General features: G+C 35.5%; 1 protein-coding gene and 1 long non-coding RNA gene across 5 annotated transcripts; both read left to right on the forward strand.

Annotated features, from left to right (window-relative positions):
- Positions 1–14469: 14469 nt before the first annotated feature.
- LOC114278647 (callose synthase 9) lies at positions 14470–108159 on the forward strand. Of its 4 annotated transcripts, XR_014357487.1 has the most exons (54): positions 14470–15024; positions 16255–16458; positions 20066–20163; positions 20651–20814; positions 26244–26367; positions 27303–27413; positions 27494–27619; positions 36535–36624; positions 38731–38828; positions 38965–39082; positions 39299–39424; positions 45130–45206; positions 45308–45386; positions 45738–45860; positions 51030–51132; positions 51292–51415; positions 51554–51743; positions 51873–51925; positions 57418–57478; positions 57586–57667; positions 59261–59310; positions 66061–66147; positions 66416–66501; positions 66629–66653; positions 68962–69056; positions 69182–69263; positions 69393–69550; positions 69670–69790; positions 78073–78170; positions 78268–78358; positions 78429–78589; positions 78686–78795; positions 80552–80686; positions 81598–81666; positions 81736–81913; positions 82068–82182; positions 86368–86487; positions 87771–87886; positions 87972–88055; positions 88133–88245; positions 90171–90223; positions 90287–90463; positions 94029–94076; positions 94362–94520; positions 95593–95706; positions 95783–95871; positions 95973–96131; positions 96228–96330; positions 100417–100480; positions 104794–104913; positions 106382–106432; positions 106526–106708; positions 107495–107938; positions 108013–108159. XR_014357487.1 is itself a non-coding variant. In XM_082910522.1 (52 exons), exons 2-52 carry the CDS (start codon positions 16257–16259, stop codon positions 107729–107731), a joined length of 5736 nt encoding a protein of 1911 aa, XP_082766648.1. In that variant the 5' UTR covers positions 14470–15024; positions 16255–16256; the 3' UTR covers positions 107732–108024. The 4 variants fall into 4 exon arrangements, 2 of the variants coding, with proteins under 2 accessions (XP_082766648.1, XP_082766649.1); XR_014357486.1 differs by lacking the exon at positions 100417–100480; XM_082910522.1 differs by lacking the exon at positions 100417–100480 and having other exon boundaries at positions 107495–108024.
- Positions 92842–93526, forward strand: LOC145814025 (uncharacterized). The gene is made up of 2 exons (XR_014357488.1): positions 92842–92981; positions 93042–93526. It is a non-coding gene; the product is annotated as an uncharacterized LOC145814025 (long non-coding RNA).
- Positions 108160–122554: the final 14395 nt, after the last annotated feature.

The raw sequence follows: 122554 nt of genomic DNA on the forward strand, positions 1-122554 counted from the left end.
GAGCAAGGGGAGCCAAATAGCTACCAAGAAGCAATTGAGCATACAAAGAAAGATGATTGGAAAAAGGCCACAGAAGATGAAATGAATTCCTTACTTGAAAATCACACTTATGATTTAGTGAAGTTGTCTAAGGAAAGGAAAATTCTAAAAAATAAATGGGTTTTCAAATTGAAGAATGATGGCAAGAATCTGATGTACAAAGCACGTCTTGTTGTGAAAGGCTTTGGGTGAAAGAAAGGTATTGACTTTGATGAGATTTTCTCACCGGTTGTGAAGATGTCTTCTATTCGGGTTGTACTTGGCATGGCCACAAGTATGAACCTTAAAGTTAAACAACTTGATGTGAAGACCGCATTTCTTTATGGTGACCTTGAAGAAGAAATTTATATGGAGCAACCGGAAGGTTTTGTATAGAAAGGAAAAGAGAAATTTGTTTGCAAATTGAATAAAAATTTGTATGGTATCAAGCAAGCCCCATGACAATGGTACAAAAAAATTGACTCTTTCATGATGAATAATGGTTTTTTTAAAACCACTTCAGATCATTGTGTGTTTGTGTGGCAAATTTATTATTCTATTGCTTTATGTTGATGACATGTTAATTGTGGGACAAGATTCTACCATGATTAACAAGTTGAAGCTAGACTTGAGTAAATCTTTTGCTATGAAAGATTTGGGACTGACAAAGCAAATACTTGGTATGAAAATTGTTCGTGATCGCAAAAAGCAACTAATTGGGTTGTCTCAAGAAAGCTGCATTGAAAAAGTTCTTGAGAGGTTCAATGTGGATAAAGCAAAGCCAGTTAGTTGTTCATTTGCATGTCACTTCAAGCTTAGTTCGAATCAATGTCATACAAGTGAGAAAGATAAAGAAGACATGCAGAAAATTCCTTGTGCTTCAGCAGTTGACTCTTTGATGTACGCCATGATTTGTACAAGGCTGGATATTGCACACGCAGTTGGTGTGGTTAGTCGGTTTCTCTCTAATCTGGGTAAACAACATTGGGCAACGGTGAAGTGGATTCTAAGATATCTTCGAGGGACTTCGAAGGTGTGTTTGTGTTTTGGGGATGGTAAACCGATTCTTGATGGGTTCACGGATTCTGACATGGCCGGTGATGTTGATTCTAGGAAATCTATTTCGGGGTATATGATGACTTTTGCAGAGGGAGTTGTGGCAGGACAATCTAAATTACAAAAATGTGTTGCTCTCTTAACTACCGAAACTAAACTTATTGCCATTACGGAAACTTGTAAAGAAGAGTTATGGTTGAATTTTTTTTTACAAGAGTTAGGTTTGAAGCAAGAAAGGTATGTGCTTTATTGTGAGAGTCAAAGTGCTATTCATTTAAGTAAAAATTCTATTTTTCATTCGAGATCAAAGACACATTGATCTGAGATACCATTAGATTCGTGATGTGTTAAATTCAAAATTGTTGCAACTCCAAAAGGTTTACAGATATGATAATATTTCGGATATGTTGACTAAAACTTTGTCGAGGGACAAACATTTAAAGTGTCGAACTTTAGCAGCTATGGTTAATGTCTCCACCTAAGTCGGTAGGGGAAGAATTGTTGTGTATACCTCCTTAGTGGAGTATGGAACCCAATTGGTTTATTAAAAATATTTAATTTGGTTTGGTATTGGTTATAATATATTTTTAATATATTATATCTAACTTTTGGAGGCTTAATGGGTATTTTAAAATCAATTTGGTAGCAGCTAGGGTTTTGATAAAAAAAAAGTCCAAAAGTCCACAATATATTTAGTATTGTTTTTGTTTTATCAAAAAAGGTGCAGCGGCTGTTACAACATTTCTTTGGTGGGATTTGGTTTTGTGTGGAGCATTGTGCTTTGTAAAAGTTCAATTGGTGGAATCCATTGTTTCTAAGCACATGAAAGCTTCATCTGCAGCGGCTGCTCTGCACGTTGTACCGTGAGTGTGGATTGATCTAGGTTATTATTTTGGGCCTTCTACAACTCTGTTTCGAAGACAATTTTGTTCATCTATTTGGTGAGGTTTTCCTCTTGATTATTTGTGATTATTTGTGATTTACCTAAGGATGGTTTTGTGAGAACATTCGTGTCTCATTTACAAGCGTTTGGAAACTTTTTGATTGATAGTGGAATCGGATTTCGATCCTATGGACGTACCTCACATTGAAGGAACCATGTAAAATTTTTGTGTCGTTATTGATTTAATTTTTCTGGATTAGTTTTTATTTCCAGTGATTGATTTACTTGTAAAAAATCATATATTTTCCCTAACAACTGGTATCAAAGCTTACGATTTATTTGGGTTTATTTATTTGTGTAAATCAATGGAGGGAAATGTGGGTCGTATGTCTAGTTTCAATGGAAGTAATTGGATAACTTGGAAAACTAAAATGGAGGACCTATTATTTTGTAAAGATTTGTATGGACCCATTGAGAATGATAGTTGCAAACCTGAGGGTATGAAAGGTGATGAATGGAAGAGGCTTAATCGAAAAGCCGTTGGTGTTATTCGTCAATGGATTGATGATAGTGTGTTTCATCACGTTGCTTCTGAAACTTCGGCACATGATTTATGGAAAAAAATTAGAAAATTTTCGTGATAGAAAATGAGCCACAAATAAAGCTTTTCTGTTTCATAAGTTGGTTAATTTAAAATATAAAGATGGCTGCCTTTTTCCGAAACATTTGAATGAAATAAAGAGTATTGTTAACCAACTTGCTTCTATGAAAATTGTTTTTGATGATGAGTTGTAGGCTTTGTTCATCCCAATTGTGGAACCATTTTTCAAGTGTAGCGTCAAATATATTGCCAAGGACTCAAGAATATTATTTTATTAATGATCTGAGATTTTGTTAATAGCATGCAAAATGCCAATGAGTTGTAAATATGATGCATTCTTTTCATTGTTCTTAGTTTCTTATTTAATTCTTAGTGTAAGCCTAAGGGCATGTATTGTAATTATTTGTGTCGAACATTCCATTATTGCGTTCATGCGAGAGAGGACCTTACTTACTTTATTTATTTTATTTTATTTCTGTAATTATATCTTGGAAATGGATTTAAATAAAGGATTGGTAATGTTTTCATAAAATAAAATATAGAGCGTTACATTTTTCTTCTAAAAATAATGTGGGATTACACAAAAAAGGACCAAGATAAGATCGACTGCACAGCCGAGGGCAAATATGAAAACGAAGTGCCGCAGCCAAAACCACTATGAAATAGTTAGCCCAGACCTCTGAGATAGTTAGACCAGCCTTCCCTTGGTCTAAAAAAATATCACATGGCCAGTCCGGCTATATCGGCTGTGCAAGTTGCCATTTCAATGATGACTCTTGGTTCAATGTTGCATATAACAGGCTTGTTGCCTTGAGAATTTTATGGCATTTATTTACTCATTATTCTTTGGTACCCATATTATGAGATTGTGATTTAAAGTTCAAACATGTACTTGTTATGTTTCTTTTTCTAAGTTGCTAAGAGCTCTGAATTTCTAAACTGTGAAACCTCTACTTTTTTAGTAGAATGGTTTTCAAATTGTGTGCCAAGCTAGTTTTTATCACGCACCTCTTATTTTTGGAATTGAACCCCATTTTGAACTTGTATTTACTATCCATACTTCTACTCACTGAACCATCAACTAACTTAGTCGTTTAACATTTTCAGGTGAGAGGAGGACTTTGAGTTTGATTCATAGCAAGGCGGGGACTCTATTGCATGGACCTCTAAGACATTAGTTTATTTTTTTTAGCTTGTCATGTCGATTTTGTACATATATTTTGGTTGAGATTCTTTTAGAATTGTTTTGTTACGTGGGCTATTTGTGTCCCATTTGTTATATGGATGCAATTGGTTAGGGCTAGTTTTTGCCTGTGTTACACTTATGACATATGAGTAGATTGTGTTTTGCTTTATTTATGTCAGGAGACTACTATTGCATTTTATTCTATAGGATTATGGATTCTTATTCAGGCTTACATATGCCTTGGGCCAAGGCCATATAGGTCATGGTCGATCATGCCTCGGATTTGGGGTGTGACAAGTTTTACTCTCTCATGTTTGTCTTCATGATGAAGAGAGTAAACTCATTCTTATTGTTTCACTTGATCATGATTGAGTCTATTCTGTCATGTTTATTCTTATGATGTAGAAAGTATACTCATCTCATATTGCTTTCATTTTCATTTGATAAATTGTTGAGTTTATTCTTTTCATGTTTATTTCCATTATGAGGAGAGTGAACTTGTTCCATTCACTAGCATTCTTTATCTTAAATAGAAAGATTTATTCTCTCCCCATTTTATTATTTATGCTTTCATATAGCTTCTCTCATCATGTTTTCTTTATCATTCTTTATCCATGATTTTGCACCCATAATCATGCAATTGAGTCCGGTTTATTATATTACATCTTGATATTGTCACTATGTGGATTGTACGTATTTCCATGCTTGACATGATTCACATGACATTCTAGTAGCAACCGGGCTCATAGGAGTCATTTTATGAGTGTTATTGCATTTTAGATTATTGCATCTATGACTATGCATGTTTTCTAACCTTTTGCACTTGGCTTGGTGCTGATGAGTACTAGGTGAGCTTCTTTCATCTTTGAATCCTGCATGTGTATTCTTTTTTATTATGTTAGAACGTTACCATGATGTTATGTACTTACTTGAGATATCTCTATATTTGCCCATTGATTGGAGGTTGTTTTGCTAAACTTGGAATTGTTTTGATCTCCTTGCATATGAGTCTTCTACTCTCTCTTTTGAATTGCTCATTTCAAAATCCTTTTAAAAAGTGCAAGAGATCAAAATGTTTCAAAGTAAGTGATTCATTCTATATTTGTTTACTCCACCAAGTAAAGTTAGCATTAATAATCGAAATATGAACATATTTTAGTAATGAATCTCATATAAAGAATTACTAGAGGCCGATTTTTAATCAGGAGGTGCTCAATTCATGACATACCCCCCTCATACCTAAGCTCCCGAGCTAGACTTTCTGGTTACAACAGGCAGTGGCCTACATTGACACGAGTCAGGGTTTCTTAGTTTCCCCAAAAAGATTAGGTTGCGACTCCAAATCTAGTGATGTAGTCCTTGTTTGACATTTTTTGTGATCAATGAATTTTTCTATAGATTTGCCAGATTTGGACCATCACTTGCTTTACATTGCACATATTGTGAATGAGATGCGAAGGGCAAGCTATTGGGCCCACCAAATACCTTTCGGGAGATCCCACACAAGTGCGGCCAGTTAACCTAGATTCCTGGTTCGTTTTGGGATTGTGTTGTGATTTGGACGAAGGCATCATGAGTTAGCGATAGGGGAGTCCTAGGATGACATTTCTTAGCCGCCAAGTCACCCTATGCCTATAAATACGCCTCCTTTGAGAGATCTCCCAGAGTTAGATTGATTTTGAGTTATTGAGTTAAAATAGAAGAGTGAAAATTAAAGCCCTAGCCTCCAAATTCAAAAATCCTAGCCCTAATACAGCAACAAAACAACTTCAAATAATAGATCTTGAGTTGAAGCAAGTTGATCAAAATGAAGCCAAAGCTCAAGGGAAGCATTCAAGTACACCTTATCACCGTTTTCGGTTATTCTTCAGTTTGATTATCAAACCTAACGTACTGATCATATTCTTCTTTAAAATCAGTATATCTAATCATGTTTTTCTTTCTCAACAATGGTTAGATAGTTTGCATGTTATCATAGCATCATGTTAGATTAGATATAGTTTCGCTTAACTTGATTTAATTCATGTTTCTAGGATTGTTTATGATGCTTTAGTTGTTGTATATTCATGCATACTAACTCGGTTTGATCATGAATGTCAATTTAGATTTATTATGTGTTAAATGTTATTGTGATGCATATCCATTATCTTAGTTGCCTAACTGGGTTAAAGCCGTATTGCATGTTTTAGTTTCCATGTTTAGGTTCATTGTATATTATTGTTGCATGTTTTTATTTTCGTGGTGCTGAGGAGCACTAGGTGAGTCCTTTCTCTTCATAGCATATTGCTTGTTGCTTGTTGCTTGATGTTTGATCCATTGTTATTACAATAATGCAAGTTAGATGCTTTATGTGGTTCAATTATGTTTTTTGAATGATTTTGCGATGTTATTGAAGTTGGAATCATGTTTATGGCCATATGTGGTTAAGCCACCTATTTTTATGTAAGAAAATCAATTCGAATTGTGAAAATGGTTGGCTTATATGGTTTTATTCATGAATCCAATTTGATTGACATCTTATTTATTCAACTAGGTAGTTGTTAGGTTTAGTAAAGGATTTAGAGTTAATAATTGAGTTTATGGAATCAATTACATTAAATCTCATAAAATAAAAGATTAGTATAGGCTAATCACTTGATTGGGCAAAATGGATGCTCAATTGATAACCTTTCCCTTGTGTACCTAAATTTCCCAGCCGAGAATATTTGGTTGTGATGGATTAGTGCTTATATTTTATCTTCAGAGTCAAATGATTTCTTAGTTTCCTATAAAAGACTAGGTGGTGGTTATTTGTCGTGAATTAATCTATTTTGATAACTTGTGGGATAAACGATTCGTTATCATTATAGATCATATAATTCACAATAGATGTGGGATATTAGAGTTTGGTATAGTGTGAAAACACTAAAATATCAAAAAGGCATGACGTGCACAGTAATAACACTTGTTAGTACTAAATTTAATAAAATAAGTTGAAAACTAAGTAAAAGACTTGCACAAGCTTGGATGGCTCTAGGTCAACCATGGCTCGTAAGCCTGGTCGTCACCTATATAATCCTCACCGGTTCTTTCTTTGTTCAGCTCGATACCTGGCATAAGACGTTATGAGCTACAAGGCCTAATAGGAACAATTTACCCGACATTACTCGCCCAATTTAATACAAGCACTCATAGATATAAGCAATATGATTATAATAAATGAGACCAACACAAGAGTAATATAATGGAAAGAGCAATTGATATGAAAGCAATTTGTAACTTCCAATTCTTATAGTGTTTAGTCAACTAAGTTATTTATAGGTGATTTCCCATGGAATGTCATTCTTACCCAACCATTACCATTAGTCTCGGACTATTTGAACTCCCCATTGGTGTTGGAAAATAATGGTTTTTTAGCAATTTTTATTTGAAATTAAAGTGGGAGATCCAACCGCTAGTTGAGGTGGGTCTAAATGGTTTTGTATTCTTTTAAGTGAGAAGGTTGCAATATAAAAATAATTAGCCAAAACCATTGGGTTGTGAATGAGAATCATCTTATAAAGTGGGCATCAATAAAAGTTGGGCTTAGATTTGGACTAGTCTTGGTTTGGACTAGGCCTAGGCTTGTACTTGTGTATGTATTGGTTTGGTCATGGACTTGGACTTGGGCTTTAGTCTTGACGTGGACTAAGTTGTACTGTGTTGGGCTTAACTTGTGCATGTGTTTAAGATTGGGCATGAATTTGGTTGTGACCCAACAGCCGTATCCATTTTGCTACCCATCAGGTTTGAATAGTATTATATACATATTTAGTTATATATATTATGCACATGGGAGTTTTACACTTTTGTAATTCTAACCCTAATGGCTAGAGTTGATGGCCATTAATGTTAGGTTTTATGGCAGTCTTCATGGCTAAGACCCTTTCTTTACAAGTATAAAAAGGGCGTTTCCCCTCCAACTTAGATGTATGATATAGAAATGTTTTTGAGATGGAAAATTTGTGATTTTCTTTAGATAAAGTTGGAGATGATTTTTACATTTAAGATAATTTTTCCTATTTCCTTTTTGCTAGTCCCTTCTTTGATTCTTGTAAGAGCGAAAGAGTGATGTCATTGTCAAGTTCACCAAAGCTATTCAGAAGGTGCTGGTGCTTTTGCTTTAGCTAGTTTCAACAATCGTATCTTGGAAGATGGACGCTAGCGTACCTCCAACACTTGTCGAGGAGACGACGAATCTATTTTAAGGAAGTTGTAGTTACACAGGCTTCGGTTTGCATCCCTTATATTTTATTCTTCAAAGTTTTAAATTTAAACTATTTCTTGTATGTTATTTTGTGTGTCCATGTGAATCGATCTTATAATATATTTCATTCCCATATTTTTAGTTCTATAGTTTATTCTGTATTTCATTCTTTAATAATAATAATAAAAATATTTGTTTTGTCATTTCTATTTAATTTATTTTATATATTTTTCTACTATTATTATGGAGAAATACCAACACTTGGTACATTAGAACATACCAGTAAACACTAAGGATGTATACACTGCGAATTACGTACTCAAGCTGTAATATCGTTGGTTTGTTCTAATGGGAACGACTTTCCAGGGATACTCTTCCTATATGAGTCCCTTACTACCACCTTTATGCCACAACCAAATCTGTTAAGGAGCCATAATGACCTCGTGTGCCATGTTAGGGTTTGAAATCTAGTTCATACAATACCACCACCAGTGCACACCCTGAACATTTGGCACTACAAACCATTTTCATATCCTCATTGCCATGTCTTGCGTATACCCCATACCACCCGGTTCAATCCGCTTAGACACATTCATATGTTCACAAGATTTCAATGAAGTAAGGAAGGAAACTTTCCACAAATAATGAAAAACTAAGATGAACATCTAACAACAGGGCAAGCCACACATGCATTTAGAATAACCACTTAAAGCATAATTTGAATTGATCTTAAAATCATAACAAGTGAGTACGGATACGTGATTGTATGGAAATTAGGGTGGAAATGAAAGACTCCATGCTTTTACACTTTTAAAACATATTCTACAATTCTAGAGCGGGTAGTTTGGATTTCAAAAATAAGAATTGGCATCAAACGATGGCGAACAGTGGAGAGATTAGAACCATTTGTTAGATAAACAAGTTAGGAACATCTTTCTAGAAGAAATCAAAGATTAAAACATTTTGTAAATGAGCAAAAATTCTTCAAGAAAATATAACAGAACATGTCGTAGTTTAGTAAAATGGTCATTTCTCTCTTAATACTTATTAGCTTTTAGTGAAATCATTGGAAAATGAAAGGTAACTCGTATATTTAAATATCTCAAGTGGTCTTGCAAGAAAATAAATCTTGTGGAGAAAATGGCACCTGTGTGAAGTGATTATTGTTGTTGTGTCATATGCAGCAATTGGGAAAAATGGCTATTTCGGGTATAAAATAACTTCCAATGATTTTATAAAATTTCATACATGCAATATATATAAAATAAAGCTCCCATAGATTCAAATTTTTAAAAGAGGTTTTATCTCATTTAGTGAAATTTTTACAAGTTGAATAAAATAAAAAACAATACTGCAAATTTATTATTTAAATAAGGAAATTCATCATTCTTTGTTTCTACCCATATACAAAGATGATTCAAAGATGTAGAGATGAAATCTAGCATATCTAGAAATAAATTAGAAGCAAATACAACATGTGGATGTATGTAAAGAAGAAATTGATGTTAAAATGCCATGTATTACCATTTTCAAATTAATGGATGAACATGCAATGGGCTATTTCATTTTGTAGGATAATCTATACTCAGTGGGTTAATGAGTTCAATATATACCTAAATATCTTGAATCCAAAAAGATGAATTGATGAGTGAATCACGTGCCTCTGAGTCACCAATTGAAATCCCAACAATTGAGTGATACTACAATGTGAGTATCATCCACCCAAGTCCTAGAACAGAGGCTTGTGTTTAATTCTCTAATAGTAGAGAGATTGAGAGAGCTATAATTTTTTTTCACATAAAATTGTATACATTGCATATATTTTCCCACTCACATAATTGTGATATATATGCTATAATGATACAATATGATCTTATAGTAGAGATAGGTAATCACCCATCCTTATCCTAGATAAGATGGGATGGTGAGCTATCCTTATCAAATAGGATAATTGTGAAATTCAAACTTAAATTCACGTGGGTGTCTCATGGGTCATGCCACATTGGATGTTTGAAACCCGTCCTGTTTACTAACATATTTCAATCGGTTATTTTTATTATTTCAATTTATAAACTAAATTAAAACATATAAATATTAAGCCTTCGTTTGGAATGTGGGTTGATTTTTTAGCTTTTTGGCTATTTAGCTTGGGACTAAAAAGTCTCATTTGAGATAAATTTTTTGACTTTTTTAACTTTTGTGAGAGAAAAAATAAAATAATTATGGTTTGGATGTGAAATTTTATTTTATTAACTTTTGAGTCTATTTTGTCTTTTTGTGACTATTTTAGCCCAAATAGCCCATGCCAAACATAGCTTAAATATAACTACTAAGAGCATTCTTACCAGCCTACTTAAATTTTATCCTAAAAAATTATTAAAAAATCCATTCTCTATTTAAGGAATCACTTTTTCATTTACTTCCCTCAACAAACTCCTTATTTTTTTTCTCTATTTTATTAATAAACTCTCTATATTTTCTCTATTCTATTAAAATATAATTTTTAATTATAAATTTTAAAAAAATAAAAATCATAAACGTGTACTATAGTCCCTAGACAAAGCAAAACAATATATATATAAAGGGAGCTACAATGACTCCCTACAAATAGGGAGGCATTGTAGCAATTCTTATTTTAAGAAAGTGTTCAAGAGTGCTGCTAGAAGTATATAGAGAGCCATCAACCTCTTAAAATAGGTGAGGGGGTTTAGGGTTCTCCTATGGATGCCTTAAGGATGAGTACGGATAGATAGTTCCTAAGCCTCCGTTTGGGAAGTGGGTTGACTTTTTTATTTTTTGGTTTTTTTGACTATTTTAGCCTGGGCTAAAAAGCTTGGTTTGGGAAGAGCTTTTTGGCTTTTTGATTTTTTTGCCTTTTTTTTGTGAGAGAAGAGTGTAATGATTATGGGTTAGATGTGATGTTTTGTTTGTTGTAGTTAAAATAACCTATTTTATCTTTTATGGCTAAAATAGCCTCAAACCTCCTTGCCAAAAACTTTCAAAAGTCATGTGTAGACAATACTCCCTCTTTTCTTTTATTTTCTCTCCCTCTCCTAGCCTGTGGTGTGTGTATAGGGGAGGGAATACTGGTGTTTTTTTTTGGCCATGTCTTGGAATATAATAAGACAAATAAAGCTCCCTTTAGTTTAGTTTTTTTTAAAAGAGTTTTAAGTTGTATTTTGGAAGATAAGTAATTGAAAGAATTTTGAAAATTAAAACATGTTTGGTTATGAGTTTTGAAATAATTTTAGAATGATTTGTAATTTTTTTTTTTGTAGTTGAATAGATAAATGTGAGAAAAAATTTGATTGATTGATATGTAAAATGTGAGAGAATAAGAGAAGAGGGAGGGGAGAAAAAAAAGAAAAAATGATTAATTGATTTCTTAATAAAAAAAAGAGAGGAAGTTAAGAGAGAGAAAAAATATTTTTAAAATGAATTTTAAAAATTAGTAAATCAAACATATTTTTTACTTTTTGATCTAAATGTTAAATTAAAAATTAAACCAAACGGCACCAAAGTTGTAGACTCATTGGTGCACAAATTGACAAGAAATTTCTTACCAAGGCTGAATATTCTTGCATGCTTAACCATTAAGGAATGGTTGAGTGTGTAAGTCAAAGGTACTTTACACAAGATCAAGATGGCATAAGAAAAAGGGTGGCCAGCCATCTCTTCCATCTCTGCTTCGACAGCAATTAGCACGCGCAATATGTTTAATTTAAATAAATAAAAATAAAAAAAAATATTTATTATATATATTATGTTAATTAAGTGATAAAAGTCTTCTTCATTAATATAAGTCTAAGATTTAAGTCCTCTAATCTATCTATTATAGATAGATAGATAATAGGATTTTTTTTTTTTTAAACAATGTAGGAGAAAGATCTCTAATATATAATAATGTATGTCTATGAAAATATCACGATCATTTGGTTTGTTTTTGAGAAGAATTTTTTTTTTTTTACAAAAAATAAAAACTAATTTGATAAAAATAAATATTAAAAAGATATTTTTAAAATTATTTTTGGTCTTCTAAAAGATAAAATTATATAAAAATTTTAAGTATTTTAAACTTTTTTATTTCTTTTACCAAATTAATTTTCAATTTTTTAAAAGAAAAAAAATCTAAAACAAATCTCTAGAAATCAAACCAAACATGGGGAGTGTTTGGGAACTATGAGTAGAGGCAATTTTCCTCAAAGTGAAAAATAGCCTTTTAGCCTAAAAAAAAAAAATCAGCCTACCCCATTGATTAAAAAAAACAAAAAAACAAAATAGCAGTCGGCAGATCTACACTGTCTGTGACAGTGTAGGTATATTTGTAATCATAGCCTAATCCCAAATGAGTAAATGACAATTTTGCCTTTTTAGATTAATCTTGAAAAAAGTGAAACTAGGGACAAATTTGTCATTTCACTTTTAACATCATTTCAAACGCGTTTTTCAATACAATAACTCAAATAAAAATTCAATCCAACTTCCCAAACACAAAAATTAAAATAGCCTACTAAAATAGCCAAAAAACCTCTAAAATAGCCACTTTCCAAACACCCACATGGTTAGTTAAACTAGTTACTGACTTATGTGGTGTTTGATAATCTAATTCAATACTTAAAACTAAATTATTAAGTGATATTCAATAAAATCTATTTGATAACCATAATTGATGTCGCTTAAAAATTTAAGTGCAGTTAATAACATTTTAATTGATTTGAAATTTATTTAATTATGACTGAATTTATAAACATTAAACATAAGTGTTAACATACACTATTATAAACTCACTACTATTGTCATCATTACCACCACCACTGCTACAGCGGTCACTGCCGCCGCTGCTGTCACCACGACCACCATTCCCATCACCATTATGCCACTGCTAACACCACTATTACTGCTACCATTTTCATTACCATTGTCATTATTGTCATAAACACCACCATTATTTCACTATTATCACCACATCACCATCATAGTCGCCATTGCCATTATTATCACAACTACTACAACTTTTTATATTCACAATTATTGTCATTGTTGTCATAACCACCACAATTATTTCATTAGCACAATAACCAATATCATTATACCACTGTTTTTTTTTTGAACGGCATCATAATACCATTGTTTTTTTTTGGAATGACATCATTATACCATTGTAGCCACCATTTTTTACGACATTAACTTTTCACCATCACTACAACCACTATTCGTCTACTTTCACTATCATTACCATTGGCTTATAGTTAACACCACCGCGGCCTCTACTACCACCAACTCACCATCACAATATATAATTTAAAAATAATAAGTTACAAATTTGATATTGTACATATTAAACAAATTGTTTTAATTCAACAATTAAATTTTTATTATACAAAACTTCCGCTAAAAAAATCATCATTTAATTTTAGTACTGAACTTTCAGTTTTATCAAATACAGACAACCCTCAGTGAGCAAGTTTTATGAATAATGTTTGAACATAAAAAAATAAAATAATATAATATATGGAGTTAATTTTAAAGAGTAAAAAATTATTCGCAAACATATAAAATACTTATTTACAAATTTTGAGAATTAATTTTTTAGTGATTTTTTGTTTTTTTTAAAAAAATAAATATGCAAAAAAATAGAGAGAATATATTAAATTTTTGTATTAATATTTAAACGAAAATTCATTATTCCCAAACGACCCTCAAATAGATTTTCTATCACTTATAGTTTTTTTAAAAAAATTTTAACTTATGTTTTAATAATTACTTAAAATTTTAAATTATATTAATTATAATTATTAAATCAACTTAATAATTTTTTTAATATATTCAATTTTAAATGTTGAATCAAATTATCAAATACAACTTAATACATAAAATTAGTAATAATTATATGATAGTAGATGGTGTTTAACACAAACTCGGGTTTGTGCTATGCCCACCGTATTGTAAATTTGTAAGGGTGTATTATGAATTTATTTTAATAATCAAAATTATTTATATTATAAGGTTCGTTGAGTAGATCATTCATGAAAAAATAAAAATTAATTAGATATTTACAACTCACATCAAGACCACGTTTATATTTATAATAAATAATCAATTAATATAATTTTAATAATTTTTTAGAGTTATTATTCATCTTAGTCATAAAATTATACTTATCTAATTAATTTTATATTTTATATGAAAGGTATGCTCAATGAAACTTAAAATATAAAGGACTCGAATTATACCTTGTTTGGAATTTCTGTGGGTTTTTTGACTACTTTATGAGATTAAAAAGTCTTGTTTGGAATGAGTTTTTTTAACTTTTGTGAAAGAAAAAATAAAATAATTATAATTTAAATATAATATTTTATCTTATTAATTTATGCTAAACATAGCATAAATAAACTAAAAAAATTATGCTAAACATACTTTCACCAAGTGTGACAACACGGGAACTGTTACCGACCTACGCCAAGTCCATTTAACACGGGATAAAAATCGCGGGTTGAAGAGTGAGAAAAGTTTCTTCTCCGCGTCACAGAAGGATGGGGAGAGAGTAGAGAGAGAGAGAGAGAGAGAGAGAGAGAGGGGTAGTTTAGCTGCATCTCTGCGTCTGGTACCGGCTATACCCGGTAAAACGGGTCCCAGCATTTTTTTTTTTTCAAGTCGCGTCGAATCCCATTCCCATATATCGCTAGATTTGTGCCCAGTTTTCTCTCTTTCCATTTCAAAGCCCTCTCTCTCTCTCTCTCTCTCTCTCTCATTCCAGATTCAACACCGCCCTTTTTCTTTAACCCTAGTACCCACGACGACGACGACCACCACCACCACCACCACCATACCCACGACGACGACGACCACCACCACCACGACGACGACGATACCCACGACCACGACCACGACCACGACAGCCATATACAACAACATGATACATTTCCCTTGTTAGGGTTTATTACACAATACACTCATTGATCTGTCTGTCTGTGTATACAATACGTGCTGTTGATCTGTAACCAACTCACCATCGTCGCTCTGAAAACCTCTCTTCTGGCCAGATCTTCCATCCGGTAAGCCCAACTTACCATTGTTCAGTCTGAAGATCATCATTTTAGAGCTGAATTCTGTTAACCATTCCATTATTCTTCAGTAGGACACTAACTGATATTGAACATGTGTATGTTATCATCTTTTTCCTACTTTTATTCTTTTACTTCACTACTCTGCTCTCTTCCTGTCCTTCCTTGCTAGTCCAAGTAAATTTCATATATATCTATATCTATATCTATATATGTGTGTTTTGCTGAATTATTGGATGCACTAATATATGGGGTGTGCTTTGTGATTTGTTTTGGCTACTCAATTTTGATAAACAGTTTGCAATCTATGGAAATATTGTTAAAGTCGGTTGCCCATGTTTGGATACATACAGATTTGTTTGGTTACCAAGAAAACTGAGGATATCAACTGAAAGATATCAAACTTAAAAGCTACCTCAATTCTGTTTCAAGATTCTGTCTCCAGAAAACCCGTCAGAGAGAGAGAGAGAGAGAGAGAGAGCACAAGTACTATAATGTTCAATTAGTGCTGAAAAAATATTGATAGTTATTGAACTTATGAAGTTAAAATCTTAAAAACTAATTTCTTAATGGAAAATAATATACAAGCCTATTTTCTATATCCAATGATGTGTAAACAAGATGATTGGTTGATGAGAGAGAGAGAGAGAGAGAGAGAGTTGACTTTATTTTGTTAATAGAGTGCCACAGCATTGGGTTTAGAAAGTCAGTCTAATTTTTGGACATGAATAGCAATACTCTTTCTTAATTAAGGTTAAAAATTTCAATTCGAAATTACCTTTTATTGAGCATATTTAGTATTCAGTGTTAAAGTTTGATCTCTCAGATTTAAGACTATAACCCTGATTGATTAAATTCATAGTTTAATTAGCATGTAATCAAACACTTCTAACCACTAATACTTTCAATTTTTGGTACTTGATTATGTTTTCGAGTGGAAATTATTGTTTTGTGAGCTATAGTGTATCACATCCCAAAAAAGAAAAAAAGTTAGTTATCTCAGATCAAAATGCTTTTGTCATTTTGTCTTTTCATCCATCGAAGAACAAATGGTTCAAGTGTTCCGTTTCTCTATCAATTTTTTTTTTCCCTCTCCTGATTTACACTTGCTTCATTTTAGTTGTTTGTGATATACTCACTCACTCCCATTATTCTGATCCTGATGCTCAGATAAACTGTGTCGTACTTCATGCTTAAATCTTGTTTTCTTTTTCATATAAGAGATGTCTCGGGTAGAGGAATTATGGGAGCGGTTGGTACGTGCTGCACTAAGGAGGGAAAGGACAGGGACTGATGCATATGGGCGACCTGTTAGTGGCATTGCTGGAAATGTTCCATCGTCTCTTGCTAAAAACAGGGACATAGATGCAATTTTAAGAGCTGCAGATGAAATTCAAGATGATGATCCAAATGTCTCTAGAATTTGTATGTCCTTTCCTGGATTATTTCTTTATTTATTAACTTTGTGGACAATTAAGTAGTATTGCTAGTTTTCGGACTTGTTTTTTGCTTTTGTTCTGTTGAAGTTTATTGTCTAAAATAGTGCTTGAAAAGATCGTGGATCTAGTGACTGATTGTGATATGTGTTGGCAAGAGATAGAGAAACGATATTTTGATTGTAATCTTGTTTATAGTTCTACTGGATCCATCATTTTTAGGAGTTAAAAAAGTAGGTAGTGCACAAGGGCTGAGGGTTTCACAAATAAACCTTGTCACAACAACTCATCTTCTTTGTCTTTGAGCATTTCATGCTCCATGGGATTCATGTAGTAAGCTGGTGCATTTGGAGGTATTGCCTCTGGCATAAGATCTATATTATGTTGAACATTTCAGTTGGTGGTAATTCGGCTGCCAGACTCTTAGAATTAAATTTGAGAACTCAAGCAACATTATTATTTTTTGATTAACAACGAAGAAAATTGTATTGAGAAAGTGCTGAGGGATCACACAACCCATATACAACCAAACAAACAGAAAGGGAAATAAAACAGCTAAAAAAAAAAAACAATAGACCCATTAAGAAGCATGTGACACAAACACAAATATGGACATGGGACAACGATTTTGAAAAATATAGGATACATGCATGGTAGAGATATGGCAAAAAAAATATTGTTTATATATTTAATTTAGGGTAAATTACGGTAAACACCCTTCAACTATGACCCACTTGCATTTTACCCCCTGAATATCAAAACTCAATAGTTAATCCCTTCAAAATATTATCTTATTACAGCTAGCCCTTTTGTTAGGAATTAACATAAAATCAGATCATGTATTAAGTACATGACACATTTATTGAATTTTTAGAGCAATAAGGCCCTTATTTGGTGATCTTGTTAGCATTTTGCGACTCTGAAGTACAAATGATATCATCAGATAAGAATATTATCATCATAAAAATATCAATAACGAGTATTATTGTTCTAAAAAATCAGTAATTGTTCATGTGCTTCACACATTATCTCATTTCGTTTAAATCCCTAACAAAATTCTAACGGAAAGTGTTAAGTGTAACAAGATAATACTTTAAAGGGGTTAATTGTTGAGTTTTGAAGTTCAAGGGGCAAAGTACAAATAGGTCATAGTTTAAGGGGGTTTAATATAATTTACCCTTGTTATTTACTATGCATATGATATAAATTTAGGAAATGGACTTATAAGAGGAATCAATGTAGGTGTTTGGGAAGTTGCTATTTTAGTAGGCTATTTTAATTTTTGTCTATTTTAGTAGGTTAAAATTTTTGTGTTTGGGAAGATAGTTGGATTTTTTTGTAGCTGGATGTGATGTCTGTGAGAGAAAAAGTGAAATGATTATGGGTTTGATGTGGCATTTTGTCTTATTGGTTATTTTAGCTTATTTTGTCTTTTTGTGAATTTTGGTCCAAAAAGCCAAAAAATAGCCTTTGCCAAACACCCCCAATGTATATGCGGTTGTATTTCATTTTTATTTTTTATTTTTTATTTTTTATTTTTAACTTTTCCCCGCTTTGTTTTCATATAGGCCTTGTTTGGGATAAATTAGAAAAATCAAAAAGTCAAAAAGTTACTAAAAAAAACTAAAAAGTCTATACTATTCAAGGGTAGTTTGTGAGGGAAGCCACTAGGGTAAAATTATTATTTTGCCCTTTGAATTCAACTACCCAAAAAGTCAAAAAGTCAAAAGGATAAATGGTCATTTTAATTTTACTACAATATTTTATTACACATCTTTTCGTAAAAAGTTAAAAAGTTATCCTAAACATGCATCTTTTTTTTTCTCTATTTTTTTAACCAAAAAGTCAAAAAGTGCACTTATATAACATATCCCAAACAACTACATAGTTTCTTTCTTTGACCCCAAATCAGCTTTATACATTTATTAAAAAACCTACAAAGGTGTTCTGAGGTGTGTCTCCAACGTGTCCTGCAAAGAAATAATAATTAAAAATTGACACACGGCGTGGCATGTCCAACACATGGAGATGTGTGTTTGCGACATTTTGGTGTTCGATTTGTGTTGGACACGCACAAAGATGGTCATGGGCATAGACACGACACCCATTTTCGAGTGTCTATGCTCTGTAGCCCTAATACCAAAAGAAAAAAGAAAAGAAAAGAAAAAATCCACACCGAACTACAAATGCTTCATCAACTTCACAAAAGGAGCTTTTTCAGTTTCAGGTATCATTTTCTACATCTCTTTACCGTCTTCACTTCTTATATTGCTTCTTGAACTCTAACATGAAAACAAGAAAAGCACTAACAGGTTTCTTTGTCTTCACTACTCTTCCAAATTGCGACTACTCAATGCTACCCATCCTGTCAACATGCACCATCCCCTCATCTCCCCCCACCAAAGGAAAAGAACCCCAACATTGCTACTTTTGGTGTCATAATCATCACACCTACCTTCATCCCTATCCTTACATTCCTTTCCCTTGCAATTAGAACATATGGATTTTTCTTCTAAATTTGTTAGGACAAAAATTGACTCATAAATTGGATGGTAAGTATTTTGATTAATTGGATATTCTAAACCTAACATTGATTACGTATAAACATAATTTGATTGGTATTACAACTCGTGGACCAAAATTACAATCCATTCGCTCTTAAAACATAAGAAAACATGAATGAAAGTAGCCAACAGGAAACAACTAACTCCGAATTCCGTTAGACCAAAAAATACTCGTGTGGTATTTGGCACAATAGGCATTCTTTTGGGTTTCTGAAAGGCATCCAAAGTGAACATGCCTTTTTCTTTTTAAAATAAGTAAATATCTTGTTTAACCAAACAATTTTTGTTGCACCAAGATTGCTCGACTAATAGTTCATGCCAATTCCCATTGTTCACTCCTCACCCTCTCTACCCTGACCTGATAGGGCTTTGTTGGTCACTACTCATTTGTTGCCGCCTATAAATATCAAACCCCATCTTTAATCATTGACATCTCCCTTTGTCCAAGGAATTTTCCAAATTGCCAAGCTAAATCTATTTTGGTTGTCCTCTCACCCCTGGAAGGCATGCTGACCTCCACCTGCCTCCCCTAATCCCCGACCTTTTTTTGTTTGCTTCAACTGATCTAGAAGTGCTCAAGACACCAAGAATGAACTAAAATACAATACTGTGGATTTCTGTTAAGTCTTGTCTACTTTATATGTGGTATGAATTCTTGAAGTCAAATGGAAAGTTATATGTTAACATCAAGTATTGGCTACTTACGCTTATAATCGTTAATAGAAGTTATGTTTAATAAGGCATTTTGTGAATGTTGGACAAAATATAAGACCACGTTCATTTCAGTCGAGCAGAATTTGTTTCTATTGTGATTATGTCAATTGGTACCTGATATAGTGATCTAGTTGACGCAAGCAGTAACTGTCAAAGAAGACATAATTTAAAATCCAAAGCTGAAACATTGAGTGGCCATATGAACTGCATTATGTCTATGCTACTTGTTGGGGCATTTATTCTTCAATATCTTTGCTGTTTTTGATGGAAGCGTTTCAGCTTATCTGAATTTGTTACCCTTTTGTTGCTTCACTGCAGTATGTGAGCATGCTTATTCCTTGTCTCAAAATTTGGATCCTAATAGCGAGGGAAGGGGTGTTTTACAGTTCAAGACTGGTTTGATGTCTGTTATAAAGGTAACTCTTAACTTGCTGAGATGATTGAATATGTCTTGTGCTCTTAATATTTGCATCACGTGACAACAAACGAGAGCAGCATACTGGCATGTGCATTTCTGTGTATGTCTTACAAGATATGTGATCTATAACACTCTTACAAACATCGACAATTGGTGCCTGAGTCATTTGTTTACAAAGGTGCTGGTGCAAATATGTGAATTTCGGTTTGGAGACTTCAGATTTTTCTCATTTTTGGTATGCATTGACATTTAGCACGTGGTATGAGAGTCTTGTAGTGTGGCACTATTTTTTTTGAATATTGTAGTTTGGACGTCAATCATTTCAGATGTCTAGTGCACTTAAATTTTGTTATGTTAATATTTACTTTTATAATTAATGTAAACTACTCCTTTGGCTTTATTGGTGTGAATTGCGATTCTACTTTTCTTCGAGATATCTGTTTGTATATAACATAGTTTGGATGTATTCACGACAAATCTTCCAGCAAAAGCTTGCAAAGAGAGAGGGTGGAACCATAGACAGAAGCCAGGACATTGCTCGCTTACAGGAGTTTTATAAGCATTATAGGGAGAAGCATAATGTAGACAAGTTACGGGAAGAGGAAATGCAGTTGAGGGAGTCGGGTGCTTTCAGTGGCAACCTTGGAGAGTATGTTTCTGAACATGAAAATCTTTATAATGTTTATCTGTATTTTAAATTATTCATTTCCATTCCAATGTGTTTTTATAGTTTCCTCTTTTATCATCCTTTCTTATGTTTGTTGTGTGTGTTCTCTCTCTTTCTTTTGAAGCTCTATAGTTTTCTTTTCTTTTCAAGTATTCACATTTTGATTCCTTATCTTTTCTTTAGCTGTCTGCGTCCTGTTGAATACACGTTTGGTGCTTCCAGCCTATGAATAATTCTTACTTTGGATGGTAACTAGTAAGGCGTATTAACTATGGAAGACATGTGGAAGGATAATTTATTAAGTTAACTTGTCTTGTTTAGGCTATTTTATTATGTTTTCCTTCTTTGAGGGCAACTTACAAAACATGCATATAAATAGGTGGGTTCACTTTCTTGTGTTTGTTCTTTTTTAGCATTTATGTTTCAATTTGCACTTCTATAATATTATTTATGGCACATTTCTAGAAATTATGTTTGTTGCTCTTTTCCCCCCTTCCTTTCCCCCACTCCAATGATGTAATTATGTTATACATGGAGCTTTTTGAGTTAGGACAATATTTTGTATATAACATATGGTGACCAAAGTGGCTAAATGCTTACAAAAGGATTTTGCATCCATGATCTCTTTTGCCAGATATTCAATGAAACTATTGTAGATAATTAATTTAAATTTGTTTGTACTTCAATTTTTTTGAAAGTTAAAAAATATAAACTTTTAATCAATTTTGCAACAATACTTCTCTTTTGATAATTGCTATTAGAGATTTGACGCCAAAGGGGCTTGTATAAACAGAAAATATTTGATGCAAAAGGTAGGTTTTCTTTTCCTTCATGGATAATTTGTTATTTTTAGAGGCTCAACGGGACTGGTGGAAAATAGAATTTTGTGATCATTTTGGAATCATAATGGAAACCTAAGCCATGTTTATAGCACCACTATGGTTTTTCGTGCTTTCCATTGAGTTTCTTCTCATTTATATGAAAATACTAAAGCTTGGATTATTATGAGGGGAATGTTGAAGCTCTCACATAGAAGAGTGGAGACACTAATTAAGGGGTTGTTTAGGAAGTGCTAGATTAGTATACTTTTTGAATGGGTTGGGTTTGAAATGATGTGGTAGAGAGGTGAAGTGACTTAAATAAGATGATTGTGACCTAAATTAGCACATGCCAAACAACCACTAAGTATTGTATAATGGTTGGGCTAGGTATAATTATTTGCTTCTATCATCTTAATTGGTTCATTGCTTTTGAATCTTGGAAAAATTCATTTTAGTCAATATGGATTTTGATAAATATGTTTTTATATCCTCTAAAGGAAGACTTCCCATTCAATACTTGGCATTTCTCCTATTGGGTTCCTATTTCTGTAGATCATGCAATATATTGTGTTGGTTTACTTAGCTTTTAGTTGGAGAATTGAAGGAGGAGAATATGGTAATTAGGGATTGTGGAGAAGGGCTTTTCTTGTTTGGTTACTTTTTTGTGTTTGTTTTAAAATAATTTAAAACTTGAAACAAAAATTTGGGAACTATTTTATTCTCTAAAAATTGGACACAAATTTCAAAAATTTCAATGTTTGGGAATCAAATAGGTGTTTCACTTGTTTTTGAAACAAGTTTTCATTTCGCCTTCCCTCCTCACCACCTCCACTCACCAACCACTGCATTTGAGCTCGGCCACCACCACCTTTGGCCAACCCTCGACCTGTTGGCTACCATCTTTACCGTTACCCACCCCTTCGGGAACTCACCAAGAATGCTTTCTTGTTTTTGTTTTTATATATGTTCGAAACATATGCGTGTACGAAAAAAGGTTTTGGGGATAAATTGATAAAGTGGAGTCATGGTTGTTTGTCTATTTGTAATTTATTTGTTGTTGTTAATGGGAAGGCATGCTTTACTTTCAATTCAAGGCCTATTGGACTAGGGCACTTAGATAAGTGCACCCTTTATCTCCATTACTCAGTATAGTGGTGGATGTTTTGGCGAGAATGTTTGATAGAGCTAAGGCCTTAGGATTGGTGGATGCCTTTTTGGTTGGGAGGGGTAATATTTTGTATCTCACTTATAGTTTGCAAATAACACCACCCGTTTCTATTCAGGTGAAGAGATAGAATGGTTAATTTGTTGTTCATATTGAACATTTCTGAGGTGGTTTTTGGACAGGGTGAACAAGAATGAAGGTGCCATTGTGGCTATTATTTTTCCGATGGATACGTCAAATAGGGTTGTTAGTTTGTTAGTTCCCGTGGAGTTTTTGCCAACCAAGTTTTTAGGTTACCTTTAAGAGTTAATCCTAGGAGTGTTGATTCTTGGAGTTTGGTCATGCAAAAATTCAAAAAAGGTTGGAGGGTTGGAAGAGGGATTTGATTTTTAGGGCAGATAGGTATACTTTGGTTCAATGAGTTTGGGCCATTGTTTCAATTTATTTAGTTTATACTTGTTTAAGATTCTAGTGAATATGCTAATTGAATTACAAAAATTGATGAGGGAGTTGACGAGGGCAAAAGGGGTACGATGTTGCTTCTAAAATGCAAAAAGGTGTCTTTCCATTGAAAATGTTATTACTAAAAAAAAGGCATTGTTAGGTGAATGGTTTAGGTGATTCTTTATTGAGAGTAATGCTTTATGGCATGTGGTGACTAAGATCAAGTATGGGATCCAATGGTTGGGATTCACATGAGGTGGTTACAGGAAATTCCAGATCTCCATGGAAGTGCACTTCTGTGGGACTCGATCATTTTTCACAGTTCATTTGTTTTATGGATGAGAATGGGGAGTACATTCATTTTTGTAAGGATGCTTGGATAGGAGGTTTTTTTTTTTAAAATTTTTTTTTTTATCATTTGTTTCCGTGTTTGTATTGCTCGTGTCATAATGCCTTTGTTGCTTGCTTCTATTTCTTGTTCCCATTAAGCCCACATTTCTTGGGACCAAAAGGTTTTAGATATCTAAATGATAGGGAGTCTAGTGAATTGACATTTTTGCTAGCTATTGTTCATGACGTTTCTTCGAGATGGGTTTGTTTGGATCAATGTGTGTGGTCCTTTCATTCCTCGAGAGTGTGCTCTTGCAAATAATTTTTCCATGAGATAATTAATAATCCTAATGTTCCTCTTTTCTTTCCACTCTTTAAGTTATTCAAAATACTTGTGTGCTGCAAAAGTAACGGTTTTTTTTTGTTCCTTCACTCATAACAAGATTAGTACCAATGAGTTGTTTCAAAGAAGGAAACACAATTAATCTTTGCTTCCACAATGTTGTATCTATGTAGAAGGAATGAAGAAAGTATTAACTATCTTTTTTTATGTTGTCTTGTAGTTTTATCATTATGGTGTAAATTGTTTCATTTGGTGGATGTGGAGTGGGGGCTCCTCCCTCTGGTTACATATGGTTTTGATTGATTATAAGGGTCCCGGTATGTATGAGAAAGTTCAAGTTCTTTAGGATTGTCACTTTTGCGATATTTTGGGAGACTTGGTTGGAAATGAATGCTCGCTTTTTTGAAGACAAATTTGAGGACTTAGAGGGGATGGGATATGGGATAGGATTTGTCATGCATCTTTCTTTTGGGTTTCAGTTTCTTCCCCTTTTAAGGGGTTTCTTTCTTCTTGATTACTAAGGATTTAGAAGGTGGTGTGTGATATGTAGTTTTTTTTTTTATTTGCTTCTTTTTGTATTTTCTTCCCCTCCCCCCCCCCCCCCCTCTTTATTTATTAGTAACATTTCAAAATTTGAAATGAATATATTCGTAAAATGGTAGGAGTAGCATCAATTGAAGATAAGTTGAGAAAGAACAAGTTAAGATGGATTGGTCATGTACATTGAAGACTTGTAGGTGCAACGGTTAGAGAGGTGATATGATCACCATAAATAATAATGTTAAGAGGGGGAAGACCTAAATTGATGACATGGGATGTGGTAGTTAAAAATGATATGAATTTACTTAATTTAATTGAGCATATATAGTCATTGACAGAGCGGAATCGAGAAAAAGATTCATGTGGCTGGCCCCAATTTGGGATACAAGACTTAGTTTGGTTTGGTATTTATTTATTGATAAAATTTGTTCGTTGTCAATAAAAAGAGAAAACATGAATCTGGGAATGTTACCAAACGCTACCTAAGTATTTTGGTTTTTGTTTTTATTTTTGTATTTTTGGGCCATTATTTTGATGAAGTAGAAAATTTATTAAAAGCAAAGGGAGGAGAAGAAGTACAAAAAAAAAAAAAAAAAAAAAAATGCATGTCACATATAGCATGCCAATCTCTCGAAACTAGAAACCTAGGAATACTGTTAAATGATGGGGAAACCAAAGCCCAAAAAGAAGACAAACTAACAATTTTGTCTCATATCCTTCCAAAATCTTCACACTTGCCTTCAAAAAATCCTTGCGTTCCTTTCCAACCAAAAAACCCAAACCAAAAAATAGAATCCAAAGCAAAACACAACATACACATCTCCAAAGTACATTAAATCCAAAGCCCTTAGACAATCAAGAACATTTAAAGTCAAGATCCAGAGCCACCCAGTCCATTTCCACCTGCTGAAGCAACTTATTCTATAAAGCCATAGTCATAGGACAACTCAAAAATAAATCGCCTATTGCTCATCTCGTATATTTGTATTTCTAGTGTACAATAAATTGTGCTAAAGATATTTCTCAATGAGGGACTTGTTCAGAGGTTTTAGGGTATTACTTTGCAAAGATGGCGATAAAATTGAGTATACGATTTTCCTCTGCAAGATTTAACTTAATAGGATATGCATTTGTTATTGAGGGATAAAAGGAAAATGAATCAATAGCATCTATGTGAAGGCTGGACCTGTCATCAATTGATCTTGCCGGTTGCATTATTGTATTGCTTGCTCCATCTTGGGCCCCCCCCCCACCAATCCATTCATATGAAATTTTAAGCCTTGAAGGAAGTTAGTTCTGTATGCCTTGGGGTAGAGGGGGCACCTTTTGGAAAGTGCTACTTCGTCTTGAAAGGCAATTTGGAGGTAGGAGTTGTGTCATAGGTGTTACTTCATTGTGGTGCACTTGTACATACAATTTTATGTTGTCTTGTCCTAGGACATTTGTAAGCAAGTGATCCTCTATTTTCTAGCCTTGTGCTGCAAAACAGTAGGCTTGTTTGTTCTGCTATGCTTATTTCTCATAGAACATTTTTTTTTTTTTATCTTTTTTCTTAAGTTCTTATAATTTATGAAAAAGGGGGGGGGGGGGGGGAATAAATAGAGATGTTCTAATTGTACACAAAAATTGAACGGGAGATTCAGACACATTTTTGGATTCTTGAGAAGTAAACTTTATAAAATTTTCATATCACTTGTGTGGATAGGATTTTGTGCACTCCAGGATTGGTTATTTTGCTTAGTTGACGTCTAATGTTTTGTCCAATTAGATTGGAGCGTAAAACTGTGAAAAGGAAAAGAGTTTTTGCAACTCTAAAAGTTTTAGGGACAGTACTGGAAGAGCTGACTAAGGAGGTTTCTCCCGAAGATGCAGAAAGATTAATTTCTGAAGAGGTATGATCTCTAATTCTCATATATATATATATATATATATTGTACTCTACTAGAATTATTTGCTTAAATTAAGCAGTTATCCACACACTGACAACATTATTTGGTAATCAAATTGAAGCTTTCATTTTCCCCCTGTTTTTTTGAACTCAAGAGATTATAAACCGTTCAAGCTCAATAAAAATAATGAATCCTACACTGAAATGAAAGTTGTGAAGCATGAACCTTTGAGCATGTTTTTAGTTGAAGTTCACGTCATGGTGTTGGTGTTGGTGTTGGTGTTGTTGATACGACCTTATGTAGGTTAAAATATTATATTGTGCGGATAGTGAAACAAATGTTTTATAATACCAAATCAAACTAACACTTGAATCCCAATCAAGTGGGTTTGGCCATATGAATCCTTTTTCACCATTCTTTTATGCTAATGGCTATATGTTCAATTAAATTAAATAAACTCATATATTTTCTTACTATATCTCGCATGAGTTTAGGTTTTCCCTTCGCTTTAACATTTTCATTTATAGTGATCATATCACTTTTCCTTACTCTGCATCTTCAAGTTTTTGCCGCGCATGACCAAACCAACTTCTTTCTCAACTTATCTTCAACTGATGCTACTCCTACCATTTCTAGTTTTGTGTTTCCTAGTCTTACCGCACATTCATCTAAACAAGCTTATCTCAACTACTCTTATTTTATGAACATGTAATTTCTTAGTTCTATAAAGTTTTCATTTCAATTTTGTTGGTACTAGACTATCACGTAGTATGTCAGATGCACTTTTCAACTTGAGCCAACCTACTTTGATTCTATAGATCACATCATCTTCAACCTCTATCCTTTTTAATAATTGAACCTAGGTAATGAAAATATTAACTTTTATGGTATGAAATAGAACTACTAAATACTAATATATTCTTCTTCTTCTTATTTAGCTGAAACGGGTAATGGAATCAGATGCAGCTATGACAGAAGATCTAATTGCTTATAACATTATTCCATTGGATGCCCCTACTATAACAAATGCTGTTGTGTCTTTGCCTGAGGTGAGTTGATTTTGTTCTTCTCATTTCAAATTCTTGTTTTATTGTTAGTGGTAATCCTTTCCATTGGAATTTATCTTCAGGTCCGAGCTTCAGTTTCAGCCTTAAAGTACTTTAGAGGCCTACCCAAATTGCCGGGGAATTTTCCTGTACCTGCTACAAGGAGTGCTGATATGCTTGATTTCCTGCAGTATGTTTTTGGATTTCAGGTTCGTATTTCATACTTGTTTGGTATTTGAAATTGTTTTGTTATCTGGTTTTATGTTGAAATTTTCGGACACTCAAATTTTTTATCTGGTATCTGGGTTATTGAAATTTCAAAATCTGAAATGGCTTGCTAATTTCCAAAGGCTGGCCTTTCTGTCTAGCCTTTTTTTCTTTTTTCTTTTTCCCCTTTGACTGTGAAATGTTCTGTAGTGGTTAAGCATCCTCTAAAGATGTCTTATGTATGCCTTTGCTTGTTTTGTTTTTGGGAAATTGCAAAATGCCTTCTCTTCCGCCTTAAAATTTTTGCTTTTTAAGTTTTTCTTCGTATCCATTGTATGAAAGTTTTCATACATAAACAATTTTCAGGGTGTAGTTAGTGCCTCTCATAATCGTGATCGGCTTATTTTTGACGTCGTCATTTGTGGGATTTTTGTCTTCCTTGTAATCCTTTGTATTTCTGTGCCCTTTTCTCTAATAAAATTCTATTGCTGGCCAAAAAATAAAAAAAGGACTTGAAAGAATTAGCAAACAGTTATGTGCTCTTTTCCGAGGATCATGATTTTGATCTCTGGGGTAATGATTGTCTAGCATATTGTGGGTACTTGTATCAAGCCTAATACGTGGCAAGCCCTACGGGTGCCATACCACCAAAGCCCCTCCTGTGTAGCTGACCGATAAGGCACCGCTCGGGCATATCACATGTCTGATACATGGCAAGCCCTACGGGCGCCATGTCACCAATACCCGCCTGCATGGTAGACCTCCAATTCATCATGCAAAACCAAGACTATATGCTTAGCCTGCGCGGGAGCATACACACAAACCCAAGTATGAAGAGCCCTACAACAGGCAACGCCATGGCTCCCACAAAGCCCATGCTCTCTCCTAGACATTGAGATGGGCCCCTGACCCATTCACCTACTTGGTTGCCTGGGTTGGGAGCATGACTTAAGTATCACCGCTCGGGATCATCAGAGTATATTGGACTGGCGGCTGAGGTCACGGGATTGTCAAGATGGTTAGTCTTCTTTCTAAGACAATTCCATCTTGACCAAGCTTGGAGAAGAGGCAACAACGACCTTACACTCACACCACCTGATGCATATATGATATGTTGCTCTCTCGCCTGCCATCAAACCACAGACGGCAGTAGGGCTTATATCACTTCTGGTAGAGTTAGGGAGAACGAGCCACCTGTCCAATAAGTTGCTAGGGCTCCAATACTCCGGGGGCCTATATAGCGGCCCTGTTTGGTAGTGCTTATTTCCAGCTTATTTCAGTTTTTAGCTTAATTTAAGCTATTTTGATGTGTTTGGTTCAGCTTAACAACACAACTTATAGCTTTTTGTAAGTCAAAAATCAACTTATTCTTTGAGTGGGAGAGGAGAAGCTTAATTTATAAGTCAAAAATCAGCTTATGTTCACAGCTATAAGCTATAAGCTGTCAGGTTATAAGTTATAATCACTTTCCCACAGCTCTACCAAACGGGGCCAGTGTATCATATATGCACCAGGCAAAACTCATTTCACCACAACACAACTCCATAACTCATACAGATTCACAACACACCAGTCTTACACTTGGACACTCATACTCACACTTGAATACACACTTAAACACTAATGTTCAAGGTCCATCACTGCTAACCTCTCCCTCTCCAAGCTTGCCTTGGCTTCCTTCTCTCCACCTCTGGTGATCTTAGGCCATTGAAGTGCCCGCCATTTTCCCTGAGGTCAACGACCGACTACCTCTAACCACACCCCTCATCCACACATACTAAAGTGAAAGTTTTTAATGAGCTGATTGTTATGGAATGACAATGATGGCTGAAGGGAGGGGAGGTTAAAAGGTTGGATGGTGATAATTCCATGAGTCAACATGAACATCTTCCTTGCAAACTGAATTAAGAATGTTTTCTTAATTTGTTTATCATCTTAAAGGGTTACAAAGGCTTATTGTTGCCTGTTTGGGAAAGTGAAATACCAAAGTATATTTGAGCTGAATGGAAGCGAGCTAGCAACTGGATTTTATATGAAATGTTTACGAGTTGTTTGGTTTTATGTGAAAGCAGGTGCTATATGGCTCTTGTTGGGAAGTTCTAAAGGGAAAGAAATTTAAAGGAAGAACATAGTTGCAACTTTTTTGCTCTTAAGATTGTTGTAGAAATTCTAATATAATATTATTGATTAGTTGGGTGAGGATCTGGTACTTAGTTTTAGTTAAAGTTGTTTCATCTAAAATTGGAAGGGTCAATAGATCCTCAATACTATCGTAACTAATAATCGGTTGGATTGTCTAGGGGTAATCTTGAAGACTATTCTATTTTCTGACATATTAGGTATATGTGTAGGCTTTATCTAATGTTTAAATTAATGTAAATCTTTGAAAGTTCCCTTACCTTATATTTTGATTGCCGCTTCTAATTCCCATTTTTGTTAAAGGTCTAAAATATGTGCTTTGATGGTATAGAGTTGGTATGCTTGAGAGACTAATCCATCATCTAGCATGGTAGGTCTCTATTAACTTATGTTATCTGATACCAGGAAAAAGTACTTGATAGAAAATATATTTTGCAACCTTTGAACATCTTTGAAAATTTGAAATCCTTATTCAAATATAAGGGAAAAAATTATGAAAAATGAATGTGACCTTTTATCTAGATATCCTTGAGCTATGAAGCACATACACTTCAAAATAGGCGTTGTAGCGGTGTCGGACATGGGGACATGTATGGGACATGCCAAATGGCATGTCCCTTTAATTTTATTATTTTTTTTTTGAAGGGGACACGCCGGGGACTTGCCAAATGGAGTGTCCCTTTAATTTTTATTATTATTATTATTATTTTTTTTTTGCAAGGGACACACAGGGGACACGTGTTCAAATATGGATAATCTATTGATTTGTTCAAATGTAGTGGTCTTTATATATATATTGAATTAATGCTAGTTTTTATTAATTTTGATTTTTTGGTAACATAATATTAGTCTATATAGCAAATATATATAATAAAATAATATTAATTTGCCGTGTCCCCATTTTTTTTGAAATCCTCGTGTCTCGTGTGCGTGTCCATGCTTTATAGTCCTTGAGTGCTTCTTGTTTATTATAATATTTTCCACATCAAAGCTTGTGGGGGTGCTTTGGAAGAGGCTAAAATGCTAAAAAGTCACTAAAAAGGTCAAACAACCACTATAAAAGTTATTCCTTTCTATTCTCTTTACTTTTTTGCACGCCTTTCTGTAAAAAGCCAAAAAATCCTTCCCAATCACTTCAATTTTTCAGCTCATATTTTAGCCAAAAAATCAAAAAGGTACTTCCTTAACAAACCTTGAGTGTACATTCATATATTATACTTAACTTTTTTTTGAAAAATATCGTTTGCGTTTTTGATGGCTTTAATTTTCTTATGAATGTATTTTTCGTAGTTATGTGGTTTGAATTTAGTTTTTTACTAGATCTAGAAGTTCATATCCAAAGGTGGTGGCTATTAAGGTTGCCAATGAACTTGAGTCACTAGCTAGGAAGCATGGGTGCTTGTGCAGGTGCAGGTACATTATAGGTATGCTAATATGTCAAAACCAAAAAAAAGTAGGGTACATGCACGAGTTGGTTCGTCTACAAATGTTTTTTTGATAATTTTTACTAGTACATGATATACAATAATTAAAGAGTAAATTACATTGACCTCCTTGAGGTTTGGAAAAAATACAAGAAGCCCCACCGTTTCGACATAATGACATCAAGTTACCTTGATTTGTTAATTTATATAACTCTTAGCCTCCTTTTCATCTACAATTTGTTAGCCAAATGGACAGAAAAATGGTGTCATCTCTTACATTGAAATGCATATTTTTTTTCTTGTTTATTCGTGTGTCTTTACAACATTGCATTAGTTTCGGTGCATTTAACTTTACTAAAAGGGAGATTAGTGTAATTATTTATGTTAAAACTGTGGGGCTTGCTATATTTAAATAGGATCTATGACAATTAAAAGATCAAATGTAAAAAATAATTAGAGTATTTTTGTAACTGTCAAAAAAAGAATTAAGTATTTTTATATTTTTGATAATTGTAAAAATACCTTATATTTTTAGAATTTATAAAATAGGCACAATATAATTATTCTAGTATCCTTTTTTAAAAAATTTACATTTATGCCCCAAAGTACCCATAAAAGCACCCAACCTGCTGAGATGTACCCGTCTTGTACCCAAGGTATTTCACATGCCTAGTATGCATGCAGTTGTACCAGTACGTGTACCCGTGCCGAGTAAGTACCTGGTACTCATACAACAATATTTTTTGAGTACCCATGCTTCATAGGTCACTAGTGGGGGAACTCTCATTGGCTATTAGATGTAAGAATTTTGATTGTAGTGAGTAGCAGTTATCGGGAGCTTATGGTCCTAATTGTCTTAAGAGTTTCTTAGTGGGAGAAATTTGTTGGCCTATATGAGTTGTGCTCTCCCAACATGTGTGTTTGGGTTAGGCAGTTTCAGAGAAGCTTAATAGGGATAGGGTTACTCAAAGTGTCAGAGACTTGATGAGTTCATTAAGGAGATTGAAGTGAATTTTTGCTGAAGTGAAAAACATTGCAGAGAGGCTGCTGGGAAATGAATCAACGTGCAAGTGCTGTAAACCAAGATTGTATGGTGGTGAGGTCTCCAAGTATTGAATAATTTTACAAGCCAAGAAGTGTCTTTTCCAGAATTTTTCTCATATTTATATTTATATATAGGATGAATTTTGCTACATCCCCCCATTTCATCGCCCCCAATTGCACCTCTAATGAGATGTCAAACAATTTTGAAAGAAGAAAGAGGAGTTTGAAGAGAGTTGATTGGTCGGTATTTGTTTTCTACATCATTGGGGGGAGTGTGGGGGAGGAAAAATTGGGGGGATGGGGCATTTCTCATATGGGACATTACATCTTAGTTGTCACTTAATGTTATTACATTCACAAGATAGCTTCAACATTAAGTATATTAAATTACGAGGCACATAGTCAATAGTCTACTACTTGGTTAACCATATTAATACTATGAAAGGTACCAAAAAGGTGGTACAGCACACTACTTTCTGACTTCTCAATTGACTGATTACCAAAATATGCTCTGTTTATTCAAGTAAAAATCTATCCTCATCACTAACTAATTTTTGATTACCAATTGCATCATACTCACCTGGTTGTGGAAAAACACGTCCTCAAGTTTTGCTTTGGTATTTGAGGTTTGGTTTAAATTTCAGTTTTCGACCAATTCATTTTTTCACCTTTTGACGCATTCCAAAATCTGGATGTGTAAGAGCCAGCAGAGAAGCTGCAAAACATATTTGAATCACCTCTTGACATGAGCACAATCACAACTTGTCACTTCAAATAATCTTCCATATTCAAGAGCACTAAAATCATTTGACTTAAGATTTTCTTTTTTTGGGTGAATATGAAAGATTTTCTTCATCACATACATTTTAAAAAATTCCAATAGGAATGGGTCATCATGATACTTGAGTGATGAACTTGGTGAGTACAACAGAGAACCACCAATCATTTCATTTTTAATAAATTTAGTTGTTCTAAATTCTGCAATTATTTTGCCATTGGATTCAGCATGTAGCACAAAGTTTAATGACTCAATAGTCACCTAGTTGTGACAATAACATTTAACAGTGATTAGATGACCATTCCTGGGGCTCGTATTTGTCATATTTAAGAGGTTGATTCCAATCAACTTCCTTAAAGGAGATAATTTTTTGCCCAAGATTCTCTCTTCCAAATTCATTTCAAGAACTTGAGTGTCATCCTTGATCTTTTCATGTGGTCATAGTTCCTCCAACGTTTTCGTTGCTGACTATGGGTACTTGTATCACGCCTCATATGTGGCAATCCCTACGAGTGCCACATCATTAATGCCCTACCCGTGTGGTAGACCAACAAGGCACTACGCCGACGTATCACACCTAATACATGTCGAGCCCTATGAGCGCTGTGTCAATAATACCTCGTCTGCATGGCAGACCGACAAGGTATCATGTAGCACCGATTGCATGCTTAGCCTAAGTGGGAGCACACACAAGTCCAAGTATGAAGAGCCTTGCAACAGACAACAACATGGTGCCTGTTTGGCAGAACTTAAAAGCAGCTTATTTCAGCTTTCAGCTTAATTTAAGCTATTTTGATGTGTTTGGTTTAGCTTATAGCTTATAGCTTTTTGGAAGTCAGAAATCAGCTTATTCTTTAAGTGGGGCAGGAGATGCTTAATTTATAAGTCAGAAATCAGCTTATGTTCATAATTATAAGCTATAAGCTGTTTAGGCATAAGCTATAAGCACTTTTCCACAGCTCTACCAAACAGGGCCATGGCCCTGTATGCCCATGGTCTTTCATTCCTCACTCACTTCTAGCCCAATAGCATTATAGTCAGGCCCCCAGCCTGCTTGCATGTGTTGAAATGTTAATGATGAGCCCTTGGCTCTCCCAAACATTGAGATAGGCCTTTGGCCCACTCATCCACTCAATTGCCTGGGTCGGGAGTAGGATCCAGGCATCACTACTTGGGATCATTAGAGGATCTTGGACTAAAGGTTGAGGTCATGGGTCGTCAAGATGGTTGTCTTCTTGTTAAGACCGTTTCACCTTGATTAGGCATGGGGAAGAGGTGATGGGGACCTTACACTCATTGCTTGATGCATACATGATATGTTGCTCTCCTGCCTGCCATTAAACCACAGACGGCAGCAGGGCTTATATCAGCTTCCGATAAAGTTGGGAAGAATGAGCCACCTGTCCAATAGGTTGCTTGGGCTCCAATACTCCGGGAGCCTATATAACATATCACATATGCAGTATGGTGGCATAATGCTGGATGTCATGGGTGGGAGGGTTTTAAAGTCATGAGAAAATTGAAGATGATTAAAGAGGATGTGAAGAGCTGGAATATGGAGATTTTTGGGAACTTGGAGGCTTCAAAATCTTAGGTTGAGCATAGGATTGAGGAAATTGATGGAAAGGAAATGCAAGGGGAGATGGATGGGTCAATGAGGAGAGAAAGAAATGAGCTAAGATTGAAGTTGGAAAAGCTGATTTTTAGGGAGCAGATTTTTTGGCCTAAAAGGCAAAGGTGGAGTGGTTAAAAGAGGGGGATATCATTTCAATTTTTTTTTACAAGATGGCAGATGGGAAAAGGAAGAAGTTTATCAAAAGATTGGAGGTTAGCCCCGGGGTAGTGAAGGAAAGGAAAGATCATATAGTCAAGGGGATTTTTGATTTTTATTCTAAGCTGTATTCATAGGATGAGTTGGTTAGACCGGGGATAGAAGGACTTGAGTGAGTATCTATTGATCAGGCAAGTGCAAGTTGGTTAGAAAGACCTATTGAGGAATTGGAGATTAGAGAAGTGCTATTTGATTGTGAAAGAGATGAAGCTCCAAGTCCGGATGGTTTCTCCATGGCTATCTTTCAAGATTGTTGGGAGGTGGTGACCAATGATTTGTTTAGAGTTTTATGGAATTTCATGATACGGGAGTGGTTAACTTGCGCTCATATGCCACTTTGAAGCTGCTTCTTATTCTCATCGTATTGCTAGCAAGCCTAAGTCACACAAGCACATAACATATAACATGAATGCATGAATAGTAGAATATACATGATGCATGAATGGTTTGGTTGTCACAGTAATTTATGTATTTAATGGTTAAATTGAAGGCTAATTGGTAGAGAAGGGATTATGATTGATTTGGAAGTGGTTAAATAGGGTTTTGGCCACCATGCCTTCCTTAGGGCTTAGTCCCAAGGAGATCATGAGTTCAATTCCCCTTAGGGGGTTGAATTAAGGGAGTGCAAGCACTTAGGTGCTTTGCCAAGGTTGCGGAGATTTTCTCCCATAGGTGCTAATCTAATAACTAACATTTGCTGATCAAAAAAAGAAAAAAAAGGGTTTTGGGGCTGAAAAGTGTACTTTTAGTGGACTGTGAGTAGTAATCCAAGAATAGTATCTTGGGTATGTGCGCAAAGAAGAAGAGAGATAAGTAGAAGAAGAAGAGAGAGAAAGAGGTGCTTCACCCTCGCAGGGGTTAGGCCAATCACACACAAACACAATATCAAATTCTCATAATATCAACTTTTCTATTGAATCATTGGGATTACACATATATTTATAGGTTAAAGACTTTCGTATTTCTATAAAGACTCACTCAAATTTAGAAGCTAAGAATATTTGAAAGTTACTAATACTTTGGACCAACTAGGACTCTAAACATGATTCAAATAACATTACTTGACCCGCAAGACGACCCATGGACTATGACTACTAATCATGTCTAGCAATTATTGAATTTACCATAATACCCGTAAGTACTAAAACATACTATAATAATATAAATATGTCTAGCAACATAATAAATTATAATAAATACAAATAAAGAATCAAAATGATTTCGAAACTTTAATCCTTATGTTTCATATGAAATTTCAGATTTGCCCTTTTTCTTATTTGTTTGAGTTGGTACTGCTGATGAATCTTTTTTTTTGGGTAGAATAATAATGTTGTAGCTTGTTCTTGTATAGGTAGATATTTACACCATGTTCTGGAGGGAATTTCTTCAGTTGGTATAATGTTTACTGGGTTTTGTTGGCTTCCTTTTTTTGCCCCCCCTGGTCTTATCTTTTTGGTGGCTTATGGTGCCTTGGTCTTCCTCCCCTTTTTCTTCAATAACTGCCTCTTATGATGAGGAAAAAGTGCTGAAGCATCAACAAACATAACTTGTTTTAGTTATCTCTAAAATTTATGCTTCATGTCCTCTGGTTCTAGTTATTTGTTTACACAACTCTTCAATATTTTGACAAGCCTTTGACAAAACAATTTTGTTTTTAATTTATTGATGTCACAGTTCAAATTTAATTTTTTTTTTGGGCAGAAAGACAATGTTTCTAACCAGCGGGAACACATAGTTCTCCTCCTTGCAAATCAACAAACTCGGCTTGGGATTCTTGATGAGCTTGAACCGGTATGCCTTAGATGCCATTCTTAAATTATTAAATTAAATTTCAATTTGTGTAGTTATGATCATCACTTTTTCCATTAAATTTGTAAGTTAAACATGGTTGATAGTATGATGCTTGAAGGAAGACTCTGGACATTTGTTCCGCCTTTATTGAGATCTCTTTGTTATTGATTTCATTCTATTGAGGCTGGAAATCATTTTGGGAACTATGGAGCTGCTATTCTATTTAAAGAATGCACTTGCTGACTGTATTTTGGGTTTTTTGTATGCCTCTATATTTACTTTATGATTTTATTCCTACTTATGTGTCAGGGTGTTGAAATCTCGCAATTGTCAGGGCCTCACGCACTATCTAATGATTGGATTTCCATATTAGAGTTGTCAAATAACTTGCTTTGTTCTCCCTTTATTATTTATTTTTTATTTTTTTTGATTTTTCAAATTTTAATGTGGTGAGGACACCATTACCTTTTTCATAGTATATGTTTTGTTGTATGTACTACTTGAATCTTTATTTCCATTTTATATAACTGTCCGTAATCCTTTCTATGATGCCCTATGTTTGTTGAGAATTCATGACATTCGTATTTAATATATAGATATATACTACTAAATACATCTCTGAAAATGGGGCATTACTTGATGCAATGGATAAAGCGTGGGTTGCCAGTGCAAGATAATGCTAGATTTGTGAAGTCTATGTTTTCTAGCTCCCTCTTTTAATTGGGATAAAGAATGGGTAATGGCCATTTTGTGTTGGGACATTTTGTATTAAAAAAGGAGAATTTGTAGTTAATTATGTACCCCACTGTTATATATTTTATGCCATTGTGTAATGTTGTTTCTCTTCATTTTTATACTTAGTGTTATGTGTGAGTATGTTTGTGCTTGTATTAGGTACTTTGAAAATATTGTTACATGCATCTTAGTAGCAGGAAACTCGTAGTTGGGTGACATTTCTTACTCAAGAATGTGATTCTGCACTCCCAAGTAAGAAACATGTAAGAAACTCGCTCCCATCGAGGAATAAACTCACTCCCAACTGAGATATAACATCTCAAACATACGATTCTCAAAGAAATAAAAAAAAAACAACCAAAACTTATTCTAGTACTTTCTCTATGTTATCAGAATCTTACGATTTGCTATTTAGTTTGTGATTTATCAAAAATCGACATGAATCTATGGGTAAATCTATTTTGAAATAGAATCTACAGTGAATTTCATGATTCACATTTGGTTCATGTTTTGATTTACTTTTTACGATTCATGTAATTCTTAAAACTATCGTGGCCGATGGATTATGACTCTTTTTTACTTATTTTTTTATTATTGTAAAAATGACATAATACAACTTCAAAAGTGCCTATTATGAAAATAACCACGACCTATACGTAATTTGTTGTTATTTTGGTGATTAAGAAGTTTTTAATAGGATTCCAAGAGATCCCGTCAGATCTGACATGTTCTTTATATATATATATTTTCTCATTTTTTTCTTTCAAAATGTCTTAATACATTTTCTAAAGATGCTTAAGGTTAAAGTAACTTACCCTCATGAATTTTTTATTGCTATTTTGGTGCTTAAATGTTACTTCCTTCCAAGTTAACTGGGTTGATGACACCAGTAAATCTTAACTTCATCTGTATGCCAATTATTCTACTATCTCAGTGACAAGGGATTAGTGATTATAATTTCACTGCATGCTTTTGGAAATCACGTTGAACAAGTGTTACAAATTCCTTTTGACCTTTTCATCTTCTCTCATTCCATGCTTTGTTTTACTATCTTATTAAATAATGGTAGATTCATGTTGGTCGGTCATAAAACTCAAACAATTGAAGAATATTTTGAAAATTTATGTAAGTTTTACCTTTCTTAGCAAATGAATGGTGATTTTTGAATCATATATTTTTTCAATAACATTGGTTATTCTGTTTCCTTTAATCAACATGACAATGTCCAGAAGCTTTATGGTAGATGTGTGAAGTGATTGATTAAGGCTTTTTTAGGATCATTACACATTATCTAGTCTCATTGCACAATTGAGATCATGTGTTGTTATTTGCTGATTTAAAAAAAAAAAAATATGTTGTTATTTCCTCCAGAAATTGGATGAGGCTGCTGTGCAGAAAGTATTTCTGAAGTCGCTTGATAACTACATTAAGTGGTGTGACTATTTGAGCATTCAACCAGTATGGACTGTGTAAGGAACTTCTATCTTGTGCAATTGTCTTTGTGGTGCTTAAAGGGGATATATGTATATAGCATTGTACTTGTGTGCTCATTCCAGATGGTCATCAGGCCACGCAATTTTGACAATCTGATTGGTTTCTGTGCAGTTTGGAAGATGTTATCAAGGAGAAGAAGTTGCTGTTTGTTTCTTTGTATTTTCTCATTTGGGGTGAAGCCGCCAACATTAGATTTCTTCCAGAATGCTTGTGCTACATATTTCATCATGTAGGCCATCTTGTTATGGATTATATTGTTTCTTGTCTTGTTAATAATAAAATATGTGGTTCTTTTAATTTAGAATTCTTAGCATTCTTGATTGGATGCTTAGACTTCTGTAGTCAAATTCATTTTGTTAAATGTGCATTTTGTTTGACTTGTAGCATGGTTTTTGTTGTCTTCTTGAATACTTATTTACTTTTGAAAGATGAATTGTATACACAGATGGTAAGGGAACTGGATGAAATATTACGGCAGCAGATTGCACAGCCAGCCAACAGTTGCAAAACTGAGAATGGTGTGTCATTCCTTGATCAAATTATATGCCCTCTTTATGAGGTGGTCGCTGCGGTATGCTTTTGGTTACTATCTAATTTAATTTTATATTTTCTTTATCTGACAGTTACTTATCAATAAACTGATCTAGTTAGTTGGATTTGAGATCTCTGTTATTTAATATTGAAACTGGGATTTGGTTACGACAGTCATCTTTACATTCTGTTGCGCAGGCCATAATTTCTTTCGATATGAGTTTTATTTATTTTCTTAGTATGCGCCTTCGTGGATCTCATTGGAATATGAGTTCTTGTGGTTTTGTTTATAGTTTTTATCTGGCTCTCTTTTCAAAATTGTGTTTTTCTTCTATCTCTCTCACTGTATTTTTTTTTTTTTCGTGGTGGGGGAGTTGTTGGTTTGTTGTGGCTTTTAATTTTACTTTCATGAAAAATCAATATAGATGTAGCATAGCTTCTTGATCAGATCTTTACCTTGGATGTAGCTCTACTATGGCAAACCTCAAATTTTGTTATGTTTTGTGCTTTCTTTTTTGTTTTATCCCTCACTTTAGTCTTGCTTGCAAAATCCAACTCAAGTAAGTGTATGATTTGCGGTGGCAATAAGTGGTTTGGAGTTTAAAAGCTTTTGATGAGTGGTATTGTTAGAGGTTATTTCATTGTTGATTAAATGAGGTCCAATGGTCAATGTTTGTTCTAGGGTGTTTCTAATAGAGGTGAACATTTTAATAGAAAATTCAATATCACCTATTCTCAATATTTTTCGATAGTTTCTTATTTTGAAGGATAACGACCTGCACAAGTTTTTTGTTGAAAGTTACAAAGAAATTGGGTGTGGATATTAAAACATCCTATTAATTGGTGAATAAGATGACCTTCATAGCATGATAGATTTGAACCAAGAGAGAGTTGGTTAGTTCCCCCTCCCCCCAAGTCCTAATTTTATTTGGTTTCCCTTCTTGGAATTTTACAAGTTAGGATTATTATTTTCCTATTCCTTTGCTATAAATTTCAGTAATAGCCTTAATATTAATGAGTTAGTGGCGGGAATTTGATGTGTGTTAACTCTCACTTGGCCCCCTCCCCCTCCTGATGAAGAAATTGGATTAAAACATCCAATTGATTGGTGAATAAGATGACCTAATAGCATGATAAGAGGTGATTTGAATTAGGAAATGGTTTCCTATTTGGGGAAGGACTGCTGATCTCATACCAGTAGAGTGGGAATTAGGAAATGTTTCCTAGTCTGGGGAAGGTCTGCTGATCTCATACCAGTGGTGGGAGTTAGAAAATGGTTTGCTCGTCTAGGGAAGGTCGGCTGAACTCGTACCAGTGGTGGGCTCTTGTAGAGGCAGAACAATTGATTGGGAGGGATAAGGCAGAGTTTGGTTTGAAAGTTTTAAGAGGTTTCTAGTGGAGGAGATGTAGTTTACTGAAAATTTGTGACTATCTGTCACCCACTGGTACCTCTTCTGATAATGTCGTGGTTCCGCAGTGGATATGGTGACAATGAGTGTGAGGCTGGAGGTGGATGTCTTGGAGCCTTTAGAATGCATGCCAGTGGCTATGTTTGGTCCAAAGAGTGTTGCAGAAGACAATTTATGGTTGAGGGTGATGCTTATTGGTAGTTACTAAATTCGTCTTGGGAGTGGTTTGAGCAAGGGTTAACGGAGCTGATCAAATATGTAATCAGAAGTAGCAAAAGTGATAATATGGGTGTGTGAATAAGAAGGGGAGGATATGTTGTTCATTTATTCATGATGTTAATGATTAAATTTTGGAATTTATGATGCTTGAATTTTGTTGTGAAACGAACAATGGTGGAGGCCTTACTTAAAGATTCGAGAGCGAATATGGTGTGTAGAGGGGTGAGGAGCTTTTTTTGGGTGGTTGGGATTGGTTTATGGAGCTGAATCATTTTTAGGCGGTGGGCAAAGTGGGGGTGATCTTGATGATGTCAGATCTGAGGGTGGTGGAACAGGAATAATGTGAAAATGGGGAATTTGAAGAGTTTGGATGCGTTGTTTGTTCAATTGTTTTCTTTTGTTTTGGAGATTAGAGATTTTTGGCTGAACACAAATTGTTGGCAAAGGATCTAGCTTTACATTTGAAGGTAGTGTTGTCGAGGGTGTTCTTAGAATTTTGAATACATTGTTGGTTGCAATTGAGATTGTGGAGTTTAGATTGAGTGGGAACTTGGGATTAACTTCTAAGCCTTATATTGAGAAGATCTATGACAAATGTTTTTTTCCCCTTTCTTCAAGGAATTGTTTCTTCCGGTATAAAAGAGCCAAAAAAGACCTGTGAAAGGTTGTTAAAAGGGCCAACAAAGTGGGGACATGATACAAAGCTATAGTGTCAATAAAATCCAAAAAATGCTCGAAGTTGGGTCTAAGCCTGTAGAGATCCAATTATAAAGGTTCTTCATCTCCACAAAAAAAACCTATTAAGTTAACTCCAAATTAATTGCAAAGGCATAGCGGCATGAAAAGCATGCCTTTCTCCTCATTTTCCTCACCCTGCCGGCCCACCAAGAATGCGACAAATGCACTACTCCTCTCCAAAATCTCCATGACACTGCTAAAATGGGAGTTTATTCTTTATGTGATTTAGAGGATAGGGTTAAGGCAAAAATGAAGTGGATTGACATTTGTATTTCCACTATTAATAACTCAGTCTTGGTAAATCGATCTCCAATTGATTTCTTTTAAACTTCTAGAGGGTTGCGTCAAGGAGATCTCTTGTCAACTTTTCTTTTTATATTGGGTATGGAGTTTTGAGTAGGGGGGTTGATGTGTATGTCGGGAGTTTTTTTGAACTTTTTTGAGGGTGGGAGGTTTAATGGTTATCTTTTATTTGGTGCCCCATTTGTACTATGTGGATGGTATTATTATTTTTCAGGGGCAAATATGCAGCAGTTTGGCTACTTCTGATCTGCGGTTTTGTGCTTTGACTCTCCGTCATATTTGAAGGTGAATTTTGGAAAATTATCCTCTATCCGGTTAGTGATGTGCAAAATGTAGGGGCTTTAGCTTCTGTTAAGGGTTGTAAGTGAAATTCTCACCTTTTAAATTTGTTTTGGTTAACCTTTGGGATCATCTTTAAAGGCCAGGTATGTTTGTTATTTGATTTTTTAAAATTCCAAAAGACGATTGATTTGGTGGAAGAGGCAATATTTGTCAAAAAGAGTATTCTTATTTTGATTAAAACATGCTTGTCTTTGTTCAGTATATTCTCCACAGCGGCAAAGAGGTTTGAAAGGATGCGAAGAGATTTTTTATGGGGTTGGACATGGGATGATTTCAAAGATCATTTGGTGGATTGGGATGCAGTTCGTATTTTCTTAAAGGGAGAATTCAGGATTTATATATATATATATATATATTATTAGCAACAAAAGAAGAGTTTGGGGGTTTTGGAGGCTTAAATTTTTTAACTAATCTCTTTTTAGAAATAGACTTTGGAAGTGTAGCGAGCGGTATAGATATTGGAGGAGGACAATGAAGTCAAAATAATGGTAGTGTGTTTGATTTTACTCTTTTTGGGAGAGAAAGGGGGGGGGGTCTTCGATGGAGGTTTCTATGTGATATGGGAATGAGGCTTTGGTAGGGTGTTTTGTTAGGATGGGCTGATTTTTGTTTTTCTACTTGGTATTTTATTGGGAATGGTGAGAAGGCTTGACTTTGGAGTCATTACTATTACTATTAGTGCACAGAAGAGAATCTAGAGGAGTTTTTGCTTGCCCTTGCTCATGTTGTGGTTAACAGGGGTGGTGTCATGGTTGAATGTTGTGTCATTTTTCTGGGATATTCCCTTTTTCTCGTCAGTTGAATGATTGGAAATGCAGATGTTATTGAACTTTATTGGTTTCCTTATGCTACTTCATGTGTAGGAGACCATGATTAGGGATGGACGTGGTTGAACTCTGGAAGCTTTGAGGTGGTATCTTTTTGTAAAATTCTGCCTGCGTGCCATCTAATGTGGGTTATAGAAATGCTTCCTCACCTTAGAAGGTCATGGTAAACTACTCACCAGTGTTATTTGGATCAGGAGGATGCAAAATTATTATTAATTGGTGTTGTATATGTAAGCAGGTTGGAGAATTAGTCAATCACATGCTTATTCATAATATAGTGGTTAGAAGTATTTGTAATGTGAGTCTTAGTATGTTTGGATTGACGTAGGTCTTCTTGACTAATGTGATGGATCTCATATAATCTGGGAGGGTGCCCAGAGTGGGGACGCGAAGAAAAGGTTGTTTGTGCTTTGTTTGTCGAGTTTTCAGAATTTGTTTTCTGAAATTTTTCTAAATCTAGTTTGGTGAATTTTTTTTTTTTGTTAGAATAGTCGCGTGTGCTGAGTGTGTCACATTTGTGTTTAATATTAATCAGTGCTAAGGTGAAGGGTTGAATTATGACCCTAAACCTATTGCTGTCATCTCTTTTCTTCTTTCTCTTCCTCTCTTCTCTCTATCTAACCTCAACCCTAATTTCTACAACCTTTACACTTAAACTAAAATAAAAAAATAAAAAGCACTCATATTTTCAAATATATATATGGCATAAATAATTTTGAAAATTCAAAAATGTAAATATTTTTTTATGTTTATTTTTGTCAAACTAGTTTCTTTTTTGTAAACAAATTTAGAAAACAAGTTATAAAAACTCAAGTGGTGTCTTTGATTTTGATTGTGGATTATTTGGGTGAGTATTTTTTTGATATGTGTAAGCTTGTATTTTTATTATTTTCTTTGCGAAGTAAAATATTGTATTGCCAAAAAGAAAGAGGCAACAAGGGGGTGAACCCTATGTAAAATCCTGAAAGGGCTCAGAGAAGCTCAACATAAAAATTGAGCTCAGACAAAAAAACCAAAAGGAAAAAAGAGGATTCACAGAAAACTACTTCACTTGAAAAATAAAAACTATGCCAAAGACTCATATGTAGCCTATGAACTCCCAACTTAGAATCTGCAAAAATGCATCTATATCTTTCCCTCCGGAAGCGCAACAAAACACACAACGGAAAAACATCTAAGTTGTCGTCTTCTTCTTCACTTCACAACCGTTTCCCCAACACTACAACAAATCTCGCCCTGAACCTGACGTTACTCACTGAATGCCAACGCTGGAAAGCAAGAAGTCCCATAACTTAATTGCAACGGTATAATGAATAAGATGATCATCCACTGTCTCCTGTGCCTTGCAACACGTGCAATATTTGCTAACCATCTAGAATCCTCTTTTTTCCAAATTTTCAATTGATAATAATGGAATCCAGAGTTGCTGTTCAAAAAAGAAAAACCACCTTAGTTCATGCGTCTGTCTTCCAAGGGAAGAGTAGAATTGGATCTCTTTTCTATAGTTGATTCTGAAGAAGGGTTGATTTGTGCTTGAACCAATTTTGGACTTTGTAGAGTCTTTTGTGTAAATAGATTATTATGTAATGAAGTTTACGTCTTTGTTTTGATTCTATTATAGTATATGTGGGCGGCATCATGTTGGTGCCATTTCAAAATAAATCATTTGTGGATGTTATTGTGTTGTGGGAGAACCGTGTAAAAAAGAAAACAAAAATCTCCTGTGTGTTTTGTGTTTTTCCTGTACTCTTGTTCACTTTTTTTTTTGTTGTTGTGTGGCCACACCCCCCCCCCCCCCCCCCCCCCCAACTTTGATAAATATTCAAGTCCTTGTTTGTGACCACAGTTGATATACTGGTCTCCTCATTATATGCTTCCTAAAATGTTGATGATTTTCTGGTTTGCAGGAAGCTGCGAACAATGATAACGGGCGAGCACCTCATTCTTCCTGGAGAAATTATGATGATTTTAATGAATATTTTTGGTGAGCTCTATTTTGGAAGCTCTGTGCATCATAAATTTTTATCTTTCTTTTTTTTTTTTAAATTTATTTATTTATTTATTTTTAACTTCCCCCCTTTTCAGGTCACTTCATTGCTTTGAACTTAGTTGGCCATGGCGCAAAAGTTCATCATTTTTTCTTAAGCCAACTCCAAGATCAAAGGTTGTCAACTTTCCAACTGTTATAGATAAGGGAAAAATTCATTTTACCCTCTTGTGGTATGGCTTTGGAGCATTTTAACCCCCCTCATGTTTAAAAATGGCCCAAAACCCCTCATATGGTTTTGATCTTTTGCACTTTACCTTCTTACTGTGACTAATTCCCCTCCAAATTAACAGAGGTTGTGCTGCCACGTCTAATGTGAGAGTTGGGATGGAATTAGTTGCTCATTGAATACTAATAGTTTTTTCATCCTAGGACACATTCTGTGAAGATGTTAAACGTGCTGTTATAATTATTATCATTCTTACTATTTGTAGCTTTGCTGACCTTCTATGCCTTTGTTTTTTTCAGAATGTGCTTAATTGTGGCGGAAGTAAACGTCAAGGGAAAACTTCGTTTGTTGAGCACAGGACGTTTCTTCATCTTTACCATAGTTTCCACCGTTTGTGGATATTTCTTGTCTTGATGTTTCAGGTTTGCAATTTGTCTTTAGGCTTATTTCCGTATTTGTTGTCTTCATTTTATCACTGTATTTTCTGCCTTTTTTCTTGTCATGGTGTTTCTTCTTTTATTTTGGTGCTTCTTAGCCCTTAATTGTATTCAAATCAAAATTAAAAGAGTGTAATTCTAGACACAGAAAATTCCCAAATAGGGATACAAGAACAAGCTTTGAATTTTACTATAAAAAATGTTCAGTAGTTGTTTATGAAGCAACTGACATCAACAAACAATTCTAACACATACTAACACAACAACTACTTACATAAGCACTCCTGCCCTTAGAAAAATTTGTCTTCAAGTTGGAACAGTGGAACACAAAAACAAATCTAATCTACCACGTAAGGTACCAAATGTGGAACATTGGAAGTGTTGGAGATGTTCAAAAGTGGAGGAAGTGTCCTGGATAGGCGGCGTCGTTTATTTTGCATAAAACATCGCAAGGGTCGACTTTTCTAGCATTCAATTTCATGTAAGAATCATGGTGTTGCATCTCCTTGGTCAGAACCACTCCAACAGGATCCCCTTCTTTGAAAACAACTTCCGTTTGTACTAATCAGCTGCGGTTTTGGATTGCTCAATTTTGGCCTTTACTTGAGCTTGTACTTATTTCATAAACGCGGCCATGTCCTCCACCTTGGCATTCCCTTTCTTGGAGATAGGCAAAAGAATCAAATTCACTACGCTAGCAGGGTTGGAACCATAGACTACTTCAAAAGGAGAAGAATTAATGGCCCGATCGATAGAGGAATTGTAAGTAAATTCAGCCAGAAGAAGCTCATCTTCTCAACCCTTAGGATGATCCCCCACAAGACATCTGAACAAGTTCCCAAGGCTCTGGTTTACCACTTTTGTTTGTCCATTGGTTTGCGGATGAATGCTAGTGCTAAAATGCAAGTTGGTGCCAATCTTTTGCTACAAAGTCCTTCAAAAATGTCCGAGGAACTTGGCATCCATATCCGACACAATAGAAATGGGAACCGTATGAAGCTTATAGTTCTTTTTGAAGAAGTGATCAGTCACATTGGTAGCATCCATAGTCATGTAGGACAGCTTGCTGGATTTTGAAAATAGAGGTTATTTGACAGCCGAAACAGCAAGTGATTTAGGGTTTTAATGATTAAATTGACTCCTAATAGGTAGGAGAAGGGGTTAGGGTTGATCTGGGAGTGATTGGATAGGGTTTTGAGGTTAAAAAGTGCATCTTTAGAGGGCTGTGAATAGTAACCCGAGAATAGTAACTAAAGTATGTGGACAAAGAAGAAAAAAGAGAAGAAGAAGAAGATAGTCTAGGAATCACTCCTAGAATTCCATAGGCATTACACCTAGGGTTGATTGCATCACACTATCAATAAGAAAGCTTCAAAGATCTGAAAATTCTCTAAAATATCAACTTTATTAAATTATAAACATTATGTAGCTTTATATAGGATTAGGAGACTTCCTAAATCAACTAAAACAAAAAAAAGGAAACTGTTAAAATTACTGGCTTCTATACTTGTTTAAGACCTATAAATAAAAGTAATTAAATAATGATGGGGCCAATTAAGAACAAGAGAGAGAAATTAGAGAGTAACCCTAAGGTTCTAGAGAGAGAATATCTCTAATCAATCAATTATATGATATATGAAAGTTAGTTACAAAATGGTTACTTCTGCAGATATAGGCTATCAATTAACCACACACTTAGTCACATGCCATGCACATGATGTCCTACATGATGCTCTCCCACTCGAAAGAACTTGTCTTCAAGTAAGGATCAAAACAAAGTACAGTCAACGCATAAGAAATGAAACACATTACTAGACAAGTGCAGTACAAACAAATTCCTTAAGGAAGCTAGTCTACAATAAGGGAAGTGGCGTCGGCGCAAGAAGAACACGACAAGAAGGGAAATGACTAAGTAGTTGCAAGTCCTTATTTGAGATCAACCTACAAATATCCTTCCATCAAAACGAGTTCTCGTTTATGCACATCAATTGAAGCTATGTTGAGGTGTGAATAGGCCACCCATATAGCATGCCGTTTTGGAAGCAAGATGTCATCAAAATAACGCTTCTCGCATGGCCCAAGAATAAACTCATCCTTCCTCCACGAAGTTGGGCTGGATACCACATCAACACAAAGTGGAACAAATGGCTTTGAAGATAGCATAAGAGGTATTTCTCGAAAGCAAAGTTCATTTAACAACCATGTAACTTCAATGTCATGACTACCCACCATAATTTTCATAGAATCTAGAAAAGGGATAGAAGGTGGGATTAAAACCACTTCCTTCATGGGAAACAATGTAAATGTAAAACTTTCTTCATCTTCGAGTACACTTTCACTCTCTACAAGAAGGTCGTCTTCATCATCATAGTTGTCAAAAATTGGAACTTCTCCATATTCACAAACATCAACTTCCTCAAAAGACAACGCCTCACTATCGTCATCAAAGACGGCAACATCTTGACTGTAGGTTTGTTCCTCATCGTGATCAAAGATGGAAACTTCGTCACAAACGGAAAGAGCTTGACCACAATATTGTTCTTGGCCACAATTTTCCTCCATGTCTCCTTCACCAATGGTAGAAGCTTCTTTCTCATCATACCTTGGTTCAACCACCTTGCCACTAAAGAGCATCGTATGATGATATCCCTCATCAAAAGTCTCTTGCACTCCAATAATAGTTGAGTAACCAACTAGGACAGTCATAGGATGATTGTCTGATTGCAAAGCCACTTTGGTATTGATGTCCAGAACTTGAAAAGCCCTTCTTTTGTTGCTTCTCAACCAACAAAGGTGGCACGTGATCAGAAGGCAAGAAGTGCTCCTTGAGCTTCTTCCTTATCTTCCTCCACCCTCTAATCTTTTCTTGGCTTTTTCTTTGCTTACCAACTTGTAATTGTTTTCACTAATCGGAGGCACGACCTTTGAGGCTTTGAGAGACCAATTTCATCTTCCTTGCTTCCGGCACATCATAACACGCCAAATGACTCTCAATTGTCTTCAACCATTCGTCAAACACATCCGGATTGTAACTTCCATAGAATTTAGAAAACTCTAAATCCTTTACGGTTTCATGCCATTTAGAATCATACTCATGTGAATATGCTCTACGCCTATGTGGAACATCGAATGAATCCTCAAGTTGACCATCTTTGGAACCATTATTACCTTTGATAGGAGGTAGGTGACATTGCACCGTCTCGGTTAAAGCGACAACTTGCCGTCTCATCTCAATCATTTCATCCTTTCGATATGGAACCCCATTATCCCTTCCAACCGGAAGATTAACCTCGGCATCATCACTTAAATTTTGAGCATAAGCCCTACCACGACCACCCCTACAACCTCGACCTGATTGAGCCATCGAAATGCACAAATGTTCAAGTCACAATAATCACAAACCCAATTGGACAACAACAAACAACAATATACCAATCACAGCTCAGTGAACAAGTGGAATGAGCACAACAAATCAAAGCCCATGTATGCAAGACCCACCTAATTTCCAATTCCAGAATCAAGTTTCTGAATATTAAATTGAAGTAAAAGAGTTTAAACGAAGGGGTTGAGGCATTTACAACCAAGGAATCGAATCAAGTTGCTGGGATTTCAACTAGGAAGAAGAGTTGAACCAAGAAAGAGGTTCGAGTAACCCAGATGTTGCTTCGATCAACCCATAATCCACAGTCAAACAATCCACAAACAAGCCACGAACTCAAACCAGAAGCGATCGAAGTCGGCTTTGAAGTCTCACCTCTTACCCAGATCGATACCACGAACTCGCGAAGTTGAAACTCATAGATCTTCTAGTCAGACACAAACTGAAATCGTGATGACTCAAGTCAAGTTCAAAATCTGGAGTACCCGCGAATTCGACTCGAGAACTCGAATCTAGGTCGTAATCGCGTTGACTCCATAAGCTACAAATGGCCACTTTGATTTCACAATGGGTCGTCTTTTGCGATGAGTAGTCCTTTGCGACGGGTGTTCTTTGCAGTTCGACTTCGAAGCTAGATAGAGACTCAACCAACGAATTCAAATCAAGAACAAACAACGTCGATAGTGCAGTTTGCGAATCGACTCCAAGTTTTGATTGAAAGCTAAACATCAATTGAAGGTTGCGGCTGGTCCTATGAAGTCGAACTTTAAGAACTTCAGTCCAGTTAGAGATTAGATCGCGATTTGAGGATCTTCCAACAGAGTTGCAAGATTCTGTGAATGTTGATGATGTAGGCTCTTGAGAATTTGAATCCCAATCCAAATCAGGTATGTGGTCTTCAATGAGAATTTGTAACATTATGATACGGGCGTCTGTTTGTCTCTTGAATTGGCTATTGGAATAGTAGTGTTGCCATCGTAATACACTAACTAGAATATAGCGAAACGTATCAAAACACTATACTGACACAGATTTAGTATATTTCGTAATTTTTTTTCTTATTATTATTATTATTTTTTGTGAAAAAATATACAAGGTTTTGTTTTACTTTGCAACTATTATTACTAGTCTAAATAAATATTTGGACACTATTTTGTTGGGATTTTACACAATTTTAGAATTATTTACATATGTTTGATAAAAATGTGTTATTTGATGACGTGTAAAAGCTTAATAATTGATTGATTAAACATATTGAAATTTATAAAGCCGTTAACGTAAAAGTGAAAATATACTAGTGCATATATTGCATATATTTTGAGATTGTGTAAATATTTTGTGTAGTTAAGATTATTTGTATTTCTATTTAGTCTTAGGGTAAGAGTATATCATCTTATATAGTAACTCTAACCCTAAGACTAAATAGGAAATACGAATAATCTTAATTACACAAAATATTTACATAATCTCAGAATAAATGCAATATATACGCTATTATATTCTCACCTGTGAGGCACGGACACGGACACGGACACGGAAAGAACATGTGTTCACAAAAAGAATATATGCTTCTAAGATTTATATATATTTTCAAATTTCTTTTGTCGAATTTTGAAATTTCTATTTCGTTCTAGAACAATTTTGTTTCCATGTTGATTGAAACGATTTTAATTCTTGCTTTCATGTGGTTCTCTTTTATTCTTTCATGGATTGTTCTTCTATTTTTTATGTTTGCCTGGATGTCATTGAATAAGAACTTTGTATTGCTTTTGTAGGGACTTGCCATTATTGCATTCAATGATGGACATATCAACTCAAAGACCATCCTAGAAGTTCTTAGTCTCGGTCCAACATTTGTTGTGATGAAGTTTTTTGAGAGTAAGTTTTTCTTTCATAAAGTTTTGTGTATCATTTTGCTTTTGTTAAGTTTTTAACATATTCTTGACTATGGATAATAGAAATCTGGGCTGTTAACTTTTTAAATTTCCTGCTATAACTTTCTCCTTTAATTGCTGATTTTATTGATCTGCAATTTAGGTGTTCTGGACATTTTTATGATGTTTGGTGCGTATTCCACTACACGGCGCTTAGCTGTTTCACGGATTTTCCTCCGTTTCCTTTGGTTTTGTATAGCTTCAGCCATCATATGTTTTCTTTATGTGTATGTTGCTTGTATCTCTTTATTTATATTTTCATGATTCTGTTTCCATTATATGCAATCGTTTTTTTTCCCTTTTCTTTATGAGTATTGTCTAATCGAACTTAACTTTTTAGTTGTTTGTTTACTCTCAAATTACAGGAAAGCTCTCCAAGAGCGGAATAAATCAAATTCGGGTTCTATTATCTTTAAAATTTATGTAATTATTCTTGGTATCTATGCTGGTGTCCAAATTTTTATTAGTTTCCTATTGCGGATACCAGCGTTTCACCGTCTCGCCAATCGATGTGATCATTGGCCTCTAATTCGTTTTATCAAGTGGATGCACCAGGTTGATTGCACCCACCACATTATTTTATATGTTTGAAATTCTGTTTTAGCTTTTTTAGTTGTATATTTTTTTTGAAGATCTCTCTATTTGTTGATTTCCTTGATTCTTGATTCTTGATTCCCATTTTAGGAACATTACTATGTCGGCCGGGGCATGTATGAGAGGACATCTGATTATATCAAGTATTTCCTTTATCTCTGTTATTATATTCATGGATCTTATGGCTTTTAAAGGATCTTTTCAATGAATATTGAAACACTTTCTATCATCGACATTTTGTTGTTGTTGTTGTTGTTGCCTGAGTTTTTAAAAAACCTAGAATGATCTTCTTCACACTCCATTTGGATCAAAGGGTGAGAAAAGAAAAAGAAATAATTGTGGTCTCTCATTTAGGTACGTTTGGATGAGTAAGAAAGCAAAGCATGCGAGAGGGATATAAGTGAGATTTCTTCTTCTTGCTTTGTATTTTAAATCTTGGTATTATAAATATTTTACAACCAACCAACTTGTTTCTCACCAAATCTCACCACTTTGTGTGAGAAATGAAATAGGCTTAGTATGAGAGGTCTCTTTCTCACCATTTCTCACTCATCTTATAAACCAAACATGAGAAAAGAGTTTTGTTTCTCATCATTTCTTATCATTTCTCGCCAAATCACCCCATCCAAATGGAGTGTCAAATTCAATATTCACATAACAAATTGGTCCACATCGTTAAAGATCTCATAGTGAACTAACAATTTTTGCTTGCATCATACATTATATTTGTTTATAAATATGCATTATATTTATACATTTTCATAAGGGATCTGAGCGGTTTTTTTACGTGTTAGTTGTCAACTATCTAACACACAACCCTTCTCCTTTACGTGGGCTTGGGACTGATAGAGTTGTTAAACAACCTCGGCAGAGTTTGGATAAGAAAGGGGATGCTTGGTTGACTAGATTATTCAGCAAGATTTTGTTGACTAGGAAAATGTCAGAGTGGGGAAAAGTATTTTAGTGTCAATCTATTATTCAGCAAGATTTTGTTGACTAGGAAAATGTCAGAGTGGGGAAAAGTATTTTAGTGTCAATCTATAAGAATAAAGGAGATATTCAGTACTGCAACAATTATAGAGGAATCAAGCTAATGTGTTATATAAAGAAAATTTGGGAGAGAGATGGAACGTCGTTTGCAAAATATAACAGAGGTGCCAGGGAATCAATTTGGGTTTATGGCTCGTAAGTCAACAATGGAAGCGATTTATCTTTTGAGGAGAGTAATATAAAGTATAGAGAAAAGAAAATAGACATTTATATGATTTTTATCGATTTTGAGAAAGCATATGATAGAGTGCCTTGGGATATAATTTGGTGCAGTGTTTTGAAAGGCACGCCTAGGCGCAATGAGTGTGCCTAAAAAAACCTAAGGCGAGGCACGTTTAATGAGTCGTACGCCTTGGCCAGGCTTTGAAAGGCGCAAAGTGCGAGCCTAAGAGGGCTTTTTTGTTTTAATCTGTTTCGAAAGGCTCCAACCACATAGGATTACAACTCATACAATACAACTCAACCCCAATCAGTCGACTTAAATTCCTAATCTATCAAAAAAATCTGTATCGTCTCTTCCTCTAGGCTTGTGTCTCTCAATTTCAACTTCGATTGAGGTCGGTTCTTTTTCTTCTTTTCCTTCTTTTCCTTCTCTCTCTCTTCTTCTTCTCTGGTTGCTGCTGTTGGGTTATTTGATTAGACTTTTTTTTTCTTAGCCTTCGCTGGTTGGCTTGGTGATTTTTTTTTCTCTTTTTCTCCTCCTCCCCTTTCTTTGAGAATTATTCTATAATTTGCCTTGGTTAAATTTTTATTTATTTTTTAAATTTTGTTTTATAAATTGTCTTAGTACTAGTATGAATCATTTAAATTTGGGTTGTTTGAGATGATCTAAATAAGTGCACTTTTGACTTTTTACGAGAAGGTGTGCAGAAAAGTAAAGAGGTGACGTGACCCAAACAAGATAAAAAGCTAAAAAGTGTGCTTATATGGCACACCCTAAACAAGCTGACTGTGCGCCTTGCTTCAATAAAGCGCGCGCCTCACCTTGAGCCTAGGCCCCAAGAGACCTTTTGCACCTTGAGCCATTAAAAACACTAATCTAATGGGTGTTAGCGAAGAAAGGGTTGACGAAAGTTTACATTAATGTGATTAGGGATATGTGTGGTGACCACTATTAGATCGCCTGTTGGAGAGACAAGTGAATTTTCAATTAGTGTAGGGTTAAACCAAGGATCAATTTTAAATCCTTATCTTTTTGCTTTAGTAATGGATGAACTGACGAGAAATATTCAGGATGATGTGTCATGGTGTATGCTTTTTGCAGATGATATGGTGCTAGTGGATGAGACTAGAGAAGGAGTTAACACTAAGTTAGAGACTTGGAGAGAAGCACTTGAATCTAAAGTATTTAGGATAAGTATAACTAAGACAGAATCTACGGAGTGCAATTTTAGTAACAGTAACAATGGAAATAGAGGAGAAGTGAATATTGAGAACCATGAATTACCTAAGAGTGAACATTTTAGTTATTTAAGATCGATTATCACAACGGTGGGAGAGATTGAAGCGGATGTGGTCATAGAATTAAGGTAGGGTGCCTTAGGTGGAGGAATGCGTCTGGTGTATTGTGCGATAAACGAGTACCCACTAGACTAAAAGGAAAGTTCTATGGAACAGCTATTAGACTAACGATGTTGTATGGGATGGAATGTTGGGAAACTAAAAAACAATATGTAGATAAGATTAGTGTTGCTGAGATGAGGAAGTGTGGCAAGACTAGAATAGACAGAGTTAAGAATGAGTATATTTGAGATTGAGTAGGAGTAGTACCGATAGAAGATAAGTTGATAGAGAATAGATTGAGATGGTTTGGTCATATACAATGGAGACTGACAGAGGCAGCAGTGAAGAGATGTGATACAGTCATGGTATATGGAAGTGTTAGGGGAAGGGGCAGGCCTAGATTGACGTGGACAAGTGTAGTAAATAGTGATATGAATCTCCTTAATTTGACTAACGAAATGGCCTTTGATAGAGTCGAGTGGAGAAGAAGGATTCATGTAACTGACCCATTTGATGGGACTTAAGGCTTGACTTGGTTTGGTTTGGTTATGTTGTACATTATATCTATATGTTATAGATCCCATAGCAGATGACATTGTCTTCTTTTGTGTTGTAAATTCGATGTAGTTGGGCATATGTTACATGGACTCCTTTTTTTTTGTTTCTCCCAAAGTACTCGTGTCCACCAGATTTGACAAGGGTAAAGGTGTGGTATATCGTATATGTATCCGACTCTTGTACCCAATTCAAATTTTGTAATTCTTTATGTTGCTACATTTCTACATAATTGACAATAGCTTAATAAAGAATATTATACAATATGCAATATATAAGTGTCCATGATGAGTCCACATACCCATATACAAGTTTTGGATGCATACCTCAATATCATAAGATTCAGGATTGTAAAGGTTTGGCACTTGGAAACACACCCGGAGTTGCACCAGATATTTAGATTCTATTCCATGTAATATAGAGTTGGGCTATCTGCAATGTATCATTTTGAATTTTGAGGCTGTTTCAGGTCTGATAGTAAATCTTACTAAATTCAAGTTGATTCTTGTTGAAATTCTTCATGCTGGGTCCTAGTGCTGTTTTTGGGATGTGAGTTTGGTGCTCTTCTTGTCACATACCTTGGCCTACCCTTGGGATATCTTTTTTAAGGCTAAGGTAGTGTGGAATAGGGTAGTTGATCAATTTCAGAGGAGATCAAAAAGCTGGGAGAGCAATTCCTGTTTAATGATTCTTGTCTTATGTTAGTGGAGAGGACATTGTTTTCCAACCTATTTCATGTTACACTATTCCAGTTTCGGTGCCGAAGAGGCTTGGAAAATTTCAATGAGACTTTCTGTTGGGTGGAGTGAGGGAAGAGTTCAAATATATTGTTTATTAGGATACATTTTAGACAGTGGTGAGGGAAGGTGCTATAGGTGTTAGGAGGTTGTGCCCTTACAGAAAAATTGTTATGGAGATTTGCTTTAGAGGGACAGATTTCAGAGGCAACCATGTTTCATTGGAGAGGACTTTGTAAGAGTATTTAAATTGTTTCGGAAGATTTCTTGAATCGTACCAATGTTAAGTTGCAGAGAGCGATAGGGTGATGTTCTAGTGCCGTAAGTGTTGTGGAGACGTGACATTTGAGAGAGAGAATTCTTGGTATGTTCCTCGTTGTTGCTAACAAAGAAGCCTTAGTGGCAGATTATGTTTGGGGCATGGGTAGTGATGTTTTTTGGGATGTTGGAGCGAGAAGGAATTTGCAACATTGGGAGATGGATCAACTCTATTTTGTGGGTATCAGGGAATTGGAGAAGGTGAACATTCTTTGCGGTGGGTTGTTACAATGTAAGGGAGGTTTGATGTGACGTCTTGTGCAGGATGTTATAGGGTTGTAGAAGGGGGAATTTTCCATATAAAGGCAAATTTGTTTAGGCTCCTTCAAAGTTTGCTTTGTTTGTGTGGAACTATGTTATCAGAAAACGCTAATACCCTAGCAAATTACGTATTGGTACGCACGTTCCAAAACATGGTACACTTTCTTTCCAAAACGATAAATTTAGTGATCCGAAATGATCCCCAAATTTTTTTCCAATATATTTCCTTAAATGTTAACTTAGGAGAAAAAAATCAAATATATGAACTAAAATTTAAGGTGTCAAAAATGGGTCATAATTTTCATAGAAATGATTTGTTACATGAAAGAAAAAGAAAAAAAATTATTGGATACTTAATTGTTAAAAGAAAATTACTCTAGAAGTACCTTAAATTCTTGAGTGTAATCTGTACAAGTCTACTCCTATCGTATCACATTTTAGAGCATGTGGGGTACCACGTTCCAGTTTCCATTCCGTGTACTGGAATGATCCACGTTCTAGGTAACATAGGTCTGGAATGCAACTCATGAGAAGATCCTATCAGGAGATTATAATAAGATGACAAGTCATTGTTAATTGTTGTTGGTTAGATAAGTGTGATGGCAAGTCAATTTCTCATTTGCCTATTCATACGGACCTTAATTGGTGTCGCTTAAAAGTTATTTTTTGGTTCTTTTGTCTAATTGAGTTTCAAGAGGTGTTATGCTTAACTTGGATCTTGTTGATTTATTAGATTCTCCTCTTTTGTAAAAATCTATAGGGCCATAGAGAGGCCGCTTTGTTTGAGTAGTATAGTTATCATGGTTTAACCTTTCGTACATGAGCAACATCTCCTTTTGATACTCTTTTTAATGCAGTTTATTTTAATTATCTAAAAAGTAAACCATTAAATGGTGCCAAAAGATGAGGATGTAACCCTGTACACAAGTCTGCGCTTTAGATATTTTTGCCCCCTTTAAGATATCCAAGAGCTGTAAGGAACTTACCCTTCTACTTTGACGATCTGCCTTTCTCTCTTTATGATGTTTTTCCTTAGTCACATTAATAGTTGTGCCATTTTAGTAGTTTGCTTCTACACTATGATCATTCACTGCCGAAGACACAGTAGTTATGCAGCTTCAGTTGTTTTTTTAAACTGTTCATTCACTGCCTAAGAAACCCAGAATCCTTGATGGGAGTAGCTTGACTTTTCTAATATTATTGCAATGCAGGTATGTTATCTTCTGGTTTTTTGTTTTGGGCGTCAAATTTTCCTTTTCCTATTTTCTTTCGGTATGTGATATTGGTTATTCTATTTCTTTTATTTTCTTATTTTTTCCTAAAAAATGATATTTTAATGGTGATATGCTGATTGGTGTGCTTTTACTTGGTTTATGCAGATCAAGCCCTTGGTGGAACCTACAAGGATTATTGTAAATATGTCCGGTTTGACTTATTCTTGGCATGATTTTGTGTCTAAAAGTAAGCAATCGGCCTGCTTCTTTGATCCACTTTAAGATTCGATGGTCATTATAACATCTTTTATGATTTTTCATACTGTTTTGTATGTTCTCGGCAGAATCACAAATTTGAAGCCATATTGTTTTTTTAGTTTTGTTTTGTTCTTTTATTTATTTATTTATATTTTCCCACTAATTTCTTTTTTTTCTACTAATATTTTGTTTTCTTATCCGAAGGAAGAGATAGAATGTGCAAAAAAAATTCTTTAAGGGGATTCTCCTGAATTATTATAATTCTTCATCTGATTGGTGTTGTATCCTTAAAATAATAAGTAAAAGCAAGAGACTTGGTGGTATGCTTTGCCTTCCATCATCTTGAAGTATTCAAGCCTACAGTAATGTGGAAAAGTAAAGTAGGAAAGCCGCCCTTATTTACTGAAATAAATTTTATAATCTGTGGAGTATGAATTTTTGATGTTTTGTGATTGGTTTGTGATCTTTTTTCATTAAAAAAAGAAAATTGTACACTGGTAAACATTATTGTGTATGAGAGTTATATTCTTGAGTGTTGTGCTTGGTAGGCGTATGTTTCATGATGTCTTCCATTTCTGTTGTTGTAGACTCTCTGCTTGAAACGTATTGTTTGGTTGTTAAAAGGCACATAATTGCAAACCTAACTAGGTAATTTATTGGGGCAGTACAAATTGGTTTGGCCCAATAGTTAGGTTTGCTGTTAGTGTCCCTGCTGGCTTGGGTTTAAGTCTTAGAAACTGCCTCTCCAGAAATGGGTTAAGGCTGTGTACATCTTGCTGTCCTAGACTCACTTTAGTGGGAGCCTTGTGCACTACTTTTCCCCTTCCGGTGTTGTTTTATTGACCTTCTCCATTCATCGTGCTGCAGTAATGTAAATCATTTGAATTGCTATCTTGTGTTTAATCACCATCATACTGCATACATGTGCACCTGTTCCATATATGATGTTTCCCCTCCCCGATCTCTCTCGGGCCACTTGTAAGTGGGTAAAGAGAAGAATAAATACTAGAAAAGTGTGGCAGTAATAAATCTACTCATATTGGCCAATCCACTGATATTTTCTATGTACAGTGTTTTTCTTTTTCATTGTTACTATTCTTTGATTTCCTTCTTGTCTGTACTTTTTGAATTAAAAGTATTCAACTATTTGTCTGCATCAATATGTGGTATACTCGGGCTGAATCCCAATTAAACACAATGGTTCAGAAACAATGTTGTTTGCCATTTTGGCAATCAATTTCTTGGCTGTCATTTACTTTGATTATGTAATTGATTACATTATGATTTTTTTGTGGTCTTCTTGATCAAAGCATATTGTGTATTTCTCTCAAAAAAAAAAAAAAAAATGATGAAGATAAAAATGCGTATAGTTGCACTTAGGAGTTGCAATAAAGTGCTCGTTGTTCTTTCTTTCTTGTAAGTTGTATCATAGTAGGTGAAACTGCTCCACTTATGCATCCTTTGATTGCGAAATTAAATGTTTTTTCAGGGTTTAGTATATTTGTTTCAATCATGTTTATAAAATATTATATATGTGATCATATAAATTATGCATTTTTTAATTTTCTGCTGTTGCTTGCAGATAACCATAATGCTTTGACAGTTGCTAGCTTATGGGCACCAATAGTTGCTGTAAGTGGGCATTGCCAATCGCTATTTGTTGTATCTAGTTTTATTTGAACTTATGCAGCCCTGAAATTTACTAGATAAACGATACATGCTATTATTTTGGGAAAGCCTTATCAATAATTTATTTTGTTGTTACTGATCCAAGAAAGAAAGAAAAAAGAAAAAAAAAAGGCTTCTACTTCCTGTAGAACAATGTAATAATGGGATTGAGTGAATAATATTGGTGTAAATGCATGCCTTGTTGTTTTAGCTCCGGTTTTAAAATATATAATTTTATTTCTTTTGGCTATATTACATGGACTCGGGTACGGGTGTCGGATGCTGGTATGTATCTAGATGTCGGACTTATCAAATCATAAATTTAAGGGTACGCGGACTCAGCAAAAAAAAGTGATATTTTTATATTTTTAATCAAATATATGAGATAAAATAGTGCTATATGTTATTTATAGTGTTAAAAAGACATTTATAACAATTATACAACAATATGTACATATAATAATAGTGTTTTTTTTTTTTGATAAATAAACAAATCTTATTAAGAACGCATCAAGTTGATTCAAACAAATACAAAATGCCATCCCCAGTTAGGGGAAACTAAAAATAAACGAAGCTAACCAATAACATCTTCTAGAAAATAAAAAAAAAACAAATTTGTTCGGATCAAACTTCCTCTCCAACCAACTATACATAACCACTAATAGACGGTTTTGTAACCAAGCAACCCCCTAAGCAACATCTAAGAAAGAATGCTGATTCGTCTCCACCCAAACAAGCCACATCAAGAAAAACGGTGCCAACAACCAAACCCACCACCGTTGACGCCCAAACCTAGCACCCCTCCTGATTCCTCTCCAACCAAACAAGCCACATCAAGCAAAACGGTGCCAACAACCAAACCCACCGCTGTCGACGCCCAAACCTAGCACCCCTCCACGCCCAAGCAATCCCAAAAAGAGAACAAATGAAACCCCACAACTAGGAAGCCGTCAAACAATGAAGAAATAAATGATCCACGGACTCAGTAGCACGACAACACATGCAACACCGATTCACTAAAACATGACCACGCCGCATTAAGTTGTCCAAAGTAAGATTCCGTCCTAAAGCGGCTGTTCACATAAAGAAGACCACCTTAGACGGAACACCAGGTATCCAAACACTATTCCAAGGAAAAGCAACACCATCATCCCCCACCAAACCCTTATAGAAAGATGCAATTGAAAACCGCCCCTTTGCCCTCCCCCCATTCCATTCCATTCCATAACATCTTGTCCCACCCTAGTAATTCCCAACCCATATAAAACACCCCACAACTCCACCAACTGAGTAACCTCCCAATCATGCACTGCACACCGCAACTGAATATGCCACACCACCATATCCCCACCCCCTAAGTAAGATGCCATCATCGCCTCCCGATCAACCACAATATGAAAAATCAACGGAAAACGGGCCTCCAGAGACTCCTCCCCACACCACCTCTCCTTACAAAACCGCACCCACAACCCATCGCCCACCCTAAACCCTACCCACCTCCAAAACTCCTTTCGTCCTAACCAAATCCCTTTCCAAAGCCCACACCCATGCGTGGTGAGCACATCCCCCGAAATCCGATTCTCACTCCCCATCCCATACTTAGAAGCCACCACCCTCTGCCAAAACTTGTCCGCCTCCAAGGCAAACCGCCACAACCATTTCCCTAACAAAGCTCAATTAAAAGACACCAACCTCCTCACCCCCAACCCCTTTGCTTGCTTAGGTTGACAAATCTGCCCCCATTCAACCAAATGATACCTAAATTCATCACCACCACTACCCCATAGAAAATCCCTCTGAAGCTTCTCCAACTGATGCGCCACCGATACTGGAATAACATGGACCGACATAAAGTAGGTCGGAATATTACTCAACACTCTTAATCAACGTCAATCGTCCGCCCTTCGACAAATACTGCCTCTTCCATCTCGCCAGACGGTGTTGTATGCGCTCCACTATCCCATCCCAAACCCTTTTCACCTTGAAAGAGGCACCTAATGACAAACCCAAATAAGAAATCGGCAAAACTGACATCTTACAACCCAAGATGGCAACTAAAACTGGTAATCACTCCACCTCCCCAACTGGAATAAGCTCTGACTTCCGCAAGTTATCCCGGAGGCCCGATACTACCTCAAAACATAACAAAACACACCTCAAATGACTCACCTGCTCCACATCAGCCCCACAGAAAATCAGAGTGTCATCCGCATATAATAAATGAGATACAACAAGACAGACAGCGATCCCACAACAAAGCCCCCCCAGGAGACCCCCATGCACATCTCTATCCAACAATCTACTCCACGCCTCCATCACTAGAATGAAGAACAGTGGTGACAACGGATCTCCCTGCTGAAGACCTCGATATGTCTGAAAAAACCCTATTGGAGTTCCATTAATCAAGACAGACATCCGCACAGTCGAGACACATAACTTAATCCAACGGCACCAAGTCTCTCCAAAACCCATCCGATCCAACATATACAAGAGGAAATCCCAATTAGCGTTGTTATATGCCTTCTCAATATCCAATTTGCAGATCAAACCTGGGCGTTGTTGTCGAATCCGACAATCCACACTCATTGGCAACCAACACAGCATCCAAAATCTGCCTACCTCCTACAAATGCGTTCTGAGACTCAGACACCACAGACCGCAAAACCCGTCTTAAGTCTATTTGCTAGAACTTTGGTTAATATTTTATACATACTTTCCAACAAGCTAATAAGCCGAAAGTCAGGAACATCCTCAGCCCCCCTTTTCTTTGGGATCAAAGCCAAAAAAGTCGCATTAAAACTTTTCTCAAATTGGCCAGATCGGTAGAAAGCCTCCAAAGTTGTCATCACATCACCCTTCACCACACTCCAACAATGCTGAAAGAAAGCTAATGAGAAGCCATCTGGGCCTGAAGCTTTGTCACCACTCATAGCCTGTAAAGCCCCATACACCTCTTCCTCTGTAAAAGCACGCGCCAAATGCTGCCTATCCTCTCCCGAGATCATATCAAACTGAACCCATTCCAAGCTTGGGCGCCACTACCCTTCTTGTTGTCAAAACAAATTTTGATAGAAACCCACAATCCCTTCTCAAATCTCCGGATTCGTGCAAAGCTCTCGGCCATCCACCCACATCCTAGTAATTTGATTAATCTGCTGATGTGCATTCGCCATCCGATGAAAAAATTTCGTCTTTCGATCCCTATCCTTCAACCACAAACATCTAGATTTTTGTCTAAAGGACACCTCCTCTATGCGAGAAATATGAACAAAGTCCTGTCTGGCCGCCTCCTTCCGAGCACTATCAGTAGTGGACAAACCCCCTTGCGCCTCTAACTCATCAAGGGCGCGGAGTGAAGACACCACCTTCGCTTTCTGACCCTCTAACCGGCCAAACACCTCCTTATTCCATATCTTCAAATCTCCCTTGAGCAATTTCAGTTTATGGGCTAGCACATTACTATTAGAACCAGAAATGACATAGCTACTCCACCATCCATGCACCACATCCAAAAAACTCTCTGTTTGTAGCCACATATTCTCAAACCGAAATGGCGTGGGACCACGATGAATCCCCTCACTATCAAGCATAATAGGCCAATGATCAGACACTGGGCGAGAAAGACGTAATTGGATAGCCTTCGAAAAATGCTCCTCTCATCCCCCAGTCACCAGAAAACAATCAATACGAGATATCATCTGCCCATTTGACCAAGTGAAGCTGCCTCCCTGAATAGGTGAGTCAACCAACTGCAACGTATCAATAAAAGAGCAAAAGAACCTCATGGACCCCGAGACCCGATTGGTCCCCGACCTCTCTGATGGCCATCTAATAACATTGAAATCTCGCCCGACACACCACGGAACATCCCATCGAAATGCCATACTCTCCAACTCCTCCAGAAACCCTTCCCACTCTGAATGTTGCACCAGACCATACACCCTAGAAGGCCCACCGAAAGCCATCCTCCACACATTGAAACAAACAAGACATCGAAAACCCCTCCCACCTCCTCCTCCTCTCTCACTACCACCCTCTTATCCTAGCAAAGAAGAAACCCCCCCTCCCCCCCTCCCGGCGGCTGTCCTAGATGACGGCAAAAATGTCCACTCCACAAACCGTCCCCCCCCCCCATACCTCCCGAGTCAACTCTAGGTCCCAACTCCTCCATCTTTGTTTCTTGTAGACACACTACATCCACCTTGGCTCCACGCAACACAACCTTCGCAGCCACCCTTTTATCGTTATCATGCAAGCCCTGCACATTCCAAGATAAAATTTTTAGCTTCATTTCAAGAACAGTGGTCCCCCATGCTCTTTTCTAGCTCCCCGTCTGACATTCTGCCTCCTATGATCATAATTAACAGTTCACTCCAAATTCTTGAGCTCCCGGTGCCTTTTATCGGGGGAAATAAACGGTGTACCCAATCTCGTACTAGGAGCCCCTTGCCGCCATGATGCTTCTACTGCTGCGAATAATCGCATAGCCTCCTCTGCATGGGCCTCAAACAACAAACCCAGACAGCGGCTAACTTCCCTAATGCACTCCAACACCCAATTTGACACTACCTCAGAAGATGGAACCTCTAGCCCATCCAACCCACCGTTGTTCTGGAACATGTTTTGATGCTGTCCCAACAAGTCTTCTAATCCACCTCCCTCTGTAGTAAGGGGTTACAGTACAAAAGCTAGCCCTTCGGTATTGGTAAGCTCATTCTGTTCAACGCAATCTACTCAGGAAACGCCCTCATGTGCCGCAGTAGTTGGATCGACCTCAGCATCGTTAGCTTCCGAGGTCGTCGCTTGAGAACTAAGTCCACCCTCCTTTGCCAGTTGCCGCGACCCTTAGATCGTCGCCGATAGATTCGCGATGGGCCACCAACTCCCAGCCCAACTGTGTTTTGGATGAGCGATGCTGCATATTGACATTGACCATCTCCACCAGACCCGGCTCTCCTGGATTCGCCTTTGCCAGTTCATCATATCCACTGCTCGTGCCAACCCGACCCACCTAGCAAAAGGGGAACTGACCTGGCGTAACCTAGGTGGGCCCAATTTAGGTCCCTTTGGGCTTAAGTGACATGCTGAAGAGCTCGCTCCATTAGTCTCACAGGTCCAACCCTGAACTCCATTATTCTTTGCCATAACCCAAGCTTTGCGGCCCACATTTGTATCTAATTATATAAGAAGTATCCGTTAAAAAGTATCTGACACATATCCCATATCCTTGTCCGAGTGTCGAATGTCTGACACGGGTATTTGACTTATTTTGAAGAGTCCGTGTTACATAATCTTTTGGATCTCTGATGGTGGCATAATTAGTTGCACTCGTCGAGGATATGGAAGTGGTACGATTGGCCTTCTAACCATGCTTTATTTTACATGATATCATATCACTAAAAGTTGGTATTAGTATGCAAGAGCTAGTTATGGGTACTAGGAAGATGGAATAATTTCCATAATATTGATATTTAAAACTCTTAGGCCATGTTTGATTGGCGGTTTGGATTAGTTATCCATGGGCCCCACTTAGACCGTGCTTGTTTGTAGAGAAATGGCTTGGATTGCTAATCCTATGGGACTATCAATCCCCTCCCCCATGGTGGGATTTGCATTCCCATGGGAGGGTTGGGATGGATTAGTGGCTAAATGACTATTTTGCCCCCCATTTTACAAAACCAACAAAATTACTTTGTATGTAACAAGGTCTTTTACGTAATTTGTACATTTAATCTCAACTAACTAATGCCACTACACTAGTGCATAAACAAATACACTTATCTTATATCTCCAACTTAATTCTACCACACCATTAATCCCATTACTCAATCCCACTGTAGTCATAATCCCATCCTACCTAATCCGGCAAACAAATGTGGCCGTTAGTTGTAGAAAGTACAGTTATTGTCCTTTAATTAAATTTACAATTTGGCTTAGATGTAACTTTGGTCAATAGTATTATTATACTATCCATTTTGATTGATGAAAACAAGAAAGGTTACAAACTCACAGAAGTACTTATCCTTTTAACTCTCTCTTCATTTATTGCTGTTCTCTTGTGATGAGCTGATACAGATCATGGCATGGAATACCCTTGCTGATGAGTCCCCTTCAAATGTATCTTAATTTACGAGCTTAGCTTTTTTGGAAGTCAGAAATTCTTTTTACTTCTTCTATCCCAAAAGGCCTGTCAACTAGTTTTATGTTGTTCCCTGACCTTTCCCTGACCTTGGTCACTAATTCATGTGTAAAATTTTGATTCATCTACTTGAAGAGCTATAAAAATTTTAGGTTTGAAATAGAGATTCTCCTGGGTGATACTACCTGGTTTATAAGACCCACATTTGTTTTCGATTGTCAGTGTTGAAGATAAGGCACTTATGGTTCGAGATTGATGGGACAAAGTATGTGGAAGATTGAATTTTCAAATTCTATAACCAAAAAGTGCACTTGGATATAGAACTTGCATGGTGATGTGCCAAAAAGAAACTGAAAGGAGCAGAATAGTTGTTATTCCTGCTGGACTTGTTAAATTGTTCAAGCAAACTTGTTCTTTCATTTATTCCTACTTTATTGTGTTGTATATATGTTTTGCTCCTTGGTTTTGGATTGAACTTTCTAGAGTGTTGTAAGTTACTGCCTTTGATTGCTTTACTTGGTGTTATTTGTCTGCTCCATACCTGTTTTCTTTTTCATTTTTTTTCTTTCTTGCAGATTTATCTCCTAGATATTTATTTGTTTTACACCATCATATCTGCGGTGTGGGGTTTCTTGCTCGGGGCTAGAGATCGTCTTGGGGAGGTAAGTCACTTCTATCAGATTGGTTGAATTCTGAGTGATGATATCTGGACTTTCTATACTTCATTTTTGCAGCACAATATTATCATGAAGCTGATTTTTTTTCTTATTTTTCAACAATTGAAGCTCCCAATTTGGCTTCGTTCTTGTTGGATTGATGCCCTTTTGTGTTGTTTTTTTGTTTGAGGAAGTTGATTCATAGTTTCCCACTTCTCGTTGCTTGTCTTAAATGATGTGAGGTAATTATCCATTTGTTTTCTGTGATCTTCAGATTAGATCCTTGGGGGCAGTCCACAAATTATTTGAGAAGTTCCCCGAGGCTTTTATCGATAAGCTTCATGTTCCTCTTTCTAAAAGGTTTGTTGTTTGTGTGTTCTTGTTTCCATTTTCCCATTTAGGCTGTTACAAATTATGAATCCAATTATATGTTTTTCTATAGTAACTGAGAAAGAACTTTTTATTTATTTATTTATTTTTTATGCAGGACTAACCTTCTCTCCAATGGTCAAGTGAGTCATAATTTCGACATCACTATAGTGCTGGCTGTTTTAATAATATTATGTTGTTGCATTAACTATAGAAGTTTACTGTCTTGTGAGTTTTGGGATTATATGGGTGATTGTTCCTAAGTTTAGTATGTCCGCTGCTTCGCGATGATTTGCTTTGGGTTGGTGCTGGCATATACTCTTCAGTGGCTTTTATAATTCTACAACGATCTTCTTTGTTCTCTTCTTTCCAAGCAATGACTTGGTTAAAATGTTGCGCCTTTGTGCAATCTGACTAAACAAGGTATTGTGTTTCACCTTGTAGGGTAATCACCTATGGCAATCAAATTATATGAAGTTTTAGGCTTTAGAATGCCTGAACCTGAAAACCCTAAAGGCGTAGTTTATATGTATAAAGCTGTAAATCATTGGCTCCCAAGTTATTTTCTGCAATGTGATGTGCTTTGTGTCCGTAGACATGTGTTGCTCAAGTGTCTAAAGTGTGAACCTTAGTAGCTGTAAACTTCTACCTACTTTGGTAACGTTTCTGTTAATTTTACAGTAGAAGTAGAAGAAGAAGAAGAAGAAGAAGAAGAAGAGGAAGAGAGAATTGCACAAGATGGCTGGAGAGAAAAAAAAGTGACCCAAAACTTAGTGTTCTCTTCTTAGACTCTCATATTTATAATAATAGACACACTTATATAAGTACCAAAATAACCCTAACACTTAACACTCTCCCTCAAGTTGGTGCGAACATATCTCTCATGCCCAACTTGCAACAAATGGGGTGAAAGACCTTAGTACTAAAACCTTTAGTAAATACATCAGCCAATTGCTTTTCAGATTTCACGAAAGGCATACATATTAAACCCTTATTCAATTTCTCCTTAATAAAATGTTTGTCAATTTCAATATGTTTAGTCCTATCATGTTGAACAGGATTGTGCACGATATTGATGGCAACTTTGTTGTCACATTACAGTCTCAGGTTCACTGCAAACCATTCCTATATCACTCAACAAGGACTGAAATCACATAAGTTTACATGCGTCATAGCTCTGTATTCTACCTCTGCACTAGACCTGGATACTTGTTTGACATTTTTGGGAGACATGCTGCTGAAGTAAGAAGCTTTTGTAGGAGGGAGGTCGAGCGCAAGTATGTTTGTGGGGTATAGGGTGGACCTCCGAAAGAGTTTACAAGCTCTTATGAGGTAGAGGGCTTATTTGTTTTGCTATTGGAGACACAAGAGTGGGGTAGGATTTTAGATTGATGAACGATGTGGGAAAACTTCTTCGGTCAAAACTTTTCCAGAGCTCTATATTATTGCGGCTAATAAAGATGTGATGGTTTATGGTTATTTGTAGTTCTTAGGGTTGGGAGTGGGGTGGGAAGCTTTTGCTAGGGCCTTTATGGGTTGGGAGTTTGATACACTTTTGATGAATTTTTGATGTAATTATATAGAGTGAGGATTAATGGTGTTAGGCAAGATGAATTGAAATGAAAAAGTAAATGGGGAAATCAACAGTTAAATGTTTATTCTCTTATGTTATGTGGCAAGGGTGAGGGGTTTTCTATGGATGTATGTTTGGAAATCAAGGGTTACCGTCAATGTAGCTTTCATTATTTTGATGGCAACTTTGGATGCTATTGTTGTAATGATAAATTTGGGCAAGTGAGGCTTTGTTCTGTTTTTTTTCCCCCTTGGCTAATTGGTGGTCGATGTGCAAAAGTGGAGGAGTCGGTTTATTATAATGTAGCCGGAGACTTTTGAAGCTTATTATTTTCTTTGTTTGGTGTGAGTTAGTTTATGATAGCTTTTGTGCTTCAACTTTATGATTGTAAGTCTTGTGGTTGACATTTGAAGGGTGTGATGAAGGCTTGGAGGGTTGCTTCTATATGCTAAATGCAGTGCCTTAAAAGAGAGAACAATCAACGGAGTTTTGAAGATGTACAAATGGTTATATTGTGAATCTTGCTTACTTCGATATATTCACTTTTGGCTTGAAGGGGGAATTTTGTGAATCTTTTTTTGTTGGTGGATTTTGTAAGAGGGTTCCATTTTAGGGAGAGCATATAGTTTTGTTATTTTGTAACTTGGTACCTTTAGTTTTTCTCTGGTGCACAAGCTTGGTGCCCCCTTGGCATTCATTTAATGTAATTCATACGTAATGAAAAAAATGTCTCAGTGCATATTTAATGAGTGTTAGTGTTTGACACTAGTACATATACTTTTCCTTGCATTTTTGCCTTTATAACTGTTGGATCTTTCTAAGAATATTATTTTGGTGGATAAATTGAATTATTGTGAAACTTAATTGTTTAATTGAAGGTTTTGGAAAAGATCAAGACAGATGCTGCTCAATTTTCTCCCTTTTGGAATGAAATTATAAAGAATCTACGAGAAGAGGATTATATTACAAATTTGTGAGTGTTGCTAGTTTCTGCTGTTGTGGCTTTTTGGGTTCATATATTAATAATTATTGTTTAATTTACATGTTTATTATTCTTTGTTTCCCTTCTTTATTGTTGTGATTTAATACTGCTTGAAGGGAAATGGAGTTGCTTCTAATGCCTAAGAATACTGGGAACTTACCCATGGTTCAGTGGCCCCTTTTCCTTCTTGCCAGCCAGGTATGATAGTTGTTCCTTATTAATTTATTTGGATTTATTTATTTATTTTATTTCTTGAAGTTGTAGTTCTTTAGGTTTTGTCGATTTTTAGTTCAAGTTTTCATTGTTTATATATATATATATATATAGATTTTTGTAGCTAAAGATATTGCGATAGAGAGTAGAGATTCACAAGAGTTATGGGATAGGATCTTGAGGGATGACTACATGAAATACGCAGTTGAGGAATGCTATTACACCGTCAGGATTATCCTGACAGCCATCTTAGATGATGAAGCAAAGAAGTGGTAAGTATATATTAAATAGTTCTTATGCTTTATTTTGTATAGACATGTGCTTTTGTGATATGATTAACTTTTCAAACATAGTGTTGTAGGCTTCTTTTCTAATTCTATTTTTATGTCAGGGTTGAAAGGATTTATGAAGACATTCACACGAGTATGGTGAAGAGGGATATTCATAAAGATTTTCGATTGGATAAGCTGCCACTTGTGATTTCAAGAATCACTGCACTTATGGGAATACTGGTTAGTATTATAATTGATTATAATCTTTATATGCACACTGGATTCACAGAAATGAAATTAATAGTAGCTAAAATTTACCACTTGTGATTAGTCACTGCCCTTACAGAAAAACTTGTTGGTATTGTAATGGATTATAATCTTTATATGCACAGAAGTGAAATTAGTATGTAGCTAAATTTTTTGTTTTGATGACAATTGATGAAGCATGGGTACTCAAAAAATGTTGTTGTACAAGTATCAGGTACTTACTTGCTACGGGTATGCGTACCGGTACGGCTGCATGCGTACTGGGTATGGCAAAAATGTACCAGATACATTTTATACAGCTTGTAGGAGTCTGATACGCTTTGGGTACGCGGTGGGTACTCCATTGGTATGCGGCTGGGTACTATGGGATAAAAACATAATTTTTAGAATTTTTTAAGGGGCACCGGAGCAGTTATTTTTGCCCATTTTGAAAAATTAAATAAATGTGGGGTCTTTTGTAATAATAAAAAACATAAAACGATTAGGTTTACAAACCCATTTATCATTTCTCTTCTTCGATCATTCTGGGTACTCCCGTCAAAGAACAGAGTTGGTGAAGCAACTCTCCATCGAATACGGCACTGCTGGTCGACAGCAAAAGCTCGATTTCTGGTTTCTTAGTTCTTCATCTTCCTCTTCATTTTCTTTTTCTTCCTCTTTCTTCTTCTTTGGCGAGTGTTAAGGGTTAGGGGTAGTTTGGTCTTTATGTATTATTCTTATTAGTATAAGTAGTTGTGTGTAAGGGGGAAACCCTAAGTTTTTGAATCAATAATCTACAGCAGCTTTCTCTTGTTCTATTCCTTCTTCTTATTCTTCTTCTTCTTCTTCTTCTTCTTATCTATACATTTAACATGGTATCAGAGCACTATCTTCCTCCTTCAAGATTGTTCCGTAGATCCCCATATTGTTCCTGGTACGTCTGTTATTGCCACACACAAAAAAAAAAAAAAATAAATAAATAAATTTACAGTATGCTCGAAATTTAATGGGTAATCACTCTATAATCTCATTTTGATTGTTTGGTCATTATTGATTGAATTTTCTAATTTTTTTGATTTTTCGTCAAAATTGGGTGATTTTTCGAAAATCACTGTTTGACCCTCTTTTTTCTGGTTTGTCCCTTCTTCTCCTATCCTTGGGAGCCGACTGGAACCCTAGAGGGGTTTGTTGTCCCTAGTTTGATGTATTTTGGCCCTATTTTGGATTTTTATCTCTGTTCAGATGCTCTGCTTCGGTTTTTTGACTTGTAGTTGATCTGGTTGCTCTGTTTTGGACTTCTTTTGGACTGTTTTAGCCTTAGAAGGTGTTTGGTGTGCTGGTTGGGTGATTTGTGAACTTGTTTGATATCCGGCTTGTGTTTTTTGCACCCTCTTTTCTCATCTCATGGCTGACAGCTTGGGTCAGGACTCTAAGGGCAAGGAGGAGAGTGGACTGAGTCGTGGTCTGACTCTTGGTGATAGTCCTTCTCTCCAGATTAGTCCGGTCAAACTTAATGGTCTTAATTACTTGATTTGGTCCCGTTCCTGTAGTCTTGCGATTGCCGCCCGGCGTTTGACTAGCTATATTACTGGTAGTAGCACCCAGCCACCTACTGAGGATAGTACTTTATTTGCTCAATGGATTTCTAAGAATACTTTAGTTATAACTTGGCTCATCAATTCTATGGAGCCCACCATTAGTCGGACTTTTCTCTTGATGGATACTGCTCACAAGATCTGGATAGCTGCCTCTCAAATGTATTCTCAACAAGGGAATGATGCACTGGTCTATGAATTGCGTAAGACAATTAGGGGTTTAGATCAGAAGGATCGCTCTCTGGCAGTCTACTATGCTGAGTTGAGTGGTTTGTGGCAAGAGCTAGATTTCTACCAGAGTTTCCAGCCAGTTTGCTCCAAGGATGCCACTATGTTTCAGCAGGCTATGGAGAAGGAGCGGGTGTATGACTTTCTTGCTGGTCTGAATTTGGAGTATGATCAGATACGGGTTCAGGTGTTGGGTCGCTCTCCGTTTCCTACATTGCGTGAGGCTTATGCCCTGGTTCAGCAGGAGGAGAGTTGTCGTAGTGCTATGGTGCATGCTCCTGTTCTGGATCGGTCAGCGATGGTTGTCGGCCCCAGGTCACATGATACTCCACCTTTTCTGCCTCCAGGTGGTGGTAAGGGTCCATTGGTTGATCGGGACCGGTTGAAGTGTGAGTATTATGGGAAAGATAGACATGATAAAGAACACTGTTGGAAGTTGCATGGCCGCCCTAGTCAAGGCCGTGGTCGTGGTGGTGGTGTTCGTCCTCAAGCACATGTTTCTGAGACTACTGCCAGTGCCTCGAATGATGTTAGTTCTATTTTCCCGGATGAGCTTCACACTTTCAGACGTTTGATGGTTCGACTTGATTCTTCATCTGCCTTAGCTCCTTCCTCTTCTAACTTTGCTCACACAGGTATTTCTGCTAGTGCCCTCAGTGCTTCTTCGTCGTCTCCTTGGATCATTGATTCTGGTGCTACCGATCACATGACGGGTACTTCTAGTTTTTTTCATTCTTATTCACCTAGTTCTGGGCGAGATAAGGTTAGAGTGGCTGATGGCACTTTATTTTCTATCTTCGGCAAGGGTTCTGTTCGTTGCACCTCTTTACTTTCGCTTTCATCTGTTCTTCATGTTCCTAATTTTTCAACTAACTTACTTTCTGTTAGTAGCCTTACTACTACTGCTCTCAATTGCTCTGTAACCTTTTTTCCGACTCATTGTGTCTTTCAGGAACTGGCTACGGCGAAAATGATTGGCAGTGGTAGAGCACAAAATGGTTTGTACTTTCTGGATGCCATGCCTGCCTCATCTTTGTCCTCTCAGGCTCTTCAATGCACTTCTGGCTCCTCCCTTCGTCTCTTTCATCAGTGGCATCGCCGTTTGGGCCATCCTTCCTTTAGCATTTTAGAGAAACTTTTTCCTTTATTAGTTCGTGATTGTCCTAGGAATAACTTTGTTTGTGATGCTTGTGAGCTTGCTAAGCATAAACGTACTTGTTATCCTTCAATTAATAAAAGAAGTATTTTTCCTTTTATGCTTATTCATACCGATGTGTGGGGTCCTTCCCCTATTGTTTCTGCCTCTGGTTATCGATGGTTTGTCACATTCATTGATTGTTATTCTCGTGTGACTTGGCTTTATTTACTTCGTACAAAAAATGAAGTTTTCTCATGCTTTAAAAGTTTTCATAAAATGGTATCCAATCTCTTCAATGCTACTATCAAAATTCTTAGGAGTGACAATGGGACTGAGTATGTTGATGGCGCTTTCCGGGCATACCTCGACGACCATGGCATTCTTTATCAGACTAGTTGTGTTGGCACTCATGAACAGAATGGAGTTGCTGAACGTAAGAATGGCCATCTACTTGAGGTTGCTCGCTCTCTCTTGTTTACCATGAACGTTCCTAAGTCCTTTTGGGGGGATGCAGTTCTTACCGCGGCTTATCTTATTAACCGTATGCCCTCTAGTGTCCTCCACTTCGAAATTCCTCTTGAGCTTCTTCCTGTGACGTATCCCACTTCTTCTCTTCCGCCTCGGGTTTTTGGTAGTGTCTGTTTTGTTCATCTTCAACCTCGGACTCGTGGGAAGCTTGATCCTAAGGCTGTCCGGTGTGTCTTTCTTGGTTATTCTGCTACTCAGAAAGGCTACAAATGCTATGACCCTCACTCTCATAGGTTGTATGTTAGTATGGATGTCACCTTCCGTGAATCTGAGTCTTTTTTTCCTGGTCCTCAACCATCTCCTCAGGGGGAGCGTGGTATCGATGAGATTGCGGATGAGACGGCATCATATCAGCATGAGTTGTCTTTTTTCCTTCCTCCTCAACGGGCTGTTATTTGTGGTGAGGGGGAGCCTAGGAGTTCTGTTGATGAGGAGTCGGATATCGGTGGTCGTTTGGACAGAGCTGATCTTAAGACTTATTCACGGCGTCAGAAAGAGCCGGCTTCTCTTGTGCCACCAAGTCAATCATCATCTCCTATGCCAGTTCCACACCCAGTTTCCACTAACTCTTCAGGTAATGATCCTCATCTCATTTCTTCACCTGTTGTTGATGGTCCTATTACGGATGATTTGAGTCTTCCTATTGCTCTCAGAAAGGGTGTTAGAGCTTGTACTCAACACCCTATTTCTAAATTCGTGTCATTTGATTCGTTGTCTTCTACGTATCGTGCTTTTGTTTAGTCCCTTTCTTCTGTGTGTATTCCGCAGGGTTAGAAAGAAGCCATCAATGATCCTAAGTGGAAGGTAGCTGTGGTAGAAGAGATGCAAGCTTTGAGTAAAAATAGCACATTGGGAGTTGGTGTCTCTTCCAAATGGGAAACACCCAGTCGGATGTAAGTGGGTGTTCACCATTAAGCACAATGCAGATGGGACGATTGAACGGAACAAAGCAAGACTAGTGGCCAAGGGATTTACCCAAACATATGGAATAGATTATCAAGAAACTTTTGCCCCGGTAGCAAAGATGAATTCCATTCGAGCTATTCTGTCATGTGTGGCTAATTTGGGATGGTCTCTACAACAACTAGATGTGAAGAATGCTTTTCTTCATGGGGATTTGGAGGAGGAGGTATATATGAATGTACCTCCAGAATTCTCATCTCAGTCTACAGTTGGAAAGGTTGGTAGATTAAAGAAGGCTTTGTACGGTTTGAAACAATCTCCTAGAGCTTGGTTTGGTAGATTCCTCGAGGCAATGCTGGGATTTGGGTATCAGCAAAGCAATGCGGATCACACCTTGTTTGTCAAACGCAATGTACATAAGGTAACAGTGCTTATTGTATACGTGGATGACATAGCTGTGACTGGTAATGATGAGGAGGAGGTGATCCATCTCAAGATGCAGTTAGCCAAGGAGTTTGAGATAAAAGAACTTGGTCCATTGAGATACTTCCTTGGGATTGAAGTTGCTAGATCTGACAAAGGCATCTTTATTTCTCAAAGGAAGTGCATTCTAGATCTTCTTGAGGAAACGGGCATGTTGGGCTGTAGACCAGTTGATTCACCAATTGAGACTAATCATCATCTTTGTAGTGGAATTGGTGAGCCTGTGGAGAAGGAAAGGTACCAAAGACTTGTGGGAAGACTAATATATCTCTCTCATACTCGTCCAGATATTGCCTATGCAGTTGGAATAGTGAGTCAGTTTATGCATGATCCTCGTGTAACTCATTTGGATGCAGTCTATCGCATTTTGAGGTACCTTAAATCTGCCCCTGGAAAAGGAATTTTGTTCTCTAATCATGGTCACTTGAGGTTGGAAGCATTCACAGATGCAGATTGGGCAGGCTCTATAGATGACCGACGCTCTACATCTGGTTATTGTGCTTTTTTAAGGGGAAATCTAGTCACATGGCGTAGTAAGAAGCAGGGGGTCGTTTCTAGATCTAGTGCTGAAGCTGAATACAGGGCTATGACACATGGAACATGTGAACTAATGTGGCTTCAATCTTTGTTGAGTGATATAGGGCTTAATTGGAGTGGTCCCATGACTTTGTATTGCGACAACAAGGCTGCTATTAGTATTGCACACAATCCTGTTCAACATGACCGGACTAAGCATATTGAGATTGATAGACATTCATTAAGGAGAAATTGAATAAGGGTGTGATATGTATGCCTTTTGTTAAGTCTGAAGATCAGCTGGCGGATGTTTTTACTAAGGGTCTTAGTAGTAAAGTCTTTCATCCTATTTGTTACAAGTTGGACATGAGAAACATCTTTGCACCAACTTGAGGGGGAGTGTTAAGTGTTAGGGGTAGTTTGGTCTTTATGTATTATTCTTATTAGTATAAGTAGTTGTGTGTAAGGGGGAAACTCTAAGTTTTTGAATCAATAATCTACAGCAGCTTTCTCTTGTTCTATTCCTTCTTCTTATTCTTCTTCTTCTTCTTCTTCTTCTTCTCATCTATACATTTAACAGCGAGTTATGTTTTTTGGATTTTTGTTTCTTCGATTCTGGCAATTCTTCCACTTCTTCGATTCTTTCAGATTCTTCTTCATCTTTCTTCGATTCTTCGCTCTTTTCTTTTTTTCAAATTATTTTTCATATTTAGGTGAGTCTCTCTCTCTCTCTCTCTATATATATAATAGAATAGAGTAGATATATCTATCATTTCAGAGTTTTTAGTTAGTTTTTTTTTTTTTTTTTGTACATATCTATTGTTTCCTCTTTCTTCTCGATTCTTCTTTTGTTTTATTTTTTCCCCCCCTCTTCTTACTTTGTTGTAGTAGATCAGAATCATACAAAATAAAAAGATAAATTTTTTTAATTGCTTTCAGCATAGTATTAATGATTTCAAATTGTTATTTGAATATTTGAAAATTATATATTTGAATGAAGTGAAAGAATTCACAAATTGTTGGTATTGTTGGTAATTAATGACATTAAAATAGCTCGGGACTTACTTTGGTATTGTTGAACAATGATTTATTTTTTAGTTTTGTAATTTTTCTTTTTAATTAATTATGGTACTAGACTTTGATTTCTATGTTGGATGTTTAGCTATCAATTTTAAAAAATATATATTATTAGCATACCCCAATCATACCCGTACTTTGGTTTTTTTAGAATTTGACGTATCGGCCTAGATGTCAATTTCATTGATATTAGAAAATGGGTATAGACTCAATCATTTTGTCATTGCTGCGGTTCCTTCGAGTTGTTGATGGTACATTGCCTCTGCTTGGTGTAACTTCTGGCATGCTAAAAGTTGATGATATAAACAATTAAAGCATCCTTTCCCTAGCTTTTCAGTAATTAGCTTATTTTTATCAAATTAATTAAGTCATTTTTGCCTCATAAATTGTAAGTAGAAGTTGCAGCAAACACTTTGGCTAAACTCCCAAAATAAAATAAATACCATAAGCACCCCCAGAAGTTTCTCCAAATGGGGCCAACAAATATGTGGTCTAAGAAGCACATACACTGACACGAGGGGTAGCAATTTTGAAGGGGAAAAAAATAAAGGATACAAACATGGTGGGGATACATGAAAAGGTATATTTTTGTAAAATTTTATCTGCTATGTATATGGATATAAATTTAGGGCACAGAGATACAAGTGGCATTGATGTGTATGTGAGTGTATACTTTTTTTCCCTACTTTTTTCTTTTGTTTTCATATATTTTATTTTACCCCAAATCAACTGTATAAAATTATACAAAAAAACACAAAGCTGTCGTAAGACGTGTTTTAGTCACTTGACACATGTATCCGTGAAGTGTTCCCAACATGACTTGCAAAAAATAATGGTTAAAATAATTGACACACCACATGGCATACCGACGTGTAGACATTTGTCAGCTGCTTGTCGGTATCCGATGTGTCGGACATGGACAATGTATCCATTTTGGACTGTGTGCTTTCTAATATGTGGTTGCTTTAACTGTTTAGATATCATAATTCATTGTATAGCTTTGGCTGTTCTCTCGTATTATCTATGTTAGAGGAATATGAATTCTAATGTCAATCTCCTTTTTTCCAGTTATAATGCCATTTTTCCTTTCATGATTGATTTTCACTTGTTGATGGATGCTTTCCAAGTTTATGGAAATAACCTCTCAATAAAGCAAAGGACTAAAATGATTGAGAGAAAAATATTGGGGATAAGTTTGAGAGAGGTGGAGGAAATGAGCAGAAGACTTGTAAAGTTGATCGGGAAAAGTAAACTGATCAACCATAAATTGCTTTTTGTTATGTACATTTGCATGAGGAAGATATTAGTTACCCTGTTTATGAAGATTAAGGCCTACAACACTACCTAAAGCTGGGGTTTCTCGCATTGGTTTGATTCACCACCCATGCAAAATGGTGGTGTTTCGATTACAAAAGTTATGGGATAGAAGATTTTGTTTCCTGTAACCATTGGCGTGGCTACGCTCCTAACATGTTTATTCATGTCCTCGTGGTTTCCACAATTGATTCTCAAATGATTGGAAAAATTGAGTCTTAGGATTGTGTATGGATTAACTTGTAAGCACATACAGACCTTGTAGGCTGTTGTGTCTGTGTGCGACAATTATTGGATGTGTACATGTGTCAAATATGCATCTGGAAATGTCTTATTAATGTGAATTTTCTTTAAAATTAGTCTCTCAAACAAAATGACATGCTGCAAACAAAGGATGGGCAATTGTGTCTGTCTTTTGCTTCAACATGCTTGGGATGACACACATCAGATTTGTTTAGGTTCCTCATCCTCTGTACTCAATCTCTATTGTACAGAAAGAGGTGGAAACACCAGAACTGAAAAATGGTGCAGTCAAAGCTATTCAAGATCTCTATGATGTCGTGCGCCTTGATGTCCTTAATCTCAACATGAGGTTGGTTCAACTGGCTAATCTCTTTCTTGCACTAGTATATTATGCAATTATTCTGCAGCTCTCTTTATACAACTTTCCATGTATGCATTTTTGTTAGAGAACACTATGAGACTTGGAATACGTTGTCAAAAGCAAGGAATGAAGGTCGTCTATTTATGAACTTAAACTGGCCGCGAGATGCTGAATTGGTATGCTTGATGCACATTCAGTCATTTATTACTTTGACTTTGAGGTATTGTAATTCTCAAAAAATTGCAGAGAGCACAAGTAAAAAGATTGTGTTCCCTTTTGAGTATCAAAGACTCAGCGGCAAATATTCCCAAGAATCTTGAGGCTAGGCGAAGGTTGGAATTCTTCACAAATTCCCTCTTCATGGATATGCCCCCTGCCAAACCAGTCCGTGAGATGTTGTCCTTCAGGTAATATCTTTTGTTTGATGCACCATTTTGGCTTTGTTTTTTTAACACCCTTTGATAGTAAGTTTGTTGTTATTTCCATTTCTTTGTTTTGTGTAGTGTGTTCACGCCATACTATTCTGAGACTGTTCTGTATAGCATGGATGAACTTCTAAAGAAAAATGAAGATGGGATATCAATTTTATTTTACCTCCAGAAGATATATCCAGGTATACTCAATTATACTGCACTTCGTAGGAAGTTGTATCTGCTTTCTGTCAGAACTTTAGTGACCAAATGGGAGAAGTATGTTTGTTCATTTCATCTATTTGTCATTCTTAGCATCTATGTTGATGACTGTTAGAAGCATAAATACATTCCTTCACTTGGGCTTACACTCGGAAATTATTTTTAGAGACTTCCATCTGTCTCAAATATTGTCTTGAGTCTGAGTTGTGCAACTTTCATGCATAGATCAGCTTTGATGGTTTTTATTGATTTTTTATTTTATTTTTTATATTAGTACTACTTTGGTTTTTGGGAGATGTTGTTAGTGTATGGGGTGGTCTTCCATCCTGCATACATTGGATGTACTTGGGTTGTGTCCCTTTTGGTGCATTTAAAGTGGATTGTTTTACATGGTAAAAGGAATTCTCTTATATAAATATTTTGGAAGCTTCTCAACAATACATCGTTGAATTTTAACTAGACATTGGAATTGCTCCTGTAATCCTATTTCTCTCTCCTCAAATTTTCAAACCAAAAAAATTCATCCAAAAAAGAAAATGATGTTTTCAAACTTGTAATTGTTTTTGTTTTCAGAAATATGAAAAACAGAAATACAACCAAACATGTCCTATGTTTTTTCCCTTTCTTGAGAGGGAGGTTGCGGCATTGAGATGGCTCATGTTAGGCTTATGTTTTACCTGAACTTGGCATGTGTTGATGTTTTCTTTCCTTTAGCTTGAATAAATTCCCTACAGAGCCCAGAGTAAGTTTTGGCATGGTTTTTCAATATGTAGTACACTTAAGAGTTTTGATGGTGATTGTTAATTGAACTGGTTTGGATGACTAATATGCATCGTTATTGGAAGAAAGATTTGAATGGGTGATTCATATTATTATTTCCATTGTTATGTTTTTAAGTTGGGTACGTTATCAAAAAGAAGATTGTGTGTGTGTGTGTGTGTGTGCTTTTTTTTTTTTTTTTTAAATTTTGTCTACTAATATATTTCCCCACACATAGAAAAACATAATAAACTCTAGTTAAAGGTTTAAAATATTTTTTTAGTGTGATGTGGTCTATCAAGCACCGACACTTCAAAACAAGTGCCATATCCGTGTCACACACACAGACACTTTAGGGACACACCACATGGCGTGTCCCCTTATTTAATTAATTTATTTTTAGGGGACACACTGGGGACACTTCGAGAACACATTAGGGATATGCCAAGTTGTCTTTTTTCGTCAGATTATTTAGTGCTTTTGATGAATATTGAATGTTTATTATTTTTTTTTCTTAGATTTGAATACATAATAGACCATCCATTAAAAAAGATATAAATTGTAAGTGATAATTTAAAAGCGCTTTTTTTTATGTTTTAAAAAAAAGAAAAGAATTAAAGTTAGTTTTTGTTAATATTTGATTGTTTGTGGATGTAATATTAATCTAGATAGCAAATAAAAATATATGAAAACATATTTTATTGGCGTGTCTCCGCTGTGCCCGTGTCCTAATTTTTTTGAAATCGCCGTGTCCGCATCCCTGTCCGTGCTTCTTAGGATGTGGTGCTATCTGTTATGATTATTTGAAAATTTTGCGTATTTTCCACGTTGTGCACTGCTACACTATTTTTTGTACCGTAAATCTTGCCTATATGATTTACTGGCTTTTCAGGGTCCTCAAACTAATGTGTGTAACCTGAACTCTACTTTTCACACTCTTTGCTTAATGTGGTAAAATGATATTGCTCTTCATTGCAGATGAGTGGCAGAATTTTCTTGCTCGGATTGGCCGCGATGAAAATGCAATTGACTCAGAACTTTTTGATAATCCCGGTGATATCCTTGAACTTCGGTTTTGGGCTTCATACCGAGGACAAACTTTAGCTAGAACTGGTAAATGCTTTCTATTTTTGCGATTTTTCTTCACTTAATCTTATTATTGATTTGATAATAGTCAAAAAAGTATATCTTATAAACAAATTAGGATGAGATGTTCTTTTGGGAAAAGCAGAGAAAACACAAGAAGGAAATGCAATTAAACATCCAGGTCACCTTGAAGCTCAAGTGGGCTAAAAAACATTCCTTAACAGCAAGCAGATGTTCCCTTCTGGCTGGAGCTTATGCTTCCTCATTATCTGATCTGAGAATTTATGTGTCCCTTATTTTTGCCAAAATCGACATTTATTATTCTAAAACCTAACAATAATTATTTGAGAAAACCAACCCTTCTATGTACTGCTTGATACTGAATCCAGTATTCGCTGGTCTAGTGAAATCAAATGTAATTTCTCCATTATTGTCTCTGTTGGGTCTATTGAAATCAAATGTAACTTCTCCATTGTTGTCTGTATTGATGCCATCAGTGCATGGTAGATTCGGGGAGCATCGATTAAAGGTGCAGGGTAGACGATTTTAGAACAGAATTCCCATTGTCACCAAGATTTTGTGATCTGCTGCCAAACTTATTCCAATTCCTATATTGATATACTGATTTGATCCAAGCTCTCTTATTGAATTCTCATTCAATGAGCATTCTCAATATTATGCTTCAATAGAGTCAATGCTTTTACTCCCTGTATGGAATAACCATCGCAAGAAAATAATCTCATGAATTTTGATAATTGAGTGTGGGGACCTCATGTGACAAGGGGATCAATGACTTTTGATTAGCGTGGCTGATCTGTTGGAGAATGTGTATTCTCCATATAGCTGACTCCTTGTAATTGGTATAAAGGTTTGTTGAATTGTTCTTCTCCATGCTTATGGAATCTTGATGTTGTTGATTATTTTTTTTCTTCATGCAGTTCGGGGAATGATGTACTACAGAAAAGCTTTGATGCTTCAGACCTATTTGGAAAGGATGACCGCTGAAGGTTCGCAATTTGAACTTCAGTTATGTTTTTGTGCGTATTTTCTGTAACCTCATATTGTGCGAATGGCAGATATGGAAGCTTCACTTTCCACTAAAGACGCAACTAATACTCAAGGTTTCGAGTTATCTCCTGAGGCACGAGCTCATGCAGATCTGAAATTTACATATGTTGTTACATGTCAGATATATGGGAAACAGAAAGAAGAACAAAAACCAGAGGCTGCAGACATTGCATTGCTAATGCAGAGGCATGTTACTAGCAATTCATATATTTGATTTTTTGAATTTTCTTTGAAAGTATTTTAATTGTGTATTTTTTGTTTGAATTCCATCATATTTGTGTCAACTACTCATGATGTTCTGGATTTTCTGTTGATTGTTGATTTTGTTATATACTTGTAGAAATGAAGCTCTTCGAGTTGCTTTTATTGACCTTATTGAGACTTTAGAGGATGGTAAAGTGCACACGGAATACTACTCCAAGCTTGTGAAAGCTGACATCAACAGCAAAGACAAGGTTCATAAATAATTCCATGTCCTTGTTACCTATTTAATCCCTATTATCTTTTGTTTATTTTCATATGGCCTCGTTTGGCATCTAGCTAAAAAAGTCACATTTTTTTCATAACTTTTTGTCTTTAGTTAATTTTTATATATATATTTTTTAAATTTGTGTCAAAATGATTTACTTTTCCAGTCCGTATAGCATAGAAGAATCTAAATTTTTTTTTTTGAAAAAATCGAAAAAATCCCTTATTTTTTTAGTGGACTTTTTTTTTCAAATTTATTTATTTATTATTTTTTACTTTTTTCGTTTGTCTAGTCAAGTAGAACTTAAAAGTCTAAAGCTTTTTGAAAAATTTAAAAGAAAAAAAAAAAGGTTCACTAAAAATGAAGAAAAGTCAACAAAAAAGACCACTAAAAACCCAATCCCAAACACCTTAATCATTTATGTCCAAATGGTATTCATTTTTTTTATTTATTTTGAGGATTGGACATTGAAAATTACAGCTTAAACAATCAGAACAATTTTTTGCGCTTGTTTTACTGATTCATATCTCCTTGTATTTTGTTTTTGTTCTCTATTCTAGTTTTGAAGGGGAGAACTAGTTTGAATCCTTAGTTTGAAATCAAAGTGGAAATTAATTGTCATGATTAAATCCCGTCCATGAGGCGTCTTTCGTCAAAACAAAGAATGGACTAAGATATATCAAGGCTTAACAATGGAAACTTTCATTGTTAATTCGTTAAGTCCATTAGAGCAGTGCATAGTCAAATGAGATGAACATGCAAACTCACTTTCACGAATTCTCTTAATATTTACATGTACAAAATCTGTAGAATACAAGTAGTACCAGCATTAATATATAACTCTTACTAACTATTACAAGTCAAACATGTTCTCTCTCATAAATACAAAAAAAGTCTCAAATATGGAACTTGCCAAAGGCCTCCAAAAATAGACTCCTCAAAACCGAGTCTGTACCGCTGCTCCTCATACTGCTTGCTTACATACATATAAGGGTGAGGGGTGCGCCATAGGCCAGTGAATAATATCAAAGTAAAGTGGTAAATGAATGAATCCCAATCTCATTTCGAAAGTGTAATTTCATAATAAATTTCAAAGTATCCGAACATTTCATAAGATTATCTCATATACAAAACATGATAGTATGGTACATCTATTAGAACATCATAATAGAATAACCGACCCGGGTACTAGTTAGACAACCCCACCCTCACGAGATCTCAACAACGGCCATGGTGCATAAAGTCGTCCTCCAATGGCTAGGACTATCTAAGGAAGCCATCATGCCATTAGTATATTCATACAAAGCTATAGGATATCCATTCATTTGCAATAAAATAAGGATTTCATGAATCATAGGATATCACCAAGTTTTCCAAAACTAGCTTTTAAACATAACTTTAACAAAATATTACTCACAATGGCTCGTGCACAGCTATGCTCCACTTGGTCTCCACCTACACAACAAGCATACATGCATCGATGAAATGAAAGAAAGGCTACTTAAATTAACTTAACTTTGATTTTTCTTCTCTAATCAAACATGCTTCAAGTCGGTTTCTAGTCGTGTTTAATTTTTCTTTAGGTTCAAAACTCGTATAGGTTAAAAGGAACGAAAAGAACGCGAATCGAGCAAGTGCCCTGTTTAGCCGCATGTGCGTCAGAATCTGTCCGCACGTGCCGAAACAAAACAGTCTCCATCCAAGGTTTGGCTGCATGTGTGTGGTGGCCTTGGCCGCACATGCAGTGGTTCTGCAGTGGCTAAATTCGACTTGGCCACTTGTGCGGTTGTGGAGCAGATTTTCAGGTTCAAGGCGTTCTTGGTGTTCCTAGCTTCATTTTCTTCACCTAAAAGTCTCAAAACATGATATCTAAGGTACCAAAACATGAACAAATGATGTATGTTTCATAGAAGAATTCAAAGTTTAATGAATCAAAACAAGATTTTCTCTCAAAATTCTCGAACTTATTCTCTGTTCAAACCTTCTCCCATCTCTTCATTTTCAATGCTTCAAATTACGATGTCTTAGGTTCCAAAGTATGAAATAATGATACAAGATCCGTGGAAAATCATCTGTATGCAATAATTTCAAAGTTAGATAAACTAAATGCACAATTTAATTCAATAACTCTCCAACCTAGTTTCTTTCCAATCTTTTTCCTATTTTCTTCATTTCTATCTCCTCAAATCTTAGCCTAGATGATTTTCTAGCTAACTAATAACAATGATACAAGAAAGGGGGTTGAATTTCTTACTTCTTGGTGAATTTCTCTTAATTTTCCAAGCCTAGGATTTGTTGTTCTTTGATTTTCTTCCTTTCTCCTTTTCTCTTCTTCTCTTATTCTTCCTAGCTGAAGAACTCAAACTCTCTCAACTTTTCTCTAAGCTTCTCATTTCTTCTCTTCTATTTTATATGCTTCGATATATTAATTAGCATAAGTATCTTACTAATTACTCCATTAATTTAATTAACCAAGCTTAGTTCTAATTAATCATGTTTAGTTCCTAATGTTCATTAGCCTAATTAATCTTGCTTGGCTTTAGTTAACCTAGCTTAGTTTTTGCTAATCCCACTTAATTTCTAATAAAGTACTCATTAGACTAAGACCATTAAGCTCCTCAATTAGGGCTTCCTGAAATTGTTCAGTACTCAAGTTCAAATTAAATCCCTTAACTATTCAACACCTTCCAAATTCTCTAGGCTTTTCCACTAAAGGTATTCCTATTCACATTCTCCTTTCAAAGTTCTCTTCTAAAGTAGCATATCACATGTATCATACAAGCAAGGTAAGAGGATTTTCTAATATGAATGAATGCATGAATGCTATGTCAGCAATGCAAGATGTGGGTGTTACATTAATAATCGTGGAAAACATAACATCTTGTTTGTTTTTTAGCATTATAAAATGGACTGATTAAGTTATTTAAATAAAGAGAAAGAAATGAAAATGATGAAATTTGTACACAAGTAACTATAGGAGCAAACATAGATCAGGAGTGAAATTAAATTTATAAATGAGAAACCATTTTTCTCCATTCTTTCATTTTGCTTGGGTACTAGGGAGTGGAGACTGTTTTTGCCCTCTTTTGTCTGATAGAAAACAACTTATAATGGTTTAAAGTGATTTTGGCTGACAGGATATTTTTTGGATGGTGACTTATTATTCTCTTGGGTTTTGGGATGATCTAAGAAGCATGGACACACACACGTGACACAACATGCATACGACACGGACATGCCAACAAGCTAATTTTCAAAAAATGTAGGACACAACATGTGAGGGACACACATGAAATAGATAATTTTATATATTTATTATATGTTGTATTTATGAATGTATCATTCAATGATAATAAAAAATGCAATATGACACTAATCCATATAAATTTATATGGTTTTTATTTTATTATTGTATCTTAATTTGTTTTGTTCAAACTTATAATTAGTTTCACATGTGTCTAAACGATAGACACGTGTATTTAAGAGATACACATGTGCGTCCTCCAAGTGTCCAAAGCGTGTCCGGGTCTTTAGAAAATAGGACACGTTTTGAAGAGTGTCGGACACATGTCAGGGAAGTGTCCAAGGAGTGTCGGTGTCCGACACGGACACAACACAGATATGTTGCCTTCTTAGAAGTGTCCGTGCTTCTTAGGGGATGATGTTGATATGGTTCTATTTTGGCTTATTCAGTTTTGGTTCCAGTTCTTTGTCAAAAAGATGGTGAAGAAGAAAATGAAACTGGTTTGTTCATGTGAAAACTATAGGCTACAGAGAAGAAAAAGATATTTGTCTTACTATACTTGGTTTCAGGTATTTGTGCCCAATGCCCCTCGACATGGCAGTGGAAAGAGTATCTAGTTTGGAATCTTACATTGTGTGGCTTGGTGTGATTTGTAATATTTCTTGTTGGTGTCTGATCCTGCATGGAGCATTTAATTTCTTTTTGTCATGCAGTACAAATTTAAATTTTTCATGTTATATGTAAAATTGATCTTCAGAATAATTTGGTGCTTGTTTTTGTAGTATTAGTGGTGGTGCTCTTTTGGCTTCACTTTGCTATTATAATGTGATAGATGCATAGATGTTTGTCCTCTTTGCAATACTGTTCTCATGAATGGGTGATCTTCATTGTTGAACTTTTTTTGTTTCCTTCGGTTTTATTTTGCAGGAAATCTACTCCATAAAGTTGCCTGGAAATCCTAAACTTGGTGAAGGGAAGCCTGAAAATCAGAACCATGCTATCGTATTCACTCGTGGAAATTCAGTGCAGACAATTGACATGAATCAGGTCACTAAATGTTGCCTAGCTAATTTGAAAAATTCTCAAGGACTTGTTGCATGTTTTTCTTGTGCTATTGTATGTGTATGCGTAAATATAGTGTTTTTCAGTTGCAAATAATGTTGATTTGATGGACAGTCTCTTATTCCTTCAGTGACCACATGTATTACTACCTTGACAAACATGGTTATTCCGATGTACCTATATTTCATGTCACTTGGTCATCTCTGCCTCACTGCAAATCTGTACTTGGGGAGACCACTAGATTTGTCTTGTACCTGTGATAATTCTTTTTTCCTTCAGATATATTGATACCTGTCACTACTCTTAATTCCTACTCTAGCTGGAACAATGATTTCTATTATTCCAACCCATTATATGACAAGGAGAACCACCCCTTCTTCAAAATCCTTATTAAATAAATGGCCTAATTGATCATCTCACTTGATATTACTTATGAATGTTTGCTAGTCTGCAGAGAAATGGCAATCAACCCATATATGCTTCGTACCCTTATGAAATACAGGTTTAATTGCAATCTATATCTTATTTGAGTATCTTAAGACATGCAGCAGAGACATGAAACATCGTTTCACTGGCAGCCTGTACCATGGTTCTAGATGTGGCTTTGTTGCTTGACCAAGCTATCAGTCTGTTTCTTACTGTTCTCTTGAAGTAGATCAGAAGGAATGATGGGAAATTAACAAGCTACCTATTTATGTGAGAAAAATCCAATAATATCAAGAATTCTAGAAGGTCAAAGCGCTAGACTTTTTGCCAGGTCCTCCTTTTAGTTATTTCAGAATTTGTCAGATGGCCCTCTGAATGAATCGATTGAAACACCAATAGCAAATATGATATGTGGTGGTCTCGTACTTGCGTATATTAGCTTTCCTAAATGCTTCCTATAATTCAATTCTCGAACAACCGACATTTATCAAACCTGACCTGTTCATGTAAACAGGTCTGGCTCCTTCAAATGTTAGTTTCCTCAAGTCATAATTGACCTATTTTCTCCTAGCATTATAAAGTCCCTCTAAGATTGTTCCACACCCATGTCTGGAAAGTATCTAATCCAAGTGTTCTGAAACTGTGCTTCCTAATAATCCTTGGAAAAGGAAATTTGTTGAAATATTTTGATTAACAAACCTCTAATTAATCCTCATTAGTGTACTGTGACTATTTTGAGGTTGCGGTTGCTCTATATAGTACACTACGACTTTGCAACTTTCTCAACAGTTTCATCATTTGTTGCATTATTTTATTGTTCTTCCTCATTGTTTTTGGTTTAGGATAATTATTTTGAGGAAGCTTTGAAGGTGAGAAATCTTCTTGAAGAATTCCATTGTGACCACGGGATTCGTCCTGCTACCATTCTTGGTGTAAGGGAACATGTTTTTACGGGAAGGTTTGTATCCATCTAGTTACCTGTCTGTTTACTCCTATGATTCCACTGACTTACAATTACATGATTTTCAACCTGAGCTATGCAGTGTGTCATCATTAGCCTATTTCATGTCCAGTCAAGAAAGTTGCTTTGTAACTCTTGGTCAGCGTGTTCTAGCAAATCCTTTGAAGTAAGTTCATGTTTATCATGCAATTGACCTGGTAAGCTTTTTGTTATTGGAGCTTAGATATTAAAATTACTTTTCAGGGTCCGTATGCATTATGGTCATCCAGATGTATTTGATAGAGTTTTCCATATAACCCGGGGTGGTATTAGCAAGGCTTCTCGTGTAATCAACATTAGTGAAGATATCTTCGCAGGTATGCATGTTTTTCTTAACAAGACATCATTTGATTGGGATGATCATCTTTAGTTTGTTAATATGTTTCATATACAAGTTATCCAAATGTTGGTGACGTAAGAAGCGCATACATGGACATAGACATGCAAGACGACATGGACACACTGGCATGACCATTTTCAAAAAATATACACATCATGTGGAGGTCACACTCAAAATATGTAGTTTTATATATTTATTATTCCGTCCTTCCCATATTGTGTGTCCCTTTTGGGAGTTCCGACTTTTTAAGGGGAATGTAATGCATTCAAATTATGTAAAGGTTATAATAGCCCTTACATTGTCGTTATAAGACCATTATTGTTGTTATGCTATGAAGCACGGGCACGTTAGAATAGGTGCCATAGCGGTGTTAAACACGCGGACATGTCGGAGACACGTACGGGACACGCCATTTGGCTTGTCCCTTTAAATTTTTTTTTTTTTTTGCAAGAGACACGCCGGGGACACGGTTTAGGCTAGAAAAATTTAGAGTTTTAGCCCTAAATCTCAAACTCAGAAGAGAAGAGAAGAGGTGTACCTTCGATTCGAAGAAGTGTACCTCAGATTGTTCGAAGAAGGAGCTTGACCTCTATGTGGACGAACTCAATCGGTCAGGTAAGTGTCTCTCTCTCTCTCTGCGCGCCACCTCTGGCCTCTCGTCTCTCACCTCGCCTCTTTGCTTCTTTCTCTCTCTCGCCTTTTCGTTTCACTCTTCTGTCTTCTCTCTTCTCCTTGCTTCTGTCTTCTCTCTTCTCTTTCTCTACCTTTTCTTTATTTATTTTTTATTATAATTATTGTAAGTGCTAAATAAAAGCATTAAATAAAGAAGATGGGGGAAGAAGTTGAGGAGGTTGCTGGGTCCTCTCATAAAATATTAGTTACTTTTTGGGATTATAATTTTTTTTTCTTTATATTTATAATTATTTTAATTTCTTTATTTTTTTTTTATAAATATAAATGTAATAGTTTATATATATATTGAATTAATGTTAATTTTTATTAATTTTGATTGTTTGGTAACATAATATTAATCTAAATAGTAAATATATATTTAAAAAATAAATAAATTATCGTGTCTCCTGACATGTCTGTGTTTCCATTTTTTTGAAATCACTGTGTCCGTATGCGTGTCCGTGTTTGTGCTTCATAGTTGTTATGTTTATGTTTTCAGCAGATTTTGTATATAAGGTCACTTTTTCTCATTTTTTTCAGTTGTTGAAATCATATAAAAGACATGTAACTTACATTAAAATTTTAGATCTGCATGATTTAAGTGCCTGATTGTTAAGCTCTAGAAGATTTGAGTTGCTATTAGGCTAAATGGGCTTATGATGGGAAAAGAAAAAAAAAATTCAGGATAGTTGATTTGCTAGAGATAAATTCCCATATCTAGAGATACAAGAGCTAAAGCTCTGAGTTGCAATCTCAAAATATCAAAAGTTAGTTATAAGGAGGCTAACCACCTATTGATGGACATAGGCTAGCTCAAGCAAAAGCTAATTCATATCAGCACTCCCTTTCTTAAAAGAACTTATTTTGTAGTTAGGAGAATACAAAGACACAAGATTAGTTTGCAACATAAGCCACCAAATGTTGGATATTAAAAGTATAGATGTTCAAATGTGGAGGTTGTTAGATCGTCAATTCTCCCAAAAGCTTAAGTTGGGAAAAATGGGCCCTAACAATCAAACTATCCGATACCCTTCCTCACGTGCAGACCCCATCTTGTACATGGAAATGCAACATTCATGAAGAAAGAATGCAAATGGGGACCAAATGCAAATGAAGAGACTTGAACCCAAGCTTTGATGCTATGTAGCATGACAATTCTATGCTCTAACCCCCTTAAACAACTTTATGCTTGAAGATAATCTGTATACCATTTATTGTTGTTAAATGCAGGGTTCAATTCAACATTGCGTCAGGGAAATGTTACTCACCATGAATACATTCAGGTAAGGTTGGGTCTGTTTGTTTAAAAATGTAGTCAAAAGAATTCTAACTGAGAATTTATACAGGTTGGCAAGGGACGAGATGTTGGGCTCAATCAAATTGCCTTATTTGAAGGGAAAGTTGCTGGTGGTAATGGCGAACAAGTTCTTAGTAGGGATGTTTACAGACTTGGGCAGCTTTTTGATTTCTTCCGAATGATGTCATTTTATTTTACCACCGTCGGATACTATTTTTGCACTATGGTATGTTATTTATGCCATCTTGAGCTGTGAATCTCTGCAATGTTGTAAGCTTTGATTGAAAGGAGTGTTGGAATCTGTTGCTGCAGGATTGGAATGTTAGTTTTTAAGGATAATGTTAATTGTTTATTGGTTTGTTACTTTGTTTCATGTATCTGCAAAAAAAAAATATTAATTTTTTTGGGAGGGGAACCACTTAATTAGTGACTTTCTTGTGAATTTATTTTCTTGATATTGGTTGTGCTAAACATGTAATAGTTGTTTCTGTTTAGTGTCTAGAACTTGATGATCTTGATGTCATCTATTCCTATACAGTTCTCTTTCACATCAGTGCTTGGATCTGCTTATTATCATTTATGTTAAAAAAATGATGTAATATTGATTGATTGATATATTACAAGATTGCTTAATTACAATTCCTATACAATCTATATATAGAAGAAAATGTGGTAGTAGGTGTAGTGGAGGTGATAGTGGGTTAGGTGAAGTGGAGTGTGTGGTGAAGTGGAGGTAGGTGAAGTGGAGTGTGTAGTGGAGTAGGTGAAGGTAAAGATGGGAAATTCTAACAGCCCCCCGCAAACTCAAGGAGGAGAGAAACTAACCAACTTGAGTTTGGAGAGAGTAACAAAACAAGAAAATACATAAAAATAAAAAAGGATAGGAGACACTGTATGGTCGTGTCAGACCGTTGGTGAAGACACTGTATGGGGTGTCATAACGTTGTAGAGGACACTGTATGGTGGTGTCAGACCGATGTAGAAGACAGTTTATGGGGTCATGTCGGACCGTTGTAGAAGACAGTTTATGGGGTCATGTCGGACCGTTGTAGAAGACAATGTTGTGACAGTTTACGGAGTCTTGCTGGACCCTTGTAGAAACTAACCGGAATCAATGTCGGGACAGTTTACAGAGTCTTGTCGGACCCTTGTAGAAACTAACCGGAATCTATGTCGGGACAGTTTACAGAGTCTTGTCGGACCCATAAAGGAGCTAACCGGAATCAATGTCGGGACAGTTTACAGAGTCTTGTCGGACCCTTAAAAAGTCGCACCCTCAAAAGGTGTGCCCAATCTTTCAAAAGGCGTGCCATCAAAAGGCGTGCCCAATTCATCAAAAGGTGTGCCGGACATGATGGCGAGGCACGTGGGCGCCTTGGCTTGCGTGCCCGTTTGTCGGCTGGTGGCAAGAGGCGCGCGATGCGCGTGGCTGCCTCGGCTATTTAACCATGACAGAGCCTGAGGCCGAGGCAGAAGCAAAAAAACTGCGAAATCCTCTGTAAAACTCTTCGTTGTGCTGAGAGAGAGAGGCTGTAACACTCTGTTTTCTGAGAGAGATTTCTGAGAGAGATACTGTGTAACACTCTGTTGCCTAGAAAATGGCTTCATCGTCTTCCCGCGGGCTGCTCACCCTCTTTCCCGACCTCAACGAGTCAACAAGAGAGAGAACTGGTGCGGTGGCACTGGAACCTCAACCAAGCGCCCCGGAGTTTACTCCGTTGAACTTTCCGATGCGGTCTGTGGAGCAAAGAATGGCAGCGCAGTCGGATGTGGAGGCTAATCAGTATACTTTGAAGGCATGTGTGGAAAGCATGACGGCGGTCACAAATTTGTCGAACCGGTTGCAGAGTAGAACAAATGAGGTGCAGCATTTAAACTCCCAGCTGGCTCTGCTCCAACGCATGTATAAGGATGCGCGAGCAGGGATAAGCATGCTAAGGGCAGAAAACAAGGAGCTGAAGCGGAAGGCCACCGTGATGTTCCGATTTGGAGGGCCGCCGTATGCTGCAGTGGAGGAGCAGGGAGTGAACGTGCTCGGTGGACTGGGAAACACGGAGGCAACACCGTCAAGGGCCGCCCAGGACGGAGGCAAAAAAAAGAGACCAGCGGCAGAGTAGGTCGGTGGGTGGCCATCTGCAGAAAAGAAAACAAATATGTTGTTGTGGTATTTTTTTTTTTTTTTTTTTTTTTTTTTTTTTTTTTGTTGTTGTTTGTGTAAAAGGGTGATCGGGATGGATCCCTGAGATGAATAAAATATGGGTTGTTGGGCAAATTGGTAAAATGGTTGCAATGGAGTTTGGTATTTTTTTTTTTTTTTTTTTTATGATTATTTTTTTTTTTTAAGAATAATAAGAATAATAATAATAATAAAAAATAGGGAGCATGGAGTGGGCGGTGGGAAAAAGGTGCACATGGGTTGGTATGTCAGTCCATTGAGGAAAAAAACAAATAAAAAAAAAAAGAAAGGTGTTGATGGGGAGGAAGGTGGAACTCTCACTCGGTGGGACTATTAAAATAAAAAAAGCAAGATGTATGGTATTAATAAAAGAAGGCATGGGTGGGTGGAAAAGAAATAAAATAAAATATGATGATATTGGTATCCACCTGATATCAAACCACCAAATGGAGTGTGCACCATCATTGTGGCAGTACATTTCTTTTCTTGTGCGTCCCACACCTTTATACTGTGATCACTTGTCTTGCAAAAAGGAGAGAGCCATTGGAGGTCTGTGATTGCTATGGAGGTGGTTCGTAAGAGCCCGGATTGTGTTGGAAACGATTCGGCTCGGGTTACCCGATGTGAGGTGGTTCATAATAGGGGATGCATACGGTCTCCTAGCCACCCACCCCATGACGCCACTTGTCTCACTTCACCAACTGGTTTGCAGACAACAGTGACGGGTAAATCTGAGCGGTGTAGCCCCATGAGATGGAAACCGACCATTTACGCTGGTGATCATAGCAGATACTTTGTTGTATTGACCTGGGAACATCCTTTGAGTTGGATGCAACAAAACCACGCTGGAGATCCTTCACTGCAACATTGGAGATGAAGACGATCGAGACGGTGGTGTATGGGAGGACAACAGTGAGAGGAGGGGCAGTGATGGTGGACTCGAAGAAATTTCAAGGTAAGGTATGTGTAGTAAATTTTAGCGGATTAGGTTGAGGTCCGGCGGGCGGCCAAGGCGAGGTTGCCGCCCGCCGGTGAAGCGAAAAATACTAATTTCTTAACCTTGCTCTGATACCATGTTAAAAAAATGATGTAATATTGATTGATTGATATATTACAAGATTACTTAATTACAATTCCTATACAATCTATATATAGAAGAAAATGTGGTAGTAGGTGTAGTGGAGGTGATAGTGGGTTAGGTGAAGTGGAGTGTGTGGTGAAGTGGAGGTAGGTGAAGTGGAGTGTGTAGTGGAGTAGGTGAAGGTAAAGATGGGAAATTCTAACAATTTACTTTGGTGTTACTTGTCTGGTTCACATGCATAAATGGTGCTGCCGAAGAATATGATTTAACTGACGAAAGAAGAGTGAGATTAGAAACGAACTATGTATGCAGTACTTGATGTTCTTTGAGAATTTGATATATATTGTTGGACCTATTCGCTAATAGCTTTAGCTTTGCAGATGATTGTTTGCTTGACACATTATTAACTATGAAGCACAGATACTAAAAAAAACTATACGTGTACATTGTATACAATACACGAGTAGAATGCTGCATGTTATAATTACTCAAATAAAAGCTGAATCCCTGACAGGACTTCTTACTTATGTGCAGTTAACTGTGCTGACTGTGTACATTTTCCTTTATGGGAGGGCATATTTGGTAAGTTTTATTTTTGGATTTAATCTCCGAAGTATTTAGTATTGCTGTAGTTACAGAATGCCAGCACTGATTTTTCAGTGGTCAATTTTTTTGCTAATCACTTGCAAAGGCATGGGGGTGTGCACTTGCTTGCCTTGAGAAACATTAACCAGTAATATAGCGCTTAGGTGTTTTGATGCATTTATCTTTAATTGGCATCTTTTATTTACTTTATCTATCTTTATATATATATATATATATATTCCTGATTGTAGTTTAGGAGATTATGACATGATCTTGTTTCAGGCGTTATCCGGAGTCGGTGAATCCATACAACAGAGAGCTGATGTTCTGAATAATGCTGCTCTGAATGCTGCTCTTAATGCACAGTTTCTCTTTCAAATTGGTATTTTCACTGCTGTGCCAATGATCTTGGGTTTCATCTTGGAGCAAGGATTTTTCAGGGTATATTTTTTTAATTATGAATGATGTTAATGCACATATAGTGTGACAAAATTGTTATTTGCAATTAATTTTAACGAGTTAATGTCCTTGGTTCTAGTGAACTATCATTTTCCGTTTGGTACGTTTATATTGTGGACATTTTTTTTTTTTTTTAAATTGCTAATGTATTATGTCAAATTTCACTCCAAATTTCATGATTGTTGCCAGTACTCGTATAATTAATTGGGAGTACAAAAATGAAGAACTTATTGTAGTTAAACATTTCCTGTTAATGTTCTTTTCCAGTTTTGGGAAAATTAAAGTATTTCCTGATCTACTTGTGTCTAGATTGAAGACAAAAAATTGGCAGCTGTACATGTTACCTTTACATTTTCATTTGTCTTTGTTTTTAAAGAGAACTTTTCACTGGGATTGTGCAAGTGAGGCCAAAAGGAGTTGGATTGTGGCTGAGAGAATCAGTTTTAAGTTTGATTAAAAACTATTCTGCCCAAGACAAGACGTATTGAAGCAGGAATAACATAGCTAAGTTCCAAAGAGATAGGGCACAGCCTTCTTTGAGTTGAAAGCAATTAGGATGCACTCTAGAGAAAAAGTTTGTAGGGGAATAACATACAGTTGATAAAATATAAGTAAAATATGATGAGCTTGCAGAAAATTAAACATTTGTAAAGCATGTGCTTTATGTTTAAAAAGAAAAATAAAGAAACTAGTGGTGCAACCTTCTATGTGGTGTATCTTCAAGAAAATGATATTTGGTTTTCCTTTCCTCATTCCTTATGAGATCAATTGGTGCCAAAGAGGCTTATTCAGCTATTCTCCGTGTGTGTGTGTGTGTGTGTGTGTGTTGTTATTATTATTATTATTTTCTGTAGGGGTGCAAGTGTGAACAAGTACTTTGTGATAGTATTGTTTAATATTTTTTGTAAATAACATACTTGAAATGTTGCTTGGGTTGCCTCTATGTTTACTTCATACACAAGCTTTATATTTGCCCTTGACATTTTCTATTTTTGAGCTTAAACCAAGTTTTTTAACTGTCTCACTTCCGGCTTTGTTTTGATTGCTGCCTCAGGCTGTTGTTAGTTTTGTCACTATGCAACTCCAACTCTGTACCATCTTCTTCACATTCTCCCTTGGCACAAAAACACATTATTTTGGCCGCACTATTCTCCATGGTGATGCAAAGGTTGGTTCATTTACTCTATTGCTGTTACTTATTCTTCTGCCTTGGACATTTATGATTATCTCTAATTGCTTAACAGTATCAAGCAACGGGTAGGGGATTTGTGGTCCGCCATATCAAATTTGCAGAGAATTACAGGCTTTACTCTCGGAGTCATTTTGTGAAAGGGTCTCTCTCTCTCTCTCTCTGTGTGTGTGTGTGTGTGTGCGTGTGTGTGCGAGCCCCTGGAAATAAAGCGTTTACCTATTTTATTATCTTAATGTCTTCAGAATGGAAGTTGTGCTTTTGTTGGTAGTATACCTTGCATATGGATATAATGAAGGCAGTGCACTCTCCTACATCCTTCTGACTGTCAGCAGTTGGTTCATGGCTATTTCTTGGCTTTTTGCTCCCTATTTGTTTAACCCCTCCGGTTTTGAGTGGCAGAAGTAAGGGTTGTTTCATATATATATATATATATATTCACTTTCTGCCCAATATTATGTGATGACATTTTTTTCTCTCCCTGTTTTGTTCTGTTCTAGGACCGTAGAGGACTTCAGAGATTGGACAAATTGGCTTCTTTACAGAGGTGGAATCGGAGTTAAGGGAGGAGAAAGTTGGGAAGCTTGGTGGGATGCAGAACTGGTATTACTTTTGCATCTAGTTTAATGAGCTGATCAATATTGAAATATTGGAGTCTGAATGTTACGTGCGTAGACGGGCTGAATAGGCTAATCAATTAAAAAACCTAGTTTTATGTTCAATTTTAGCTTTTTAACCCAATTAGCATATGAACAATCAATCACATGAGTACACAAGATGTTACAGGGAAAAGCCGAAAGGGCAAAAAACCACGGTCCCAACACTCAGCAAAAAATCCACTATGAGATCAAAGAGTAGAAGACATAGTTGAGAGGACTTACAACTGTTACCTAGTTTTACCTAACACAGATGACTTGTGGTTCTCCACGAGCACAACTTGACTCAATCAGCCTTCTTGATCTTCTGGACACCATAAAGCAGCAGTCTCAATCTCAGTTGTTGAACGGCTCCGATTACCTATCCGGTCTTGATTGTAGAACGAACAATGCAATAATGCAGAGTTTTTGAAAGGGTTTTGTGGATTTTTGAAACTAAAATCGTATATATTCTCTAGAGTGTATAAAATATTTTTGCATTGAAAGCACAATGATCGGGATACTGTAAAATGAATTACGGAGGTCTTTATATAGAAAACAAGTTTCCAAAACCAATACATGATAGTTTTTATATTCTTTTTAAATTCTTTTTATGAAAAATCTTAACCAATGCAACTGAAAAACAAAACCAATTTATGATAGGTTTTTGTATTTTTTTGCACTTTTTTTTGTGAAAAACCTTTTTCAATGCAACTGAAACATATGTGAAATCTTTATCTGAACTGATAATGGAGTGAAGCTTTAACCTCAGTGTGTAGGGTTGACTGATTATGATAATTTACCAAACTGCCCTCACAGTTGTAAAATATTCTAACACTCCAATAAAAATTGCTTTTGTCCACAAAAATTGCCAACATAAAATATTCTGTAACCAATATAATTCTCAGTTTTCTTTTATTGTTTCTAGCCCTTGCAATGCTTTATAGTTAGATAAAGTCGTCGTTGTTCATCTAATGCAAATCTCTTGTTCAACATAGTCTTTTGAGATTTGTTATGATGGTCAACTTAGAAGCATGACTCGAAAACATTGATGGAACAATTTTCAAAAAATGTAAGGCGGCACGTGGGCTATACCTATATGCACAAATACATAGTTTTGTATATTTATTACATATCATATGTATGATTATTTCATTCAAAGACAAGTATATATATATATATATATATAAAAGAAACACAACACAACACAAAATTTTAAAGTTTAAAGAATAATTTATTATAGGTAATAGCAGTGTTGTCAGCACCTTACACTTCATGATATGTATGATATGATTCAATACTTTTTAGAGGTAAATTGATACTATTATTAATACATATCTTAAATTAAATGTATCTTATAATACATGTACACCTTGGCGGAGCCCAAAAAAGATTATCACAAAAGTGATGAGTACCCTCGGTATCATTGGAAACATCACCACTGTCAGTAGGAGGTAGGAGATGTTGCACCGTCTCAGTTAAAGCGGCAAGTTGCCTTCTCATCTCGGCAATTTCATCTCTTTGATATGGAACCCCATTATCGCTTCCAACCGGAGGATTGACCTCAGCATCATCACCCAAATGCAGATCTCAAGTCCTACCACAGCCACTCCTACAACCTCAGCCTTGTTGAGCCATTGAAAACAAACAGTCCAATACAAAAATATTACCCCAAAATCACAAAGAATCAAAGAAATCGGTGCACAATAACACCAACCAAGAATGTAGTGCAACACATCAATAGTAAATTCATTCAAGAAGTTCAATATCAAAGAAAGCAATCGAAGAACAATTGAAGAACAAGCATAGAAAATCATATTCCACTTTCCCAGCCAAGTCGAAAACAAGAACTAGAGAAATCCAAAATTCTGAACTTGCTAATTGAATCTCGAAGACCAGCAAGACCAGTCGACTTTGAAAACAGCCAAAACTTTACCCAGATGTCGAATGAAGATCTGCGATACCCATAACCAATTTCTCTGATCGAAAAATCTTGATGGGTGATTCAAAACAAGCAAGTCGAACCATGATTCAAGTTCGAATCATGATGTGATCAGCAAACTTCGAATGACGACATGGCCCATGAGCAAGGCACTTGTGATGTCTTCAAGCTTCAAATCGCAAAGTGTTCTCGGCATGTGATCTTGCTGTGATCAACGGACTTTGATTCGTGAAGACGTTTTAATTCGCATCGCGATCGTGCTCTCGATACTGAAAATGGAAGTCAATTTTGCAGCTTCTTGGTTCACTTCTACAGAATCTGAGATTTTCCAAGTGCTACAACCCAGAGAGAGAGGAGCAGAGACAAACCTGAATCTGAGATTTCCAGGTGCTGCGATTGAAATTCCTCGTGGGTTAATCAACCTAGGTCAGTTTCTAGGTGATGAATCTTGAAAATTGAAAGAATAAGATCTAAATCCTATTCCTCTTATACCAAAATGATGGGATCCCAGAACAAGAGAGAGAGAAATTAGGGAGAGAGGAACCCTATGGGTTCTAGAGAGAGAATATCGAGAGAATATCTCAATATCAATCAATTATCGTACATAAAAGTTAGTTACAAATGATCTCTGCTTCTCTAGACACTGACTCACATGTTAGGTGAGGGGGGCTTGGTGTAATTAACCCGTGTTTTGGATTTAGAAGATAATACATATTGGCAAACAAATTATCATAGAAAAGCCTTGGGTGCGTATGCATCTATTAAGGATATAAATAGTTGTTATCGCCTTGTCTAATTGTTTAAACTTTTAGATGACTTGGTGATTTAAAATTTATCGCCTTATTTGTAGTAGTTAATTAGGGTTGCGCATGGCTTTAGTTTTTTTGGGAATATGGCTTTAGTTTTTATGGCTTTTGCTTACAACTTATGAGACAAAATTTGCTTAAATAAGCTAAAAGCAAGCTGATTATCGAAAAGTTGAAGGAGGGATGCTTTTAGGTTTTGTTTTTTAATTTTAAACTTTTTGCCTACAAGAAGTTGCAACAAATAGGGCCATCATGTTTTGTAATCAATAGATCTTGTATTCAAAACTTATAAACCACTATCTACGAGATAATTATAATCCTTGCAAGTTGCACATGATTTGGATGATTATGGAGGACAGTCTAGCCTCATGTGAAGATAATTATAGTACTTGCAAGTTGCACATGATTGGATGATTATGGAGGAAAGTCTAGCCCTATGTTATCAGAAAATGCTAATACCCTAGCGAATTATGTATTGGTACGCACGTTCCAAAACATGGTACATTTTCATTCCAAAACGATAAATTTAGTGATCCAAAGCGATCCCCAAATTTTTTTCTAATATATTTCTTTAAATGTTAACTTAGGAGGGAAAAAAACCAAATATATGAACTAAAATCTAAGGTGAGTTAAGTTTTGATTAGACAAAAAATAAAAAATGGGTCATAATTTTCGTAGAAATGATTTGCTACATGAAAGAATAATTTTTTTTTTTATTGGATACTTAATTGTTGAAAGAAAATTACTCTAAAAGTACATAAAATTCTTAAGTATAATATATACAAGTCTACTCCTATCGTACCTCATTTTAGAGCATGTGGCGTAAGCTACATGTGTGGTTCTGGGCAAAACAGGGCCGTTTGAATTTTCACTATGTTCTAAGTGTTCTTAGCTTGGTTCCATGGTTAGGGCTTAAGCATATTCGACCTAAAACATGTAAATTTGATGACAAACATGAAAATTGGGTTGTTTTCCAAATCAAAAACATCAAAACTTGGCTAGGTTTCAAGAATCAAAGATCAAACTTCAAGATTTGTCAAGAATTTCAAGAATTAACTCCTTTTCCAAAACCTTTCATTTCTTTCCTCCAAAACATGAATCAAATATGCAAAACTCTTGAAAATTAAAAGAACATATGGTGATAGAGGTTCAAATACATCAAGAACAACAAAAACTACTTCAAAATGATGAAATTTCAAGTTTCTTATCTTGTTTTTCAACTTAACCAAACCTTCTTCCTTCTATCTCAAATTTCTTCATTTTAAACTTAAATTGATTCTAACTTTTTCTTGGTCTTGGATGCTAGGAGGGTTACTACAAGAATTTGGAAAGTAATCGCACCTTAGAACACTTTGTGGGATGAATTTGAGGTAGTTTCCCTTAGGTTTCTCTTTTCTCTTTTCTGTCTCTCCTCTCTTTTTCTCCTCTTCTCTAGTTTCTTCTAGCTTTTCTTCTTTGTGCAGAATTTTTTCCTCCTCATCATTTTGTTTTGTTGATTCAAGGTAAGACAAAAAAAAAAAAATGTGTAGGGCAAAAGGATTTGTTTAACTTAACCTAATCCATGTTAAGACTTATTAAACAAGGTTAAATCTTAATCTCTCCCAACTTAATTAATCCTAATTAAAGTTCACTAATTATACTAAATTATTACTAATCCCGATTAGGAAAACTCAAATAGTATGAAACAGACAAGCGCATTAGATTAAGGTCCTTAAGCACTTCAATTAGTACTAAAGCATATCACTTTAGTAGAAACGCATCTCACATATTGTAATTAATGCTCTGGTTATTGATGAGAGGCTCTTTGATCAGAGAGCTCGTATAATCATATCACATCATTCAAAAAGCTTCTTCATATGGGTTGCTTATCTTATCTCTCTCATCAATAACTCTTCTCTCTTCACTTCATTTTTCAAAACCTGAGATGTTTTCTCTCTTTCATCTATGGCTATCCTCTCTCTTTCATCACTTCATCAAAGAGAGATTTTGTTGAAATCCAAATGAAAATCAAGAATCAAATAGAGAGAGCAGACAAATGCCCCAATTAGGGATAAAACCCCCAAGGGTTAGAGAGAGAAACCAAGTTCTACTCCAATCTCAATGTATATTCTTTTATTCCAAAATTAAGTACAATAGGTATTACATCACCTATTTATAGACTACAACTAACAAGCTATTTAATAGACACCTAATCTATTTATTCTATTACATCATACTCTTCCTCTTTAAGAAACTTGTCCTCAAGTTTAAGTAGCAACTAAGCAAACTCAATGTAACACTATTCATGTAACCATAGGTAAGGAGTAGGTGCTGCATTTCCTTGCTCAAGAACAAACATGATTCTCGCAACTTAGCCGTCTACAAATACATTGAACTTCATCCTTGCATCCATGGCTTAACAACCATAGGTTTGTCCATATTCTCTCACTAAAAAACTTAGATAGACATCCATTTCCAAACCCCTTCACCTCTAACCTGCATACTCGTGCAGAAGAATACTCATTCTGTCGGAATGAGACTAATGGTTTGCAAATGACATCTTCCAAAGCAAGCTGAGAAGATTGACACAATGATAGGATGGATGATGTATCCACTAGGAAAAACCTTGAGAATAGCTGATTACGAGCTGGAATTCGGCATTGCACGTGTTCTTTCTTTCCTCCCTTGGCACAAATGTGAACTGAGCACACAAGAAGCAACCTACTCAACTCAAAATAACTTTGTTAAGAGGTATGAAAGAGTCCTAACAATAAACTTCAAATAATTTCTTTGAAGCTGCCAAAAATTTTAGTGGCGGCTTGTGATGCGACAAGTCGTCCACTCGTTTGTTTCAACTCATCTCTTTGATTATGAATTTGATTTGGATTAGCATCAGTGCTCCTTCCAATTGAGAAATTTATCCCGATTTCGTAACCAAAATTTCGCAGCATAAACTCTACCATATCCTCCCCATCAACTGGTACCTCGTTGAGCAATGGAGACAAAACAGCCCAATTTTCAAGATTGCAGTAATACGAGATCAGTTGAGCACTTCTCTACAGTCCCAACTTAACTAGCCAATTTCACAAACTAGTGAAGCCACACACAATTATTACAACCTTTCAAGGTGAAACCAAAGAAGAATGGACCAATAACAAAGATTGAGTTCCAACCAAGAATCAAGAATGTAGAACTCAGATTTCAAAAGTCCAATCAAGAATCACAAACCCAAGTCGACCAACAGTTCAAGAATAATAATGGAACAATTCAAACTGTCTAGTGTTTGAACAATTCAATCAATTCAAGAGCATAGCATATGCAAATGATCCCAATCAAATCCCAATCCCAGATATAGATCCCCAAATCACAATATTAAAATTTCAGAACTTGCTCCAAATCAAGAAATTCAGAAGTTGCAAACTGAAATCAATTCAAAGTCAAATGAGTTCAAGGTCAAACAGAGATGTCCATGTTTTAAATTTAGGGACACACAAATTGAAATGAAATCAACCTTCAGTCACGAAAAACCCAAACCAGCGAAGAATTGAGTTTTTTGAGATCACAAACTTAAATTGCGATGATGAATCTTGGTTCTCATTGGGTAGCAGTCTCAGTACTCGTGTGAGATCAAGTTTCATGACTCCGAATCAAGTGAACACAGATTTCGTGACTTCAACTCAGAAATAAAATATAATCGCGATTCAAAATCTAGTGCAACTTTGAATTAGAAGTGCTAGGGTTCAACTTCGAGTCAGATCACGATCTAGTTCTAGGGATGATCAACTCGCATATGGCTGCGAAATAGATTGCAAGTTCAGATTGAATATCTTAGATGACTCGTACTCACTGGTGGACTTCAAATTGTGGCTGTGAAATTGATCGACAAAAGAACCCATGAGCAGAGATCCAGAGTTTCGTTGAAGACTTGACTGCTTTGAGATTGTCAAATTAGGGCTTCAAAGCTGGCTTTGAATTTGAAGGCAAGCTTCGCCTTAGATACATAGGTCAGATTGCGATCGCTTGAACCAGGTCAGTGTTCTAGGTCAAAGATTGAATGAATCTTAGCCTTCGATGAACTCGCTTTTGGTTGGTCAGAGTCATTCTCCCATGAGCTTGATTATGAGATGTGGTTCAAGATTGCGAAGACAAATCCAAGGCTAGGGTTTCTTGGATCAATGTATGATCACCAAGGATTGTTCGTAAAGATACAACTCTGTTGCAAATGGAGATGATTGTTGAGGCGATGGCGATGGCGATGGCGATGGTGATGAAATGATTGTTGAGGCGATGGCGCTGAGATCTTCCCCCTCCCAAAGCTCGTTCTCACTTTTGCCCCCTTCTGACATCTCTAATCTCTCTCATGAAATCCTCTGTTCTCCCTCTCCATTCTGATCCTTCATCAAAACCTTCCTGAGTGTTTGTGTTAGGTTGAGAAAGATGGAGACTGTTGTAGTTCTGACCAAAGCCCGACCGATTCTTGTTGAACCCGAAGTCAATGCATTTGAAGCTACATTCGGATGAATTTGGCTGATAAGTTCTCTAAACCAAAATTGTCGGTTTAGGTGACAGGTGTCTGGCAAACCCGACCCGACCCGACCCGTGAATAGCTCTTATGCCTAGTGTGTGCTCACTGGCAATACTTGAAGTGTGCAGGACAAGGACAAGCACCCCACCCATCCGTAGGTACATAGGTTGAGAGAGGTCTTGGGTTCAAGTCTTTCCATTGGCTTTTTGTATTTTATTCCCGTTTGGTTTTTTCTTCTCTCTTTGGTTGTTTGTTTCTCCTTCTATTTTGTTTTTTGTTTCTCTCCACATGCAAGACAGTATTGCACGTGAGAGATGGTGTTGGATAGCTCGATATACATCTTTGAGCTCATTTCCTAACAACTTAAGCTTTTGGGACAAGGGTGATCTAACATCTTGGGCCTAAGGCCGGGTATGAGGTTGCAGGGTTACTGGCTTCACCGCTCGACATATGGAAGATTGGATGAAGTCATTTTAGATTGTTTCAACAGTTTAGTTTCGTAATTTGTTTACTCCCCAAAGCATTTCTTCACTTACTACGCCCTTTCTTGTCTTTGCGTGTCTAGGTATCCACCGTAAGCCTTTTCTCTCATTTGAATCATTTTAGTCTGCCTGCAACGCTGGACCTAGGGTATTAATGACCCGCTATTCAGTGGAGGATATGTTATCAGTCTCTATCTTTCAATGGACTAAAGATTGCCCAATTCTCTCATCCACAAAATGTTAAGGTGGCAAAGACAAATGTCTGATGGAATTCAGTTATTCAGTTTGGACAAGACCATTTTCAATTCTGATATCTTCTGTTGGCTTCTCATATTTGTGTTATATTCTTTGAATTTTATTTTTGTGTTCGAATATATTGACAACTACATTATATTTCTACTTTTTTTGTTGTTTTGTGTGTATTGGAGTGAATGTTTCTACATGTTAACTTATGGACTGTAGACTTAGTTGATTCCTTAGAGCATTTGAAATGAACTGTTGATTTGTAGCATGTGACAGGTCATACTTTAAGATGCCCAAGAAGTCTTTTTTCAAGTTTTTACTTGCACTTTTGTTGATGACATCCCAATTTTGTGATTAATGTATTGAAAGACATTAAATGTTTCAATTCTTGTTCCCAAGAACCGACTGCTTGATGATTGGGTGGCATGACTTTTCCTTCATCTTCTGTCCACAGGCACATATTCGGTCCTTTTCAGGAAGGATGATGGAGACTATTCTGAGCCTCAGATTTTTCATCTTTCAATATGGTGTCGTCTACAAGCTTCATGTGCAAGGATCAAACACATCATTATCGGTAACAACTTTCTTCATAAGATGGAAAGGATTTTTTTTAAGCCCATATCTGCCTGTCAAATTCTTGTTATTGTTGCAATTGGCAGGTCAGTTTTACATTCATGTTTGTTTTCCAAAAACTTGAAGCTAGACGTAAGTTACACAATTCAGTCCTCTTTTTCAAGATAGGGCAGAGATATTGAGAGGTCTTATTTATGAAAATAAAAATAAAAATTAAGAGGTCTTATATTTGTTATAGAATACAATATATTGGATGATTTATGCTGAGTGTAATTTTGAATCACAGCACTGATGATGTTAGATGTAGTATCAATACTGTTGTCTAACTGGAACTGAATCCCAGAATTGTAGTTTTTATATAAAAATGAGCACTCTACCTTCCATCATAATCATCATATTATGTCGAATGCAATGTGTCATAAAGTTTGGTTTATGTTTTTTATGTTGCGTGGGGAGCGGGGAGGTTTGGGAGGGTAACATCTTTACCATTTACTAGATGTGTGTATACCTATGTTTCATGGACTCAAATACAAATGTTGGGTGCAAGTGTGTATCTAGAGGCCGAATCCATCAAAATCTCAAATTTAAGAGCACACAAACACTGCAAAAAAGGATTATATTTTTATATATTTAATTTATTATATTAGATAAAAATGATGTTGCATGTAACGTAGAGTCTCAAAATGTATTGTACTCATTTTATAGAAATTATATAACAATACATACATATAATGGATGTGTTAATAACAAATATATATATATATATATATAAGAAGTGTCAAATGAAAAGTATCAGACACATCCCAACCCCTTGTCTATTTGTCATGTATCCGACACAAGTATTTGATTTATTTTGAAGAGTCCATGCAACATAGGTGTATGCTATGGTTTACATGATTGTTGGTGAAACTTATGCATTCTGTATACATGAATTACCTTGATGTTTGATTTGATATTGATGTTGAGTTGCCTTTTGCATCAAAGGGTGTATTTATAACTTTCAGCTATATTTTATGGTTATAAATAAATTTACGAATGAACATATACTTGCACGTAACATCTATGCTCAAACCAAAATTACCAACAGGCACTTTCCGCATAATTAACATCCCCCCTGCCTCACACTAACATCAAAAATACAATGAAATAAAATTCTATCGTAAATTTAATTTATCCAGACAATTCAGGGTTCAAGGACTGTGAAGTGTTATGGGTCTTTTTTGTTTTTTTTTTTTTGATAAATAATGAAGTGTTATGGGTTTTACCTCAGTGGGGCATAGGGAATTTTACAAGCCTGAGAGTTGTTCAAGTTGCATGGTGGTATCTTTTCTTTTTATTTTATATATATATATATATATCTTGAAATTTGGTTACATGAGAAATTGAGTTAGTTCCAAACTGATGTGAATTAGATGGGAAATGAAAATAGAGTTGCCAGCTTATAATATATAATTTTTGTTTTTCCATAGGTGTATGGCTTCTCGTGGATTGTGCTGGCGGTGCTCATTATTCTTTTCAAGGTCTGCAACATAAGTTTGAACCTTGAATGCTAAACTCGGAACCTTTAAACATGCTGTAATCTGGACCTTCTCTTGTATTTTGTCCTATTGCAGGTGTTCACTTTCAGCCAGAAGATATCGGTTAATTTTCAGCTGCTGCTGCGCTTTATCCAAGGGCTCTCCTTCTTACTTGCAGTGGCTGGTGTGGCGGTTGCTGTTATATTTACAAAGCTATCAGTTGCGGATATTTTTGCTTCCATCTTGGCATTTGTACCCACTGGGTGGGGAATTCTGTCTGTAAGTTATCTGAGTTCATTTGTTTATTTTATTTCTTGTTTCCACTAACTTTTTGAGAGGACAAATAAAAAAATAATTACCAGTCTCTCCAACAAACTCAAACAATGTTGTTATTGTGGGGACATCTTTGTGGTCAGGAATGATGTGCATATCAGCCTGGTTCAATCAGATCTTTAGCATACATAGTGACATTATCTTGCGAGTCTTGTCCGTTGCAATATAGTTGGACCAAAAGATTATTTCAGATCACTTAGGGAGGGCTGTAAGCACATCTATGGATTCTTACAATTGTTCTATTTAGTCCATTATTTTAAAATGTCGTCTCCCTGGAAGTGCAATTCAGATGACTTTTACGACAAAGCCATGAAACTGTGTCCTGCTGACTATGCTTTGCTTACACCCCTCATGCCTATCTTGGAATTTTTTGTATCGTGTCTGGTTTTCCCAAAAGTTCACAGAACTACTTCCCAGAATGAGTTGCTAGTTTTTTTTTAAGCTTAATTTTCGTGAAGAAAAGCATCCTTTGTGACTGTCAGTTGCTATGGACCTCAATTATATTGAACAATTAGTACACCCTATTATATTGTGACAGACGACATGCAATTTCACATGCTTTTGATGGCAAGAAGAGAAAATCAAACAACTTTGGTCTTGTTTTACATATGATGATTGATTCTATTCTCTCTTGTTTTACATCCAAAGGAGTCTTGCCTTGGTGTTCTCTTATTATATTCTAACATGAAATTGTTTGATAATTTTTTTCCTTTTTTTTTTTCCCCTTTCCAGATTGCTGTGGCTTGGAAGCCTTTGATTAAGAAACTGGGATTATGGAAATCGGTACGTTCAATAGCCCGTTTATACGATGCTGGGATGGGGATGCTCATCTTCATCCCCATTGCACTGTGTTCATGGTTCCCATTCATTTCCACATTCCAAACCCGCCTCATGTTCAACCAAGCATTCAGCAGAGGGTTGGAGATCTCTCTTATCCTTGCTGGAAACAACCCCAATACTGGCTTATGATTATATCATGTTTGTGCCCAAAAACTTTGTTAGTCGTTTTTTGTACATGATGAGAGAGACTACACTACAACTACTATTGTTTTGACATTTGTAGTTTCTATCTGTAACCTTCCTTTTGGCTGTTTATTGTTCTTGTTCTTGTTCTTGTTCTTGTTTTTATCTAGAACGGCTTATTTTGATGTAGCAGCGTTGTAAATGTACTACTAGGTGTTTGGTGCTGTTCTTGTTCTTGTTTGTTTTTTCCGGAACCGCTTATTTTGATGTTGTAAATGTACTACTAGGTGTTTGGTGCTGTTCTTGTTCTTGTTTGTTTTTTCCGGAACCGCTTATTTTGATGTAGCAGCAGACTTTGTAAATGTACTACGAGGTGTTTGGTATTGCCACCTGAGGTGTGAGAAACACAAGAAAGCTGATTGTAGTTTCTATCAGAGCATAGCTTGCTTGCTTGTGTTTCGTTTTTTTATGCTTTTTCTAGTCACGTAGATGGTACATGAGGATCAATAGGTAAGTGAGGATTTCAATTTCTTTGTTGTTGAATTAATAATGATACGAGTGTAATTTTTATTAAAAAGAAAATAAAACAGTATATATTCAAATTAGTGATGAATTCAATTTAGAAGGTGTTTAAGGGATTAGGTCCAGTGTATTGTTTTTTTATTGGTAAGAAGTCCATTTGTGAAATAGTTTGGTGAGAGGTAGTTTTACTTATTTTGAAGGGTATTTTGTTTTTAATTTTATCGCTTAATTTATTTGTTAACTTTTTTCTATTGATTTTTTTGACTATTATTCAAATTATTTTCTGTGTTCAAATTATTTTTGATCTATTCAATTTTTTGGCCCTGTTTGGTAGAGCTGTGGGAAAGTGTTTATAGTTTATGCCTAAACAGCTTATAACTTATAACTATGAACATAAGTTGATTTTTGACTTATAAATTAAGCATCTCCTGCTCCATTCAAAGAATAAGCTGATTTTTGACTTTCAAAAAGCTATAAGTTATAAGATATAAGCTAAATCAAACACATCAAAATAGCTTAAATTAAGCTGAAAGCTGAAATAAGTTGAAATAAGCAGCTTTTAAATTGCACCAAAAAGGGCCTTTGTCTATTTGTTCAATTTTTTGTGTAATTTTTTTTGTTCAAATATTATCTGTCTAATCTTTTATCTATTGCAATATGTTTAATCATCAACAACAACAACAATAATAAACAATCAGCAATAAAAATAAAAATAAAAATTCCTCCAATTTTGTGCAATGATCAAATACATACACATAAAAGTAACAAAATTAATAATAATAATAACAAAAATAAGATCCAAAGAGTTAAAAAAAAATTTAGATATGGGGTTTTTTTTTTTTTGAAAAAAAAAAAGAAATTATATTTAGAGAGTTCAAAAAAATAAAAAAAATTTACACAGATCTGTGACTTTTTGAACTCTCTTTTAGATCAGAGCCAGGGCTTTGAGAATGTGAGTCATTGCTGTGTCCAGAACAGAGAGATTGTAGGGAGAGGGAAGGGTGAAGTTTTTGTTATTTGCTCATATCAAGGCCAACAAAATGTAGAAAGAGAGAGAAGTCGATTTGGATGCAGATCTGATTCGAAAATGTTTTGAGTGTTCATCGATGGCGTGTTTACATGCGGTCTGGAGACATTGTCGGAGATGAAATTTAGAGAGCCAGGACCTGATAGGCTTATACGACGAACATCCCTTGGATCACGAAGTCGCTCCATACCTATACAAGTGAGAACGGTCAATATATAGATTATGAAAAACAAGAAATAGAGATAAACATATAGATGTATAGTTGTGGTGATGGAGAGAGAGAGAGAGAAAGAGATGATTTCCAATTTTTGGCAATTGAGTTCTCGATCTCTCTGCGAAACTCTTCCTCTGTTTTCTCCGATCAGGAACGATGAAACCGATCTAGAGGCAGATCTAATTTGGAGATGAGTCAAATGTGTTTCAAATCTTAGATCGTCGAACAAAGATTGTAGAAGATGGCAGATTGACGACACAGAGGATTACCTCAGATGTGTTTCAGATCTTAGATCGTCGAAAAGAGACCGTTGGAGATGGCGGATTGTCAAAGATAAGGAGAGAGATCGTCGGAGAGAGGATGAGAGATGAAGAGAGAGAGAGAGAAAAGAGAGAAATGGGAGGTTGATTTTGGTTTTATCACTATTCCACGATGTATACTACATATATAGGGGGTTAGTATGGTCATTTTGTAGGAAGTTGTCCTTGTAGACATAGTGTTTTAGTGCCTGAATTTCTATGCAAAGAATTCAAAAATGAATTTATCACCTGAATACCCTAAATAGTACTGTGCTATTCTAACACGACATATATTAAGGCCTAGTTTGGAAAGACTAAATAAGTGCACTTTTTGACTTTTTTTGTATTATGTGTAGAAAAAGTAGAGAGGAGATGTTGATTGATGTGACCCAAAAAAGATAAAAAGATGAAATAAGTGCACTTTTTTCTTTGTAGCCAAACTTGGCCTAAATTGTCAAAATTGTGCTATATTTTTCTATATAAAACCTCAATTTTGTGACATTGGAGTTCTCATAAAATAGGTGCAATTGCAAATAAATGAAAACTAAGTATTCTATTTCTTCCTCTTTACTTTCATATATTCACAAAAGTTCCCTTATCTTACTTTCTTTATTTATTTTATTTTTTTATGAATCTGTGGCATGGGTTGTGAGGTTGGTTGAATGAGAATACCATTCCCAATTTTTGATTTAGTTCAAAAATCATATTTGGGTCAAATACAACTGTAAATACCTTGTAGCTGAAATCGATGCTTCTATTGCAAAATAGCTTTATATACATGCACTCCGTTTTTGTCTTCCTACATCAGAAGGAAGATATGGATACTATGCTTTTCGGCATATCCACACTTCAAATTTGACCATTGTATGTGAATTGTCAAGGTCTAAATTGGTAATATATTTTATTTCATCCCACAAATTGACTTAGCCCACAATTGCAAAAAATAGACCGATTTATAAAAATTTGGAGCCACCACCTACTTTTTAGGGAAGTAATGTGTAGCGCTTCGGATCTTAAATCTGACTTATTTATGTTAATTAGTACTCATTGCCAAGTACAAATTATTATTTTTGAACTCTTGGAAATGATAGGTTTGGATTTGACCTTTTAATTATTATAGTTGGGCCCTCCTCAATATTTAGAGCCTTGATTAATGTGTTAACATGATGGTTGGACAAAATTAGACCAAAAATTTCAAATTTGGATATTTGTTTTTTAGTCTTTACTGTTTTACTCCTTTTTCTTTTCACACTTTGAATCTTGATGTAAGGTTAGAACCATTGAAAAAGCTTACTTCCGGGGCTTCAATTTAGACACAAGAACTATCCAAAATAGAGTTCGGACGAGAGAGTTATATCTATTTGAAGTTCGAGCACCAAACCCATTAGTATAGTTTGCTAGAGCAAACTTTTGACTGCTCGAGCAATCTGTAGATCTGAACAACTCTAATTTTGTGAAATCAAAGATCCTGCAAAGTACCCATTCACCGCTTAAGCGAACTTTTGACCACTCAAGCAGTTTGTTTGACTTTAGTACGTGAAAGACTATACTTTTAGTCAGATTTATGACGCTAAAACTACTTTTATGCTTATACTATATATAGAGACTTTAAATATTTTCACACCACTTTCCCTCTCTATTTTGTCCCTATTCTTAAGATCTCTCTTTCTCTACATTCTCTCCATAAATCCTATTTACAAGGCCTGATTTCATCTAGCTAGAGTGGAATTTTTTTAAAATCCATTTATTAAAGTTGTAGAGGAAGAGTAGAGCTCCCTTCTCACCGAAGGGATTTCAATTTGGAACAACCTTGGGAACCTAAAGTTACATTTCTTGCTATTTGAGGTAGAAATTTTCCTACTGTTGTTCAAATATGAACTATAATATGGACGTGTAGTATGTCTAGGAAAATGTGAAAACTGCATGTCTTGCATGAGAAGTTGGATTTTGGTTCATGTCCTGAAATTCTTTCCTATATCCTCTCAAAATTTTAATTTGGGCAATCTACTTCTTGTCTATTTGTATAGGAGTGAAAAATCTTAATTTTTGAAAAGTCCTAAATTTCATGAGTACTACAAATTGGAAAAAATTAAAAATGCAACTTTTATAAGTGAAATTGAGGATGAATATTGTTAATTGAACCTATTTTGAAAATGTGGAAATTGAAACATGAGAATGGAATTATGTTTTATTGAGAGCTTTGAATTATTTCATATATTGTGAAAATTGAGCAGTGGATAATTTATTTAAATTGTTAGCAATCGGTAGAGGATTGCACTGTTTTGAATTGGAATTATTGTTGAACCATATTCTGATGATTGTTGTAGATAAGAATATCACAATCTCATCAACAGGATGGAAGCATAGTGGACCCCACTATCAAATGCAGCTGTCTCCTGATCGACTTTAACCTTATCCAGGACACGTGGAGCAACCTGCATTATTTGGCGGAAAATGATCAGCCGCATCCTTTCAGCCGACGCTACACGACAAAACAGCTCAGCCAAAGCTTATCTACAACAGTCTATCTCTTTGAAAATCAGGGAGGGTAGACAGTGTGTATCAGTGTATATAATTGTAAAAACTGTAGCAAAGAGCAAATAATTGTAGTCCTTTTGTATTTATTTTTGTCTCTTTGTATTTACTTTTAGGTAGATTTTTTAAAAAACCTATGACTAGGCTTGCCTAAAGAGTTAGAAAAATTGGCAACTTTTAGACGTAAAGTCTTACAAAGTTATAGATATGTTAGATATGAAGTTAGATATGCAATAAGTTATATTTTGTTTGTATTCCTCTCTTGTAAGTCTATATATTGGCCTTTATGCCAACACAATGAGATGTGTAAATTCTCTCCATATTTTCTCCATCTTTGAGCTTCTTTCTTTGTCTCTAATTTCTCTACCTTAATTCCATAACTCCACCATAATTCCAAAATAGTAAAAAGCTCCTTTCCATTTTGGTTTTGTAATTGGTATCAGAGCTTGGTGAAAAGCTTTTGAAAGCAAGATCAAGCTATGTAAGTATTTCTATCTATGTATAAATTTTTGAAATATACATAAGTTTGTATGGTGTGTTTTATGTTATAAAAAAATATATATATATTTCGTCTAAGTTTTTTGTGTATCTTTTGTATTTTATATCTTCATAATTATTTGTTTCATTTATAGTTGTTGTAAAACCTATATGCTTAGTGTATGTCAAAGCCCATATACTCATTAAGATCCTTTGACAATTGGCCATATTAAGTCTTTAAGATCATAAAGAGAGGTTTTAGGCACCAGATAATACACTAGGAGAGTCTTAGGTACTAACAACAATCTAAAATGGCAATTAATTTTGACGATATAGTATACTTTGGAAATACAAAAAATAATGTTAATAATAAATATGATCATAGTTTGCATATTACTAAGGAGTCTGCAAATATGAATAGTGTGTGTTCTAGTTTAAATAATATTATTGATATTATGTGTTCTTGGTTTTCCAAATTAGATAAAAATCAAAAAATAAATCAAAATTATCTAGAAACTAAAGTTGAGTCTATAGAATCTAAAATAGACAATTTGGGTTCTATAATAAATATTAACTTAAATAAAGAAGCAAAAAATCAAATAAACAATTTGGTGACAAAATTAGAAACTATACCCTTCATAAACAATGATGGAATGAATAGTCCAGGAGATAGTGACATCCCTAGGCTATTTTATGGTACAGAAGATATTATGGTACTTCAAACCAATACCTATAATAGAACTGAATATGAAAATATTGTTGAAATATTGGATTATTGGAGAAAATTATATAAAGACCCAGACTTAGGTATTGATGAAAGAAATAGGCTACTAGATCAGATAAGAGAAACTTATCTAGAAAATGAAGCCCTTTTACAACAGTTTAATTATGATATTAATATGTCAACTAATGATAATGACAGCCAATCATCCTCATCTGAAGAATCAATAGATCAAGATATTTCATCAGAAATAAATAAAGGGAAAAGAAAGGCAGAAGAGCCAATTGATCCGAATTATTTGGCACATGGGGAGAGGGAGAAAATTTTGACTTTATTCAAACAAATGAAGTTAAAAATGATACTAACATTGAAAGTACCTCCAATCCTATACATGAGCCAGTAATATCTAGAAAAGATAATAATCATAAGTATCCAATAGCTCAAAATGGTACTTATTTAGATTTGTCTCATGTTCCATTTAAGGATCAACCACAAGCAATAGATGATTGGACACAATCCTTGTCCATCATTATTACCAATTATAAAAATAGTTGGTCAAAGAAAAAATTCCTTGATTATATTGCAGCAACTCTCTAGGGAGATGTGTTGCAATGGTTAAGACAGTGGGAAAAATCTGAAATTGAAAAAAGTCAAAAAAAGGCTTTGTTAACAAATTTTCTCACACTTGACACAATCTTAGCTGAATTTGCAAAAATCATAAAATAAAATTTATGTGGTTTTGCAGGAGATACTAATTTGCAAGCAGATGCAAATTATATTTTGACTAAATTAGAATTATGTAATATTTATTTTTTTGAAGACTATATTCAAACTTTTAAAAAATATTATTATCTTATTGATCCACCAGCAAATCAACCCTGGCTAGATCAATTTTTTCATAAACTCCCTAATCCATGGGATGAGTTATGTATTAAAACATATCCTGATTTTCTCAAAAAAATGGGGAAGGAAGAATATGATAATCTTGGTTTTCGCATTAATTATGTTCTAAGACTGATAGCAGATCGGTGTCTAGAAGCAAAGGCGAAAAAACAAATAAAAAATCAAATTTCTAACTCACCATATGGTCAAAAATGTTGTGATAAAATTTTAAAAGAAAATTGGAAAATTGGTTGTAATACATTTCCTAAAAGAAAAGGATTTTCCAAAAAACGTAGAAGATATAAATGGAAACCTTGGAAAAAGAACAAAACTTTTTCAAAAAAGAAAAAGTATATTCGAAAAAAGAAACCAACAAGTGTTTCAAAAAAGAAAACTTATAAATGTTACATTTGTAACGAAGAATGTCACTACGCACCCGAATGTCCAAAAAGGGGAAAAAATGCAAAGAAAATGATCAAAATCCTTGAAGAACAAGATTTTGAAATAATATATGGAGAAGAAATTTCTGATGAAGAAGAAATCTTATATGAAATTTCTAGTGATGAAGAAAGTTCAGATGAAGAACTAATCTTCATGATGACTAATAATAGTCAAGCAATATCTCAAGAAGCAGATAATATATCTCAAGAAGAATTGCAGGCAATTCGACTTTGAGATGTAATCGGGGAAGAAAAAACTTTTACCGACGAAGAATTAGCAAAATTCGAAAAAATGCAAGAAGTTGCTGTTCCAGAAATTTATAAACTTTCAAAATTCAACTTATTTTCAGTAATAGTGTTTGAACAATACAGTAGAAACACTCAAGCAAAATGGTCGGAAGAAGGAAATATTGATATTCCTTTTTTTGATAAGAAAAAGGTTGCAAGATGGAAAAAGAAATATCCTGAAATTCAATATATTCATATTGGATTAATTCAAGTAACCATAACAGCCTTAGTTCGCCAAGAGATAGATACTCCTATTTTGGCAGTAATTTTTGATAAAAGGTTTTCTGACCCAATGAAAGCAATCATTAGAGGAATTCAGTCTAATTTGGCTAATGGAGTAGTTTGGTTTAATGTTAGACCAAATTTCTTTATTTCCATAAATGATCATAATCTTGAAGATACAGTCAGAATAAGAATCAAAACACAAGGTTTAGGAATGAAATCAGATTCTCGTGATTTGGCTATTCGTTGGAAAACAATTCACGAATTAACCAAATTTCCTGAAACAAAAACGAGAGCAAACGATAATAAAATCGTTGAAATCTTTGAACCAAGACCATTTGACACGATAATACAACCTCGTCTAATGAATTGGAGCGATTTAGAAGTCCCTCAACAATGGTTAATCCAAGACCTAGTGGGACAAGGAGAATCTTCTAAAACAAAAAAACTTGCACAATTACAAATGCAGGCATCAGGAAAAAAATTATACATTGAAAATACAGTTCCAAAAATTAAAAGATCAACTTCTGTATTTGAAAAAGATTTTACTAACAAATCATTTTTAAAGTTAAGCATCGGAGAATCAAGTAATAATTCTAATCAAGAATCTATTACTTCAAATAATGTTCAGATTCCTATTTTTCCAAGAACAAGAAAACTTGAACATATTAAGTCTACATATATGTATCATTTTCAAACAAAAAATGATGATATTATTTTTTCTTCTAGCCAAGGAAAAAGAAGATATACATATGTGTTGGGAACATTTAATTTTGCAGGTTATAAACCCTATAGCCTCAGTGTTCTCATCGACACAGGAGCTACAGTTAGCTCATGTAAATGGAATACCATACCAAAGGAAAAATGGACATTAATGAAACATCCAAGTTTGGTTACTGGAATTGATGGCAACCATACTTCCATACAATTCAAGGCTAAAAATATAGCTATTTGGTTAAATGATAGCAAGTTCATTATACCAAAAATTTTATGTTTTCCGTATATGCATGGAGATTTCCTTCTTGGCAATAATTTTATATATAAATACCTTCCAATGCAAATACAGGAAAAGGCTATTTCATTAAGCATAAACAATGTCTTAATTCATATTCCTTTGTTAGAACAACATAAATACATTTGTGATAAAGAGTTTGCGCCCGTGCCGCGTGGTGATTTAACTCCCATCATCAAAACTATTGATGAATCACATTGGATTTATAAAATTTTAGAAGAAAATTTTAGTGAACATCCATTAAAACTATGGCAACGTAGTCCACGTTGTTGTAGTTTAAAATTGAAAGACTCTAATGTTATCATTAGAGTAAGACCAATGATCTATACTAGACAAGATATAGATGAATTTGATATTCAACTCCAAGAACTTTTAGACAAGAAGTTAATTGAAGAAACTAAAAGCCCTCACTCTAGCCCAGCTTTTATGGTAAGAAACCATGTTGAAATTAAAAGAGGAAAAGCCCGAATGGTAGTCAACTATAAACGGCTAAATGAAAATTTAGAATTTGATGAATATTTTATTCCACGAAAAGATGTTTTGATTAACTTAACTAAAGGATCAAAAATCTTTAGCAAATTTGATTGTAAAAGTGGATTTTGGCAAATTCAATTGACTGAAGAGTGAAAAAAATTGACAGCCTTCAGTACACCTAGAGGACATTACCACTGGAATGTTATGCCCTTTGGATTAAATATTGCACCACAGGTATTTCAATGGTGGATGGATACAATTTTTAAAGACCTTAAAGATTGTTGTATAGTTTATATTGATGATATACTTATCTTCTCCAAAACCAAGGAGGAGCATAAGAAACATTTAAAATTACTTTGTGAAAAATTCCAAAAACATGGAATTATTTTGTCTCCAAAAAAGATTGAACTAGAAAAAGAATCAATTGAATTTTTTAGAATAATTTTAGATCAGAAAGGTTTAAAATTACAAGAACATATTTTGTCCAAAGTACGAGATTTTCCTGATACTTTTGAAAATATAACACAATTACAGAGTTTATTAGGCATTTTAAATTATGGACGAAATTTTATCAAAAATCTTTCAAAAATAGAAATTCCTTAGTTAACCAAATTAAGGAAAAATGTTATTTTTGAATGGACAGCAGAAGATGTTGCTTTAATTAAACAAATTAAAGAAAATGTTAAAACTTTACCGGATGTTTACCTTCCTAAAACAGGTGATAAATTAATTTTAGAAACAGATGCCTCAGAAGAATGTTGGGGATGTGTTCTTAAAGCAATACCAAGTAATTTATGGTATGATAAAGAGATACCTTTATCAAAAAATGGGATTAGACCAAGAAAAAATTCAATACCCATAAAATTACAAAAAGAAGAATTAATTTGCGGATATAATTCTGGAACATTTAAACCAAATGAATAGAAATATATTATCTTTGAAAAAGAATTACTTGCAATAAAATTGGCAATAAAGAGCTTTCATATTTATTTAGCCCCAGAAAATTTTATTGTACGCACTGATAATAAGGCAGTAAGAGATTTCTTGATCAATAAAAAACCTATTGAGCAAGGAAGAAGATTTGCCTGGTATAATAAAATTTCTGAATATACTTTTGAAGCAGAACATCTTAAAGGTACTAACAATTTTCTTGCAGATTTTCTTAGCAGAAATTGTTTCAGAAAATTAAATTGCTAAACAAGTAAATTTAATTTTTGCAGAAAACCTCTAGACCAAAAGGAAACCATGGATAAGGGTAAACAACCTGCTCAATGAGATTGGGTGACAATTACTAAAAAAGCAATCCCCAGAGAAGAAAAAGTTTATGTTGTGTTTTCAGGAAGACAACCTGGAATTTACACAGACTGGAACGAAGCCAATCTGCAAGTTTGTGGATATTTAGGAGCAAGTTTTAAAGTATATGATAGCATGACCAAAGCTAAAAAGGCTTTTTACAGTGCACCAGCTATGCCTGTTTATCAAAAGAATTTTTGTCAAATGAGAACTAACCCAGTTCCAACTAATATTCAGACATCTAGACCAGATAAATCTGAAATAAAAGATTTTTTCAATCCTGGTATATCCAGAGGAATTTATACAGAATTCAATGGAGTCTGAAAAACTCACATTGTAGACAACAAAATGAAATTTCAAAAACACATGGGAGTTTTGGCCAACAAATTAGCTGAGCAAACAGCTAAATTAAAAGATTTGCAAAATTTTTGTTTCAATATTCTTAAACAAATGAATTGGAATGAAGATTTTAATTTTGAAAAAATAAACAATTTTCTTCAACTATCAGACCTCATGTTAGATGAGTTTTCTGATCCAGTTTTTGAACAAATAAAAAGAATTTGTCTTTTTGAAAAAACAAAAACTTTGCTTCCAAAAGAAATTTTTATATTAATCAAAAATCGAGTTGAAGATCATCATGATAAGATTAGACAAATCTTAGAACGATCTTATGATAAATTAAATTTGAAAGATGGAATTCTCAAAATAACCATCATGGCAAACCATGACATGTGGTTTTTTGAGGATATAGATTAGGGAACAACTAATCAAGTTATTTTCCAAATTTTAGATCCAATCCAATGGATAGATTATCCAATGATCATCAAAGCAATGCTCTCATGGATAGTAAAAGGCTTTCGATGGAGCAGATATTTTACTTTCTGGATCTCCAGCACTGTTGGTTGGCGAGAACGAGAACATTTTTTCCAACCATACCAGATTTGGTATCTTAAAGAAACTGAAGATTTTGAATTTGAAGATGATTATTTAGATGAAGATCACCGGAGAGAGCGATTGGAAAATATCCAAAAACTTTCTTTAACAGAATATTGGATAGACAGTCTAATATCTGTTTCACAAGCAGCGTCCAACATCCATGGCTCAGCAAAATTGCCATTTACGGTTACAGATGGAAGAATATTATTTGTAACCCATTTTCCCATAACATATCAAAGGTCTCCAACGCAAATTAATGAGGCTCTTGACATGTTAATAAATCTCAAAAAGAGAAATAATTTGGATCTTCCATTGGAACTAGCCATGACCGCGGATGATGTAGAACGTTTCCGGAATGAGCAATACAGTCAAGATCCGGATTCCCCTCCATCAGAGACTGATGAAGAATATCTCAATCTCATCAACAGGATGGAAGCATAGTGGACCCCACTATCAAATGCAGCTGTCTCCTGATCGACTTCAACCTTATCCAGGACACGTGAAGCAACCTGCATTATTTGGCAGAAAATGATCAACCACATCCTTTCAGCCGACGCTACACGACAAAACAGCTCAGCCAAAGCTTATCTACAACAGTCTATCTCTTTGAAAATCGGGGAGGGTAGACAGTGTGTATCAGTGTATATAATTGTAAAAACTGTAGCAAAGAGCAAATAATTGTAGTCCTTTTGTATTTATTTTTGTCTCTTTGTATTTATTTTTAGGTAGATTTTTCAAAAAGCCTATGACTAGGCTTGCCAAAAGAGTTAGAAAAATTGGCAACTTTTAGACGTAAAGTCTTACAAAGTTAGATATGTTAGATATGAAGTTAGATATGTAATAAGTTATATTTTGTTTGTATTCCCCTCTTGTAAGTCTATATATTGGCCTTTATGCCAACATAATGAGATGTGTAAATTCTCTCCATATTTTCTCCATCTTTGAGCTTCTTTCTTTGTCTCTAATTTCTCTACCTTAATTCCATAACTCCACCATAATTCCAAAATAGTAAAAAGCTCCTTTCCATAGCAAGAGTGTCTACGGTGAAAGATCAAAAATCCACACGAGAGTAAATACTGCTTTTTTTCGGGCTAATAACTGGTAAAGTGGGTGTGTTATTAGTGGTCCATGCATTTTAAGACCATTGACAGATACTGACCTGGGGATTCATTACTGTGGTGTCTCAATTGGAATTTGATTACGAAAGTTGTTTTGATGATTTATTGTTGTATTGATAAAATGAAATTGATGAGATTTGGAGAATATATATATATATATATTATATCACATTTCATCATCAACATATCTCATGATTGAGAATATTCTTTAAAGAATTTTCGTACTAGATTTCAATTCACCCCTTCATGGTTAAATTTTTTTAGGTTTGGATGGTGCTCCACCACCTCAATAATGATACACATGTCTAGATGCACATGGATGACCCTATATCTTCTTGTTATATGTGATGGCTTTAGGCCTTAATTGTGTTTTGTGAATCGTTAAGGAGTGCTGCTATTAGCACCTGTCAAAATTCTTTGGACCCCCTATTTTATAATTTTTTTTATTACAATTATACCCTAAAGTAAAATTACATTAAAAGACATTATGAAATAGAACACCCACCTATTAATAATAACTAATACTCTATATTATTGGACACCCACCCCCACCCCCAACTCCAACTATACGTATTCCATGTTTATAAACCCTAAACCTATTACTTTTCATAACCAACATAAACCCTAAATCTATTATTTTTCATAATCATCTTAAATTCTGAACGTGTCATCTTTATCACCATCATCAACACTATTGAACTTGAAAGTTTTGCTTCAAGTATAACATATACTTCATCACTTATTTCACTGTGTAGAGCAATGGAGGACAAGGACAACATTCTCGGTCGTTTATCTGTCTTGTATTAACATTCTCGGTCGTTTTCGGTCGTTCTTGTTTCGTTCGAGCTGTTCGGTACTGGTTTGCTGACTGTTACAATTATGTTCGGTAATACAGTACTGAACATAATCCTTTCGTTCAATACATAGGTTCCGAATATTAATGCAGATAGTCAGTTATGTAATTTTATTTGTTAAACTAACTTAGAATGAAAAAGAGTGAATTGGAATGGATTTAAGTTATGTATTTTGAATGGATTTAATTCATGTTATTTTAAGTTGTGAATTAGAATGGATTCAAGTTACACAGTGATGAACAAATTTTGTTCGGACATACAGTGCTGACAAGATCATTATTGTTCGACAAAACAGTTCTGAACAAAATACATTTTTTCGGCTACACAGTGGTGAACAAATTGGGTGGGTGTGCATTTCATTGTGAAAATATGGAGATTAGTTTTCTATTCTGAAAATATTATGGAAATATTATGGAGATTAGTTTTCCATATATATACATTGTTTTCTATTCCTACAATTCGCATCAATCTTCACTTTCTCATCTGAATTTCCCAATCAATGGCAAATTCCAAAGAGACCCACGTCGTTGAAATCCTAATCAACGAAGAATACCAACCCCACAAGTAAATGCATTGTGTTTTTAGGAACCACTTTTTAGATGTGGTTAATGTTGGAGAGAGAAGAGAGAGAAAAAGCTAGGGTTTTGAAGGGGTTTTGAGAGAGAGAGAGAGAGAGAGAGAAAAGAGAGAGAAGAGAGAGAAAAATCTTCACTTTCTCATCTGAACAAAAGGGGTTTTGAGAGAGTAAGAGAAAAGAGAGAGAAGAGACATCACTGATGGAGAGAGAGAGAGAGAAGAGAGGGAGGTAGAGAGTGGGTGTGGTTGGGGGTGTGAATTGCATGCATATGTTGGAATGGATTCAGGTGGGTGTGCATTTCATTGTGAATATGGGTAGATTTGGTAATAAGTGGGGTGTCCAAAAAAATATTATTAAAATTTAGGGTTTAGGGTTGGGGTCCAAAGAAATAGGGGGTCCAAAGAATTTTGATAGGTTCTAATAGCAGCACTCTAGTTAAGAACCAAGATGGAATGGAGGGAATACCTTATTTTATTTGTGTAAGCCATAAGGCAATTATCTTGTTTATATTGTCGAGTCAAGAATTATTGATGAATGTATTCATGTCATCTGGAATTATGGATACATGTTGCATGAGACTTTTGTAAATTCAAGTTTTGTATGAAATGTGCATCTTAGAACGCGATGTTATCTACTCTTTCAGTTTTGATTTCACATTTACCTCTATTCAAACTCTTAATTCAATTGGTTTGCTCTTAGCATTACTCCTAAATTTGATCCTTTAATTATTTTCATTATTGGATCTGGTTTCTATTATTTGGGGGTTTGACAAGGAAACCCAAACTCCATATTAATGTAGGCCACAAATCCGTCACAATAAAAAAATCTTGATTTGGAAATTTAGGTACAAAAGGTCATTAATTGAGCATCCCTTTCACCCAGTTAAATGATTTCCTCTACAAATTCTTTTTATGTGATTTATTTCCTTATTTAATTTC

Source organism: Camellia sinensis, unplaced genomic scaffold (genome assembly GCF_055761805.1).
Source record: "Camellia sinensis isolate YWXY unplaced genomic scaffold, ASM5576180v1 Unanchor1, whole genome shotgun sequence".
Taxonomy (NCBI): domain Eukaryota; kingdom Viridiplantae; phylum Streptophyta; class Magnoliopsida; order Ericales; family Theaceae; genus Camellia; species Camellia sinensis.

Bases quoted from the DNA above. Each gene is read 5' to 3' on its own strand.
- LOC114278647 (XM_082910522.1), top strand. From the start codon at position 16,257: ATGTCTCGGGTAGAGGAATTATGGGAGCGGTTGGTACGTGCTGCACTA. The intron at 26,368-27,302 runs GTATGATCTCTA...CTTCTTATTTAG, and splicing joins AAAGATTAATTTCTGAAGAG to CTGAAACGGGTAATGGAATC. The intron at 39,425-45,129 runs GTATGCTTTTGG...TCTGGTTTGCAG, and splicing joins TTTATGAGGTGGTCGCTGCG to GAAGCTGCGAACAATGATAA.